The 110,000-nt window shown below is 39.7% G+C and overlaps 2 protein-coding genes across 9 annotated transcripts; one reads left to right on the top strand and one right to left on the bottom strand.

The window, feature by feature from the left end:
• The first annotated feature begins 21,162 nt into the window (after positions 1-21,162).
• Positions 21,163-59,169, top strand: vcana (versican a). Of its 3 annotated transcripts, XM_035530281.1 has the most exons (16): positions 21,163-21,343; positions 22,721-22,791; positions 23,634-24,005; positions 24,785-24,959; positions 25,213-25,340; positions 26,739-27,032; positions 29,627-31,114; positions 34,474-34,641; positions 38,197-49,392; positions 49,510-49,623; positions 49,718-49,831; positions 52,054-52,212; positions 52,700-52,782; positions 56,294-56,438; positions 56,696-56,878; positions 57,250-59,169. In XM_035530281.1, the coding sequence occupies exons 2-16, from the start codon at positions 22,728-22,730 to the stop codon at positions 57,396-57,398; spliced, it is 14,832 nt and encodes a 4,943-aa protein (XP_035386174.1). In that variant the 5' UTR covers positions 21,163-21,343; positions 22,721-22,727; the 3' UTR covers positions 57,399-59,169. The 3 variants fall into 3 exon arrangements, with proteins under 3 accessions (XP_035386174.1, XP_035386172.1, XP_035386173.1); XM_035530279.1 differs by having other exon boundaries at positions 34,474-49,392; XM_035530280.1 differs by lacking the exon at positions 21,163-21,343 and adding an exon at positions 21,935-22,136 and having other exon boundaries at positions 34,474-49,392.
• Positions 59,170-62,140: 2,971 nt separating this feature from the next.
• On the bottom strand, positions 62,141-80,028 carry hapln1a (hyaluronan and proteoglycan link protein 1a). Of its 6 annotated transcripts, none has more exons than XM_035530161.1 (6): positions 79,875-80,028; positions 75,580-75,766; positions 68,851-68,949; positions 64,636-64,968; positions 63,544-63,846; positions 62,141-63,408 (listed from the first exon to the last, which is right to left on the bottom strand). In XM_035530161.1, the coding sequence occupies exons 2-6, from the start codon at positions 75,629-75,631 to the stop codon at positions 63,125-63,127; spliced, it is 1,071 nt and encodes a 356-aa protein (XP_035386054.1). In that variant the 5' UTR covers positions 75,632-75,766; positions 79,875-80,028; the 3' UTR covers positions 62,141-63,124. The 6 variants fall into 6 exon arrangements, with proteins under 6 accessions (XP_035386054.1, XP_035386052.1, XP_035386053.1 ...); XM_035530159.1 differs by having other exon boundaries at positions 79,800-79,886; XM_035530160.1 differs by lacking the exon at positions 79,875-80,028 and adding an exon at positions 75,872-75,956.
• Positions 80,029-110,000: the final 29,972 nt, after the last annotated feature.

Below are 110,000 nucleotides of genomic sequence, written 5' to 3'. Positions count from 1 at the left end.
ATACACCCTTGCATCGCTTTTGTGAAGGTAAGCTATCCTCTTTATTGGCCAGGAAATGTATATAATCCATTGCAGTAATGTCAACTTCATACAAACATATAGTTAAGCACCAGCCCGTTGTTGAATAAGAACTTTGTGCAAATATAAACAGATTGCAACAAATACTTAAATGTTCAGGGCTGGCCTTCTGACTATTGGAACACCCAGAAAATGGTCCTCTACTATAAAGGCTGACAAAATGATATAAAGCTCATCCATACTGAATTTAACAACCCTTAGTTCTAATCGTTTTATTGCTGCCTGTTAAATGTCAGTGTTGGGACAAGTGTAATAGCCTCTTTCCGTGCCTGTTTTAATTTTATTTTAGGAAAGGAGAGAGTTTTTCTGCAGTGTTATTCACCAAAGCACTCGATACATGTTTCTTAGTGTTCAGGTAGCTGTGTAAGATATAAAATCAATTTAAGTGCAAAAACAGATGATTTGTAGGCTTAAGTCATACACTGTATCTCAGCCAGGTCCTCTTCATTCCCAGCACGTTCCTAAGCACTGCTGTGTGGTTTGCTCCTTGCACCTCTGATCCACAACACAGCAGCCACAGCGGTGCCGTCTGCAGAGCCTTCAAGGAATTTCTGCCGCATTTGTTTAAAGTCTCTCGCCACCACCGTTTCAACCTCTTCAGGTGGTTGCCTGGCCTTTTGTGTGGGGGGGGCAATGCTAGTGAGGAACAGCTGATAGAGACCTATGAAAACAGGCAGCGACACCCGCCATGTGCCGGGGGAGCCTTGGAGCCAATGCTCACTTCACCTGTCTTGAAGTAATCACCAGTGCTTCCTCTGTGTCAGTGACTGACGATATCATGTTAAGACTGGGCTTTACACCATGAGATCATCTGTGCAGTATTGACTCTTAGGGTCATTTTCCAAAGCTAAACAGATTTTATAAGCTGGGATAATTCAACACTGGTGCATCAGATGTGCAAGAAAGGATGTTTGAAAGGGTTGCTCACTTAACAGAACTGATTAAAAGATTTGTAGAATACAGGAACACCACCACAGGATGCCATGCCTCTTTTAACACATAGCAATTAAACAGAAGATATTAGCTGTTGGGTTAGAGGCATTGTAATTTGCATCGCTGCTTTAAGAGGGTTTAACCCTAAATTTAAACAGAAGACTGTTATGCTTTAAATGGAGGCCTGCCTTTGGAGAGAACATCATTTTTGGCAAACAGTGCTGTGGTTCTAGTAGATAAGCTTGATCAAGCCAACTGGAATCAAAACCGAAGAAAACGCAATTATGATGTACACTTTCTCTCCTTATAAAATAGATTGAATTCAATAATTAATGAATACATTAATTTAAATCATTACCTGCCTTGATAGATCAGAAGTTTTCCTAATTATTAAATTGAATGAAATAATGAATAATGCATTCAAAGGGGTGATACTGCATAGAAATTAGGAAATAAGGATTAGGACAATCATTGGAATTGGATGCAGGCTGTGAAAAATTCATATGAAAAATCCTTTTGTATATTTATTTAATGAAAGATGATGAAAATGTTTATATTCAAGAGGAAAGCAACATGACTCCAACTCCTAGAGCCTCCGAAGCTCCTGCTGGTCACTTTGGCCATGTGCCTGGTCTGCGCATTTTCCACTCTTTATCTGCCAAGTGCCTGTGCATGGTGGATAGACTGACTGAGAGGGCACGCTTTCCATTTGATACACACTGCTCCTCGTAAACCAACTCCCCCACACCTCACACACACACACACACACACACACACACACACACACACACACACACACACACACACACACACACACACACACACACACACACACACACACATGCAAACACACAAACACATGCACCCACACAAATACACATACACAAACACACACGTACACATGCACGCATGCTGATATCTCTTTGAGATATCAGTCTATTTTCAGCATGGGAAACAAGCGCCTTACATCCCCATGCAGATTTAGTCCATGTTTAGGCACACTCCATGAGATGTGTTCTGTCATTTCAAGGTGAGCCCATTTTTTATCATAAAAATAAACAAGAGAGCCTTATAAGGTGGAAGTTAGGGAAATTACTACATGGATACAGTATTTTGGCATAATTACAGCAAAAGGATTACCATTGTCACAATAGACAAATGGAACAGAAGCCAACTGGCCTGTGTTTGAAGAGTTCCTAGGTTTTGGGTTAATGGTGAGCTTAAAATAGCTATTGCTTTTATGAATCATAGCTTGATTGAATTATTGACATAACTATTCATCTATCAAATGGAAGCCCCAAAGCTGGATGTACTATATTTGTGTGGGAGAATGAACTCCAAGATCTGCTACAGGAAAACAACACTCTCTTTCTGAACTGTTGTCTTCCACAGGGTGATTCGAGGACACCACTGAAGATTTATGCCGCTGGTGAGAAATGGCATTTTCCTCCTGCGCCCACCGCGTGTTATGGTAACATTTGCACAGCATCCAGTTTTTCCATCTTCCACACCTACCTTTTCCTCAGCCCACCCCCAGGCCTGACCCAAAGGCTTCTCCAACCCTCGCTCTGATAAAGGCCATTCTTTTACAGCTGTTTGCAGAGGAACAGTGTGGACCTCTGTCTGGGGAATGTTGGTGAATGCACACCAGAGGCAGAAAACTGTTATTCTCTCTGTCCTATCAGACAGACAAGGCCTCTGTTTTCAGGTCATAAAGAATGATGGTTTGATATGTAGGGAAATGTCAAGTTCTTGGAAGCATTTGCAAATTAAAAATATAACTGTATTATGTTATATTTTTGGTATATTATATATGGATAGATCACCAAAATGAGCAGGCACTTTGGGCAGATTTTGCCTCAGTGTTTTTCTAACCAAAACAATGTCACTAGTGAGCCAAGCACAATATTTTGGGACTTCTTGTTCCCTGTGCCAGTCTCAAATATCTGCCTGGGCTCTGCTGGCCTGTGACAAAACAGAGAGATTCACTTTTTGGTTTATCAAGAGGTGAAATAAAAGGAACCCTATATTCATGTATGAGAAATGATGTGTTATACACAAATTTCAAGACTGAGAGTTGTGGAACAAAAGACCCAGGAGTTTTCCCAGTTTGATGAGTTTTTAATGTCTGTTCTTTCCCTCCTTGCAATTCTGTGCATATATCTGTTTTGCCCTCTCTGTCTCTGTCACACACCCACCCACCTACACTTCCACACCCACACCCACAAACACACACAAACTAAACACGGCTGTGTAAATTATGCACTTTCTTGGCCATGTTCCAGAACTTGGCCAATACTTGATAGAAACATCCCCAGAGGCTTCCAGCATATGTTTGCTAAGCCCTTGACTTTAGCCTTTCTGCCATACGCGTTGTGGTCTGGAGCTTGAACAATCTCACTGAGCCAGATACGACCTGCCCTGAACTGGTCTGACAACCTCTTTTTTGACTCAGACTTTATTTCTTGACAGTTACGATAACTGCATGTAGATTTAGAAATCTCTTTTAATGCACCCTGAGTTGGAAAATGATTTTTTCATCAAGAAACCTTAATCACGTTCATTCATGCAATATATTTGGACATAGCCTTACTTGCGACTACTTAGACAAAAAGGGAGTAACATTCTATGTAAATAGATGGAGCAAAGATGGTCACCAAGGCAATTCTCACTTTATCACCATGGCAATAATGTTTTGAGGAAACACAATTGAATTCCTACAGCTAGGAGCACTGACTTTTTTGCATTTGTCTCCAGCCACCCAGTCCCGAGCCTTGTCTATATGAAATTTAACTGATTACATGTTGTGCAGGAGAAAGTGATACAATTTTAGTTCTTTTGGCTCTGTACAAAGCACACTGGATTTGAAACTAAACACTAACTATACAGTTATAACACTGCCTGTGTGCTTTAATTCATGTCTGTATTTGGTTGTGCCATGTATGTATGAATAATAGTGCTGTTCTTCCATTTCAAAGGGCTAAAAGTAATTTAAGAAGTAATTGAAAATAATCTAAAATATTATTACATTTAGGCTTTGGTTGCAACTCCTTTGCCATTTATGGTGTCATACCAGCAACACTGTATTTATCAAATTCGATGATACATGTGAACACTGTCACAAAAACAGACTGGAAGGGAAAACTGAAGCTCTCAAGAGATATAGAATTAACAGAAGTCTTTACAATTAAACATTTCATGCACTAAAATTTGCTTTTGTATTGTTAAAGGGACCTTGTGCACTTTCTTGGCCATGCTCCAGAACTTGGCTAATACTTGTGGGTGGATAAAGTAGAAGCTGGCAACTACAAAGAGGCAAGAGAGCTTATACTTCTGCCAGGTCTACTGAGAGGATGAATGAGTGTGAGGGTGAATGTTTGATAAAAAGGTTGTTTCTATCTCATCTTTACATGTGTGTATGCGTGTGTGTTGTTAGTGGTGATCCTCTTGAGTATGAGAGTTGAGTCAATACATCCTGTCAAGATAGCTGGCCCTGTTCAAGAGAAGCAGACAGGGTGTTACAAACACATCTCAGCTTGTTTAAACATAGATGACACAGGGCTTCTTATTACTCAGCTGAGTGCTGAGTGTGTGTAGATTGCTGTGTGTGTATGTGTGTGGGTGGGTGGGTGTGGGTGTGTATGTGAATGTGCATTAAATCTTCACTCATTTTACTTGCTATTTTTAAGATAAACACTTGAGTGAAATCCAGACATTAGCGGTTGGTCAATAGTCTTCAACTTGTCATTGGAAATATGAAGATCCACCATAAAGAGGAGAAACCAGGTGTGAAGCCTGCTAAGACAGCGAGAGGCAAAGACCGCCAAAAATGAAAGGTATTTAATGATTGTGTTTGAAGCTGACCTTTCATTGCAGTAGGACAGTGACCTTTTGGTATGCTGGACTGTCATTTGCTGTTCACTGCAGTTCTAAAACATAAGGTTGAGGTGTTGTTTCCAACATCAATGGGCAATGGATAAATGGATTAATGCAAAATCGTCCTAAAAAAAAAGTGTCCTTGAGTTTGAGAAAAGTGCTATATAAATGCAACTAATAATAATAATAATATTCTATCTTTGCATTTACCCTCTCAAAGTCCATTACCCATCATCGTACCTACTTTGGGAAATCCAAAGTAGGTATGAACAGCAAACTTTTACTGTTCATTGAGATTTGCAGTTATAGTATGTTTTTATGAATGTTTGAGGCCCAATCAATGCAACTGAAACAGGAAACTTTCCTCCATTTTGTCTGGGATCGTTTTTCAAGTTGCTGTTACTGCTTTATGTCACTTGTATGTGGTCAAGAGGCCAAGGACACAAAATGCGTTCGTATAAGGCTGGCTGCGCTTGCCTAATTTTATAGGCACATCATTCTTAAATAACATCTGTAACAGCCCAAACAAACAAATGAAGCAAAACTAGGTTTAAGCCCAGTAAAATTTCATTTGCTCACTCATGACTCTTAATGTCTCCTAAACCTAACTAACTGTTTATAATGGGGAAAAGACTTTTCACTTGTAAAACCTGTCATCTGGTTTACATACAAAACCACTCAGACACACTTGATTTGTGGAAAATTCAACTCATCTTCATTTTTTGTAAGGGGGCTTACATAGCAGATGTGGGCTTCTATTTTGCAAGACCACCAATAATGCTGTGGTTAAAGCAAATCAAGCTTTGTTGACATGTCATGCATCTGTTTGTGATCTCGTTAGCTAGAAATCCTCCTTTTTCTTTCAAAATCTTCTACCTAGAAAAGGCTTCACTGATATTCCACCCTTCTGTTAGTCCATCCCATGTTTGGCAGAACTGGGTTACAAACCTAAGCTGTGCAAAGCCCATAACACCTGTCCCAGGTTCACTGATTGCAGACTTCGGTCCACCAAGCTTATAAAAAAGATGAAAAGGTATTTGTCTTCAACAGTAAAACATGTCGATATATCTGCACTCTGCTATTTCACTGTTATGCTAAATTTGTCAGGAAACTCTGCTTTGAGAGTCCTTCTTATCCAGCTGGTCAGTAACCTCTAATCAGAATTATATTCATTGCTCCTATGACAGTTAAGGTTCTAAAATCTATCCCCTTGAAAACTTTAGAGCTGTATGCATCCAAGATGATTTTCTTGAAATTATTTTTGAACTCGATAACTGAGTTGATAAATGAACAGTCTTTTACAACCCTGTTGTGTCTGCTTTTGGCTCCTAGTCCACTATTCCTTTTCAGATTGTGTCCATGTTGAAAATGTAATTTAGCAACAGAGAACAGTGCAGCAAGTGAGAGAAATGACCACCCCTTCTCTTTAACATTTTATTTTGATTTAATTTGCTTGAGAACAGGCCAGTTATTAACTGTAGTGTTTTGAGAGGGCACATCACTGGTAATAATGTAAATTTTTCTGCTTCAAAGATCATTAGCATTTGCTTGTAAACATCTTTGAAATAAGCTGTCACTGAAGCCATACATCCATATTAAAATCCACTTTAAATGTCATCCTTGTAAACACTTGTGAGCAAGTCAGGCTCAAGGCGTTTGTCAATGTGTCTGGTGTCTGACTTCTGTTTATAGGGTGTGGCATAGCAAGAACCTGTCAGGTTGTCAAAGCTTAAAGAATAGGTAAACTTAATGAGCCAGTGTAGAGAGAAATAAACAGTGAGAGAAATTATGCTTCAACATTAAGAAGAAAAAAACTGTACGTCATTCATTTACAAAGTAAGACTGTCTTAAACCTACACGAAGATGGGAAGCGTTCAATTAATTTATTCTGCTCGCAAACCATTAAGGTAAAGTTTGGAAATGGTTGGGTATTTTGACAACAGTGTGTATTTCTGTTACACCACCACTTTGGCTGTCTTTTGAATATTTTTCATTTCTTTGATGTTTGTTTAGCTAAGGAAAATAACTGCTGCATTTCACTATTTCTGTGGTCTAAATCAGGGTGGGTCAAGGCAGATGTTGTAGGACCAGCTTGCCAAGGGCTGATCTCAGAGGACCTGGCAATAGAACAAAGGCTTTAACAACCATGTCTGGTGGTACTCTGGCTCACAGCATACAGTAAGCAGTCTTAACCATTAGCACTCATGTACCTTACAAGCAGTGAGACCACCTCATGTTCTAGCCCTAGGAGACACTCAGGCAACCAGCTCCATTACTTAGCACCGGAACAAATCCTACTGGCTCAACTACAGCTCAGTGTCCATTCCACTGCTTGTTAGTGAAGTCCTTTATGACATGCATACAGACTGGGCTAAAGTCCGAAGAACATTAGGAACCCCAATATGACTGGGTTATATTTTTTATACACAATGTTCATACACTAATCAAATCAAGCTAACTGACATGAAACGGACATAACAAAAAACCCTGATAAATGGTGCAAAAACTTAGCATATGAATATGTACAAATAGAATAATAGTATGAGTTTTTATGTCTTTTTATGTTTTTGTTAAATAAACCATTAGTCACACTAGTGGTGTGACCATTAGTTGTCTCCCTCACAACCCTTCTCCAACTGATGATGAAATGATGCAATCATGAGGTACCCTAGTCGATGCTGCCCCTGCCCACACTGATGTTCAACGCTTCTTGGAAAATACAGCATGGAAACACCTCATTAATGTGTAACACAGCTGAGTGACTGAGCTTACTCCACAGGAGCGACACATAACCATGTCTGGCTTGGGCGGGGTGCTAATGAACCATTCCGAACTTAATGCTTTCGCCGTACTTTTATTTTTTTTCTCTGAGTCTTTATTGCTGCCACTCCTCTTTCTTGTACTGCTGAGATTTAATAAACAACCACTCTTTTATTACTAATGAGGATCATTTTGGAGAGCTGCTTGAAGGCAGTTTTGATGTGTAGCCTTTATTTCCTTCTGCAACTTCCTCAGTGTAAACAAGTACTGATGACAGCTTCATATGTGACCTCACTGGCATGAGTGAAAAGTGTTTATGATATAGACTGGTAAAAACAAAGAAAATGCTCGGCCATGTGCTTCCTCAGCTTTTACTTGTAGGGGAATGTTTTCCAGTGTTAGTGAGAGAGCCCTTTCATTGCGACTCCATAGAAGGCAATCAAGAAATGTTTCTGACTGGATCTAAATGTTTCTGTAAACCTTGTGTAAACACGACCAATGCACTGAGCAGTGATAGCTCAACTTAGTTGTGATTTAAAATGGATTTGATCTTAAATTTGATCTCAAAGTTATATTTATACCCTTGAATTAATCAATATGTGTTATTTACATTATACAGTACAATGCAATAATACACAATCTTGAATTTAAAAATTTCTTTTATAAATCACATTTTTGGTCAGCATTAACAGTGTCTAAGAATGAACAGTGTCAGAGCTTCCTTCAAGATGAAAAAATAGCACTGTACATTGTAACTTACTCTCATAGTTGGTCTTATGTTTGGTTTGTCAGTCCGGCATGAAAATTATGTGAAAAACTGTGGAATAGTAAATGAAATAATCATTTACAAGGGTTCTTATGTTGCAGTTTCTTGGTAGAGCAGATTTGACAGGTTAGTCTTGTGTGATCTCTGTCAAGAGAGTATGTGTGTGCGTGTGCACATCTCTGTGTGTGTGTGTGTGTGTGTCTGTGTGTGTGCATTTGGGTGTGTGTGTGTGCCAGTGTATGTAGGTATGTGTGTGTGACTGTGCATGTGTGTATGCACATTAATGAGAAGGAGTCACAGAATAGACCTGCTAACCCATTACTCATCTCTGTATGGGACCCCTTATTATTTGTGGAAATTACAAACAGCAGTGCTCTCTAGGCAAACTCAGGACAAGGTCCATACCCAAACTTTTCAGGTTTCACAAGCCCTTGGATCTAAACACTTCATACACTATATAAATAAGTGTATGCGTGTGAGTGCATGTGCACACACACACGTGTGTGTGTGTGTGTGTGTGTGTGTGTGTGTGTGTGCACGTGTGTGTGTAGATTTCTTAAAATCCTTATGCGTTTCTCATAAACATGGCAGAGAAAACAATGACATGTTAGCCATACAGTTTAATTGACCTGCAAATGTAGAACAGCTGACTGAGGCAAGGGTTCCGAACTCTGCTGTTCAGACTCTACAGACTCTAACCGGAATAATGTGTGGTTGGCAGCATGTGTAAGTATGGATGTAAGGAGATGTAGTGCGGTTGTACACTATTGCCACCCCATCATTTTGTTTACGACTTGTACTGCTTTTTAGGATAATAGGCTTAGCAGTACAATATCTCTCTCTCTCTCTCTCTCTCTCTCTTTCACACACACACACACACACACACACACACACACACACACACACACACACACACACGCACGCACGCATGCATGCACACACACACACACAAGCATTTTCTTTCCACTCAGCTACTCTGTGCTCACTTACCGTAAGCTGCGTCTGTCGTTATCGTGCCAGATGCACTGTTCCCCCTCTTTCCCCCTTTTTTCCTAGGATTCATGCACTGACATCAGTGAAAATGGGTGTAACCCATTGCATCATCAATGCACACATACACAGACTGTGAGAAATCACTGTGGTGTGATTATACAGCACCCTTTATAGAGGGAACTCTGTCTGCAAGCACTGTTCTTTAGATTTAGCTCAACATAGCTGGTTGGTAAAATGTCTAAAAATTGAGAAACAGTCCCAGTTAAAAATGCTGTCATGAAGTTTCAATACCAAATTATGTGTGGCTCAGTATTGTCAAACATCTCATTGGATAGAAACTGCAGGTCACAATTTGGACTCCAAAGCCTAAGGCTTACGATAACCTTAACCCAATTCTATCCTTTTGCCTTACACAGCAACATGAGTTATTAAAAAGAAAATACATAAATGCAAGCACTCCTTGCATTAATCTCACTCACTCACTCCAACATACACAGATAGACAGCTTTTAAAAACATGTAAGCATGCACTTTCATTCTGGTCACTGACCACAGGGGTAGCCCAACTGCACTAATAATGTGATGTAACAAATTTACCACGTTGCCTACTAGGGACAAATGATTCTTTGAGAGGGTTTCTCCTCAAGCACAGATCTGGACTGTGACTCCCACCCTGCAGTTCCGCACCCAGCCTATCTCCTCACTGGTAAGTGCTTCATTGTGCACATTAATCGCTGTAGAAAAAAAATACACGTAGTAATAATGCTATCTTCACATTGCATTTTCTAAGGACTCTCTTTTGCATCCGATTTTTGGGTCACTATGATATATCAATGCCACCATTTGTCATGCTGTACACTTAGCAACAGCAAAGAAAAACAACCAGTTGGCTTTCATGTAATGTCAGCCAACTTAACAAATGCACTCTTACCATAGGTCATGGAAATTCTTTATGCAATATGCAGTGTATATGCATCATGTCCCCTGCCTCACCTCCTGCCGTGCTCCAGAACTCTACTACTAATCACAGTTCTTGGTCCAGCTCATGTTTCAATTTGTGCTTTGTTCACTCTCGTTCTGCTGTGACTGGTCGGCTTTTTAGATTTGCTTGCCAGTTTCACAATCAGCCAAACTCCATTATATATTAATGCACTTGTGCCCAGTACTTCAGTTTTTGTGTCAATAGGACATTGAGTATGTTCTTTCATGCTCTTCCCATCGTTTAAGAGGTTTTGTGACATTAAGAATAAGTGCAATGTTCCTTGGGGGTGTTAAAGGTAATCACTGCCTTCACTGGGTGAGCCAGTACTTGGTGTATTAGAATTGGTTTTGACCCTGACAAAGCATCTATTATGTAGAGAGTCACTCTTCTACAGGAAGAGATGAAGGTGCCAATACCTTTGCTGTGATCTTACTTAGAGCCTGTCATGTTTCTTTTTCTCTGCCTTTTTTTGCAGGTCATGTAAAAGTCTCAAACTGCCAAACCCTGCAGTATTTTTGCACTGCCTTTGAACTGGGCTCCAGGGCAGCGCTGGCATTCTTTGTTAGCATGCAGGTCCTTGAGAATCTCTTTGCTGACTTCATGGCCCTGCTACTGAAAGTCAAAATCTGGTTCACTGAACAAGATATCAGACCCCTTTCTGGGATGTCCTCATCCTTCGGGCACAAACAGACTACGCAGGGTGAAGGAGAAGAGTAAACAGGTGCTGGGTAAACATGCTTGCAACAAATGGGTGCCTCAGTTTGCCTCACTGCTATGATGTGGTTTTCTGCCTGTGATCTGCTAGAAGGAATATCTTTGGGAGAGACAAGAACAAGGTCATAGCAGTGGGTGTATTTTGGCCTTGTGAATAAAAGGGTCACTTTTTCCTGGCTTCGACATATCTGATTTAGCCCATGAAGAGATTGGTCATAGTAAATCAGGTTAGAGCACTGGCAAGACTGCACAGTGCATTCCTTTCAAAGATGTGATCTGGGTGCCCCATCATCTGCAAGAGCAGATCACCCCAAAAATGCTACTTAGATGGCATGTTCAAGTCAGTCCCAGTCATCTTTAATGCAATGTTAGTGGTTTTAGGCACTTTAAAGTAAGTGTGTATAGTGAATGTTTACTGCACTATTGCAAGGACCCATTATAACTACTGACTCCTTTAATTCTTTTTTGCTTGTTTAACTTTATCATAGCGCTCCATAATATGACCTCTAAATTTCTGAACAGCCTGTTAATGACAACCACATGGACTATAGCAAACCAAGATGTCCTAAGAGCTCAACTGGACAAACTTTGGGGGTGAGGACAAGAAAAGATGATTACCAGTTGTGTGTTACGCCAGTGTGGAATACAACATAACACATGGATCAAGGATGCTGGGACAGTGGGAGTGGTCATGGTGGTTTCTAGAATGAATAAATATCCTGCTACAAAGCTGAGCAATGGCCTACTTCTTTGCCAGCGTGAGTGCTCATAATATCAATAGGTACAGCTGAAACATGAACTTAAGGGGATATGTGTAAGTGACTAGGTACAGAGAAAGCCTGTCTGGCTCTGTCTGTGAGCAGCTGGTCTTTGCTTTTTAATAGTTTATAAAGGTTAAGTATTCATCTAGGTAACCCAAGCTGAGGTTGAGAGTGTAGAGAAGAGCAAGCTGTTTGCTCATTTCAAACTCTAACTGTTGCAAATGTACTTTTAACAGGAATAGTTTGAAAACAGTGGGCTAAACAAATGTCAAAACTTCTCCTAAGCTCTTTTCTCTCAGGTAATTTTGGATCATAGCTCTAAAGATATTGCCTTACTAATTGTTTACTGGCATTGCTAAATGGTCATAGTAAAGGATTCAAATATCGTTTTTTGTGACCATGCTGTAGTAGTTTAGCCAGAGAGATATACGGACATGTAAAAGGGAAGGAATAAGTAAGGAACAAAGAAAAAAGTAGAAAAAAGATTGAAACAAGCCTGTTAGTGTTGGTATGTGCAATTACAAAATGAAAGATTAATAGTCTCCCATGTGTAGTCTCCTTTCTTCACTTGTTTAGACCTACACTATTAGGAAACTCAATGTAGTAGACACATCTGAAATAAACAGCCAAAGATTCACCTATACCTATGGCAAAAATGGGGACATTTTCATCTATTGTTGAAACAAACATGATTGTACTAATTTACAGTTTTGTAAGTGGCTTCACCATGCTAGTTCTCACATAAATTCTGGTGTGACTGAGGCTTTAAAGAAAATGCTTTGGCACTTTAAGCTATTTGGCTTATTTTCCAGTTTGATCTCTGGCATCATACCAAGAGTTAAATTTTTGTCATGAGCAGTATGCGTGTTGGTCAACCACAAACCAGCAGGGTGTGAGATTCAAGCAATACTCATCTGCAAGCTTCTTGTGGTGCACTGTGTGTTCTTTGGATATTATTTTCTAGGACATTTTGTTCTGTTAATTCCTAAGTAGCATATATATATATATATATATATATATACTCACAAAGGGACTGATATGTAGCTGTTGACATATGTCAACAGCTACAAATCAGTTCCTTTGTGAGTTGGACCAGGTTTGTTGGAGGAAGGAGTATTTGCAACTGAGAAGGACATTGGGTTTCCAGATACCCCTGGTTCAGAGAGCTACTTAGGTAGAGTACTCAACAACCCCTCCCTTAGGAGTTTTAAAGAGTCTAATATTTAAACATATATAAAAATACAACCTTAACTTAATTATTTCAATTACATGACAGTATGTTTGCTATATAAAACTGCTCCAGACCCTAGTCCCTTGCAGCTCCTTGTGGAACCAAATCAAATAATCTGTAATGTGATCAAATTTAATAAATATTTTAATTGTTTAATTGAATTGAACACAGGAGAGTCATAGCTTTCTGTCTAAATGATGAAAACTATACATCAAGCTCCAGGCATGATGGGTTGTACCAATACAGTGTTTAAGGTGCTGTGACTCCTGATCTCCCAACAGCTGGCCCATATGATAAAATGTAAATCTATTAAAATGTGGGCCAAATAAACACATCAGAGTTGAATTGTTAAAGTGATGTATATCTATTTCCTCCAGTATACTTTAGTTGCAAACATTTGAATTGGTTAATTAATAGCTTTGAAGCCTTCTATTTACCCCACAGATTCAGCAGTCATTTACCATGACTCACTGTACAATGTTAATATGTATTCTGATATTAGGTGATTGGATTGCAATAATTGAAATAATATTACTTTACAGAATAATTTAGCTGTTTTTTGTATTTTTTCCAAGTAAGGATAATATACAGTAACATTTCCATGGATACACAAAAACATAGATATGTCTGGATAATTATTGCTTCATAATTGATCAAACCTTGCATTATTTGGAGTACCACATGGTTCCATATTAGGAGCTTTGTTATTCAATAGTCACTAAAGTCACTACTTCCCTTCAGTATGAAGTACAGTGTGCATGTTGCTGCTAAATTATTACAAGCAATAATTTGCAAAGTGTCTTAGTGATTTTACTTTAATTTGAATGTACACAGTCACTATATATTTCAGTATTAAAGAAAAACACAAAAATTGTCCTGATATTTTGGTAAGTGGTTTAAAACCACAAAATGTAGAGGAATTCAAATATTTCGGTATTGTTTTGTATTCAGTCATAAAATGATGTAAAAAAGATGAGTCATGTATCAAAACATAATTAGACTAATTTGAGATATATTAGAGACTCACATTAGAAGCATTTAAGGCATTTCTAAATGGTATGATTTTCCCTCATTTATTTTACCATATATCTTGGTGGTACCAAGTAAATAAGCTAACTTTGAAATCACATGAACCTCAACACATTTGACAGGAACTCACAACAATATCACTATTGACATGTTCTTTCTAAATATAATATAATATGAAATGACATATAATTACATATATGAGTAGTTGGAAACTGCTTTTCCTATTGTTGTCTTTTTCCTGTTTTTCTCAAAAATGGCTGTTTTAGGAGATGTGGTTTCATTTTACACTTTTTAATTAAACATTCAATGCAAATTCCATAAAGAATCTGAAACAAATTCTGCTTTTAAACTATTTGTAACACACACTACATTCCACTCATGATCTATGATGGCTTGACTGTTTTTTGCCAAGCTCTCAAGTGAAAGGAAACCTGATCCCAAGAGACTTCCCTTTCATGAGTTTTAATTGGCTTGGTTGACCTCCCAAATTTCAGAGTGTGCTACCCATCAGGCTACCAGCTCCCGGCACCCTCCACCTCTGTTCATGCCATGAGCAGGAGAGGATTGGGAGTAAACCAGCAGGAAGGCCATTATAATATGAAGGATTTCAGAGCGATACACGCTCAGTGGTGAGCTTCCTGTTGGCCCTCTTTGAGCTGAACCTTTAGTGACTTTTTTGATTCCACTTTGCCCACAGCTCAAGCTTCTCTGATGAGCTTGATAGGGATGTTGACATTTTATTTAAACAATTGCGGTGCACTTTTCATAATTGGCCAATAGGCTGTTATACTGTTGTGGACTATCACACCATCTGGATTTACATGATAATGGGTGTCAGTCACTGATTTAATATATTCAAAACTGCTTATTCAGGATATATTTTAGTACTTTTTTGCAAGCCCTATACTTTATCAACAATATCTGAATTTTTAAATGTATTTTTTTTTCAGTTATCTTAAAGGGAGCAGTTGTGGTAATTGAGAAAACAGATAGGTTCATGAACCTCTTATGTTAAGCAAACTTGTGGAATATTTTTTAATCTAAAGCAGGCTCAGTGAACTCCACTGAGTGGTGACCAGGAACTCCATTTTCATAAGTGAATAACTGTATTAAATGCCTGTTTTATAGTCTGATAAACCGAGAGTTGATTAAAAGGGAAGTATGTGTAATATGATCAGAAAGGTCAGTTTAAGTGCTAATGTAGGTTGGAACATCAAAGTGCACACATTGATGAAAGTTTCTAAATGACAAAAAATCAGATTAAGGATTTTTCATTTCTTTAGTCCTTTCTTTATATTATAAATATTTATAATGTCTTTTAATTTGTAGTTGTTTTGATTAATCTTCAAGTAATGCACATCATTTATTTTTATGTTATAAGGTAAATGTGGGCTGTGCTTCAGGAACTTATATGCTAGAGTGTTCGAATGTGTATTCATCTGTTTGCCCTGTTTCAGAGAAGCCCCTTCTTAATGTCCAGATCATAGTAGATAGTGGGGCCCCATTGCTTGTGTGGCATTAGAGGGCTTTACAGGAGTCTCATAACCTCACATTGGTTTCATAATGCTTCTCTAAACAGAGACCAGATGATGAGCCTTCCCTTTTTTACATAAAGGACTATAATACCAAATGCAGTAAAATATCAAATGCTGGAGAAGCTCAACATGAAGAGAGACATGATATTTGATGCCTGAAGATATTTTAGTGCAAATCACTTAATGGAAAACATAATAAACAAGTACTGAGTCAATTCAGAATTTGTTTTTATGTGACAGGGATGTTGTGGGTGGGTCAGGGCCACTGAGGCAATTGCTAAATCATCAAACTAATTTTCTCCATTTCCCTGATGACCGAGGATACATGCAGATGTGCATACAAACAAAATGTAAATCACAAAGCACTTTTAGTAGGCTGATTGTTCGTTACAAGTTATGACGCATTTTGTCATCGTCATAGCTTAGTGGCGCACATGCTTGTAGCCCAAGGGAAACTCTGGTCACTGAAGCTTCATTTATGAGAGTGGCATGTTCCACAGCATGAGGTCTCATGCAATGAAAATTTCTCAGCACACAGCTGAGGTGCAAAGCCCATACCAGGGGCCAGTGGTAGCTCAGCGGTTAAGGTACTTGACTTATAATCAGAAGGTTACTTCTTCAAGCCCCACCACTGCCAGGCTTCCACTGTTGGGCCCCCTGGAAAGGCACTTAACTTTCTATTGCTCAAGTTGTACTCAGTTATAATTGTAAGTTGCTTTGGATAAAAGTGTCAGCTGTAAATATCAGCACTCACTATACTGCTGAATTAAAACTAGCTCTTCCTTGACTGTACAAACTTCCTAGGAAGAAGCTAAAGTATGAAATAGACTTGAACTGCATTGCTTTTTTACAGTTAAGGAACATAATAGATACATTAGCTTTAACCAGTGAGTGAAATCATCAGAGACGCCCTTTTTTATCTTCTTGTGAACATTTTAGCTAGTCTGCTTTGTGCCTGTGGTGATCTCAGTAAATTATAAATATTATATATACAGCATGAAGTTTGCAATGGTAAAATATAAAAAGTGTTGTACTACTTTGACACCTATTAATTGATTGCTACCTTGTTACTTGTTAAGTAATTATAACCTATTAATCAATTGCTACTTCATTACTTATCAACACCATATTTCATTAGAACCCAGTTAGTGAACAAAAGGTCGTGAGCCACTGAACTGTATCAGTAAACTTACAACTAGCTAGTAGCAGGAGTTTTCTCAGCTGGACATAAACCTGGACAAACAGCCACACTGGCTTTATGCATTGCTAACCAAAACAAAACAAAGAATTTGTTTAACACTGAAAGTGGAGGACTAAACCTGTTTCATTTTACATTGCAATTTTCCACTGATAATTTGTATGTCAAGAAGGTCAAAGGCTTTTGTTTTGCCTAAACAATAGAATGCTAATACCAAAAGTGCTAATGTGGTTTGGGCTAAGAATGCTAATGTGGTTTAGATGGAACCTCTTGATAAGAAAAGTGGTGTTGCAATCAAGATGTTAGCTATGATGACTGTTATTTCTTTAACATTTTTGGGTGGCAGAAATCTGATTTCCTTTGCACTCAACTCACTTAGCAAACAGTAAATCTGATTGCTTTACGAGATCATATAATTATGAGGTAGACGATAAGACAAATTATCTAAGTCTTTGGTAGCACTGGTGAAGGCATGCAAAATTAATTACTTCATTCCTGTTATATATCTGTTTCTTTAGCCTCAACATCCAAATTTTTCTCTTCACTTTCAACCATATAACGTGTATAGAACTTTTGTCATTAGTCATTGTAGTCATTGTAACAGAAGTCACATTTTTTTGCCTTTGTTTTTGTGCCAACATCTGAATTTAATTTGGCAATGCAATTTGCCTAAAAGTAATTTTGGGTAGCTTACGGCAAAATACTGCTGACCTGCTTTACAGTGGGGGGAAAATGAGGAAGCTGCAACCAGTTTACTGTAAGCCACCAACAGCTATTCCCAGTCATCTGCTTCTATTTATGATGTTTTGTCTGGTTCACATTAAGTGAACAATTATTCAAGGTAGGCATCGGTTACAGTTAAATCTTCCACTGGCTATAGTTGGAATTTGTATATACGTCACAGTAAAATACTGGTGAACTGAACTGCTAGTTCTCATATATGTGATTTAGTCCATAAGCAATTTACACAGTGGTAAACATCTTTTCTAGTTTTTCCAAGGAACCATGAATGACTGGACAGTTGGCTGCTTGGTTGTTTCTTGGTCAGCTATGTCACTGCATTATAAATTAATGGACATGAGAGCTAAGAAATGGTTCTAGATGTGGCATTTGCATCTCAAGCCTGTTGCTGATGTCTCCTTGCTGAAGGTCATCTACAGTTCCAAAGAAGACATGATGAACAAAGGCTCAATGCCAAGATGTGACTGATGCATAATTCAATAAGCATCATAGCCAAAAAAAATGATGCATCTCGGAATAACCCCTTTGGTGCAGGTGAGCTTTGCAATTGCTATTGCAAACAACTTGACAGACCTTGAAAACAAAGAATACTGTGGGTAATCAAAGAATACTGTGGATAACTAAAGAATACTTTCCCTCATGAACTGGAGACAGAATTAAAGGCTAAAGACCTGTGATACAGGAAAGAATTATGGGAATTATGGGATTTATGGTAATTGAAAAAGGCTACATTACAGGATCTAGTAATGTTAATAGGTGATTATATAAAAGATTAACTTATGGCTACCTAGTGTATGTATAGGTGGGAAAACAACTATTCATTTATGGTACATGTAATATAGATCTATATAGATACCTTACAAAAAACTGGCACTATACTTTAAATATACATTAATTTCATTTCAAATCTAATGTGCTCATGTACAGAGTCAAACCACAAAACTGTCACTTTTACAGAGACTCAGGAAGGAAGTGAAAATCCATGAGCGCTATATTCGAGCCACTGTTATATATATATATATATATATATATATATATATATATATATATATATATATATATATATATATATATATATATATATATATATAAAAACAGAATAACACTCCTCCAATGATTGACAGCATGTGGGCAGTAGTGTCTTGGATCCATCTTCCTTCAGACAGCTGGATGCATCTCAGATTTTGTTCCCTGTCATAATCCTTTCAATTATGTTTTATGCTCGCTGGAAGGGGAGATGACTGAGGGTAGTCTGGGAGTGCGACTGCAGATCTTTTGCTTTTCTGTATGGGATCTCATCGCTAGTGAAATTGATTTCCTGTTGTGAATGTCAAATATGTCTACATACAGTATGAAGATGGTAAGGACTTTTTAAAAATGAATTGTGGTACTGTGATATTCTGAATTAGAATTTATGTATAGTGTAGCTATGCAAAAGATGAGCAGATTATTCAAGTTTCAAGACATCACTGAAGGTTATATCTGATGCCCAAGAAATCAAAACATGAACCTTCAGTAATTAAACAGCAGGCAAAAGTCCTTTGCAACTTATTTTCTTATGTCATAATGCTGATGAGTGGACCCAGAAGACAGATGACAATGAAATTACTTTAAAACTAACCATGGTGAATTATGGGAGATCTAAACTGTACTTGTATTCTCCAAATATCTGCCATCAAGACACATTTCAAGGGGACAGACTCCTTTTTTTAGCCTTGCAGTTCCCTGGAGGTCAACTAATCAGTGAAAGCCTCCGCAGAGAGCCTGACTGGAGCCACGTCCATGTCCTAAGGGACGTTTCATTGCTGTAAATAACCAGGTGACAAGCCTTGTCTCGGACAGTTGGACAACGGTGGAGAGATGGCAAGGAAAGTGTTGCATGTTGCTGACACAGTGTCGGTCTATCCTCTTGTTGGAACATGTGTGGCCAGTCTCCTCAGCTCCCCTGTCTCTTTTCATATCACCACCACCACAGCAGTTCAAATTAAAGTGTCGGCCAATCCTGATTTAGTAGTAGAATGGGGAGTGTGGGGCATGAGGGTTATGGGTGAAGCATGCACTTCCTGACTGAAGTCTGCTCAGATTCCTAACAGAAACTATACTCTGCTAAGATTGTGATGACAAAAAAATCAACAGTAATTGGACATTTATCACATGCTATGGATAACTACCAGGCCATGGATCCCTGTGACTGAATGGTTGATTAATGTTGGGCTTCAGAACCTGGGACCTGCTGTACGGAGACTTATGTGTTTATAATTAAGATCGAACACAGCAACCATTGTAAATTAATCATATAGTTTGTCTTTATACAGCATATTCACTATGAAAGTAAGCTTTAGAGATTGTATTGAGTATGTTTCTTGTACAGTGTTTTTGTAGTTTTGAGATGCTCCAATGTTTGCAGTATATTGTTACATTTTCTCCCAATGCAAAAAGTTTTAACTTTTGAGATAATCCCCAGTCACAGTAATCTTCTCACACAAGTAGGCTATCAACCACATCAGGTAATCTTCTCAGTCAATTAGGCTATATGGCACATCAGGTTATCTTCTAGCTCAAGTAGACTATAAACCACATCAGACCTTACGGCCTACTCGAGTGAGAAGATTAGCACAATACTCAACATTTTAACCCCCTTTAAGAGTAGAATATTATCCTTATCAATGTGTGGGCACTTAGTGGTCGGACACTCCCTCTTGTGTCAAAGACAGGTAAAAAGAGTAACAACATTACAACTCCCACTCAACTTAGGCATATCAGAGAGTTTCCAAATAATATCGGATATTTATTTATTTTTTTTGTCATTTTCTTTAGAACGTGTGCTGATTAATGAATACCTTCTTAATTAGCCGTTGACTAAGGATGTTGAGTAATTAAATCAGATTGTTTGATTATAGGGATGTATCCCTTCTTTATTATACAGTTATTATTTACCATATATGTATAGTATATATATGTTATATCATGCGCTCTTCTCTGTAACGACGGAACGAATGCTAGCGACCAAGTACATGGTGAACTAGAAGCGCTGCATGCATGCAATTACAGAAATTATCATGCTACTTCGAAAGCGCCTCTGCAATCATTACGCTTGCTTGAACCCTTGATGGAGCCCATATGGCAAAAAGCAGACTATCACTCATATATTTAAATGCATTTAAATAAAACTACACAGATTCAAGATTCCGCCGAAAGCATGTATGTATTTCACATTACTGAATATTTCTGTAAATCTACGATGTTGTTTTTTGAAAAACAAACAAACAAACAAAAAACCCGTTATCTACTGCTATAAAGATGCTTCCGAACATTGTGCAGAACCCAGTAGTAACACCAATAAATTAGGAACAAGCACTGTAAACTCCAGCGAACCAGACTTCCCTTTAGAATCCTAATTTAAAGTTTTTCTGAACGTGCTAGATTGTCTCATATCCCCCCTCCACCCAAGTGGCTAGTCAGTTTTCGAATGGGCACTACTGCCCCTCCTCTATATTCCTGACGACATAACTGCATGTAAGACGAATTGGTGCTGGCTTGGACATCTTCTGTAAGAGCAAGCGACACAATAACCAGAGCTATCTCCAAAGAGGAGCGGACTTCAACGAGCACCGGGGGAATAAAGCATAACGACTGGCAAACTCGTGGCCACTGTTTCACATGGACTCTGGACATACTGGAATGTAATGCTGGAATTTAAGCACCAATAAACACTTTACCTTTGGAATTATATCTTTTAAATTAAAGGTACAGTATTTCAATTAATCATTTCTACTTTTTTTGGGGTACAGGGAAAAGTATGAACTTCAGATGTCGGGTTGAGTTCTATGAGTAAATGTTCTAAGGATTCCCTGTTAACCTTAAAGGTCTTTAATCGTAATTATAGGTAAACGATCCAACAGTTTTGCATGAAAATAAGTGAACCGGTGAAGAATCAAAAGTTATTCCCATCCTTGAATTCTTGTCAAACCTAATAGAGATGTTAGACAGAATACGGACCTTTCAGTATAAGCACAGGTGTTGCAGTTCGGTTCGGGAGCACTGAAGTAGATGCGACTTCATGAAGTTGAGGATAACCTATGGTGATGGCTCATGAATCTCTGTCGTCAGTTGCCACCTAAAGATAAAACGAGTTTTCGCCATGCCTTATAGCTATGGTATTATGCTTTATTAAAATCGTGGTAAAGAGTTTATTTTACATAGAAGTAGGAATGATGTTTTGAATTGCCAAGTTTCGGATCGCTTTATGTCTGTTTATTTTTTTTTTAATTCATTTTGAGACCACATGCTGACTTTCAATCGGAATGCTAGCTGCATTTAAAGTGTCCCTACTATCTATTCATGGTATGAGAGAGATAGAGAGAGAGGGAGCGTAGAAGACGAGGAAGAGGAATACTGTGAGAATGCATGGCACGTGAAGGAAGTCTATTCATCTGAACAGCGAGCCAGCTGCCAGCACGTACAGAAAGACAGCGAGCCCATGGCTGACTCTGAAATTAGCAAGGAACCGTAAATGAGCTGTCCGCCCAGCTACACGAAAGTAAGCCTGTGCGCGTCTGTCGAGGCATGTGGGCGTCTGTCGAATGTTTCGATTATTAAACAAAACTTTACGTTTAGAATTCTTCTCAGCCACAACCATTAAGTATGCCGTTTTCTATATCATTATGATATTAGACACGAATCCTTGAATGAATGAGTTTAGTTCCAAAGCTCTATCTGATTGGTTTCATTCTGGGGGGTTAGCACTGTAAGTGGGCCTCTGTGCTTTGACGCACAAACTTGCATCTTGTCCCCTTAGGGGGTTACGGCAACAGAATACCCAATTCCACTACCACCCACCTTCTCAAAGGAACCGTTTCGTTTGGCCGCCACTAGACCAACAATCCATGGCAGACAAATGAAGAAGGCAGAGCATTCAAAATTGTTCAATGCATTGAAAGAAAATCGTGGAGCTATGCTATTTATTCTAGTTAGATTTGTATTGGATTTAATGAAATAAAGATTTATTGATGGAATATATATATATATATATATATATAGCAATTAAAATGTTTTTATTTGAAACTCTCATCTGATAGTGTCAAGCAAACTATTAATTTTCTGTTTGTTTTCTTCATCTTCTAGACGGAAAATGTTACTGAATATAAAACATATATTGTGGTTATTCTACTTATGCCACTTATTCTGTGGACATGGTAAGTATATTTACATGTATATATATATATATATATATATATATATATATATATATATGACACATAAATCAGATTACATTAAAGTTTCAACAGTAATCTGCACAACATATTTCTTAGGACTGTGTGTGTGTGTGTGTGTGTGTGTGTGTGTGTGTGTGTGTGTGAAAGAGAGAGAGAGAGAGAGAGAGAGAGAGATACAGATCTCATATGATGAATAAGTGGAAGAGCATTTTTTTTCCATGTTTTTTACAAAGCAGTGATCTTCTGTTTCCCACCAAGCAAACCTTGTTTCTCAGATCCCCAAGTCTTACTGTGTTCTTCCAAGGATCCATACCTTTTAATTAGGAAAACTCTGTCTGGTGAAAACAGACGGCTTCACCTCATCGCTTAGAAAGGCCCTCCACATACTGTAGTATATGTGGCCCTCAGGGGTTATTCCACCTCTCCAGAGCTTTCCTTACATTGTTGATCAGAGAATTCCATGATTCCCTCTATCCAGACATGATGACTCAGTTTATTTCAACTCTGATGTCTAGCAATCATGGCGATGTGCTTGAGAGTATCAGTTCTGTTGCAGTTAATTAGTTTAATTATAGTTTCTATTTCCCACAATGTTCCTTGGTTGCTTCATATCTATCTTATTTTATTTAGGGAAAAAAATGCTAAACCTTTTGTATAGCATACTTATGTGTTGTTTTGTATAGCATGCTAATGTGTTCCAGCACATGTTGAATCCACACTGGCATCACTGTGTGGGGAAACCCTCCACAAGGGACTCTCTGTGATGCCTTTGGATATGCTGATTGTGTGTATTTAATGTGCTGCATTCTTGAATCTTTCAGCCTCCAGTTCAGTAATAGTGATGCAGCCTGTAAGCGGCTCACTGTCAGGGAAGGTGGTCCTGCCCTGCCACTTCTCTATGCTCCCTACCATGGCACCCAGCAATGCCACAATCCCAAACACAAACTATTTGCGTATCAAATGGACCAAGATTGAGGGTGAGATGGAATTCATCGTGCTCGTAGCCCAGAGCGGTGTCATTAAGATTGGCTCCAGCTACAGGAACCGGGTGTCTGTGCAGAGTCACCCCGAATATGTCGTCGACGCTTCGTTGACGATGGTGAAGCTGCGGGCCAGCGATGCTGGAACTTACCGCTGCGAGGTCATGTATGGCATTGAGGACACACAAGATACGGTCAACTTAGATGTCAGTGGTGAGCGTCTGGCGTTTGTCATTTAGTGCCTCTGTCTATTTCTTAATTGATTATATCTCTTCATTTATTCATTAAAAAAAACCATTCATGTTCTTTCCATGTCCCGGTTGTATTAGCCCCATTGTTCAGTTAATTACAGATGATATATTGTACGAAACTTTTTTTAGTATGACTTATTAGAAATCTTACAAATTAGTACAAATTTTAATAAGCTTTACCCCATTAAATCTGTGGCTCATTAACATGTGTATTAGATTTCAAATTATTTATGTTATATCAATTTAGGTCAGTTTAGTTCAATTTAGTTTTATTCTTTTTAACCCAAGGCTATTTAATATTTTCCTCTGCATTGTCTTCTTTTCTTCTAGAACAGTTGAAAATTTCATTTCTTTTATATCATTAAACAGTAAAATGACCTCCAGCTCAGTAACTTTGAGTGGTGTCTCATAGTCTTCTCTGAGACACATCTCCATTTGAAGACTTAATTTATGTTTGGAACGTTAAATGATGGAATGGGTTGGGTCTGGATAATTTTGGCACTGCCCATGTTTTAGCAAAGTTTCCATCATTTTAATTTGAGCCATTACTCATTCACTTACTGTGTGTTTGAAAGCCACCACTTGGGAGGATGGAATGTCCCTTCACCCATGTGCTTATGTTATTGTAACAATTCAACCCTCATTTTATTATTTTTTTTATGTGTGGCTCACTTTTTTTTTTCAGAGAGTTGATAAATAAGTTTAACATTTCACTCTAGAGTCACTCCCTTCTTCTACCAGGTGTTGTTTTTCATTATCGGGACAAGGCCAGCAGATACACCTTGGACTACAACAGTGCTGTAGAGGCCTGCAAAAGCATTGGCGCTACAATTGCCACAGCAGACCAGCTGAAAGCGGCCTATGAGGATGGATTCGACCAGTGTGATGCTGGTTGGATAGAAGATAAGACAGTGCGGTCAGAGCATGTTCATGCGTTGCACTGTTATTCCTACTGTTACTGTTTAATTTCACATTGCTAAATAAATAATATATTGTACTGCATCTCTTAGCAGTAACATCAATGGCATATTTTGATTACAGTCATTCCTTGCTTGTTTGAGGAGCACTTTTTACAATACAATGCTTTATAGAGATTAAGGGCAAAGACCCTTAATAAGCAAGGTAAGCTTTGAATGAAGGGTCATAAAATGGTTTCTGTCTATGTGTAGATACCCCATCACTAGTCCAAGACTTGGCTGCTCTGGGAACATGCCTGGAAAACCTGGCGTCCGGTCATATGGCTTTCGGAAGCCCTCTGAGACTTATGATGTGTACTGTTATGCAGACAAGCTTGAGGGTAAGAGTTCCAAGGAAATGTTTCTCCGTAACTGATTTTTTCCTAGAGCTTACTCTACACATGATGTGAAATGTTTAAGGTCATCAACCTTTCCTGTCATTGAAAATGTCCACCTACAGACATGAAGTTTGGGATAGCCTCACAGACATTTTAATTTTGAAGTTCATTAAACAACTGAGTACCAGATAGTATGTGATAATAATTATTACTTCTGAAAAGACCGCTGCTAGTGCATGAGCAGCCAAGTTACTTAATTTATTGTCGTTTGGCACTTTTCTGACACATTAAGCATGATTTCAAACCACAGTTGTACAATTACCTCAATCAAAAATGCAAAAAATAGTCATAGGCATAAGAACTTCAGTAAAGTTCAGAATTGGTCACAGAATGTTTTCAAGACTTGATGGCATCAGAAAGAAAAGTACTTTTGCATACTGTTTTATGTTGCCATAGCAAACAGGCACAGTACACCTACACTGGAGACAGTAACATACAAGTCATCCTATCTGTGAGCTGCACGGTAATGGCATTTTGAATGTGATATTTCTGTTGTAGTTTCAAAACTAAATTGAAGAGTGTGTGGTGATAATTTTGGTTAGTCTAGATAGGCTTAATCCAGACTGGCTAAATCCAGTTGCTTGCATACTAGGTGCAGATTTGAGCCAGCAAGGACTGTCCATCACTTGCCCACAGAGTGATTTGTTTGTAGCGTCTGGCATGCTTCAACCCACAGTTCTGTTTTAGCACTGTATAATAATTCTAACAGATGACAGGTATTGTATTACAGCCTTAGTGGGGCTTGAGCACTATCCCTAACATATAAATTAACAGCAGTTTCCAAATTGGCGTCACTTCCTGAAAACAAATACACTGTTCTATGTTGTGGTTTTTAATAGGTTCTTTTCCCTTAATGAAATGGGTGTTTGAGAGGTATCTGTTACACATGGGTGTAAATTATGACTATGGATAGACATCTTGGTTATAACATTTGTTACACCCTAAATCTAGGCAAAAACAGGCACACCCTCTACAGTGATTTTTTTTTTGTTCATTTGTTTGCATTTAATTTAGCTCAAGGGTCACACATGGAAAACATTATGCTTTTTTCAACATCTTGTTTACGAGATGTGCTGTCATCAGATTATTTAAAGAGACTTCACAGATTGCTCTGCTCATCTTGAGATGTAACTGATTATTGGCAATGTGAGTTATGTTTATTTGATGATAACTGATTGTTGCCAGGCGTTTTTAATATTATGATGCATGACAGCAGATTTGTTATGATATAATTTGATTTGTTAACACACTGTGACAAAATGCTTCAATCACTGCAGATCTTTTGGCCTTTTCCCCTGATGTTATGGTTACCCATATCTTTGTGTGTTCATATGTGTCCAGGTCAAGTGTTTTTCGCCCCTGCCACACGTAAAATGACCTTTGAGGAGGCCAAGTCTGAGTGTGAGAGCTGGAACGCAATGCTGGCTTCCCCCGGTCAGCTCCATTCTGCCTGGAGGAAAGGGTTGGACCGTTGCGACTATGGATGGCTCTCAGATGGAAGTGCCCGTCATCCTGTATCCATACCCAGGTTGCAGTGTGGTGGGGGCCTGCTTGGTGTTCGGACCATGTATCGCTACAACAACCAGACAGGCTTTCCAGAACAAACCACGAAATTGGGAGCATACTGTTTCAAAGGTATTAACCTTTGGTGTGTTTTACAACTGTTTGTGGAGCGCATGATGCTAAATGCTGGAAATAGATTCCTTGGTATTGCTGTTTAAGTCAGACATCCAGTGCCTTGATGTCAATTCTTAGAGCGTATGTAATCTAGTCCCCACCCCTACAAGCACTTACATTCCCACACACCCAGACACACACACACACATGCATACACACACACGCACGCACACACACACACACACACACACACACACACACACACACACACACACACACACACACACACACACACACACACACACACACACTTGTTTGCTTGCAGTTTCCAAAGACAATATAACTCTCTCTTTTCCCACATCAGTGACAGTGAAACTGGGCAGAAGCTAAGACTGTGTACATCTAAAGTCATTTTATTTGTGTTTGAAATTGCTGCCATTGTTTGTTAAATTAAAAGAGTTCATTCAAGTTGAGACATGGTGCATTGGAAAAGTTTACATGAGTCTTAGATAGACTGTAGCGCAATGGTTCCCTGACATCATTGCACTTCACTTTGGGTTGCCTCCCGTTTCCGTGGAAACCAAATTAGACTTGGATAACAGGAAATTTAAATCATATTTCTAAATGTTTTATACTATTGTACCATTAACAGTAACACTGTTACATAGGGTACATTTAATTAAATATTCAGTTCTTGAATAACTTATGGCAGTTGCAGTTTACATAATTTAGTGTTAGTGGCATTATTTATTTAGAAAGAACCGCCATACAAAATCTACAGATAAATTAAAAATATTAGTCCTCTTTTTATCTTAAATAACATATTTGGGGTCAATTAGATAAATTGATAATCAATTATATAATTCTAATAATTTAATTAGAAATAATGAATGTATTATTTCTTGCTGCAAAAATAACACATCTCTGTAGTATTTTTATGTAGTCTGTTTTCACTGGGGTTCCCTGGAGCTCTGACCAGGTCTCTATCCATCAGCATGAGAAAGTGCTTAGGTGTCACTCGCTACCTTGCCATCTACCTCCTGTTTCTGCAGTCAGACCCCCCCTCCTTGTCACTTGCACTCGTGGTTATCAGCGCGGACATGTTGATAATGAATAGAGCTACCACCGTGGCTCCAGAATCAATGGGTCTCACTGACCTCTGACCTGGGGGGGTGCTCTATCTTTTCAACTGAGGCTAATTTAGATAACTCACCTCCTGCCATTCAGGCTGCTCATGCAGAAAGACAACCTACTGTGATAAGTACTGGACCCCAGGGGTCATCTTAAATGGGACACTGTGACCACTGCTGTTGGTTTGGTCTATTTTAGCTTGCAGAGACCTCTCAGGTCTTTGTGTTTTACACACTGTTCTGGTAACTTGCACTGAATTGTGGAGCTGAGTGCATTGCTTTCTCTTTTACCTTAAAATGCCTTATCTTTTTTTCTTTCTCTCTCTCAAAAAAAAAAAGAGTGCCAGATGTTCGAAGCCAGAATAAAGGCTTGCTCATTGACTGGAGCAGACCACAGTCTACTTTCCTGTGAAGGAAAATGACTCACACCTTACATCAGAGATAGCTAGAGAAAGAGAGGGAGTGCATGCACTTAATGCAGACCAGCTGGAGCCATGGCTACAGGCCATGTCACATTAGAGAGGAGAGGTTCACTATGCTGTCACTCCCCAGTGTGTTTTAGTGTGTGAACAATGAATAAGTAAAAGCCAAAGTCAAAGCTTTTAAGGAAAACATCTGACAGATATTAGGTTAATTGTTTAATTAAACAAACATTACAGAAAAAGCTTTCCCTTAATGATCATGCAACCAGTCTAGACAGTTTGAGAGGTGCAATAATAAAAGTAAAAGAGCTAGCAAGATATAATTTCTAAAAAAGCAATTTAAAAAGATTCATACAACATACCCTGTTTTAACTTGGCAAAGTCCCCATTAACTAGAAGAGTAAAAAGCAAACATGCAGAAGGTGTTGACATGAAAATGCTGGGTCAGGTGAGATGTTTTAAGGTGTTTTAAGGTTCACACAAATTTAAGGGAGTCTAGGAACTTTCTTTTCAAAGTTTTATCTCTACTGAGCAATATTGGTGTTTATTTCATAATAATTTTATAATGACCTTGCAATAACATAGAAATATGTAATGTTCCAATGGGGTCAGTTTACTGTGGTAAACAGCAGTTAAGTATTTTGTGGGAAGAAACTGTCCAATAAATTTTTTCTAAATAGCTTCTTCACAAATCAAGTTTGGCTGTTAGTTGTTGACCAGCATGAGTGATTTATAAATGAACTTATATGCTACAGAAAGCTTTTCTAATATACTTCGTTAGAGTTATGTTTCCCAACAAGAGAGCCATGGTCTTTTAAAAGTTGTTCAACAATGATTGTTATGACACATTAATCCTTTTTGCTGTGAAATGCTGTGAACCTATTCAGATAGAAGTGCAATATGGGAAACTGAACGTCTATGAAAATGCACAGCAAAGTTTGTATTATTTGCTCAGTAGAGGAACAAAAACATCTCTCATATATCCTAGGTTTGCCAGTTGTGCTGTATTCCTTTTTGGTGGTGTTTACAGTGGGTCAAACATATTTCTGTCTTCCTTTAGGTCATGAGCATTTACTGAACCAGTCAACTTGGGTGGATGTCACAATCCAGGGTGTCAGCTCTGCCTCACCCAACACAGGCTCTTCAACCATTGGCCAGGCTGCCTCCTTTGCGACAGTGTTCTCTTTGGAGCCAAGAGAAACCTCTGAAGTAGACCACGTCTCTGTAGATGACTATGACAGCATTGCCACAACAGAGCCTCCTTCCATGTTTTCCACCAGCATGGCCCCACCAGGCACCTCACAGCTTCCTAGCAGCCCTGAGTTACCAATTAGCCAGCATGTCACAGTGGATTTTATAGAAGATGATACAATTATGACACCAGATTTAAATGAATTTGGCACTGAAAGCTCAACTGGGTTGGAGGCACAAAGACGTGGAGATGTTGTTCATGATGAGTTCACAACTGCTACTCATGCTGTTATAAAGGCACCTTCAGATGAATCAGAAGATCACACTGTTCTTGAAGTGGGCACAATTCCAGCTGATGTTCTGCTCTCAGCCTCTCCAAGCACAGAGCCTATGTTTGCAGTAGGAAAAACTGAGGAACTGGATCTGGAAGACATACACATGCAAACTACCTCGGACCTACTGCTTACCGTACTGCCCACACAGAGGATTAGAATATCTCCAGATTCTGAAGGAACTGTACAGTCTATTACTGAAACAACTGTAGCTACAAAATCAGTGATGGAGCTTGGGGATTATGGAACCAGCACTGAAGCCTCAACAAGTGAAACAACTCATCACAAATCACCCCAAATACTAGTGCACCCTGTCACTGGGCTTTCCTATGAAAGCAGTTCCAGAGAAAGCACAACAAAAGATGAAGAAGGATTGCTTAGTACCAAAGATGTCCATCTAACCATAGGAGCCGAGAGAGCCCCAGTTGAATCTACTAAGTTTGGTGAATATAATGAATATGAAACAGACACAGACATTAGTGTTATGGCTGGGCCACCATCCAAATCCACCATTCCAGAGGCTGAAGTGACCTCTGATGGAGTTATCAGCTCTGAACTTTACACCACACCACTCACTACTGAAGCCACTGTCACATTCACAACATTTATGTGTAATACGATGCCTGGATCAACCACCCTAGAAATGGAAGAGGTGGAAGAGCGTCTCAGCTCTGTGGAACCTAGTTTACAGATACCTGATATCAGTGCGGAAGAACCCCTGAGCACTACACCCATATCAGCATCACCCCAGGTTACCAAGCCATTGAGATCCACAACAGCTGAAACACCTGCTCAAGAATCGGAAAGTGCAGCATTCACTGAGGAATCAGCATCAGGCAGTCCTGAAAGCCTTAGTGAGATAATGACAGAAAGCAATGATATGACTATCGACACTGGCAGAGAGCATATTCAGTCGGTGACACTTTCTCCTACAACAAGCCCCACAAATTGTACAGTGTCCTCAGCTGGACAGGCTATCCAAGTGATCATCATTAATGTAGATCAGCAAAAGGATAATGATACAAGTAAGACCATTTTAATATTGTTTTTTGCTGATTATAAGCTGTTATGTCTATAGCTATGAAAATGTATTAACTGATTTCATCATCAGTAGATACTTTAAATGAGCATGTGGTTTTCTTTCATTAGTTAATATAAATTATTAATTGCATAATTCAAAGTAGAATGACTGTGAATAATCAGGCTTCCCAAACATATAGTATTAAAGCTAGAGTCAATCACAGAATGTAGATATTTATGATAGTGCTGTCCAGGGTCCTGAATAGTTGGATTCCTTGCCAAGTTCATTTTATAGTAAGAGCCTTTGAGCAGAAATGGAATTTTCTGGTTCAGTTGTTGCTTTTTCTTTTGTATGTGTTATATAAATATTTATTACACCTTCTCTGCTCATAAATGAAATCTTATTATGCTTTGCACATAGGCCAATTATATGTTTGGAAATAATAATATCAAATTCAACAAGTTTTTAAAAATTACTCTAAAAAAGTTAAGTAATGTCCTCAATGACCTCTGATGAGGACTAGATTAGCATGTAAAATTCACTGCTTTACTAAAGACCTGATTTAATGAGGCTTCATTGTATTTTTTTGTGTGTAGTGCAGAAAAGAGTCTCTGAGTGGATCGCTCCACATGAGTTCTTTGTGGGCATGCTTTGTTCAGGATATTCCGAGATTAACTAAAAGAGTTCTTTAGACTTGGCATTTCTCAGACCCTTCTTCTGTTCAGTCTCTGTGTGAAACTGTTCACTCACTATGTGGAAAAGAGTGGGTGAATTGGCCTGTTGCTAGAGTAATTGATGGTATGTGCACTTTAGCTTACATCTTTTGGCATGATATACAGTTTCCATACAAAAGTATTTTTCTATAAAAATATATTAGATAGCTACTATATATAGGTACAGTTGTCTGGTTTTAGAAAGTCCAAAGCTAAGTTTACCATGTTAGCAGTATTTAGGTTTAATTTTCTTTCAGACCTGCTGGGGGGACTTTGGATTGGTATTTTAGTGTGGTTAATAAAGCACTCTGGATATAGCACTCATGTACCTAATCTGAAACTACAGGATGTTTTTTATAAAGACCTTCAAGATACAGAAACTGGAAAAAGACATTGCAGTTCTTCAAATACATGTGGCCTTGCACATATGTTAAATATTTCTAAGCTTTATGCATATTTATCTCAAGACTCAGGGGCTTTAGGAGAGGTTTCTTTATGCTTAGCCAAACTGGTGTTTTTAGTAGTAGGCTTGACACTTCCAGCTGGCAGCTGCTAATTACTGGGTTCTGCAGAGGTGATGTAGCATTCATTTCAGTTAAGAGACCAGTGCAGTCTAGTCAACAGGCCTGTTGATGCAGTGACTCCACAGCAAAGCTACTCCTCTTTCTATCCCAGTTTCTCGAGGTTTGGCAGGGAGACATCTTGGCGCAAAACCTGAATAAACACAGATGCATATTAGCACACTGAAGACTGGGCACCACAAGAAGGCTGATGTCACCAGAGTAAAGTCTTATTTCTGTGTAAAGACAGTGAAGCAGTCAGTGCCTAGTTTGTGTAAAAAGTAATTATGATTTTTTTATTGTTTTTTAACACATTTTTATCAGTGAACTTTAGATATGCTTATAGACCCAAAAGGTTTATCCCACCCTTACTGTAATCATTTTAAGTATATGGTTCTTACACTGAAAATACAATACTTTATATGGTAATGTTTAGTAATGTTTAGTGCAGCAATAACTAAATTTATCTTAGATTTTAAAATGAATCAAGAAGCAACATAGCGGTCATGATATAGGCTGATTTTCCAAGACCTGCCACCAGAACTAACAAACTAATCAAGTTACCATATGGCTGAACTATTGCCAAAGGAATAATTGAGCTGAGGTAATGAGGTAATGATTTAAGCACAAGAGCACACTTGTGTTTGCCTTTAACTACTTCAGAAATTCTCCCCTATGACTGTGCTCCAAGCTGTTTTATGTAATGCCTGTTTTAGCAGATGCATAACGTGGCAACAGAACCTTGGTCTCTGCTCAGTGTCTGGAAGCTGAGCAATGGGGGGAAAGTAAGGGGAGACAGAAGTGCGGAGGTACTAAAATCTGTCTTTCCAGACACTTTTAGACTGAAACAGGTGTCTGCATCAGTCACTTCTGCCCTTGCAGGTGTTCCAACCCTCATCCACTAATCCAGTAGAAGCCTGGTTTATGGGAGAAGCTAGTTAACTGTCAATGTTTGTTGTTAGTTTGTTGTTAGATGCATGTTTGTTGTGAATGTGTATTAAAATATATGCAATCCCTGTTGACTGGAGAGAGATTATACTTGCCTTTTTTTGAGATTACTGCTTCCTTTTTTTGAACAGGATTGATCTTGAAGGTCCATGTTATTTGTTTTAAGTATTGTTTTGAGGGATTAATATTAGAGGATGCAGAAACATGAGAAGCATGTCAAACTCTGTCAAAAGACTCAAAAAACTCAAAAGAGCTCTAATGTTTTGTGTAGTGGAGAGGATAGGACTGTCTATGCTGCTCTCTCACATACAGTAATAGAACAGAATGCAGTTATGTATGGAACTTAGATGAGAAACACCTTAAAATTCTTCACAAGCAGTGGTTATTGAAAGGGAGGAAACTGGAGATGCTTCTCATCAGTTAAAATGTGTTTCCTTGTTGTGTAGATGCTTAGAGACTGTTAATGTATTTTTGCCATTGAGATAGATATGTGGAGTTGTCATTCATGTAGTAGATGGAGTAATAGCACTGGAAGCCAAACATGAGGAGATTCTAATAGCACTAAAACCCAAACATGATTCTATTGCCAGCATATGTGTGACACATCACAGTCATTGCATAGAAAAAGATGATAAGTCATTGGTAATATGTTTTTAAACATATCCATAGTTTATTTATTTTGGTCCTGATTATTTGGCAAGAATAAACAGATTTATCCAAGAACTTAAGTACTTTGTACATTCTCTCATCATTATAATTTTACATGGTCACTGCAAATCTTCATAGAGTTTCTGCCAATGAGTGACAAACCTCAATTGTACATATTTTTCTCTTGTACATGTCATTTCTACCACATAATTAATGAAAATAACATAAAAATCAAACATCCCAAAGGTCCCCAGATGTTCAGTATCATATATGGAAGCAAAATATATGTATCCAGTAAAGAAGTGATGGGACAACAAGCATAATAAGGCAGTGTTAAAGCTAATTGACTCATTCCGTTAATCCTACAATTTCATCAACTGAAGCAGTTTGCTTCTACATTCAGTATTTACTGTATTGTCTATGTGAAAAAGAAATGTACTTGTTTTTTAAGTGTTTTGATTATATTTGATTAATTGATTTATTCCATTTTACAGCTGAAGTGGATCCACTACTTACTGGTCAGGTTCCTATTATTCCTGTGGTGCCTGATGAGCCTATCCCCTCCCTTGTGGATGGTGAGCCTATTCTGGCTAGTGAAGATTCTACTTTTGACTTCTCCTCTCCTGTTGCCACCACTACGCCAATACTCAGTTTCATAAATGGTAAGAAAGAGGTGAGTGCTGAGCCCAAGTATGTTGTTGAGGAAGAGGCAAGAGGAGATGTATTTGAGAGTGTGTCCTCAACACTCCCGAATGTAACACAAATAGAAGAACAAAAGGAGAGAACATCTCAATTGGATTATTCTCAGTCTGATATTACAACAGAAGATGAGTCATCAATGTCAAGCCAAGAAGTAACCTATCCATTGCCTGTTTTCTTCAGTACATTTGAGCCAAAATATGATTATAAACAAGAACAAATATTTGTAGAGGGCATTCCTCCATCACCTTTTGTACCAGAACCTAAGGATGAGACACTCATTGATGAAGGAACTATCATACTCAGAACTCTTTCTGCAGACAAAGTTGAAGGAAGTTCCTCAATAAAGCCACACCAGGCATTGAAAGAACTAGCAACTTCTTCTCTAGATACTTTGGAAAAGAAAGTGACAGTTGCGTCATCTAATGCAGGCCCCCAGAGTAGAGTAGTCACTGAAGATTTTAGTCAAACATCATTCATTAAGACCATAAACACAGATCAAGCAAGCACTGAAACTCTGTCAGTGATCCCTAGGAAACCTGAAGATTCATCACAGATAGGAATGCCTGACATTGCTTCTACAACCATGGGCATTTCCTCAACAACTGCATTGCATGCAACAGAAAAAGATGCCCATACCCTTGAGGCAATATTAACTGGTCATTCCTCCTCCACACCTTTCCTGTACACAACAGAAAAGGTGACAGGATTGACCAAAAAGAAAGAGAGCTCAGATGCCACAGTTGGGGTGACAGATGTTACAAATCTAATGGGCACTGATACAACCAAAACAATACCTAAAGACATTTCAGTGCTGATACCTTTACAAATGTCCACAGTAACAATGGGCACAGTGAGCATTCCCTCCAGTGTATCCCCATTGGGGTTTGAAGATAAACATACATCTAGTATAACAATAATTCCTAAATCCTCTACCCTCTCTGAAGCACTACAGACAATGCAGGAAAATACAAAATCAACACCAGACACAGGCACAGATAAGACTGTAAAAACAGACCATACAGAAATTACACAAAGGACAAAGGAAAAATTAGTAGCTTCTTTCACTGGAGACATAGATACTTCAGAGTCATTTACTGAGAAGGTCATAAGATATTGGACAGCAAAGAGCACAATTATTGCAACTTCTGTTCCTGGCATGGAAAGCATAACCAAATCTATTCCCATAGCTGACGAAGAAGGGTCAGGAGACCAAACCCCTGATCTCTTTTCTACAAAGCCTGCTTTACTGCATAGCACAGTCACAAGTGAATTTGGCAACATGACGTCACACTCAATAATGACACAAACTGAGAAGTTGCAAACAGAAGCACTATCAATATCTGCAGATCCATCAGCCCTTCCAATTATTGTTTCCTCAGAAAAAAACATTTCTTCTGTGGAAACAACAACTTTAGATGAGAAATCAACTGAGATTCCAGTTACAATTCTAAACACATTGTCAGCAGAGGAGATAGCCAGTAAACATGTGCTGTCAGGCACAGGTTCACAAACCATCTTTCAATTTTCAGAGACTGATGGCTCAGGAGATCAACCCTATGTAATGCTGACCAAAGAATCCACACCAGTTGCTCCACTGCATACTACATCTAGAGTCAAAGAAATTATCAGTGAAACAGCTACTCATGTAATCCAAACTGTTCCTGGCACAGTGTTAATACAGACTGATCTGACAACTCAAGATGAATATTTGGCACCTATTTCAGAGAGATTGGAAGCAAAAACAGATGCTGACACCTCAGTAAAAGAGACAACTGAGACACTTAGTAAAGTGCCTTTGCCCACACTTGAATCTGCTGTGCCTAATGCATCTCACACATTTAGTGAAAGGACTAAGCTACTCTCAGCTGAAAGCACAGTAAGAGAAACATTTATAAGTGATAGTACCACAGAGCCACATGGAATAAGCATTGCAGTTTGGAAAACTAGGGTCACCACACCAGAAAATGTGAAGTATCTGACAGAAGTAACATCCACATCATCAAAGCCACCAGAATTGCCTATTATCGATTCCTCTGAAATAATGTTTTCCTCAACAGAGAGCTCCGAGACATCTGATAAGTTTACTATGGAGTCCTTAAGCACTATCTCATCCATGTTTAGTGCAGTGGAAGTGCCATCAGGGACAACTTCTGAGTCACTATTCCATTTTCCTGAGGAGAAAGGCTTAGGTGGTCAAAGAGTTTACACTATTACAACAATAACAAGAGCAAAAACAGAAACAGAATCTCCTACTTTATTTCATACTGAAGACAAAGACAAAGACATACTGAAGACTTCCACAACAGCAATGTTTGAAACATCGTTACCTCAGTCAGAGGGCACAATGCTGGAGAGAACATCTGTGATGCCAATTGTTTCATTTGAAAAATCAACTGTGGTTCCTACACATGAACTTACCAGAGAGCAGGAAATGACCATTGCACCAACTATAATGAACGCAAGTCATACAGTCACATTAATTCCCACCATATCCTTGTCAGAGGGAACAACAATAAAAACAGAAACAGAACATGTGACAGGTTACACTGGTGCCACAAAATTGTCAGATATTACCAGCACTGACAAAATCACTATCACTGACCTACCTCTAGATGAATCAGAACTTGATTACACAAAGAGTACAATGGACCATTTAAATGTTGAAATAGCAACACATTCCACACCATTTAAGTCTCATATTACTTCAATAGTTTCTGTAAGCCCATCTCAAACACAATTTATGGCTTCTTCTTTGGAACCTGGTAGTGGAGACACCGAGGACACCACAGGTGAAACTGAAGGCACAGAAGCTGGTCCTGTAGCATCCAGTGTTGCTCTTGAATCAATTCCTCCATTTCCTGCTTCCTCAACAGAAGATGTGACAAAAACATCTACAGCAGTGACAAAAACTGAGGAAACAGAGTTGCCAATACACACACCTACAGAAGAGATTTCATCAATTTTTTCCAGCTCAACTTTTACAACTCCCGTTTTATTTTTCAGAACAGATGAGGATGAAAAATTTGTGAAAGAACAAACAACAGATTATACTACAAAACAAGCAGTTTTTACAAGCACTGGCAAAATGTACACTATGTCTAGTTTGTTTGCAACAGATGATAAAATCTCTGCAAAACAAACTGTAGAATCATCTTCAGCTCCTGCTTTCACTCCATCATCCAAATCTCCAGCTTCATCTTCTGATTTAGAGAGAACTGGCACAGCACGTTCAATTTCAACTCACATCGATATGGAAGTGTCTGGGGCTTTAGGTACAGATGATGGTCAAGAGTCTACCCTGCTTGAAGGATCTGCTGAAAAGATATCAGAAATCACAACTGATGCTGTCAAGGAATTTTCTGTGAGGACAGATGAAGCAGAACTTGATTACACAAAGAGCACTTTGGACCATTTAAGTGCTGAAGTAGCAACACATTCCACACCATTTAAGTCTCATATTGCTTCAACAGTTTCTGTAAGCCCATCTCAAACACAATTTATGGCTTCTTCTATAGATCCTGGTAGTGGAGACACCGAGGACACTTCAGGTGAAACTGAAGGCTCAGAAGATGATGGTTCCGGTACTGTAGCTTCCAGCGTTGTTCTTGAGCCAACTCCTCCATTTCCTGCTTCATCAACAGAAGATGTGACAAAAACATCTGGAGCAGTGACAAAAACTGAGGAAACAGAGTTGCCAATACACACACCTACAGAAGAGATTTCATCAATTATTTCCAGCTCAACTTTTACAACTTCTGTTTTATCTTTCAGAACAGATGAGGATGAAAAATTTGTGAAAGAACAAACAGCAGATTATACTACAAAACATCCAGGTTTTACAAGCACTGGCAAAATGTCCACTATGTCTAGTTTGTTTGCAACAGATGATGAAATCTCTGCAAAACTAACCCTAGAATCATCTTCAGTTCCTGCATCTTCTCCACCAATCATTTCTACAAATTCATCTTCGGAATTAGAAAGAATAAGCTCTACAACACATTCAACTTCAACTCACATTGATATGGAAGCATCTGGGGCTTTAGGTACAGATGTTCATCAAGAGTCTACCCCGCTTGAAGGATCTGCTGAAAAGATATCAGAAATCACAACAACTGATGCTGTCAAGGAATTTTCTATAAGGACAGATGAATCAGAACTTGATTACACAAAGAGCACTTTGGACCATTTAAGTGCTGAAATACCAACACATTCCTCACCATTTAAGTCTCATATTACTTCAACAGTTTTTGTAAGCCTATCTCAAACACAATTCATGGCTTCTTCTATAGAACCTGGTAGTGGAGACACCGAGGACACTTCAGGTGAAACTGAAGGCACAGAAGATGATGGTTCCGGTAATGTAGCTTCCAGCATTGTTCTTGAGTCAACTCCTCCATTTCCTGCTTCATCAACAGAAGATGTGACAAAAACATCTGGAGCAGTGACAAAAACTGAGGAAACAGAGTTGCCAATACACACACCTACAGAAGAGATTTCATCAATTATTTCCAGCTCAACTTTTACAACTCCTGTTTTATCCTTCAGAACAGATGAAGATGAAAAATTTGTGAAAGAACAAACAACAGATTATACTACAAAACAACCAGTTTTTACAAGCACTGGCAAAATGTACACTATGTCTAGTTTGTTTGCAACAGATGATAAAATCTCTGCAAAACAAACTGTAGAATCATCTTCAGCTCCTGCTTTCACTCCATCATCCATATCTCCAGCTTCATCTTCTGACTTAGAGAGAACTGGCACAGCACATTCAACTTCAACTCACATCGATATGGAAGCATTTGGGGCTTTAGGTACAGATGATGGTCAAGAGTCTACCCTGCTTGAAGGATCTGCTGAAAAGATATCAGAAATCACAACAACTGATGCTGTTAAGGAATTTTCTATAAGGACAGATGAATCAGAGCTTGGTTACACAAAGAGCACTTTGGACCATTTAAGTGCTGAAGTAGCAACACATTCCACACCATTTAAGTCTCATATTGCTTCAACAGTTTCTGTAAGCCCATCTCAAATACAATTTATGGCTTCTTCTTTAGAACCTGGTAGTGGAAATACCGAGGATGCTATAAGTGAAACTGAACACTCAGATGATGATGGTTCTGGTACTGTAGCATCCAGTGTTGCTCTTGAGTCAACTCCTCCGTTTTCTGCTTCATCAACAGAAGACATGAGAAAAACATCTGGAGCAGTGACAAAAACTGAGGAAACAGAGTTGCCAATACACACACCTATAGAAGAGATTTCATCAATTATTTCCAGCTCAAATTTTACAACTCCTGTTTTATCTTTCAGAACAGATGAGGATGAAAAATTTGTGAAAGAACAAACAACAGATTATATTACAACACAACCAGTTTTTACAAGCAATGGCAAAATGTCCACTATGTCTAGTTTGTTTGCAACAGATGATGAAATCTCTGCAAAACAAACTGTAGAATCATCTTCAGCTCCTGCTTTCACTCCATCATCCATGTCTCCAGCTTTATCTTCTGACTTAGAGAGAACTGGCACAGCACATTCAACTTCAACTCACATCGATATGGAAGCATCTGGGGCTTTAGGTACAGATGATGTTCAAGAGTCTACCCTGGTTGAAGGATCTGCTGAAAAGATATCAGAAATCACAACAAATGATGCTGTCAAGGGATTTTCTATAAGGACAGAAGAAGCAGAACTTGATTACACAAAGAGCACTTTGGACCATTTAAGTGCTGAAGTAGCAACACATTCCACACCATTTAAGTCTCATATTACTTCAACAGTTTTTGTAAGCCCATCTCAAACACAATTTATGGCTTCTTCTTTAGAAGCTGGTAGTGGAGACACAGAGGACACTTCAGGTGAAACTGAAGGCTCAGAAGATGATGGTTCCGGTACTGTAGCTTCCAGCGTTGTTCTTGAGTCAACTCCTCCATTTCCTGCTTCATCAACAGAAGACGTGATAAAAACATCTGGAGCATTGACAACAACTGAGGAAACAGAGTTGCCAATACACACACCTACAGAGGAGATTTCATCAATTTTTTCTACCTCAACTTTTACAACTCCTGTTTTATCCTTCAGAACAGATGAAGATGAAAAATTTGTGAAAGAACAAACAGCTGATTATATTACAACACAACCAGTTTTTACAAGCACTGGCAAAATGTCCACTATGTCTAGTTTGTTTGCAACAGATGATGAAATCTCTGCAAAACTAACCCTGGAATCATCTTCAGTTCCTGCATCTTCTCCACCAACCATTTCTTCAACTTCATCTTCAGACTTAGTAAGAATAAGCTCTACAACACATTCAACTTCAACTCACATCGATATGGAGGCGTCTAGGGCTTTAGGTACAGATGTTCATCAAGAGTATACCCTGCTTGAAGGATCTGCTGAAAAGATATTAGAAATCACAACAACTGATGCTGTTAAGGAATTTTCTATAAAGACAGATGAATCAGAATTTGATTACACAAAGAGCACATTGGACCATTTAAGTGCTGAAATAGCAACACATTCCACACCATTTAAGTCTCATATTACTTCACCAGTTTTTGTAAGCCCATCTCAAACACAACTCATTGCTTCTTCTTTAGAACCTGGTAGTGGAGACACCGAGGACACTTCAGGTGAAACTGAAGGGTCAGAAGATGATGGTTCCGGTACTTTAGCTTCCAGCATTGTTCTTGAGTCAACTCCTCCATTTCCTGCTTCATCAACAGAAGACGTGATAAAAACATCTGGAGCATTGACAACAACTGAGGAAACAGAGTTGCCAATACACACACCTACAGAAGAGATTTCATCAATTTTTTCCAGCTCAATTTTTACAACTCCTGTTTTATCTTTCAGAACAGATGAGGATGAAAAATTTGTTAAAGAACAAACAGCAGATTATACTACAAAACAACCAGGTTTTACAAGCACTGGCAAAATGTCCACTATGTCTAGTTTGTTTGCAACAGGTGATGAAATCTCTGCAAAACAAACTGTAGAATCATCTTCAGCTACTGCTTTCACTGCATCATCCATGTCTCCAGCTTCATCTTCTGACTTAGAGAGAACTGGCACAGCACATTCAACTTCAACTCACATCGATATGGAAGCATTTGGGGCTTTAGGTACAGATGATGGTCAAGAGTCTACCCTGCTTGAAGGATCTGCTGAAAAGATATCAGAAATCACAACAACTGATGCTGTTAAGGAATTTTCTATAAGGACAGATGAATCAGAGCTTGGTTACACAAAGAGCACTTTGGACCATTTAAGTGCTGAAGTAGCAACACATTCCACACCATTTAAGTCTCATATTGCTTCAACAGTTTCTGTAAGCCCATCTCAAATACAATTTATGGCTTCTTCTTTAGAACCTGGTAGTGGAAATACCGAGGATGCTATAAGTGAAACTGAACACTCAGATGATGATGGTTCTGGTACTGTAGCATCCAGTGTTGCTCTTGAGTCAACTCCTCCGTTTTCTGCTTCATCAACAGAAGACATGAGAAAAACATCTGGAGCAGTGACAAAAACTGAGGAAACAGAGTTGCCAATACACACACCTATAGAAGAGATTTCATCAATTATTTCCAGCTCAAATTTTACAACTCCTGTTTTATCTTTCAGAACAGATGAGGATGAAAAATTTGTGAAAGAACAAACAACAGATTATATTACAACACAACCAGTTTTTACAAGCAATGGCAAAATGTCCACTATGTCTAGTTTGTTTGCAACAGATGATGAAATCTCTGCAAAACAAACTGTAGAATCATCTTCAGCTCCTGCTTTCACTCCATCATCCATGTCTCCAGCTTTATCTTCTGACTTAGAGAGAACTGGCACAGCACATTCAACTTCAACTCACATCGATATGGAAGCATCTGGGGCTTTAGGTACAGATGATGTTCAAGAGTCTACCCTGGTTGAAGGATCTGCTGAAAAGATATCAGAAATCACAACAAATGATGCTGTCAAGGGATTTTCTATAAGGACAGAAGAAGCAGAACTTGATTACACAAAGAGCACTTTGGACCATTTAAGTGCTGAAGTAGCAACACATTCCACACCATTTAAGTCTCATATTACTTCAACAGTTTTTGTAAGCCCATCTCAAACACAATTTATGGCTTCTTCTTTAGAAGCTGGTAGTGGAGACACAGAGGACACTTCAGGTGAAACTGAAGGCTCAGAAGATGATGGTTCCGGTACTGTAGCTTCCAGCGTTGTTCTTGAGTCAACTCCTCCATTTCCTGCTTCATCAACAGAAGACGTGATAAAAACATCTGGAGCATTGACAACAACTGAGGAAACAGAGTTGCCAATACACACACCTACAGAGGAGATTTCATCAATTTTTTCTACCTCAACTTTTACAACTCCTGTTTTATCCTTCAGAACAGATGAAGATGAAAAATTTGTGAAAGAACAAACAGCTGATTATATTACAACACAACCAGTTTTTACAAGCACTGGCAAAATGTCCACTATGTCTAGTTTGTTTGCAACAGATGATGAAATCTCTGCAAAACTAACCCTGGAATCATCTTCAGTTCCTGCATCTTCTCCACCAACCATTTCTTCAACTTCATCTTCAGACTTAGTAAGAATAAGCTCTACAACACATTCAACTTCAACTCACATCGATATGGAGGCGTCTAGGGCTTTAGGTACAGATGTTCATCAAGAGTATACCCTGCTTGAAGGATCTGCTGAAAAGATATTAGAAATCACAACAACTGATGCTGTTAAGGAATTTTCTATAAAGACAGATGAATCAGAATTTGATTACACAAAGAGCACATTGGACCATTTAAGTGCTGAAATAGCAACACATTCCACACCATTTAAGTCTCATATTACTTCACCAGTTTTTGTAAGCCCATCTCAAACACAACTCATTGCTTCTTCTTTAGAACCTGGTAGTGGAGACACCGAGGACACTTCAGGTGAAACTGAAGGGTCAGAAGATGATGGTTCCGGTACTTTAGCTTCCAGCATTGTTCTTGAGTCAACTCCTCCATTTCCTGCTTCATCAACAGAAGACGTGATAAAAACATCTGGAGCATTGACAACAACTGAGGAAACAGAGTTGCCAATACACACACCTACAGAAGAGATTTCATCAATTTTTTCCAGCTCAATTTTTACAACTCCTGTTTTATCTTTCAGAACAGATGAGGATGAAAAATTTGTTAAAGAACAAACAGCAGATTATACTACAAAACAACCAGGTTTTACAAGCACTGGCAAAATGTCCACTATGTCTAGTTTGTTTGCAACAGGTGATGAAATCTCTGCAAAACAAACTGTAGAATCATCTTCAGCTACTGCTTTCACTGCATCATCCATGTCTCCAGCTTCATCTTCTGACTTAGAGAGAAGTGGCACAACACATTCAACTTCAACTCACATCAATATGGAAGCGTCTGGGGCTTTAGGTACAGATGATTGTCAAGAGTCTACCCTGCTTGAAGGATCTGCTGAAAAGATATCAGAAATCACAACAACTGATGCTGTTAAGCAATTTTTTATAAGGACGGATGAAGCAGAACTTGATTACCCAAAGAGCACTTTGGACCATTTAAGTTCTGAAGTAGCGACACATTCCACACCATTTAAGTTTCATATTGCTTCAACAGTTTCTGTAAGGCCATCTCAAACACAATTTATGGCTTCTTCTTTAGAACCTGGTAGTGGAAACACCGAGGACGCTATAAGTGAAACTGAAGGCTCAGAAGATGATGGTTCTGGTACTGTAGCTTCCAGCGTTGTTCTTGAGCCAACTCCTCCATTTCCTGCTTCATCAACAGAAGATGTGACAAAAACATCTGGAGCAGTGACAAAAACTGAGGAAACAGAGTTGCCAATACACACACCTACAGAAGAGATTTCATCAATTATGTCCAGCTCAACTTTTACAGCTCCTGTTTTATCCTTCAGAACAGATGAGGATGAAAAATTTGTGAAAGAACAAACAACAGATTATACTACAAAACAATCAGTTTTTACAAGCACTGGCAAAATGTACACTATGTCTAGTTTGTTTGCAACACATGATGAAATCTCTGCAAAACAAACTGTAGAATCATCTTCAGCTCCTGCTTTCACTCCATCATCCATGTCTCCAGGTTCATCTTCTGACTTAGAGAGAACTGGCACAACACATTCATCTTCAACTCACATAGATATGGAAGTGTCTGGGGCTTTAGGTACAGATGATGTTCAAGAGTCTACCCTGGTTGAAGGATCTGCTGAAAAGATATCAGAAATCACAACAACTGATGCTGTTAAGGAATTTTTTATAAGGACAGATGAAGCAGAACTTGATTACACAAATAGCACATCGGACCATTTAAGTGCTGAAGTAGCAACACATTCCACACCATTTAAGTCTCATATTACTTCAACAGTTTCTGTAAGGCCATCTCAAACACAGTTCATGATCTCTTCTTTAGAACCTGGTAGTGGAGACACTGAGGACACTACAGGTGAAACTGAAGGCACAGAAGCTGATGGTTCCCGTCCTGTAGCATCCAGTGTTGTTCTTGAATCAACTCCTCCATTTCATGCTTCACCAACAGATGATATGACAACAACAAAGTCTGGAGCAGTGACAAAAACTGAGGAAATCAGCATTGTTCTTGAGTCATCTTTTTCTGCTCAATCAACAGAATTTGATGCAGTCATAGAAACTGAGGGGACGAAGTTTCCAGAGCTCACAACTAGTCAAAAGATTTTGCCAGTTTTTCCCACTTCACTTCCTTCCGGGCCTATTACTTCCTTTACAACCCGATCTTTAAGTCAACAGACATCTGACTACATTGCAAAACACCCAGTTTCTGCTCAGACTAACAAATTACCTAGTATAAGTACTGTACCCTCAACAAGTGATTATGTCTACGTAAAACAAACTCTAGAATCAGATTCAACTTCTGCCTCTTTTCATGCAAGCATAGCTCCAATATCATCTCACTTGCAAAGAATAAGCTCTACCATACACCCATCAGCTCATATCGATGCAGTTTCAAGCACAGAAGATGAGCAATATTCTCCTATATTTGAAGCATCTGCTGAGGAGACACCAACACCAAGTGAAGCAAATCTTGAATTTTCTGTAGGAACTGGTGTGGCAGATGTCAGTCCTACCCAGTCCACATTGTTCAAGTCTGAATTTACTTCCACATTGTCTTTTAGTTTAAATCCAACAGATTATACAGCTTCATCTGCAGACCCTGGGAGTGGTGGCACAGAGGCTACAGCATCTGAAGGGGCTGAAAATGATGGTTCTGGTGCTCCTCTTGAGTCTCCATCACCAACTCCATCAAGAAATATGTCAACAGAAAAATCTCAAGTGTTAGTAAACACAGATATCAAAGAGATTACATCATTTTTTCCCACTTCAGTTTTCACATATAAAGAGGATGATTTAGTTGACCAGCTGACAGTAGCTCCTGGTGCACTACTGTCAACAGCACCAATTAACCTGACATCAAAACATACTGACATGGAATGGTCTGGGGTCTCAGTCACAGATGCTGACCAAGGTCTATCCCCTGTAGATGGAGGTTCAGGACATCAAACTCCAAAGCTCAGTAAATATGCAGTTGCTGCCACAGTTGACATACATGAATTTACAAGTACAGGTTCTGAAATGACTACACAAGTTGTCACATTTGGCAAAGGTACAGAAAAGCCTGAATTGTCCCACAGTGCCCCACAAATAAAGACAGAGCAGAGAGCAGATGATTCTGAGATATTTACATTTACACAGGATTCTTTGACAACCAGTTTGCCAAGACTTAGTATGGACACTACACTTTTGAAGGAAGGCAGCAGCATCAACACATTACCTGAAACAGTGACTACAGAGACACATGTTACTTCTGTAGTTCCCCCTGTCATCTTTTCTGATCATACTGATAAACAAGTGACAACTATTGTCCCCCCTAGTAGTGAGATTAGGTCTGATACACCAAGCATGAAGCTTCATGAACCGAAATCATCAACAGGCACTGTGGTCATATTTACAGAAAATGCAAATGATGAGGATGAACTTTTCTCAACAGTTACAGACAGTATGGCAGACCATAGCACTAGAGAAGAATATATTCTAACAGATAATACAATCATTGATGCAGATAAAGTTTCAGTGTTTGAGCCCTCATCACCCTTTTCCCCCACAATTATCACAGCGGAAGCAGCTGGTATTACAATGATCTCTTTAACACCACAGTCCTCCAACATAATAGAGGAACCAGATGGATCTGGAATGGATAGTGCTTTGTCATCAGTGCCACAATTTCATGTTGCATTTCAATCTACCACAGAAGGGTCATCAAGTAAAGAAATTACTTCTAGAACAGGCTCTCTATCAAGTAGTCCAACATCACTGGAAGAAACAAAAACAAAACCAACATTTGTTGAGCTCCTTCATGAGAAGTTTACTGTTCCATTAGAACACTATCTAACCTTTGCTCCTTCAAAGTTAATGCCTTCCAAAACATCAACTTCCACATACTCTCCTCAGACAACCCCACATTTGACCCATGGTACCAGACATTCCATGCACACAACTTCACATATTAGTTTCAGCACATTATATCGCACTTATTCTAGCACCAACACACCTGATTCCAGTCATACAGCCTCACATAGTACCCACAGCACTCATCAGCCTACATTTACCCTGACCACTAAATCTAATCATACAACCACTGACCATTATAAAACCTCAGCCACTGACCACTCTAAAATCTCACATTCACTTTCTGCTACATCACATCCTGGATTTGGTTCTGCACAGTCATCATTTAAACCTACACATTCTACCCTTAAATCTCTTTCCACACCAAGTGATGATTTCTCTGGAGACCATGACTCTGTACAGGATTCTGGAGTGCAAACTTTAATGCCAACTTCTCAAACTTTCACTACACCTACAGACACGGACTCAGAAACAATAAAAACTGCAACAAGTAAACCCTCTGCTAGGTCACCTGTAATTATTCATACTGTAAAAGATACATTTGAGGAAGCTGTACAGACAACAGAAGCCCCACAAGCTGTTATGACCACTTTGGACAATGTATCTCCAATAAACATGGAAGAAATTGTGCCTAAATCAACAATATCAGCCTTGTTTACTCATCCCTCAGAAGTGGAAAGCTCTAGTGAAGGTGCTGACCAAGATGTGATAATTCCAACATCTACACCCTATCATGTCTCAAGATTACCTGTTGTAACAGGTATGCTACCATCTGCTGATTCTGTTCCAATAATTGATTCTGTTGAAGATATTGACACTACAACTACAATGACTGAAAAAACAGAGACTACACTGACAGGCAAGATAACAAAATTGACAGAGGACAATGAAAAAATGTCAGCAGTGCCTTTGGTTGATGAGTCAAAAACTTCAGTGGTTGAGACCTCTGCCTTCCCTGCTACTACAGCCTTCCCTGCAACTGCTTCTCAATTCTTTACTAGTACAGTTCAGTTTCTGCAGTCATCTTTTGCACCATTTTTAGATCTTTTAAATAAATCTACTGAAAGACCTTTAGGAACTGTGCAACCTATTCAGGAGCTGTCCACAGAAAAACTGTTTGGTACCAGCAGAGGGACAACAACAATCCCACCAATATCAGGCTCAGATGAAAGCTCAGGAGACCAGCCTATAGAAATGTTCAGTAAAGAGTCCACACCAGTAGTCTCTCCTAAAGTGGCCATAGTCCATAAACATTTCTCCACCACCCATTCAGATTCATTAGTGTCATCATCTCAGAAAACTCACATGAGTTTAGATACAACCTCAGCACGCACAACAAACACAAAGTCTGTGGAATCATACTATCAAGATCTGTCTGAAGTAACACTTAACCCCCAGCCTACCAATATATGGGCAGAAGGAGATTTGACAGCAACAACTATTCCTATAATTTCTATGTCCACATCAGAAAATGAGAAGTCTAGTCAGCCTATTGGAACCACAAAGGAAATTGTACCATCTACTAAACAGATGCCAGTAGGGGAAGCAATTTCATTTGATTTGGAGTTGGTTTCAATCACACACAGACCTGAAAAGGCAGACACATCAATATATAGTCCTGCAGATCAAACAAAGACCCTGGACTTTATTGAACCTATCACAGTTGCATCAACATACACACAGGACACTGATGACACATCTGAATCTTTTGTAGTAGAAACCATACCAGATTTTAGTGGCACTGTGACCACCTCACAGGTTGAGACTGATACTACCTTTAAGAGAACAGACACAAGCTTGCCTGTTACTCACAGAAGTGAGAGCTTTACAAAATCTATCAGTTCAGAAAGTAGCAAAGAAGAGGTTAGAACTGCTGTCCCAACCTCTGATGAGGTCCAGGCAGTTATTTTATCATTAGTTACCACATCACCACTGCTACAGCCTGATGACTCCAGCACCGGATCTGTTAGTGAGCAAACCATGTCAAAGGAGCAGCAGGCAATTGGCCAGATTGAGGAAGCTATAACTCCTATCACAGACATACTTATCCAGGAGAGTGTGGATAATACATCATCAACATCTGCAGTTCCAAGACACATTGATGCCACTACTTCATATGAAGATGCTTTTGATCCAGTAGTACAGACGGCAACACAAAGGCCTTCTGTGCATACAGATTTAGGATACACAGTTTTTGAAGAGACCTTGGATATTTCAGGTATGGCTGTTATTTATTTTTTTAATAAATAATTTAACCTTGGTATTTCTAAGCACAGTTTATAAGTCATGTACTGTGATAGCCTTTGGATTGCTAATTCTTTCTTTTTAACTACAGGTGTTCATTCATGTCCTGATAATATTTGCTTGAATGGTGGCTCATGTGTGAAAATGGGCATTGCCCAAATCTGTCACTGCCCTCCTGGATACACTGGGCAATATTGTGAAATAGGTATTCTTTAGATACACAACAGTTTTCTATTTGAGTATTAATCTGTTGTTAATGTATTTAATATTTAAACTCATTTTAATGTCATTGTTTTTAGATGTTGATGAGTGCCAGTCCAATCCATGTCATAATGGGGGTACCTGTGTGGATGGGCTGAACTCTTTTTCCTGTGTATGTCTGTCAAGCTACAAAGGGGCTCTGTGTGAGCAAGGTAAAGGCACAGTGATAATACTGGTTTCTACAAAACATACTGAAACATAATTATAAAACATAACTATAACATTCAGCAGCTTGAAAGAGTTTGTCTCTTAAGTAATAAAATAGAATTGCAAAACCCAACCTTGATGTGTAGATAAACTTTACATTATGAACCACCTAAGATTGAAATAAAGTATGAAAGTGTTACACTTGCACCAGTTTCTTAACATTACCTGAAAACAGGTAAACTGTATTTAGCTGTAATAATATTGATGACAATTCTATTATTCTGCATGATCACATAGATCATATAGATCCTTTATGATTATAAGACTCTTTTGTCACCCCTTTTCATTGCTTCTTGAATTCTACATGCTAAAGCAAATCTCAGTGGTATATGAACTGTGCTGAAAATCTCCAATCCTATAATAAAAATGAGTCAGACACCAATGGGTAAAACAAAAGCAAATCTTATTTAATATTTGTCTCAGCCTGCAGGCATCTCACACACACAAGGTGTCTGTAAGGGAGAGGCAGGTTACTCTTTTCCTCTGCGCTTTATACTACAACTTTATATACTATAATACTTTATACTTTACACTACAATGCAGAAAAGGGTTGTTTTGCTCCCTTTCTACCTAAAAAGGGGTTGTTTTGCTCCCTGCTGTCTTATTTGCTCTGCAACAGAGCATTCCTCTCAGAAACCAAATTTGCAGATGGTACTAGGTATAGTTGTTGTGATGTTTGGAGAAAGAGTAGCTGTCTGCTCCATGTTCTTGTAGCACAAAAATGTAATTTTTCCATTACAGAACTTTGCCAGAATTAAAATGACATCTATATAATTAAAATAGCTTCATCTGTAGGAAACATATGAATTTGGTGATTTTATTTTGTGTTTATGTGCACTTAATGCATAATTTAATGTTTTGATTAACATCATTAATGCTTCATCTCATGCCGATCATGTCTCCGTAGTGTATATGTCATATGTCATGTTTCAAGCAAACATGCTGTGATTAATGTGCTTCATGATTTATTTGACCTCAGTTAAACACTGTATCAAGGGTACAGTAACAATGTCCACTTATCACACCCGTAAATATTGTAATGACTTAGTGGTGACTTAGGAATGATATAGTGTCTGATTGCTTATACAAAATGACTTTCTCAAATGCTAATGCAAAAAGGAAAACAACAAGGTGATGCAAAAGCAGCTAAACAACTATTTAGAAATCAAGAATGAACCAGAATATCTTATAAATTACTGCATTAGAGTTAGTGGATTATAAGTGTTTTAAATCATGTGTTCTGTCTCTGTAATAGAACTTTATTAGATTATTCAATTTACAAATTGTCTTCGAAATGACTCTTTCTTGCATTTAAATCTTAATCAAGCTAGCATATATATTACTGTGCTTTTTACTTAATCTGGGCCTTTCAGGTGTTCTCCATCATCTTTTTTTGGTGAGGTTTGGTGATTAACTGCTGGTCATTACTGCCTCTGCCAGTGCAAATCAGCTTCAGTCCAGATACATAATTTATTTTATACAAGCTCTCAGTCTGACACAGTGCAGCCCAGAGCTGGTTCAGAAACAGCCACAGTGATTGATTGAACATGGTTCATTTGCAGATATAGTTTATACTCATGACTCATTTGGTACAGTCTATTGAACATTTGTTTATTTAGAAACACTGCACAGCAGAAAATCTGGCCTGAAAACCTACAAAATAGCTTACCGAGCATAAAATATTTTGTGTCTAGTGTGCGTCTAACAACACCCTTCCCCTTTGTTTATCAGTCTAAGACCATAATTTCATCCAACAGTCTAGAATAATAGATCTCTTGAGGTTTTTATATGCTTTGGATGAATCTGGCCTTCGTGATACTATTGAAATGCAAGTGCTGTGCCCATTTAGTTAATTGGTGTGTAGTATAGTAGGAGGATGAAAGGGAGATCAAAACAGAAGCCCTGAGGTGCAGAGCAATTTTAAGCAGGAGGACATTCACTCTTGAAGTAAAGATCAAGATGTTCTGAAACAAAACAAATTTAGATTTATTGCACAGATACCAATTTACCAGGGACTTTATACTCAAAAAAGTGGTAATACTGGACATTCACCTTCTTTATTTTGTAGGTTTTAATTTGGTGCAAGTTACATATAATCAGTTGGTCTTCAGTAGAAAACAGATTGGTAATGGCAGAGCAATAATGAAGAATGACTCTCTTCCTGCAGACACAGAGGTATGCAACTATGGCTGGCACAAGTTCCAGGGCCATTGCTACAAGTACTTCCCCCACAGACGCACCTGGGATGCAGCTGAGCATGAGTGTCGCCTCCAGGGGGCGCACCTCACCAGTATTCTGTCCCATGAAGAGCAGCATTACATCAACCGTAAGTGTTGAGTCTCTGATTTTAAGATATTCCAATGAGTGGATTTTATTTGTACTTGCCATGATGCTAATAATGTGGTATTCATAATCAAAAGGCCACCAGGGAATAAAAAAGTATCATTTAAAATATATTATGAATGCCAAAAATAGTAGGCTGTCCACTACCTATGAGCTTTAAATTGGATAATTTATCCTTGGTCTTAAATAGAAAAAAGTCCAAAATACAGATTTTGCTTTGAAGCTCCAGACAGCAGATATAACAGAAATCTCTTATTAGAAGTACCAGAGCCATAATCCTTGTTCCTGAGCCAAGAAGTGAAGTTTGAAGCCACATGCTTTTACCATGTCACTAGAATGGAGCACAGTATTCTCAGGCCTGAGAAACAGGAAGTGTGATGTGTAAGCTAAAAAATGCTCCTTGTTTTTAAAGACTGACCAGGCGCACCTAATATGGGAATTAACCTACGTGCCCTATTTAATTTTGGCAGGCCTTGGCCATGACTACCAGTGGATCGGTCTGAACGATAAAATGTTTGAAAGCGATTTCCGGTGGACTGATGGCCATGTTGTGGTAAGAGAGTTCATTATAATTTATGTGATCCTTTTGTAAGAGGATAGACATCATAAATTCTAATAAAAATAATGATAAAATTTGTGGTCTCATAGATATCACTTTGTTTCTATTACTTGTCTGATGTGAATGATGAGAATCTCTGAGAGTCTTTGGGAAGTCCGTTCATTTCAGCTATAATTTAAAATGCAGAAACATGCCAGGACTAGTAACTCCTAGCTTGTTTTTGCATTTTATGTGTTCAACTCTGTGCAAAGGAAGGTTTGTAAGAAGTTCCTCAGTTATTGCTGGAGGTATTCTTCCAGCTGACAGGAAAGTGTCTAATTGCTGCTTTGGGTCGTTTGGTGCCAATTGGGCTAACACTTCAAAGATCCAGACTGTTGTCAGGGGTTGGGGAAGGGAGAAAGGCCTTGGGGGTGCAGGAGATAAGCAGTGTTCGTTGGCGGATGTCCTTTCGCAGTTGAGAGATTAAGAAGAAGCCCATGGACGGCAAGGGGAGGGCGCTGACAGGTGCAGACAGGTACCAGCTCTCCCCAGGAAATAGAGAACAACCAGCCTCACAGATGGGCAGCAGCTGAGATGGTGTACGGTGAAGGACAAGGCCTTGGGGGTGGGGTGCGTGTGTGGAAGGAGCTGGATGGGCTGATGTGCTTTTACATACATGGTGTGGATGGAGTTGAAGAGCTGATGTGGCACGTACAGTACGAGCCGAGAGAGGAAGGAAGAGAGCCGAGAAGAACGTTTGTCAGATATGCCGCAGGGGTTGTTGCGAGGGTCAAAATGGCATCATTACAGAACGTCTGCAGGAAGTGGCGGGCAACCTGTTGCGTGGGGTAATAACAGGATGTGTGGCAACGCAACCCACACGGCTTTGAAGGGCCAGGCACAATGCATGGTGCTGCTGAAAGATTCGTAGCCATTTGCAGACGGAGGCACATTCCACAGAGTTCAGCTGACGAACTCCAAAGACAGGAGCCAGTCAGACTGGATCAGCTGTTATAGAATAAGCATTAGGGCTGGATATAGGCCAGCCTTTTCTTTAGGTGAAGAAGAGTACCAATGAAGCGCTTTAAACTGAGCGATTTTTCAAGCGTGTGAAACACTAGGAACAGGATCTCCACACAGGGTGGAAATTTGTGTGAATGCGGAATGAGACTTTGTTGGGATTGCATGGCCAGATAAACATCTGCTACAGCCACCCACATGAAATATTACTGGTGACGCCCACGAATGTGCAACATCATGAGACTCTGTGTTCCCACTCTTCTCCACAAGGACAATCAGTGGTACAGTTATATTCATAGTGTAAAAGGTGAAAAAGCTCTTCAAAATAGCGTCCCCTTTGTCTGAGAGCCAGAGTATCAACTACTGCTGAGTGTTTATTGTTCGTGGGTAGTAAATTCATTCATTTACTGCACTTTGTAGTATCACTTTTATTTTAGGGCTACATTCTTTCCATATAAAGAGAGACATAGTTTGTGACTTTATACCTGGGCAGTGAGCTTCTTGGGTGCACAGGAGTTGGAGAGAAAACTGGTTAAGGGTTGCTGGGTCCCTGGACATGCCTCCCTTAATTGCACTGTGCATAGGTCATTATCTGGTCCTGCAAGTACACAGGGATGACATTTATTATGGGTCTTGGCCAGTGATTATGACCATCTGGATAAGAGACTGCAGAGAATTGCTGATCAGACATCAGACTGGAGGCCACGTCGACCATACTATCTCTTCTCTTTTTTCTGTATCTCATTTACCTCAGATCTGAGGTTAATGTGAACTGTAGCTTACAGTCACTACAGGGGCAAACAGTGCACCCTGAATAACACCAGATCTGTACATTTACACTGACAGCATTTGTCAGACAGTCTAACTCAGTGTGGCGTACATATATTTATCAGTATGTGAGTTTCTTGGGAACCCATGACTTTGGTGTTGCTAGCACTTTGCTCTGAGTCTCATTTTATCTACAGGAAATCTCTATTCTGCAAATTTGCACTTTGATGCTGCCAATATAATTTGTGAGTGTGAGTTTTCCAGTGTGAGTTTTCAGTACGGGTCTACTCATTTATGTATTGCAGTTAAAACACAAAACAACAAAAGAACATTTTTGTGTCAGGAATGCATATCGCCTTTGTTAGTGGTAGGAGTTTTGTTGTGAGAAGGTGTACAGCTCCCCTGTGTGGACTCTGATATGTACTGTCACCAGAAAGGTTATTGATGTCTTTGCTAAGAAATAGATTTTGTTCTGCTTCATGGGTTTTACTAAATTTGCAATTCATAACCTCCCAGCTCTTTGTAATACTGATATGTCAATTTAATGAACCGTAAGAGAGATGAATAAGTCAGCATGTGGTCTAAGCATATTACCACATAATTCAAATGATGTAGGCATGAAACAACTAAGTACCATAAGTAAGCTATTGATTTTAATGATTGCAATATAATGCAATCATTTTAGCCTGCAAAGTACTTTCAGAAAACACCATGACCACTACACTTGAATTGTGCACTAGTAAAGAGTGGTAGGTCGTTAATGAGCTCTTTTAGTATGATAGCTGCTGCATTTACAGCTAAGCTTTAGTAGCACTTGAAACAAAGGGAACATAGAAGAAATATATTATTCCTGTTCAAATATTTAGCATCCCTAAAATGTCAAATTGGATATTCTTTTCTTCTTTTGTGAATGAGTAGCATCAAGGGGGAATGGCAGTTTTATGTTTATGTGATAGGTTTAATAGATAAATTAGAAAGAAGAACAAGAGGGCAGTGACATTGATGTGAAGCTGCAGTCTTATGCAGTACCCCTGCATGAGTGCTAATAGCGTCCCCTTGTGGAAAAGCATTAGTCTGCTGATGTGTGAGTGAGTTACATGCCAGATCCATGAAGTACTTCACACATTAAAAACTAAACAGACACACGAACAAAATGCAGGAGGTTTACACAGATCTAGCTTCACCTTACCCACACTCTTCACCTTACCCACACTCCTCACCTTACCCACATTCCTCACCTTACTTCACCTTCACCTTACCCACACTCCTCACCTTACCCACACTCCTCACCTTACTTCACCTTCACCTTACCCACACTCCTCACCTTACCCACACTCCTCACCTTACCCACTCTTCACCTTACCCACACTCTTCACCTTACTTCACCTTCACCTTACACACACTCCTCACCTTACCCACACTCCTCAACTTACTTCACCTTCACCTTACCCACACTCCTCACCTTACCCACACTCTTCACCTTACCCACACTCTTCACCTTACCCACACTCCTCACCTTACCCACACTCCTCACCTTACTTCACCTTCACCTTACCCACACTCCTCACCTTACTTCACCTTCACCTTACGCACACTCCTCACCTTACCCACACTCCTCACCTTACCCACACTCCTCACCTTACTTCACCTTCACCTTACCCACACTCCTCACCTTACCCACACTCTTCACCTTACCCACACTCCTCACCTTACCCACACTCTTTTCCTTCTTTTGCAGCAATATGAGAACTGGAGACCCAACCAACCAGACAGTTTCTTCTCCTCTGGAGAGGACTGTGTGGTGATGATCTGGCATGAGGATGGCCAGTGGAATGATGTTCCCTGCAACTATCATCTTACCTTCACCTGCAAGAAAGGCACAGGTGAGCATTCTGCCACAAGATGAGCTGAAATTTGCAAGCTCTCTAATGGAAAGTCTACCTACCTGTATTTCTCTAGTGTATAGATGAACTGTGTAAAAAAGATCTATGAATTCTAATGTCAGACTGGTTGATACCAAATTGGACACTTCAGTTTTTAAAGTGCTGTATCTATAGGCCTTCTGCATGTTCAACAGAAAAAAGAAATCTTAACAAAGCTAAAGTATTTTGCTGTTAACATTCTCCTCCTGCTTTAACAGTGGCGTGCAGCCAACCTCCTCTGGTGATGAACGCACGAGCATTTGGCCAGACACGTCCACGCTACGAGATCAACTCGCTCATCAGGTACCAGTGCATGGACGGCTTCATCCAGAGGCATTTACCCACCATCCGCTGCAGAGGAGATGGCTTATGGGATGTGCCCAAAATCTCCTGCATGAACCGTAAGTGTTGTCTCTGCCTGCTGCGACTTTAATAAGCGGTATAAACTGCTAGTGAATGAACTTTAGTGAGGACAAGTACGCATAATCTTTCATACATAACCAGAACCCATTACCATTTATTCATTAGTGACAGATTTAGCCTTTTGGTTGAAGTGATCTGTCTTTTATTTTTAGTGGTAATGTCACATTTTTGCAGTAAAAGTGTTTTCCAATTATTATGCACGTGTCTATGTAAATCTAATAAAAAATTCTGTTGCAGCTATATAAATATTGTATGTTTCAGAGAAACAGAAGTATTAAAAATAGAGAATGGAGTTAATAATTACCCTATTAATGTGTTTTTGAAAATTGTTCCTTAATTACCTTTCCAGCCTCCAACTTCCAGAGGGAATACAGCCGGATGTATCGGACCATCAGAATTCATGGCAACCAATGGAGGAGATCCAAAGAGAACTCTGCCAGTTCCCTCCAGAACCATCATCATCAGCATGCTTTTCATAACCACCGGACAAAACAATAGGCCGGCTTACTAAGAGACCTGGTCCCAGTAATCTAGACCCCTTGGCTAGAGAGATCTTTCTCAGCTAAGAAAGTGTTTTTTTTTTCATTCTTTTAACCACACGTGATGGATTTTCATGTGATTTGATTCATATATGGAGAAAATATAGAAAGATATATGGAAACAGGAAAAGATAAAAAATGAAGAGGACAAGGATCTGAGGTTTAGATACTGGACTAAGCATACTGCCTGTTCAGAACTGTAGGAGTAAGAGAAGATTTTTAAAAAAACGTTCTCAGCTGGCCACTGAAAAAAAAAAGACTGTCACTGTTTCTGCTGGATGACTGCCATGCGAGTGAATTTAAAAATATATATTCTATTTTCACTTTGGATCACAAAGTGCCTTCTTGGTCAAGTGTTTGCTAATATACAGAATCAACTTGCATATCGACTTTTTTTTTTTTTTTTCAGTTCATAGTACCGTATACAAGACACAAGAAATCAAGATTTGCTCAAAGTTACTTCCAAACTGTGCCTGAGAATCCTCTAGCACATATTGTGATACTGACTGTGGTTTCTACACTTGCATTTTCCTCTGGGTGTAGTTTATCAAAGTTCTTGATATAGCGTTCCTCTGTTTCAAAGCTCCTGAGAAGTTCTTCAGGTCTATGAGAACAAGAACAATGGAGGGCACAACAAATGGGAGGACATGCATTCAAAGACTGAATGCAAAGCAAAGCAAACGGTATAGGAAAATACAATGGGAATGATTGTTAACCCAAAAACGATCAACGGGAATGCTAACATGACACAAAAACTATTTGGACTCTTTGATAACCATCCCAAAAACAACACATTACAATAAACCCATCCAAAGGAATACTTAAGTGCCTTGATTGCAAAATGATCTTTTTTTATATCAGGCCATTTTGATTAATCGCTACACTGTCTAAAATGTCACTTTCATTTAATTCCTCCATTTCTTTTCATCTTTAAAAGGGCTCCTCTTCGCCAAATAACTTCAGCCTCTGTGTTTCTTTTGGACATTGTAAAACTACTTTTTAAGAGAATGTACTTTGTGAATTGCTCAATAAGACTTGAACAAAAATGCCTTTTTAACAGCAACCATGTAATTTATTTTTCAAGCTGCTTCTAATCTTCTTGTGTTCATTGTTAAAATGCAGCACCTTGGAGATAATATGACCTGTCTGTCCAAATGCGTCATCATACAGTCGGGTAGATTATTGCAGAGGGACTGGTGATGACAGCTGATTTGTGATGGGATATGGGAACAAAGAGGAAACAGAAACTGACATGACATTTGGGTTGTTTAATTGGTTTCAAAGATCAGAATCCATCATTCTGTACAGCTTTTCTACATGGAATCCTTCAGTTACATTGCCCATCTTGATAATCCAGTTGTTCACCCAGGTGTTTCTATTAATTTTTTAATCTAGTTTTTGTGTTGTTTTTTCAGATGTGTTTTATCCAAAAGTGCACATATCTTTTTTATATTTATAGTATAACAAGATAATTGCATAATGTGAATGTCTGGGATGTGTGTGGAAAAAATATTGTAAGTAAAGTTACTTTTTATACCTACAATGTGTCACCAAAGAGACAAAGAAAGTTTATTCCATTTTGCTGTGGCTCTTGGCCTTCTGTTATAACAAAGACGTGATATGAAAAAAATGAGAAAGTCACTGTTGGAGGCGTCAGTAATGATATTATCCTACACAATCTGAATCACACTTTTCCCACCTGGAATACAAATAAAAGCCTTGAAAAAATGGTTCAGAAAAGCAATGCTATGTTTTTACCAGCAGATGGAGGAATTCGTTTAGTCTATAACAAGTCAACAACAAACATGGAGCCAATGTAAGAAAGTTCCAGAGGTAATAAATATATACTATTTGTGGGAATTTTGGTAGGACAGATAGCTGCAATAAATAGGATTTTAAAAGAAAAACACAATGGATAATGATTCCTCAGCCCATATATGTTCTCACCCAAAATGGCTACTCCTTAACATTCATCTGATGCTATTATACAAAGCAACTTACAACTATGACTGAGTACAACTTGAGAGATAAGGGCCTTGTTCAGGGGCCCAACAGTGGCAACTTGGCAGTGGTGGTGCTTGAACCAGCAACCTTCCAACTACAAGTACCATCACCACTGAGATACCACTGCCCAACCTTATTGCTGTTTGTTAAAAAAAACAAAACAAAACAAAACATAAAGTACTTTACAGCTACAAGAAAAATGAATAAAGTAACAATTCAAAATAATATCAGTAGAACCACTGAATATGAAAATATTCCGCTGTTCCAAATGCTGTATATCATAGCATATGTCCATGGCATGTGCCTGAAATTACCTTGTCAAACATGGGATTTAAACATGATCTAAATGCCTCATTGGAGTTCTCCTATATCACCAGGACGTTCATAGAGGAACCCTGCACTGAAGAACAATTAATTTTCAGTGTAATGGCTGCCAAGTAACTGAGCATAAGCCCCAAAGGAGTCTCACTGCTATTGGTTGTCACTTCGTGCCCTAAAAGTTCTGCAAAGGTCAGGCTGAATGTCAGACCAGAGTGCACAGAAAGAAATATGCAAGGAAGGAGTTCAGGCTGCTGCAAATTCTTCTGGGATTGTGGTGCAGAAAAAGATGCAGTGCCTGAAAGAGTGATGTTCTGTTGCAGTAGGAATGTGTTGAAGAATGTGAAGGATTTATTATGTGAAGGAAAGGATAGGGGAAGAAATAATGCGCTAAATGTTCGGCATCAGCTGAAGGATGCAAGGCAGAAGAAAGGAGTGATGCAGCATTAATAAGCACACAGTAGGCTATATATTTACATGAACAGAATGTGTCCCAGGTGGATTACTTTAATTGGATCAAATGTTACCACTCTGTGTTCAGTCAGACTGGCCAATAATCAAATCCCCAGCTCTTCATTTAGATTAAACTGCCACAAAGTACGTATGTAATAAGGAAAAAGGTTCAAAGCCAGTGAATCTTTCAAAGCAGTTTTTTTTCTTTACCCAGTTTAAAATGTCATCAGCACGTGATCATTTGCAAAAGTTTTTTTTTTTTTAAGATTACGTGGAAAATATCAGACATATATTAGACACCGTAGTAGGAAAGAACAAAACAACACACAATAAAATATAAAAAGCAAAACAAAGTTTTATCTAGATCTGAATGGAGCTTAATCATATATAGCTTGAAGAGCACATGTTTAGTTTTTGGCATTTATCATATGAAAAAGGTTTTGCAAATGTTAAAACCTGCTATTGCCTGCAGGATAAAAAATATTTTCTGGAGGATGGAAACAGCTTATACATGGCATAAACTGTGCCAATGTTTGGATACTCACATTTAGTCTAATTCTATAAAAGGCTTTGCCAGATTCTTAAATGTTTCTCATGTTTTTGGAAATACAATATTTGGACAATCCTTTATCTAGCAGCCCTCAGCAGCCCCTGGAAGATCAATGGATTTAGATTTTGAAGCACTGTAAGAGAAAGTCGAGAGCCCTCTGCTCCAGCAGGGGGGCAGCCAAGTTGTATTCAAAGTGTCTTAACAGCCAAAAAGAACAGAAACAAGGGAGAGCTTGAAATTTCCTGTTGCCGTAAAACTTATAGTTCTGTTCTTAGGCTCTGGTCTTATTACCTTTGAAGAGACTGGTGTTTCTCCTCTAATGCTCTAAATGCAAGAGGCAGTGCTGGGGGATTTAGTGCTTATATAACAGTCTGTGACTCCCTAACAAGAAGGCCATGAGGCTGTTGTACCATAGCCCTGTGACAGAGGGGTTTTGCTTCCAACTACATATTTTGGGCACACACTTAGATGGTGAAGTCTTGACTCTTACAACTTAAACAGTAACAGAAAAATCCTCTCTTCAGAATTTATCACACACCAGAGTTTGCATGTAGCTATTTATTACATATAAATTCACTGTTTCAAGACTTTCAGTTTACTTGAGTAAAGAGTTCTTAAGCAATGCTGATATTCAGCATTTGGATTGCTTGTATCTATTTGGTGCTGAACACAGCAAAACCCCAAGTTTATTATAAAATCAACTAAAATGAAACCTCCATCAGTCATTTTAAATTGTGTTTTTAATTATTACATTTTTTTTGGAAATGATTTTTTAGAAAAAAAAAAAAAGCACTGTATTTCAGATTAAAACAATGTTTCATCTGTGTGATACTGAATAATAAAAGAAAAAACTTTTTTTTTTTTAACAAGCACAGTCTTTTGTGTATGTAATTGTGGTTTTGCAGTACAAAGTGGAATAATAAGCAGTTTTCTTCCCATTACAAACAAACCCACATGTCAATACAAACAGAATAGAAAATGCAGTGCAAAGTATATCTGGCTCTCAAAGGCTAGTAATAGCAACTTATTCCTTAAAGTCAACACAGAGCGATTTTGATTTATGAAGCCCATCATCTGTGCACATCAAAGTATTCCAATGCAATACACTGGATGCTTTGCACAGTGTTTAAGCCTAAGTACTATAACAAATCCCTTTCACCCCTCTCTTTATATGCTTATCGAACTGCAGTTGCTTATGAGCAAGCAGCAATGTAAATCAAAGTCGCAAAATAACATTTTGCTTGAATTCCCAATTGTGCGATGCGAGGCTCAAGGTAGTCTCCTGAAGTGCTGTTCTGAGCAAGTAACTGAGTCCTACAAAAGATTTAATCTGCCTCTGGGTGCAACTCATTTGCCTTTGCAGTTCTCTGCAATAATCCATCATCAATTGCATCACCAGCAGCTCGTCAGGGCTTGATACATTAGAGGAAATGTGCCATCTGTAATACTACAATATTGGAATAATTCTTTGGGAAGAAAACACGAACAAAAGAATTTCACTAGTCCACTATTTAAGACCAATATCACTTTTAAAAACTGGACTCTTTAGAGATTCTTCTCAATTTTCCTAATGGACAAAGGTTAAGGAAAGTTCTAAGGAGGCTAAGGAAAATTTCTTTGAAGTTATGAGTTTAGGACCAAGAATCATACTTGGACATTACAGTATATCATAAAGAGGCAAGAGTTATGTGTTCTAGCTTTTTTAGGGAGAAAGCCTACAAAACAGGATACTAATGATTATCTATTGTGATACAACTAGCTATCTAGCAGGCCTAATGGTACTTTAGAGCTTTCACATTTATTTATATATAGGGTTGTAGATATAGGATCATTTAAATATGGTCACAGTTGAGAGTGTTAAAAAAAAATAAACCAACAAACATGGGCAAATGTATTAGACAAAAGTAAAATTTCAGAATAACAAAACTTTTGAAGTGGCCATTGCTTTGACTAGACAAGCTACTTCCTTATCAAAAATAAAAAGTCTGTATTTTTTTTTTTTTTTTTGCTTATTGGAGACCACGTTCCTCTGACAAATTCAATTGATACACTGAAAACAGCATTAGTCAGATTGTATGCATTGTCCTGCTTCATGCAGTGGTAAGTCAGCAGAAAATAGTATGAATAACATAAATATCATGAAAATAATGTTTATTCACTGAAAACTGCATGCAATTTGCAATAGTATCTGGAATGTTACAGTATGAAACAGATTTGAGTATTTTCCTTTAGGATATACTGTAAAGGTTATCACAGTTTTAATGCTAGCTTGTGCTAATTGACTCTGCAGGTTTCAGATTGGATACTTGTTTGTCATTGCTCTTTGGTTGGTATGTGAGCTAAGGTGGTGCTGTTCTCCCTCATGGCTGGGCTTGGTAGCAGTAGGCGCCGTAGAGTTGCAACTTCTTGTCGGGGAAACCAACGAAGCGCACGGCTGCCTCTGCCGGGCTGCACTTCATCCTGGGCCTGGAGATGGGGTAGCGCACGCTGCCATCGGCCAACCAGCCAGCGTCGCAGTGGTCATAGCCCTGCAGCTTCCAAGCAGCGAAAACGTGGCTCACCTTCGCCATCTCGGCTCCGCCGGCTAGGCAGGCCTCTGCAGCCTCATCGTACGTCAGCTTCCCGTCCACGAAGAAGACGTGACCTGTGAACAGAAAGGGTGGTGGAGGACATTAGCGTGCTGCGGCTGTGGAGAAAAAAGGAGTCAAAATGAGCCTGGGAAGAAGAGAAGAACTGCTGGAGAATTCCGATGTGAAATGAGAGGGTGGGTTTTACTCGCCGGCAAATCCAACAGTGAAGCAGAACACGTCGAAGCGGCTGCTGAACTTGTTCTGCTGCCCGTAGGTTCTCAGACCTGCATCTGTCCGCCTGCCCCCACAAGGCTCCCTGGGCCTGGTGATGGGGTACTGTACGGTCCCGTCACTCAGCCAGCCAGCATTGCACCAGTCCAGCCCTCCTTTCCAGGCCTGGTAGAGCTGCTCGAAAGAGGCTACCACAGCGTCCTGTCCCAGGCAGGCTGCCTCGGCGTCATGGAAGTTCAGGTTGTAACGACCCAGATGTGGGGAGTATGGGAAAACCACCCCTGTGAAAGAGAGTGATGCTATCCATAAAGAATCGATTTTATATTGGGACATTTGGACAAAGTCATGGCTATTCAGCCTCAGAAAAAGAGTCATTTTTATGACATCATTTAATATAAAGTGAATCAGTTCTCCCTCCATATAGCATATTACCTTAGGAGTTCATGACTAAATTAGCATTGCTGAGCAACAAAGACTCTGACGTGACAATTAATTTTTAATCTCTCCTTTTAATCTCTGGGCAAGTGTATCAAATCTCAGTGAAATAAGAAACAAAGGATTGTCTATGCTTTGATTCTGTTGCCAAAATGTGCAGGACGAAGGGTTTTCATTGTTATTTCCCATATTCCAGTGCTAACTATATTTATTTGTGACAGCCTGGTTTCATTATGATCAGATATCTCTCTTCAATAATTTAGTTATTCTGGTATCATGTGGGTCTGCCTAAGGGTAAGAGCAAAAACAAAGACTGCTCCTCACAGTAAAATAGTAAAGCAACTTAAATAGTGTTTTTAAAAAAAATGTTTTTTTTGAATATCCATATTGAATATCCATGAAAAGATCTTGGGTGATTTTTTTAGCTGACTAAAGGGGGAGATGAAAATTGAGTACTTGCTTGTTTTTATCAGTGTCTTTGGTGGAATAATTTGCTTCAGCTTTATATTACACAGGAAAAATATATACAAAATTGCAAATGAAAGGGAAAAACCACTAACCTATAAATCCTATTAAATTAATTTTCTGAAGCCTATAAATAAAGAAAACATTCTGTTTGAGTAAATTTAAATTACCTTGCATTTGAATCTCCACCTCAAAAGTGCTGTCATGCATGCCATTGCTGATCTCACACTTGTAGAAGCCAAAGTCTTTCAACTCTGTGTTGGTCATAAGCAGGCTGGCGTCATTTTCATCAGCCTCAAGTAGGTGGATGCGTTTCTGGAAGCGTCCGAATGTGACTTTATGTAAGCCCATGGACAGCAGTACACCGATTTCGTAGTCAGACCCCTCCAGCTTGGACCACTTGATCCTGTTTGAGGAGGCACCGAATGAGAAGCTGGGGTCGTGCTTCAGCCGGCAAGGCAGGGTAATGTTGTCACCAACCCTGGCGAAGATTTGGTGGCTTTCTGAAAAGGGATGAAGGGACTTCTTTATAAGCAGCACAGAGGATTTATCTCCAAACAGTTAATTAGATTTTACATTTACATTTACAACTCTTAGCAGATGCTCTTGTCAAAGAGACTTAGAATAATGCTTTGTTGTCACCATAGAAAACTTATCTCTGTGCTAGTATAACTAGTTGATATACTAAGCATCCCATCAAGCTAAGGGCATGTCACATACAGAACAATACAAAAAAGTAAAGTAAAACATTCTCCTCAAACTGATAATTACAGTATGTTTAGACATGGTTGCATTCTTGCATTTTTTAATTACCTAAACTTTCAGGTCAAGCTTGTACCATATGGGTTTTATTATGTTATTATGAAGTATGATACTGCCTTGATTTAGGTTTAAGTTTTTTAGAAGCCAAAGTATATAATATGTACTTTCTTATCAATCTAAAAAAAAAACAAAAAAAAACCCCAAAACACCTGCTTCACCAGACCTCAGTTTGAGGAACTGATTAAATTAGCCTTTAGTGGAAAAAAAATATCTGATTGAAATGTTCTTATGTCTTTAATCCAGCTTTTCAAGATGTATATTGAAAACAACTGTTCTTCTCATGGGCCCAACTGGTGGTGGTTGCTGCTGTGTCCGTTTGTGTTTAAGGGCTATAATTAACTGGGCCAGCTGCTCAAGATGCTTCCTAATAGAGAATTCTGGAGGGCATTTGCTCTGACAAGTCCTCAGCTGGAACTCTGAACATATCAATGCCAACCTGATCGAGGGTTCTACGGTTCCCTACCATCAAAGCCTCCAGTTCCTAGATGTGATTACATTTAGTTCTGGCCACCAGCCAGTCTCCTCCATCCGCAAGTAGATTTAGCAGTCTGCCAAGTGAGAAGCATTATCAAATGCGAGATTAGGCCACTTAACCAAGATAGGCAAAATGTTTATCTTTTATACACCCTATCTGATTTATGGGAAACATGAGTTTGGCAACCCACCAGCCCAAGCTTCCCATTCTGCTTTGCAGCGCACCGTAGCAAGAAGGCCACATTTATTTTACCATGATAGAACTCATTCTCTTGCTGCTTTCCTTTGTTTTTTTCTGCAATTTCCTTATCTGCCAAATAACATTTATGTACTTAATGAAATATTTTAATCATATAGGCTATTTTATATATTTTATTTTCTATAACATCACTTATGAATGCCAAAATATAGACATCGTCAGAATATACACTTTATATTACAATGAATAAAGAATAGCATAATCTTTAATAATCTTTTATCCAAATGGACATATCCAGTTATCCATTTGTCATATCCATTTGTAATAATGGACATGCATGATTTAGACTTTTAGTAGTAATAATTCAGACTTTAAGTCACTTTGAAGGCTACAGAAGCACTGAATTATTATTCCAATTGGCACTGAAGAGTTTGTTTCAAGTCTTTAAAACTTGGTACATGTGCCATTAAGAAAGAACATTAGTCTTGTTATCTGTTAATTGTGCCAGTGTTCACCTAATCAAATATTAGGAGGAGTTTAATTGCAATACAGAATTTATCATTTGTCAGGCATTATGAGTGCTTCTGAAAGACCATAATTCATCAGAAGTTCCACTAAAACAAACTCTCTCCCACATGTAGCTGCTGCAAATATGAGACTCACTGTTAGTTTTTCAGTCTACTCCTCTAGACACTCTCATTCCTTTGCTCTCTTGTTCATATCTACCCCAAGATGCCGCTTGTGCATGGCCCACTCTCCAATCGGCGATCCCTTATTCAGTCTCTGTTGGGTACTGCATGCACTAAGCTAGTGATCAGTAATCACAGTTCTTGCCACTGGATACTTAAAACAACCCAGCAGCACATACCTGGACAAAGAAGCCCCTTCTGTTCAATGACTCTGGGGGTTACAGGCCTGCTTCTCACTTGTGTCTGAGTCATGCATGCCCTCCATGCCTAATGGACTCCTGGGAACAGTGAACTGATGCCCAGGTCAAAGGTAAAAACCAAAAAGAAACAAAACATGTAGAGGCAAAATGACAAAATTGACCTTCTGTGTCCAAAATCGGATCCCATTCCGATCCCATCTAATTCCCATCCTATTCCATTGCATTCACAGTCCAGAAATGGTGAGAATTTGTAACTTCAGTTTGTTCTCACTTACTCTCCCCTGTGAGCAATAAAAGGGCTGAAAAAACTCAGAGGCATGTACATTTAAGTAGTTGGCATGGAGCATAGAATATATATTTTTTCTAACATATTCACAAAATAGCTTATCAGTAAACACACACACACACACACACACACACACACACACACACACACACACACATACATACACACACACACACACACACACACACACACACACACACACACACACACACATACATACATACATACATACATACATACATACATACATACATATTGTTAAAGCAGTAGTAAAGTGATTAAAAACTAGAACAATAAAACATTTATGGATGATTTTAAAAATATACAAAGCATAAAAGCAGACAGAACCCTCCACCTCAGGTGATCACCTGTCTGAGCGAAAGCCCAGAGATCAGGAACAGCTGTCTCGAGGAGTGGTAAAAAGGGGAGGACTGTACATTTACATTTAGACAATGATTGGATGTGGTAAATTGTGCCACTCGAGCCTGCAGCTTTCCTACATCTGCTGTACTGGCACCAGCGCCAGCATTGGACACATCCAGGGAACAGCTAGTAAGCCCCTTTAAAATCCTTTACATTCTAATTACACTGGCCTGGGTCTATAGTGCCATGCTGATTATGGAGGTGCAGCTGAATCTGCACTGGTGCCACTGCAGAAAAAACATTTACGCAAAATTAGCATCAAAGTCCCTGGCACTGTCTTGTACATCCTGCACACTTTTGGTGAGTAAGCAACGTTTAACCGAACATGTGCGTGTGCCTCTTGGCACAGCTGGATGCCACACCCTCTTGCAGAACACTGACATGGCGCATAAAGCTCCCTTAGTGCAGAGGAGCTGTGGCACTGGCATTAATAGAGCATAGGGGAATATTCTTCTATTTATTTCTGCTCTTTGTGTCAACCTGTCTCTCTAATATAACCATGCCCACACACATACATACTACAGGGAAGGCATAAAATACACATTAATAGTTTTAATCCTAAAATTAAACATAATTCTCACCTCAAGATTACATGGACCTAAGACGAATCCTGGTTTATGCCTAACCTTCACTGTCACTTTAAAACACTTAAAGTGTACATGAGCCAAATCTTACATTAACTTTAGTCATGAAAACACACAAACCTACACAAATAATATTAAAGAATGAGGATTGTCAAAATGTCTTAATGAAATTTCATGGATTCTTTGACAATATCTGCTTTGCATAATGGAACTCAATAAGCCCTGCCTCCATCACGATATATTACCTCTAAAACCGAATCACTATGTGGAAGTCTTACCTTCCAGGACAGCTGCCAAATATTATGGAAAGCTGATTACATTACAAAATGTCTCACTGACTATGCATGTTATCACACTGAGGCTCAAAATGTGCAATGTTAACCCTTTTACCTTGCATCCAAATACAAGCATATTACATAAATAATGAACAGGATTTAGTCAAAAAGTCAAGACAAGACACATCTTGAAAGAATTGACTATTACATTTTCTAATAGTTTTATATATATATATATATATATATATATATATATATATATATATATATATATATATATATATATATATAAATAAAAGCTACCAGTGCTGATTTTTGCCACAAGCTATTTTCAAGTGTTTTCTCTAGTACACAGTGCAGTCCAGCATACACACACATGCACACACAGGCACACTCATTCATCCATGCTCAGAAGATCACAGATTTGCCTTACCCACTGTATAGGCACTGTTGGCAAGCCTCGGAAAGAACACCACCAGGCAAAGCAGGCTGATCATCTTCTGGCTTTTGTTTTGGTCTAAGGGCTTCTTCACTACAAAAACAAAAAAAATCATTAATAAAAAATTGGGGGGAGGACAAAAAAAAGGGCTCAAAGTCAGGTCAGTAATAAGGCAGGCAGCAGAGCTGCCACAAGAAACTCTGGGCTCCTCGGAGGTCCCCACTAGAGCCTTTTATTGAAGCCCTGATCGGCCAAAACCACTCCCCCCTCCCTTTAGAGAGGACCCATCAGCCTGTACTTTTGCACTGAGAGCTCCCATAGCTGTTGGATTTATGCACAATTCTTGCCTCATCTTTTGCTGCCCATGGTTCTTTACCAGGCTTTAATTGTATGTATCCATAAACGTATACCAATGCATGTCCAGACTGTTGTCCTCAACTTTTAGCATAAGTTATTGCATGTACAAAAATTTGCATGCCAAGCTTTAGTTGACTTTTTAATAACTTGAATTATAAACTTGTAAGACTTCAAATTTATGTTGGTATGTTGATAAAAAAAAAGCAAATAATAGTACTGAGAGTACATGCTTGCACAACCTTGAACTGAATATTTCCATGTACTCACTAAGAGACTGTAATAAAAATTTCATGTGATAATGTGAACAGCCAATGCAGAAATGGAGTAGATACATTCAAAGGTTTCCTATAGTCACCTGCATGAAGAACTTGAATCACTTTTATCATTATTTAATTTATATAATCCAAACAGGATATGATCTTTTTTCCATTTGCTTTATCCAACAAAGTGATGACGTTCCACGTCAGTACCTGCCAGACAACAACTGTGCACGTAATCTGATTTACAGTCAACCACCCCATCCAGCGAGCTTTTTTCTCTCCTCCTTGAACTACTAATCATCTCCTTTAACTTAACATAACCCCCATCTTCAGTGAGCAAAGCAAAGGCAAAGAGCAGCACAAAGAGGAGATAGTGCCCACTTTACCATCCAAATCTTAATATAGGACCACTCCCTTACCTCTGTTCAGATAGAGGGGAAATGTGGAGGTGCTGTACCGGGAAGTGTGTGGCCCCCTGGGCAACTTTTTCCAGCCATCTCTGCCTGGACGGTAACTGTCAAGAACGCAGTGCCCTGCCCGATGCCTGATGCCTGATGCTTGTGCCCTAAGGATGATCTACTTAGCCTCTGCAGTTATTCCAGCTATGGAAATGTACTGCTTTTTTTTTTTTTTTTAATACACCAATAAAATAAAAACAACAACAAAACTTTAACAAGCTCTACCTCCATAGGGCCCCGGTTTATACACCAACACCCAACCAAGCAATACCCTACCATAGTGTCCCACACCCAAGAGTAAGGTCCAGGGTAGTTACACAGTCTTCCCAGACTCACTCATTATATGTGGAATGATGAAGGGCCTATGTTTAGGGAGCAGCTGGGGAAGTCATACTTCAGAAGGAATGAGTCATTCCCTTACGGTGCCATTATGTAATGTTAATGAGATGTTCATAACATGCTCCACGTATTACACCAGTAACTGTCAGACGTTGGCTGCCATGTTGCTATAAAATGGCTACCTCTGGCAAACTGTAGATATTCTTCTGTTTGTTTGTACTTGAGTTGTAAATCAGCATGAGGAAATTAGTGCATTTTCACTGCAGTCGCAGGAAGAACAAAGATGAGTCTGAGCTATTGGCTTGCAGGCCCTTGGGTTCCCCCCAAGGAACCTTTGAATGGCATGACAGCGAAATAGCACACATGCTGCTTAAGACACAGCACAGACCTTGTTAGCTCCACAGCCAAGTAAAAGACAAAACATCCCACATATTAATAAGATTAAATGGAAATGACTCAGTCAGCTAGGTAAAATCTTGTCCCTGTCTCAAGAAATCCAGCATTATTTTACTTCATTTTGAACCCAGCAGTTGAAGCTAAGCAGCTGAAGGAAGCTTACTGTATGCCTGGACATAGCATGTAGCTATGAACATATTGAGTGTACCTAGGATTTTTACTGCATTTACTGCACCTAGGACTTCTATTTTATTTTAGGTTAGTGTGTGTGTGTGTGTGGGTGTGTGTGTGTGTGTGTGTATGTGTGTGTGGAATCAGTTGCAGGTATAAACCTGCACATTATATCTCACTTATCTGAAACACACTTACTTTACTACCCTGACTTGAAGTGATTCCTTAAGTAGCAGTCTCATTTATCATTGCTATTTATGTAAAATCACTTGTAATTGTTAGTGAGCCATTTCATACACAGCAAAGATAACAATAAGATTGAGAGTGGTAGCAAAATTATCTAATTAAAGAAAATATAATTAAAAGAATTTACAAATCTACATTTGTTTTTATTAACAAGGCCACACGAAGAGCTAATCCACAATATCACTCTGAAACAAACAAACAAACAAACAAACAAAAATCACATTCAATATACTGTTATGCTACCACCCACAACTAAGGAGAGATGCAGCCTGAAATTGCACATCTAACCTTCAGAGAATGAAAGGATAAAAACATACGGCTTTGGAACAACAGCCGTATTTTCAAATCCAGCAAATTACCTCTTTCTGTTGCTGAAAGCATGACGCTCAAGGGGCAAAACAAGCCTCATGTGGTCATTAGTGTGAAAAACAATGGCTACAGCCTCCATCTGAAAAGCGGCATAATGGCCAGTTAATGGGAGAGCTTCCAAAGCAATCAAAACATGAGCCGAAACCGAGGAGAAGTTGCTTGGTCTGGCACCATTGAAAGTTGCATAAGTTTCCTGTGTCACTTACAAATAATGTCTCGGTTTTGTTCAATGTCATTAGCATGAGTCGTCTTAGAGGAGGGCTCACAGAAGGAGCATGTTTATGGCTCACCCCATGTTTATGACTCACCCTGAGCATTTTTATTAATGTATATACAGAGATGGCTGTATGGGTGTCTGTGGACGGTCTGGCAGCTGTGTTCCACCCTGGGCATTTCCCCACATATTGGTTGTGTAGGAGCCAAGCATCCAGAGGCGCTGAACACATTAGTTGCTGGCCCAGTATTTTCTGTTTCACGCAAGCACTGATCTTCATTTTGGCAGAGTGGTACCATTCCCATCAATCTGTGTTCCCTGGACCCTGGCCATCGAAGTTTTGGGAAAAGGTACAGCCTTCAGAAAGCTGCATACATCTGGGTTGGAAGAGAGTTTTTTATTTTTTATTTATTTTATTTTATTTATTTATTTATTTTACATACTGACATCTGGATTCAAATGTGTGGATCAGGTTAGGAATAACATGGGGTGTGTTTCTTTAAGGGATTCAACCAAAATATTTCATAATAATAAATTGGTAAGCCTGCATACTTTGTCACTGGATGTGTCTTCAACAGGTGCCAGGAGTTACTGAGGAAATAGAAGAATAACTTATATAAGTGTTACAAACTTTGATATAATATTTGAGGATTTGTTTTGTAATCCTCATGTGTTTCTGGAAGATTCATTTTTCATTTCAGATTCATTATGACTATAAAAAAACCTGAAGATGGATCTTATATGTCATATCTTATATGCTCTTAATAGCATACACAGGGTTAGCTGGCCTTTGAAAATCTGGCTTAATTGTGCAAGCAGTATTGAAGAGCTCCCGACTAGAGCTTGCTTAAATCACAATATAGGGATATGATATATCATATGTAGTATAAGTGTCTTTCTCTCATATAAAACTAATTAGCAGCACTAGTGGTCCTCGATTATTAGTAGGATTAATGGCTGTTATTTAGTTTGACATCTGTGTTAAATGCCTGGCATCTGTGTTGGAGTTTCTGGCAGTGGGTGGCCACATCCATGCCAGTCCCTTGCCACTCTTTGTTCATCCAAAAAGCAACAATTACAAGAGGGGACTGAGGCAGGTGTAGACAAAATAATGAGGAAATCTAAAGGCAGCTTAGTGCTCCAGATTCCCTCTTGCCCCTATGGAGATGTGAAGCTGTCTGTCTAATTGGAGTCATTGTACTCTCTCTGGCCTGAGAACAATGAGAAGGAGACGTGCAACTTGAACTCCCTCCAGCCTCAGTTCCGCCGCCTCCCCTCACCAACTTCACTCACCCTTGACTGGTATAGCTCAGCTGTATATCCATACAGAACTCACTGAATGAGCTCAGGAAGCACGCTTTAGACTCTGTATGGGAGCCAAACGGGACATAAAAGGCTAAAAAGAAGATCCAAGCAGTGCATCCCCATGGGTATATAAAACACAGCTTTGAACAGTTATTGGAAAACAGGGCAGGGCAAGACCATTGCTACTGGAGCCAACAGCCGACTCTCTGTCTACCTCCCTGTCAATCCTTCTGTCTATGCTGATAAGTTTTCGTTCCCGGCTATCCATCTGTTCCCTGGCAGCCATTGCAAAGGGGGGTGGGGGGGGAGGAGTTAAGCATCCTGAATGAGGCTTTGTTTTTTGCCACCAGCTGTCTCCAATTTCACTCTAAAGCTGTGTGATAATTGTTAAAACATTATTCTTCTTATAACTGTAAATCATGCTATTGTGTGATCATTGCTCACCATTTGGCACTCAACTGTTGTCAACATGCTCATCAGGTCCTTTACTGCTGGCAGATCTGATATAATGTGACATGTATATGCATGTGGTTGTAAAAACTGGTTTGGTGTTTCCATAGTTATATAACCAGTGATGTCCAGAACTTTTGTCCAGGCAATCAGTGTTAATATAAACCAAAACCTTGCTGTGGTACATGCCTATAAACAAGAAGCTTGTGTAATATATGGGTATCGATACAGAGCATGTCGGGCAGTCTGTATTCTGCTAAATTAACGGTAGTGCAACAGCTTGCCTGCAACCATAAGCCACTCTCTGCAGTGTGCAACAACGTTGGAGCTGTGGTAGTGAGCTTGCATGGGGTAAAACTAACACATCCACCCTAATGCCGAGCAGATGATTCAGTCAGGGTTTTGAATGAGTTTGTTTCTTAAAGACTGTACCTCGTCTTCACAGGGATGCTGAGAGGGTGTTTTAAATGCTTATAAAGAAGCTTAAAGAGACCAGAAAAAAAGACTCCTTATAATTGACAAAAGCTCCTCATAATAAAAGAAATAGCCTAAGAAGTGCTTAAGATTAGACAGCACAGATGCACTGAGCAGTATAAACTTAACTAATACATTCAGTATATAGCCAGTTACTGGGTTGGATAGTTTTTTTCCAGGTCACCAAGATTATTATGATAGCCCTACTGATGCACAAAAAGCATAGCAAGTTTGGTGTCAATGGAACACCTAAGTAGTGATCTCACTACCTCAGGTCTTGGCTGTTTTCCAATGCTTGTCCAAACAAAACAAAGGTGTGTATGTACCTTGACCAGGTTCCACCTGGTGTGGTCCCTCCAGTACATCAGTCAACTTTAGAAAGAGCAACAATATTCTTTATGGGTTCAGAGTTTCTTAAGCCAACACGGGACAGCGTAAGTAGAATAACTGTCTCCACAACAATTGACTCTTATAATCAGCTGTGAGATCAGCTGTGATGGAGACTCGGGATGGCCAGTTCTGCTTGGCTGAGAGGGAAGAGGCAGAGTGTTCAGTGGGGAAAGAAGGGAGGATGGTGGGCCTTGGGTAGGCCTAACTGATGATACAGGTTCCTTGAGTTTGCCACCAGGTTTATGTACAGATGTGGGTTTTGCATAATTTTTTTTTGCATAGAAAAATTCCATCTGTGTTCATGGCCTTACACAGTGACTTGCCAAAGGTATGCGTAGCCACCTGCTTTTTCTGAGCAAAACACCAAACCTGAAGGCAGCATCCAAGCTGTGTCTTATTTTTCCCTCAGTTTCATAATGCTTAGCATTATTTTCATTTTTCAAGTTTCTAAAATAAATCAACACATTTTTATTGGTTTTAGATTAACCAATAAGGACTGCTTGATTGGGCACAGTTAACCACATGAGTAAACAAACAGCTGAAGAAATGTTGTTTATGGTGATAAATGGCCCTTAGATAAGCAGCTGGTCTTCTTGTTCTTGGTAGTTTCTTTATGACACTGCTTGATGCAGTTTGATAAGGGTTTAGAATAATGACTAGAGACAACCAAGGACAAATTACTCTGTTGATGAGTAGGAAACAGGTTATTCATCTCCCACGGATCTAATAGATTAAGAATCATCAACTGATAGCCCAAACAACACTGATGTAAAGCATTGGTTCAGGTCATCTGTAACAATCTGCCCTCCACACAGTTACTTGTGCTCTACCTTTGGCAGATAGCCAAGCTGTGACAGATGTGCACCAAGAAAAATGAGATCACTAAGACTAGAGGTGAACAGTGGATTACTAGGATATTAACTTATTAACAGACTTGGCTTTTCTGCCAATATCTTCTATATCAAGACCTACATATTAAAAAATATCTTGCACATTTGCTCTTGGCTTACTGAGAGCTTTACCACCAGAGGTGTGATCATTTAAAAAGTAAAAAAAAAAGAACATTTGAACAAACTATCATAGACATAATGTATTTATGCCCTGTCACACAAGACCTTCATTAATATTTCCCTCAAAAAAGGCTCTGTATTTAATGTAACATGGGCTAAGGTATCTTAACTTCTCAGATCTTATCAGAATGGTCCTTGTATACCTTACCATGACCCTTACTACTAAGACCCTATTGGGGAAGACCCTAATGAGGAAAACTGACCAGAAAAGGTTTATCTCTTACCCTGGAGAAGTACCTTTTGAAGTTCAATGGCTCTGGACTGTGGACCTGTCATTACAGAGTCAATCGGTCTCCCAGGATGATTGGGCTCCAGGATAGTTACAGGTAAACGTCCATACTCAGATGCTATTCAGGCAACAGATTAACCTTTGGGCGACATCCCACTCATTGTCACTTGATTCTTCATCTTCTAATAAGGAGCAAAAAAAGACAAATATGAATGAAGCCAAGCTGCTTTTGGTTGGAGCCCGAACAAGAAATCAAATTGATAAATACTACGCGTATGATTATAGACCTGGACTGGGCTTGATATGGCTTTATAGCCAGGCTGGATTTCTCATCTGAAGAATGGAACTCAAGATGACAGCCTTCATGGGCTAGTTTCTAAAGAAGCCACTGTGGAAATGAGCCAGAGTGACTTCATTATCACACTTTGAAATTGAGCCAGTTGCTTTAGGGGCAATAATGAATTGAGACACACATGAGCTACAAAGGATGCCCCACTGGCATATCAAAGAAGCATGAACTAATAGGGTGAAGGAATAGATGTTGTTACAGTTTTGCATGCTTGTAATTTTGAGGGAATGGAAATGTACACTTACTACCAACTTTATTAGTAATTAATAAAAAAAAATGCTTTTAATCAAGTGATCAAGTTGCATATATTAACCACCTATAAAATGCTGCATTTGTGTACATGTTTGTGCTTACTGGACAGTTAATTATAAACATCTATTTTGCATCATTGCAAAGTACACTGGCAATTAATAGGTGTATAATTACTGTCTGTCGTCATGAAGAATTTGTCAGTCACCATCTGCTCCATTAATTACCGGCCGCTTTCTGATCACAGGGCCACAGCTGACCACAAAGTATTTGATTGGCAGATCATTCTTAACACAGCATTAGCACTGACAAGGTAGTGGAATAGCATTGGATGTTATTTTGGGATGGGTGTATCAAGCACAGAAGTGTTCATGACAATTTTACACATGGTAATTCCACTGCTTGTTAAGAGTGGTCTGACACCTATAAATACCCAGCCAATAGTTGTCCTGTATCCATGACAAATGACAACTGAGGAAGAGCTAGAGTATGGCCAGTAAAGACTATACTTTCTAACTCCACTATTATTGGTGTTTCTAATAACAAAATGTTCTTAATGAGGTGGGTGGTGAGCTTACTGGTTTTTATAATCTTGGGGAGGGGTAAACTTTATTTTATAACAGACTTTTCAAATGAAATAAAATTCAAACCATAAGGTGTCTAACTATTTTAGTGCACTTTTAACCCCGACACACTAGGTCAAGTCTAAACACAAAGCCCTTTAATGTTTACACAGAAATGAATTAAAAACCGGCCTCACACTCAATTTCTTCTGGCCAGGAAAGTTCTCAGTGGAAAGGAAGCTAAACAAAAAAAGAGCAAAGAGACCACCCCAAACTTTTAGAAGAAATAGAGACAAGCCCCAGAGGGGAGTAGACCACCCTATGAATCTGTAGTGTACAAAGCCAGTGTTGTAGAATGCACTACAGCTGTTTGATTGTAGGAAATATTCTTACCATTTGTACCAAGGACACATGGACATAATGATAACATTCTCTGATATTACAGCTCAAACGTTTTTTTTTTTGTTGACCCCTGGCAAAGTATAAAATCTTCATTTTGGAATTACTTGCCAGCCAGATGAGTTCTTTAGAGCCAAAGTACAAGACTATGTGCTACAGCAGAACTCAAACATTCAAAACTCATATCTTTCAGCACGCTCCCAGGAGGCACCTAGTGCAATAATAAAAAGATATGTCCTTTCATTTCCTGTTCAGGAAGCCAGACTGAAGCTCCTGCAGCGAGTTCTGGCATGTCAGTGATTTAAGACATGGCAAGCTCAACTGCACTCTTCTCAAACTGAGACTAGAGACTAGTCCCAACTCGAACCCCTCGCCCTGTGATGCTGAGACTAGAGACTAGTCCCAACTCGAGCCCCTCGCCCTGTGATGCATCAACAGCAGTTTCTGTGGATGCTGGTTTCAATCAGGCCTGATTCTAGTGCCATAGGAACAGTTCCACTGCCACCTCCCCATGTCCCGTTCTCATCTTACCAGAGATCCGGCACCACTCTGAATAAATCACTTCCACATGAAGAGAGGGCACTGAAAGTGGGGTGGGGATCCTTAGAGCTCCAACATGCTTATATTAAAGCCCTTTCATCAGGCTTGTATAATGAACCAGATGCTCCAAGCAGGGCTGACCATCGATGCTAGCTCAGCTAAGACTGGAAGCAGGTTAGTTCAGGGAATCCATTACTAGCATATCCCATATGCAGCCTGCACGCCAAGTGTGCCATGGAAGGTAAACAATGCTCCCCCTCCTCTCCATATTGCTATCATTATTCTCCTCTTAGCTGGGATGAAGCTACCTTCCCTGAAAGCCATGTAACATATGATGGCGAGTCAGGCAGTTTCTCATTCGTCTTTCCCATCAGCAGGCAATGATGTGATTATGGATATTAAAAGCTCAAAGCGATACTGGCCAGAGTGCAACATGAAAAGACCCCTTTTCAGTAGAGGAATTGTAGCACTGGAGGAGGGTTGGGTGAGAGCAGAACTGACGAAGGAGACAGAAGAAATGGGAAGCTCTGATGCGTCCCACTTGCAGTCCCCCGCCCCTTGGGTCTCTCTCTTTCTCTCTGCAGGCAGCGACAGCAGAGCGGAAACCAGGACGCCGTTTCACATCCCCGGCAGCCCCTGCTGGCACCGGAATACTAAGCGGTGCCCTGCTGCTCAGCATGCGGCCCAGTGCTCCATGCCTGGACTGCCAGTGCGCCGTTCTCTTCCATGCCTCCGCACTGAGACGTGAAAGTTGGGTAACGGCACTGGAGGAGAATGAAAAGCCTTTATTCCTTCGCACACAGTCCCCGGGCATGTGTACGAGACAGTCACTCTTAGCTGTGAATGCCTGCATGACACTGTCAGGGCTCAGAGAAGCCTGCTTCTGTGGAAGCCCTTTGTGATAGGGAGAGAAGAAGGAAGCTCTTCAGTGTTTTGCATATTTGAAAGTGCAGGGCCTCAAACATTTCAAGCCCCCATCTCCCGTCTCCGGAGTCTAGACTCCCGTCTCCCTCTTTTCTGGCCCAGACAAAGGAGCTACAGTGAGGCCAGCCAGAAATCCATACATTGAACACAGACCCAGTTAAGCAATTGCCCATCCTTTCACTCCACTTTTTCTCTCTCTCACTGCTGGCGCTCAGCCAGTGAGCCACCAAGGCGTTCAAGCTGCATGTAGCACAAAGGCATTTGTGGCTCCCCCCACCACTTTCTGACCCACCCTCTTCCCCCCATACATTACCTCAGAAGGTTGTCATGGTCAAACCCTCTTGGGAATATGTATTCCCATAACCACCTTTTTCTTTTTTTGCTTTCATCCCCAGAAGTAATTTCTACCATGAAACTCAAGATGACTTACAGGCACGGCCCAACAATCAAAGAAGAAACATGGTAACGGTTTCCCGATTCTGTAAACAAAATCTGAGGGGTGAAACGGGGCCTTTGTTTCTGAGTGACGTGTCAGCACGAGGGGCAAATGGAGGAATGTCATGAGAGTCATGAGATCAGAGGTTCTCTGGAAGACCAGAGAAGGAATCCTTGCAAGATATGAGTGTTATCATAAAGAGGCGTGCTAGTCTTTCAGCCCTTCCTGCCTGGTTGAGCTCTAAAAAATTGTAACAGACAAAAAGCAGCGCAACACTTATATAGTATGAATTAACTGAAGGGAATATGTAAATTAGCATTGATGCTATGTAAATAATGCGTGAGAAACTACACTGCAAATTTCACGTTGGGCTCCAATTGGACAGAATTTAGCCAGATTGCTATTACATTGTTTGGCTGTTTATTAGCACCGAGGGACTACGTGCATCAGCTGCACATCCATTCAAATCCAAGAGGAAAATGTATTACTTGTTGAGCTCCCGGAGTCCAACTTGAGCAGTTAAGTCAATACAAATTGCATAGTACTATCGCATTACTACATATTATTAATATCATTTCACTAATTCCTACCACTCTTATTGATCCTCACTGGTACAACTCAAGAAAAGACTCAAACGTTATTAAAGTTCTAGTCCATATGAATGAGTCTTAATGCCTTGACAAGTCTATTCCCCTATTCCGCAGTATTATACAACCTCGCATAAGCGTTAAAATGTGCTGAGTAGCGTGTGGTACCTGAAATCAACAGCAATCAGTTTTCAGCAGCCTTCCCCGCCGGCACTACAAGCAGATCTAAAAAAATAAAATTACCGAAGTCTTTGGCACGTGAAGCCGTAGCGCTTCCAGCTGAATAAACTGTGAGTGATCGCGTTTATGTTGTTCAAGCTCCTGCGCCGGAGGTTTTGTGTTCATTATTTAGCTTCATAACCAACATTTGGAGGAGAAATCTTGCTAAACAGGGCTTCTTTGTTTCTCTGAGTAACATTTGGTATCACTTAACGCTGACACCCTCTGATTAAGCATTTGCACACAACACGAAAGCATCGGACCGAAGCACTCATAAACAATTAAGCCTTAACAGCCCATTTTGAACCAGCCTATGCATAAACGACATTGATATATTCTAAAATACACAGTATACTGTGTAATAAATGCCTAAGACACTTTTTAAAGAATAGAACATTACAAGTTGGTTTAGAAGCTACAGTTCATTTTATATTATCTAATATAAGTATTTGTTTCTACATATAAAGAATGACATAGTGTTACTGCTGACATAGAGGAGCTGATACTGGGGAGGTTTTATTGTGTCCCATTACATATTGTTTGCCCTCCACTTGGGGACGAACGTTTCTGTTTACGGGTCAGCTGTTTAACACACAGACAGGAATGCAAAGTGACTGGCTTGGGAACATACAACACCGGGGACAGAATTAGATATGTATACACGTCCTTTTTAAAACGCATTTGTCACTCAGAACTACAGTGTCACTCTGAATGTTTTACTCGTGTATTAAGTAAATCTCATGAAATTGTACATATGGATTTACGCTAATTTGCAGGTATCTTGCGGTCTTATACAATACAGTTTTCCCACGTTTTTCGGTTTGTTTTCAGTTCTACTTGTTTGGCAGCTGAGGTAAAGTGGGTTCATTCAATTAAAGCACAATCTCTATAATTCCGACAATGTCTCCCTGTCGGGGGTGGGAATGGGAAAATACACGCTGTTATGTAACCTCGCACCGCTGCATGTTTTACACCATCTTGCATCTTTTACCTTGCAGACTGAGGTTCGCTAGAAAAAACCCAAACAAATAGAAATTAAATAATTAAAATGGAAAATGAAACTGTTACAATAGTACAACAAATAAAGTTATTTTTATGAGTGCAATTTGACCAGTAATGTTGTCTGCCGGACAAGTTAAAATGAAATCAAGCTGAATTTTCTGGACCTGCACGTAGGGACAGATCCAGCGAACTGGCGTCATACTGAACAGCACCGCATGAGATGGGTACGTTACCCACTGAGACAAAAACGAATATTTTAGCACAATGTGTAAGAGAGTAATATAATTTAAATAGACGTATTGTTAAATCTTAGCGTCTCTGAAAATATAGAAATAATCGTTCCCAGCACGGACCAGCTGGACCATAAAGAAGCATGTACTTATAGATGAAGTCTATATAAATAAACTGTACGCACTTTTTCACCTGCTCTACCTCAATCGAACACGCATTAACTTAAGGTGACATTAAGGTTAAGCGATCATTAGGTTTTTAAATCATGGACTCCAACAACCCGTCCACACTAACGTAAAGTCATTTTTTCCCCATTCACCCTTCTCTCTCTCTCTCTCTCTCTCTCTCTCTCTCTCTCTCTCTCTCTCTGTTTGCGCGCGCGTTCCCTCACTCATGCGTCCCAGTGTTTCGTATGATATAAAACATTTTTCATGCCAAAATACTGAGACACTGATGTCGCCATACCAACACTTGTCCTTGGATGTCTAATGAGGATGAGCACTGAAACATAGCCAGCAGGACATAGGAATGTAATGAGTCAGCTATGTCTGACTATATGTCGCAGTTGAGGAAAGGAGGCAGACTAATTCAGAGAGGAAAAGTAATTCTCACAGAAAGTTTTTGAACTAGAAACTACTGCCAATATGGAATGAGAGCTGCACACCTTAAACTGGAGTTATGACTGTAGTTTGAGTAGGAGGGATAATTATGAAAATATTAAACACGATTAGATATTTCGATGTAACCTCAGGTTTGCACCAAGGAACTGAATAGATTTTTGAGTTTAAAATAATTTAATATAGCTACTGCATAAAATGGAGGGAACAGATCTGATCACTTGCGGATAACCGGTTTATTTTGCGTGACAGTTGCGTGACAATGACACCCCCCGCAGGAGTCCAGGACCCCTGATGTATGAGGGAACCCATGACGACCATCGAAGCCCTCAGTGTCTCTTGCACAACCAGAGACCAGATGAGAACACACCACGAGGATGACCCCAGGGAAGAGGAGCCAGCCTATCGGGAAATCACCGGTGGTAATCAGCGAGCATGCCCTTATCAAGGATGTCCTCGGCCGGGACCCAGCTCTGCATAGCCCTTGCAGTCCACCAGGTAATGAAGAATGCCCCCTTGCCTCCAGGATTTGGCGAACAACATAAACTGGAGTCCCCTCTATGAATGGGGGAGGCTTGACGCTGGGCGAAACGTCATCAAGGTTTGTGAAAGGTTTGTGAAGAGAAAAATGGAAAGCGCGAGAGATGCAGTAATGAAAGGGTAGGTTAAGCTTGAGAGGGCCTATGTATTTCTGACATATGCAAGTCTTTTGTGGATAGCCACACTCGGTCTCTGGGCTTATAGTCAAGGGCTGCCCCTCGGTGACAGTCTTTTTTTATTTCTGCAACACCTGCTCAATACATTGGTGCATCTCCTCCCATACTCCCTTGCTGCATCTCATTTAATTATCCACTGCCGGTACCTCTGTCCACATCGCTGTCCAAGAGGCCATGAGGGGTTGATAACCGAGGAGGCATTCGAAGGGAGTCATACCTGTGTTATGCCCATATGAGATATCTGGACCAGTCAGTAGGATGGTTGAAACAGTAAAGTCTCAAGAACTTGCCCACCTTCTGATTCATTCTCTCACATGGCCATTCCATTCAGGGTAATAGCCGGATGTAAGACTCACGGTCACTCTCAAGTGCTCGAAAAATGCAGACCAGACGTGCAATGTAAACTGGGTGCCTCGATCCGATAAGATATTCTCCAGGATGCCAAAGTTGTGGAAAACTTGACTGAAGGGGGCTTCCATGGTTTGGAAAGCGGTGGGTAGACAGGACAAGGGAATAAAGTGAACTCCCCGTGAAAACTGATCAATTACTGTAAGAATGGTGGTGTGACCGAAAGATTCAGGGAGGTCAGTAATGAAGTCAATCGCTATGTGTGCCCAAGGGCGTTCAGGCACTAGGAGTGGCATGAGCTTACCTGCAGAGAGAGTTTTAGGGATCTTACACTGAGAGCAAATGGAACAAGACAAGATGTACCTATGAACATCTTTGGCTAGTGGCTCCCACCAATACCGGTTTGACAGCAGTTGCAATACGTGGGCCTCCCTAGGATGTCCAGTCGCCAGAGATGAGTGTGCCCAGGCTAATATCTTATTGCAACATTGAACAGGTACAAAGAGCTTACCCCCTGGTTATTCCACTGGAATCTCTGTGTCAGTCAGTAGCTCCTCAATCTCCTTGTCAATTTCACACCTTATTGACATGACTTTTATCTGTGCAGGAAGAATGGTGTCAGGCATCTTTGGGTCTTCAGTTTCCCCCAGGTGCATACGTGATAGGGCGTCAGCATTAGTATTGCGAGAGCCTGGACGGTAAGTAATTGAAAAGTCAAAATGTGAGAAGAAAATAGACCAGTGGGTTTGACAAGAATTGAGGCATTTGGCCATGTGCATATATCCGATTTTTTGTGGTCATTGAGGACTAAGAAAGGATGGTTAGCTCCCTCAAGCCAGTATCTCCACTCCTCCAGAGCTAGTTTTACTGCTAAGAGCTCTTTTTCCCCTATGCTGTAGTTATGCTCTAGTGGTGTTAGTTTGTGAGAATAAAAAGCTTCTGGATGCAACGTGGAATCCTCGGCTCTCTGAGACAGCGCCGCCCCTACTTCTACTATGAAGGTAATCAAGGGATCAGGGTGCTTAAGAACAGGTGCTCTAGTGTATGCCTCCCCGAGTTGGCTGAAGGACTGTTTTGAGTCAAACATAATTTAGTAGCACCCCCTATGAGCTGAGCAGTAAGAGGGGCAGCCACGCTACTGAAGTTTCTGATGAAGCCATGTTAGAAGTTGGCAAAACCTAGGAAACTCTGCAACTTCTTTATGGTCATGGGTATTGGCCACTGGAGAATAGCCTCAATCTTCCTATTGTCCATCATTATACCACTATGAAAATTAGATTGAAATGAGATTGATTGATGATGGAACTCGCATTTCTCACCTTTAACGCATAGCTGGTGGTCAAGTAAACACTGTAGTACCAAACATATATGCTTGATGTGGGATTTGAGATATGGGGAATAAATAAGAGTATCATCCATATAGACAATTACAAACTCCCGCAGGACGCCATTTATGAATGCCTGGAACACCGAAGCTGCGACACTGAGGCCATACGGCATAACTCTGTACTCGTAATGCCCCCTAGTGGTGACGAAGGCCATCTTCCACTCATCTCCCCTCTTAATCCTGATCAAGTTGTAAGCACTCCTTAAATCCAATTTTGTAAAATATCATTCCTCTCTAAGTTGTTCCAGTGCCACTGGAACTAGAGGTAAAGAGTAAGCATACTTTTTGGAAATTTGATTGAGGCTCTGATAGTTAATACATGGTTACAGACCTCCATCCTTTTTTTGACAAAAAAGAAACCAGAGGCAATGGGAGAAGTGGAAGGTTGTATAAAGCCCTGTTCCAGAGCCTCATATATATATAGTTCTCCATTGCCCTCTCCTCCTCCTGATTAGGTGGGTAAATGCACACTTTGGAGTTGCTCCATCTATTAGGTCTATGCCGCAGTCATACGATCGGTGAAGGGGTAGTTGAGTAGCTCTTTCTGTGCTGAACACCAACATGAGATCCTGGTGTTCTTGGGGAATCTGATTTGTGTCTTCACACTCCGGGCTTTCGATAGTTGTGGAGTGGATCCAAGGCATGGAAAGATTAAGACAATTTTGGACGCAGTACAGCAACTAGTAAACAATCTCCTGATCTGCCCAGGAGATGTTTGGATTGTGGCATTTCAACCAGGGTAGGCCAAGGATGATAGGTACTTCTGATAACCAGAAAGGATAGACATTCTAAATGGAGAGCATTGGTAGCCAGAAGGATGGGCTTTGTTCTATGCATTATGGATCCAGCACCTACTGGAGCACCGTCTAGGGCATCTACATGGAATGGTCTTGATAGGGGCACCACAGGAATCTCAAGACATGAACAAGGTGATTGTATATGAAATTCCCCTCCGGAGAAGACAGAGAGACGATGGAGACTGGGATAGTGAAAGAACTCGACTCCAACTTTCATCGGATGACTCACCGCATTAGCTCATAAATTGGGTTTTCCACGTTCTCCCTTGATCGTCGTAGAATGGGATCACACCTGGCATTCTCGAATTACGTTTCTTGTCTCACCACAGTAAAGGCAAACACCATCTTGGATGTGTCTGAGTCTCTTCTCAGAATCGCATTGCTTAGGCTCCTCAGAAGACTCTCTGTATGACTCAGTGTTAGCCCAGGGTGCAGGATGACCTCTGCCAGTTCTGCGAGGTCTCCAATCCTGCAGTGGATGATCTAATCTCATGGCTAGAGTAACCAGCTGGTCTAGATCGAGGTTCTCATCCTTGCATGCCAATTCCTGCAATATGTTTGTGTTTAGCCCATTGCGAAACGTTACCAGCAGAGCAGCCTCATTCCAATCCCTACCCGCTGCCATGGTGCGGAATTCACGTGTGTACTCGGCTACTGACCGATTACTGTGATGGAGGTGAGGGAATAACTTCCCACAGGTTTTGCGTTTATGTGGATGATCAAAGATTGATTTGAAATGTGCTAGGAAATGTTCATATGTAGACCCCTGAATCCCTTCCCATACTGCTGTGGCCCACTTATTGGTAAGGCTGGAAATAAAAATCTTTGCCTGATTCATTTGAGGCAGGATACTAGCGAAATATAGTTCACATTGTAATACAAATCCCGGGCACCTGTCAGGTGTACCATCATATTTATCTGGCTTGCTGACCGGGAATGACAGTCAGGCAGAAGGAGAAGCCAGCGGTTGGGCATAAGGTATGGAGGATTGGGGTGCCACGTCTAGAGCCTGTAAACGAGTGCAAACATTACTCAAGTTCCTGCTGAGTTCTGTCATCTGCCTCTGTTGTTCCATCTGTTGCTTAGCAAGCAGATCCATTGAGTGTGTGAACCCTTCGAATATCTGCTGATGTTGCCCAGCATCCTTCCTTGGGTAGCGAGCAACGCATCCGGCTCCGCAGTCTGTACAGGAGGCAAAGTATTCTGTAACATCTGAGAGCAGGCCAAATGCTTGCAGATAACCGGGGTTAATTTATAGCAAAACCAACAATCATAAACTGAAACAGGCGAGGGTAATAGCCAGACATATATCAGGGATGTGCTAAGTACTCGCGATAGAAAAGCAATAATACTTCACAGGGAATGAACGCAACAGGAGAGACTAAATAGCATAAAAAAGATATGATACAGGTGATACTAGTAAACTGGTGATGAGGATCTAATGAGGTTGTGCCAGGGAAGACGGGAGTTTTAATCATGGAATGGGGGCGGTTGCGTGACAACAAGAATAAAATGATGAATTGCTTGACTTATCAACTTTTACATGAGAAGGCACAGGTTATCTAGTATTTATCTAATAAAAATGAATAAAATTATGAATTCAAATGACTAACCAAAAAGTCTGATATTGTGATTATATTCAAGAACAGGTACCCAAACAATGATTATGGTTATGGTTCATGGTGTAATGTTATTGTCCAGCTTTGTGTGTGTATGTATACTTATGTTTATACATGCTACAAAAACGCTTTGGTGTGCTTTCGGTGTCCCCCATGGAAGAGAACTACTTGTGGAAATTATGGTATCTTCACATCCATCCAAACTCAAAACCTGTGAAGCACTATAGATTGTTGGACTCAAGTTCATGACAGGTGATCTCATGACACATAATCTTTGACATCAGGCACCTGCAGCAATCTGTAACAACCATTAGTTTTGATTTTTAAAATTGTTAACATGGAAATGACCCTTTGCAGTGCAACTAAATATGATGGTGATATTTCCTCACATGCCTTTTTGAAAAGGGATTTGTATGTATTACTCATTTTTTGAAGCACATCCTTTTATGTCAGACTCGGGATGAGCCATAAAAGCAAGTGAAGTATGTGGAAAACATAGGGATGTTTTAGGAGACAACGCACATAAAACAACAAACCGCCAGTGCCAGTGCATGGTTTAGTGCTCACAGCTCTTACGCCTTCATTCATATGCAATCCATTGAAATCTGTTTTGTGAATACTTAATGTGATTGGACTGGTGCAAAGCAATACCAGTATCAGAGATTTTATCTATCCTTGTTCTGATGGACTTGCTGCATGCAGTCAGCTGACAATAGATTAGAAGTCCACATATCCACTGATGGCAGATCAGAAGAGGCTCTGGTCATGCATGCATAATAGATTAGAAGTCCCTATATCCACTGATGGCAGATCAGAAGAGATTCTGGTCATGCATGCATAATATTGCTACAGTAAATGCAGCAGGAGGATGCCCGCAGCCAGGCATAGGCAAAACAATCATTCAAAAAGACTGAGGGAGAAATGCTGCAGTGTAATTCAGGTGATTTGGTGTAAGATGACTGTTTAAAGAGTAACAAAAAAGGGAAAAAGGAAAAAAAGAAAAAAAGCCTATGCAAAGTCTTACCAACTGTCAAAGTATTACTGAACCAAATAAGTGGGGATAATTTAATTTTGGACCATATATTCTCAAGGAAAAGTACCCCTAGGCAAAAAACCCAATTCCAGCATAGATATTAGCTTGAAATGAAGCTTATTCATTATTCATTTGAAATGGGCTTTTCAACCAAATGTTCACATTTTTAAAGGATGTTTGAGATGACTTCAAAATAAAGTACTATGTTGACATTTTGCAAATACCATAGCATTTTATTATAAAGATTACATGATGTATGCATTCCCCAGAATGGTATGCAGTCTACCACAAGTGCCAGGACTATGACACTTAGAAGATGATGAAGTATACGTTTCAGCGCATTTTATAATGCTCTGAAAGACTTTTTAAAAATAAGGTTCAGATTAATTTAATAAGAGGACATATCTTATAGACTTAACAGTTTAGCTAATATGCTAATTTGCATTCATCCAGACATGTAATTCCATCACACTGGAAGATCTTTATTCTAAATTTAAAATTAGGCAATATCAAACCACTAGAGTTCTCTGAGTCTCTACAGTTAACAGACAATGAAGGAAATCAGACAATAAAGATCAAATGCTTTAGAGCATCATATAGAGGGGATTATTGAGAGAATGCAAGTTATTAACAGCTTTTCCTGATGTTTTAAGATGCTGGAACCATCATCTGTTGGATGTCTGCAGTGCATTGTGACAAAGATATACTATAATATAAAATATTACTGCTCAAACTACAATCCAAACTGCAATCATCACAAGATACAGTACAACAAGAGGTAAACTCAGCTTTATTTCAAGTCAGACAAGAAGCTTGGGGCTGGACACTCCGTTTGAACACTTTAATCTATAAGAATAGTACAAGGAGATTTATTTGTTCATACAAAAGGGACTATAAAGACTTTTCAAACAGGCATTCATATGATTTCTTATGTCAGTACAGTTTAGAAATGCCATAACCTAATTCAGTACAGTATGTCAGTAATATTTACATAAGATCATCACTTTAGAAGAAAGTCTGGTGTCAGCCATCATCAGTGGATGTCATAGTTGCATATCCAATATACCAGCATGACACCTTTGCACTGATTTATATCATGGAGTCTGGACACACAAAGACTTCATCACACTCACTAGGGTGTGGCCAATGTTAATCAGCTTTATAATAAAGAACATTCACACTTGTTCACACTTAGAATCCCTAGGTTGTCTCTTAAGGCCATTTTACACCAGAAGCAGCGCAGCAAACATGGTGCTTTCACAGCTACTCTGCAACACTCGTTTCACAGTGGACCTGATTCACCGCAGTAATCCACATGTATGGTAGGACACAATAAAACATGTCCCCGCCCTGCCATCAGGAATAAGTATGAGCTTTACAGTCAGCTGCTCCTGTGGGGAAGCTAGGAAAATCTGTAAAGGTGATTGCATTTTACACACTTGGTTTAAACTTAGAAGCTTTTTTTTTGTTTTTTGTTTTTTTGTTACACTAGTGTTGCTATGAGGGGTGGGATGGTGGAAGGGGAAGGGCTTTGGCATCAGTCCAGTAAGGCCTGCAGGAACTGGGCCCCATACAATTCTAGATGGAACCCTTTTGTTGGAACTTATGCCATGCATCTATTATTCATGAATGGATGATTTGACTTGTACCTGTTATTCATAATAATGTCATCCCTGGTAGACAAATGTTTTTTAAACTGATCTTTCAAATGTGATGTGCTCCTTATTTATAACCTAAAATCCTGGAACATGAAAGTAATTCCAATAAATAATAATAAAAAAAAGTACATTATCTAAATAAGCATGTCACATAGTAATGGTTCTCAGGAAAATTAATATTTGACCAGTAGGACATTAGCTAAATACATTTGTCAAGTAGGATGACCAGAGAGTCGAATGCAAGTAAAACGTTTAGATGTAGAGGGGCAAGCTGAAAGCGTAGTCACAGAACAAGCAGACATGATAATCAGCAAACAGGTGAATAGCATGCAAATCCAACAGGCAAGAGTAAATCCAGGTAACAAGCAAAAAGATCAATAACAACTACTAATACTCAGAAATGTAATGCAGGCAGACAAGACTTCACAATGACTGACTGGCAAAACAAAAGCTTATATAGTTGAGCTAATGAGCAATAACTAGTAACATGTGGATCTAGTCGTCAGGTGATCTGGACTGAGTGAACTTCTGAGTGGAAGGTGTGACAATACACACCCCCCCGCCCCAAGGAGTTTAGGACTGCTGGCAAAGCTGAACAGCCATGAGGATGGCCTCTGGAATGAGGAGCAGGTCTGTCAGGATGGAAGTCCAGGAGAAGGAAAGGATCCAACACATGCCTCCATGGTACCCAAAACCTCTCCTCTGGACCGAACCCCTCCCAGTCAATGAGGTACTGTATCTCAGGCGCCCCGTCTTCTGGAGTCTAGTATTTCTCACACCGTGTACACAGGATAACCAATATCCAAGGCCGAGGTAGCGTCTTCATTGATGGGAGTAGACTGTCGTTGCTCTATCCCCTCTCTCGGTTATCTAGGCCAAGGTCAGTTATCCTCCTCCCAGCAGGATAACTGAGTAGTTCAGCACTTAGTCCTTGCTGACATATGGTGGTTAAAGCCGCCTCGTTCCATCCACTACTCGCCGCCAATGCATAGTCAGCTGCCGAACGAGAACCCTGTTTTAAGCCATAAAGTACTTCCCCACCAACTTTGCCCTCCAAGGGGTGATCAAAACTTCTTTAAATAAATTCATAAGAAGATTACAGCCTCTGGTGGTCTCCCTACCCTCAATCCATACTGCGCTGGCTCAGTCCAAAGTATTCCCTCTTAACTGGGAGATAAGAGAGAACAAATTCAGCACATGGAGGCTGATGGGGAAATACAATGAACATTGAAGCAGAAATCTGTGGGATCACCATTATTTATCTTGCAGGGAAGTTGATATGGAGAGACTAGCCACATGGTGGAGGAAAAGTCAATGCTTGGAGTTCTCACCTCACTTGAAGTTGCCAGGTTGTGTTTTTACTCAGTCACTGATGGAACCAAAACGGTGAGTTGCTGTATTTGTCTGGTTGGCTCCTCCACTGTCACAATGACTCAAGCCGCTGATATTGACTCAACAACTGACCTTGAGCCACTAAGACACCTGGTAGTGAGCCCATATCTGCCGACTCCTTATATTAGCAAAGTCTTCTGTCAGGTAGGATGAGCAGAGATGGAGTCGAATGCAGATAAAAGGTTTAATGATGTAGAAGGGCAATCCAAAGGCATAGTCAGATAACAAGCAGAGGTGATAACCAGCAAACAGGCAACAAATGCTAATGCTCAGAATCATAATGCAGGCAGACAAAACTTCACAATGGCTGACTGACTGGAAAAGCAAAGCTTATATAGGTGAACTAATGAGCGACAAATAGTAACAGGTGGATCTAGTAGTCAGGTGATCTGAACCGAACTAGGGGCTTGTGGGTAGTGTAGTGAGTATTGGGCTGAGTCCTAGTGGAAGGTGTGACAATTTATTGTGATCCAAATACCTTGTCTAGCCTAACCATTTAGATTATTGACAGAGGAGGCTTTTGGTGACAATTTATTTTGAATGAACAATCAACAGAATCAGTAATCATATAAACAACATATCAATGATGTAGAGTAATGACACTGCAAGTAAAATGTGTGTATAATCTGATGAATTCAGTTGTTTTTCACTTTATTTGGAGTGTCCAAATTCATATAATTAAATGGTTTGTCTGTTCTGTCCACTGTACATGCAAGATACAGGAATTGAGGTCTATCATAGTTTATTTTGCTGAGTGCAAGGCATGCTGCACAAACTTCACCTGAGCGAGTACCCCACATTTAACACATTAGCAGTATTCTGTAAAATGACATGGTTTGTGAGGGGATGGAGTTGCATGCCTTAAAAGCATTGAGTTCATTGAGACATAAAAATAGCCAGTAAACAAGTTGTCTTTTTTACATCATATTTATATTTATAGTATATTTGGGGTCCAACAGATCCTAGTTAAACCGCTATTCTGTTCTGAGGTGTTTTGTCATAGTTTGCCAAATACCTAGGAATAGTAAAAAATTAAGAAAGGCTAACTCTAGTTTAGACCTTTCTGGAGGTTTATATTAATGTAGCTAAGTAAAATATAACCTAGGCTATTATCCATTTTGAGTATGGGCCTGGATTGCATGTTATAGCATTCATACTTAATTTTGTACTGTTTCTAGGTAGATGGGTTGCCGCATGCAGCAAGCAACAAAAATAGACCCAGAGTGTATTTTTTCACTTCCCATGAACATTTCTGCTGCGGTGCCGCGAGCTGCTGGTAGCTGATGTAAAATGTTATATTGTCTAACACAGAAACGAACAGCCCATGAAGTGTTGTGGCAAGGCAATTGGTGCGGTTACCACATCTTAAAATGGGGTTAAAGTGCACTTTAGAAGTGGGTAATCTACTCTCCTTTCCTGTGAGTATCAAAGTGACAGCATATAACTCATACTCTTTTTGGTAATCTTCAGGTGTTAGTTGTTCCTTACAAGACTTAATATGTTCTGGTATCTATCGAATAAAAGGTTTGATTTGCAAAAAAAGTCATTTGTAGGATACATAGACAGACAGGAAAACAAACAGGAGAAAACTAGCATGTTTGCATGGTCCAACCAGGTACCCATGCATACATCGGGCATGAACAGCATCTTGAGTTATGCTTATCCATTTGGGTGAAGGACCATAACAATCCTATGCTTGTCACTTTAGATTTTACACAGGCACAAACACTATTTGGCAATCTGAAGTGTGGATCCAGTTTCTCCTCACTTTGAGCACTTACCTACGTCCCTAATGACAGATTTGCATGAAATATACATTCTGTGCCCATTCATGCAGTTTAAAATTTTCCATTTTTTTTTCTTTTTTATGGGATGTTTGCTAGTGTAATGTATTGCATGGAACTATGAAAAAACTAGTTATTTGGAGAAACTTCCAATCCACAGGTCTAGGGTCCCAGGAGGTCCTAGCTTTTACATACTTGAAACCACACATACCAGCTGTTCAAATAGTCAAGGTGTGCATTTGAAGTCAGCGAATGCATTTGGATAATGATATTCCAAGCAATATTCATCCAGGGCAGTTTTTGGCTTTTAAAAAAAGCTATTTGAGAGCAGACCGCCTCTGTTTCATATATTGCACTTATTTTCACTGCGTAATATCCCAAAGATTCTTGTATTTTGTAGCTGCACAGTAGTAGAAGAGGAGAGACAGCCCTAAGAGAAAAATAAGGCTTTTCCTGAAAGGTTTAGCTTTTTTGTGCATAGCTCCCTAGCTTAAGTGCAATGGGGTGATTAGTTCCATTAATAAACTAACCCTAAACTAAAGTAAGTATTTTATTATAGATTTAACAAATCTCATTGAATCATTCGTGATCTTGCAAATGACTTGAGAGGTTAACAAATATTCCTTTTTTCTCTCTCCCAAGCCTCAAGCTCAAGTAAAACCTGGTTACAGTTGTAAGAAATTACAGTATGGATCCAAAGTTGTCTGTAAAACATAGCATTCCATAGCATCATTTATCATAATAAAAGGTCCAAACCAGGGTGTTGGCCACAAAAATGGGGAGACCTCTTGATTTGATTTATTTAGCATATAAAAAGCAAAGCAGGAATGGTTGCAACAGCTCATGCTGTGGGGCCAGAAGACGTAATCAACTTAAAAGGGCTTTGACAGTGAGTGATCAACAACCATCATAGATAAAGGAAACAGGCCTAGACATGAAGGTGACAGAACAGCATTTCAACTGAGCCATCATAGTAGGAATTGGGGTGGTATTTTCATATTGATTGCACTAATATTGGTCATACACAACTGACATCAAATTCCTTCACAGCAGGAGCTTAGGTAGGAGGTGGTATTTTCAAATGCATATTTGGTGTGTTTTCTTTTTGCTAAGTGTTCATTCTAGCAATCTAGTTGAATCCACAGTACTTCCTATTGTACATTGCTACTGCTTTTATTGTAATAAAGATTTAGCATTTTTTATCAAGTTCGGAGAGACGTCCTTTTTTCTTACACAGTGGCTCTTGCATGGGAAACTCCACTCCAGGTTTGTTGGATATCTCTCTAAATCTGCCCTGGCTCCACGCAGGCCACTTAGACCTGCTTCTCATCACAGGCTATAATAGCCTCACCAATGCCTTTGTTGATGCACAATCCTCGTGTGCTTTTTGTTAAGCTGCCAAGTTAGTCGTTTACAAGTTGTTGTTTTTTTCCCCTTGCCTGTTCCTTGTGTAGGTTTGACCTGTTTGCCTGTTGTGAGATTTGTTTTTGTTTTGTTTTTTTCCCTGATTTGCATTACACTGCTTGCTCCATATATTGTTTTAGTGATTTTGCCTTTTTGTGTGTTTATGTTCCTATGGTCTGGTTCAGTTAAAAACACTGGGTACATGGGCAGACTACTGCAGTGTTGCAAAACAAATCACGTTTGCTGTACAAGGCTCATTGAGAACACATACACCACTCCTAGCTGAGGCAAAGGTTTCCAATAGCTTTGATTGCTTTTATACCCGATGCAGCTCAGATGAAACAGAATAAAACTTGTGTACATCAAATGCTTTGATGGTGACGTGTCAGCAAGATTACCATACCTTGTGATTAGTGTCTGACCTTGGCTTTGATTCAGAGTAAATGCTGGCCAATATTCTAACATGATGACAATTTTTATCACTTGACTTACTTTATCCTGGCTTGACATAGAAAGTGTTTGAAATCAAATAAATATTCTTAGATATTTTATGCTCTAACCAGCTATTTATTTATTTGACTAAATGGCACACTATCAGTAGCCCCATATTAATATAACCAGTCCAAATATCATTTGCCACTTTAAATTAAAGTGAAGCAAATACATAGTCTTTATACAAACCTGACGTTTGAACACCAATGCAGTAGAATTAATGCATTCACTACCACAGCCACAGTAATTTGCAGAAGAGTAAAGTCTGTGCCTGGGTCGTGTAAGCACACGCAAAAGAATGCGCAGTACATGGTGCCTAACAGGGACTTTGCTGTTGGGGTAGAATTTGAATGTCAATGTCAGTATGGCTGGTTAGGAAGTGCTTTTGTTTGCAGGTTTATTTTAAGTTTGACTTCATGGAAGTAGCAAACTAAGCCAAACATCAAAGACAAATATTGAAAATAAATTAATGTATATAATAATTAATTTATAATAAAGTATACAGTTATCTATCTATCTATCTATCTATCTATCTATCTATCTATCTATCTATCTATCTATCTATCTATCTATCTATCTATCTATCACAGTAAAAAGGAATATAGTATAGAAAGATGGAACAACCATAGAAGACAAGACTTCAAGATGACAACTGAAAATAGAAATAGAGTTAAAAGGAGAGAGGCAAAGAGAAGGGGAAGAAAGGGAATAGAGATAAGTGGGTCGGGGGGGGGGGAGAAGCTTCTGGGAGTGTGTGTGGAGGGTGGGGGGTGGAATCGCCACACTGGGCATAAGCTATGGATGATGAGCTGGTTCTGAGGCATAATCTAAAATACAGAGAACTACTTAGTTTAACACAGAAGGAAACATAAATAACACAAATTAATTAAAATGTCTGCTCTCTGGATGAACTATTTGACTCTATAACAGACCACCTCACATGCATGATACAGGCTACTAAAACCTCATAAAATTCTCTTGATGAAAATGTGATTTAATACTAAGTTTAGTCTCCTATTGATGTAGGTTGTTGGTCAGCTATAGCTTTTAACAGTTCACCCACCTCATTCGATATGCTTTTAATTGGTTAGTATGATCATCCTTAAAGACCTTAGAAAGTTAACAGCTTCTGGGTGTTTGCACTCTCCGGCACAGTGCTGAATGAGTGGGAGGTCTGATCTGCTTGTGAATGCCACACACAGATGGCCGGGGTCATGGTTAGTGGGTCCCAGTAAAATAAACACAGGAAAGCCATGCTTGTGATCACCACCTCCCCCAAGCTGTACCTGAAGCCCATCACATTCTGCCTGTCATATGTCAGCTCCAGCCTTTCCAGTGGTATCATTCTAGTCATAACTCCCTAACCGAAAAAGTTTAGACACATCTGGGCTGGAAGTTGACATAACTGTTTACCAAAGGCTAACCTGCTTAAATCGTTAATTTAACCTCCCCCATCTAAAGCCCACATTTACAGATTAACAACTTGGTTCCAACCAGCATTAATAAAAGAGTTTTTTTTTATGCTAACCTAAAGTGAAATATATTTAAGAGTAGCATATTTTGTTGAGAAATGTATTTTGATGAGGATCCCCAAAGCTGGCAGTGCATTTATTTTTATTTTTTTTGCATAGTCAGTACTATATGCAAAAGGCCAACTGTGTGAACAAATAGATGTGCACGTGCATCATTGTCCTCCAAGCCAACCCCTCACGACACATGCTCGGACGTCCGTGAAAGAACACCACTGGGGGGAATATACAAAGTTTGAGAAGTCTTTTATTTCAGGAAGAATTGCCCCACCCTCTTTCTGCTCCTGGAGCGACTTATTGGTCAGCCTGTTAGCCTGAGAAAAAGATCAGGAGGTCATGGAGCAGGGAATGAATGGAGCTTCTTGTTCATGCCCAGACAATCACTAGACTATTGTACTAGCATGAAAATCACACACACAGATTGAACACAACGTGGCATTCGGTACAGTGTTCACTTCCATGTATTGTGAATAAGTAAAATAGAATAAACCAAAAGACATAGCATTATTTCTAAATGCTGTTCTTCCACTATTTAACAGTTTGTCCTTTGATGATTTCATTCAAGCATGTGCAGATGAATTCCATGCAGTACATTTCCTTACCTTTTGGATATTATTGAACTCTTTGGGAACTTTGATAGTCCAGAGGACAGTTAGCCAGATCGCATACAGTTTGCTGAGTATCAGCTGGCACATCATGGGGTGCACAGATAAGGTCAGAGGTCATGTACACACAAGGAATTCTTTTGCCAGGGGGTCAATATTGGCACTCCATGAGTTTCTACATAGTCCTTGAAATAAAGTGCAAACCAGTCTCTGCATTTTTTCAGAGGCTAGAAAACCCCTCAAATGCTCTTGTAGGATTCTTTTATAGGGAGGAGTGAAAGAAAGGGTTTATATTCCTCGAGTTGTATCAGGGTTTGGGGAGTAAATATACTTCCAAGTCCAGCTGAGCAAACTTTCACAGGGGAATGAGGAGAGGGCTCCATGATGTCAAGGATGAGTTGAAGTTGGAAGACATTTACAAGGGCCGAGATCAAGGGGAGTAGAGGGGAGGGACTGAGTGCACACTCAGTCGAAAGCAGTGAAGGGTGTGTGACGTGTAAGCTGTAAGCTTGGGTTGACCCAGAACAGCCAGAGGCAGTGGTGGGAATGCTGAAAATATCAAAACAGCTACAGGAAACTGCATCTCTCTGTGAGTGTCGGGCCAATGTTGCATGTGTTTATATGGTGTATATTCATTAAAGTGACTGTAAATCTTTGGCCATCGAGAAACTGTATTTAAACTTCCAATTCATTCATCAATTACAATTAATTAAATATATGTCTAAATGGATGCTTTTAAATGTAAATGTTTATGACATCATTTTTAAGATATCATCTTTTTGTCAATTAAGTTCTGTAGTAAGTGCAATGGACACTGTGGTACTGCACTCAGAAAGCCGTACTGTTAATTTCTCCAAACCGCCACTCGAATTGACTGAAAAAGAAATGAATGAAGCTCTGGCTTCTGTTTGGGACAGACATTATAGAGCTGTTACTGGCTCTGGCAAACCCAGGAAGCCATTCATCATCCCTGTTTCCACATACCCTCTGAGGTGCTGGGGTGGTGACAAATATCCTTCCCAGGATATCTTACATTGGACGACTACGATCGCTACAACAAGAGAACAGATAAGATAGCCGGGCTGATGTGGTCTGTAAGATTGATTAGAGCGGCAGTGTCATGTTTCACTGAAGAAGCTACAGAGTATGTACGCATACCTCTCTGGCTCACAATTGCCAGGTTCAGCCCCATTTCCTCCCTAAGCCAAACAGATGGAGTTCCTGCTCATACATCTTCAAGTTTTCTTGGAACAATGCGATAATGGATGATTGCACGGTGTGCATCGTTTGTCTTGCCTTGTTCTGTCGGCATGCTGTAAATGAGGCTGCCTCAGTCTTTGTCAAAGCATGCACCATTTGAGTGTACTGTGACCTCTGGTGCCAATGTTCACCGCAGGCATTCCCAACATACCTCTACGTCTGATTACTGATAAATCGAAGTATGAGAGTGTTTTTGATGTTGCACTAGGAGATCTCTTGGAGAAAATGGGACACATCACAGAGGTCTAGTTCCTCAATGGGATGCCTAGAATTTAGCGGGACATGTCTGGCATATCAGCCTCGGGGAATCATCTCACCTCTCTCCCACACTTCCAGCAGCAGAATTAATCCATGGGGACCAGACATGTCCTTGACGTGATCGTATGTTATCTCTCCCTTTGCCTTTACACTCCAGGTGAACGTTTGCGTGTCCATGTTCCATCTTCCAGGCACCCACCTCCCTACTCATCCCACTGCTCTTAATTCCTGCAACTCATTCTGTCCATGGGGAGTCCTGTCTTGCTTGTTCTCCAGCAAAAATGGTTCAATTTTTATGCTTCCACTAGGACTGTCACCTTTTTCTCATCTCTTCAATTAGACTAGATTTGCTGCAAGAAGGTGAAGGACACCATGAAATATACCTTAACAAGAAAGATTTCATTGTAGTTTAGTCAACTGTGTTGACATAGCAAGGCCAGCAGGGGGAGCTCCATGCACAGACCTCAGAGCAGCTTTTAACCCCCCCCCCCCCCCCCCCCCCCCAAAAAAAAAGATAGCTCCTTTAAAACTGAGGCAATGCTGATCCACGGTCATTTGCTGAGGCCAGGTAGCCTGGGGAGTCTTTTGTACATGGGCTTGCTATCTATTTAACCTTAGACTTCTGTACAATATCTCTGATCACAGCCCCAATATGCTTAGTGTCTATATTGTATTAAGCGCAATGGAAGCTCCACAGTGCCCTGCAAAGAGACAACAAGCAAGGGCAATACAGGACAACAGAGCCATTAATACAATCTGGTCTAAGAGAGACAAATGCTATTTGAATTAAAGTTCCTTGGTTTTCAAAGACAAGACCTAATACACTTGATTAACAGTCAGTGTGTATGAGTCACAACAGGTCTCTATGGAGCTGCAGGATCTAACACAAGCATTGAGGAGAATCTGTAAATAGCTGCAAGGGTAAGCAAACTGTTACTTTAAGCAGTCTATTAATTTTCTGATATCAGAATTTGAATTGTTACTTTGTAATTCAAGCTGTCTGTTTTTATCATCAAGAGTAAGAAGGTACACAATCCTATTTTTTAAAAAAAAAAACAGACAAAAGAAAATGCATTATAAAACCACATAGTGCATTGACTTGCATGAATGTATACTAAAGTTACAAAAATTGCTTAAAAATATACTTCTTTTCAGTTACTAAAGTGACCACAGTCATTGCCCAATAGCGACATTGCTGAGCAGCAGAGGGCGCTATATGCATCTGTTGTATATTCCAGTCTCAAAGGAGTAGAAAATACTGCAACTTGCACAGATTTGATTTGTGTCTTCAGCACATTGTGCTAGCAGCCTCTAATGCCTCTCTGGCTTTTCATAGCAGAATGCCACTGGTGATTCAGACCTGCCTTCTTCCCAGTATGAAATCGTCACTGTTTGCTCTACTAGCAGACACAGCAGAGAAACATCTGACTATACTATGACAAGCTCGAATAATGAAAGGTGCAAAACAAACAAGCAGCCTCAGCTTCCGGACCTCGGCCCATTAATATTTAAGCGAGAGGCAGTATATTAACAGTTCCAAACCCACAAGAAGACCACTGCAGTAAAATCCAACTAGAATTTCTTGAACGAGAGAACTGCACTCCGCTGTGAAGTGTCGGCATGCAGTCGTGCCGTCCATGAGCCCTCAGCAGAGAAGGAACACGGACGTGTCAAACATGCGGAATTAAGTTGACAACGGACGTTCCTTGGCTGGTGTTAACCTTGAGCGTCAGGCGCCAGGACAGAGTTAGCAAGGTCCCCATGTCGAACATTCATTACACTGTCACCAGAGTTTCCCCTCTGCAGTGACTCTCCTTTCTTTTTTGCATCCAGGGGCTCTGCTGAATGCCATGTTCTTTCTGTAAGTGGCATATCTGTTTCACACAGTCAGCTCTTTGCTGTATGAAGGCAGTATGACACATTTGTAATTAGTGCACTGTAATTAGGTCAAGCTGACATGCTGCCATTCTGTTTGAGGGTATGCATCAGAATGTGAAGTGTGTTGGGTCCATTCCATGCCAGTGGTACTTGGATATTATGCAAAAATAAGTGAATTTGTCATACAATTGGTAATGGAGTGCTACTGCATATTCCAATTATGAAAAAAAGAGCAGAGCACAGTAAATGTAGGACTATAAATTAAATACTATAATTCTAATAGTACCATTTTAGTAACCAATAGTAAATAGACCATCATTACTGCAAATCTTTAATATAATCACACAGCTCAAAGACTCGTTAAAGATGCATATTAAATTTGTAGCTCAGATGAAGGAAATCCTGTTGACTTGCCTTCATTGACCTTCTCATGTGGTCAGGCTACATTATCCTGGCAAGATTATATATATATATATATATATATATATATATATATATATATATATATATATATATATATATATATATATAAAATCTTGCTATTTATATGAACATGGCATGCTGATTTTCTAATACAGTGTTGTTATTTATCTGCTGAAAGGCCACAACCCTCCCTCAGAAGATGAGAGTGGAGAAACACATGGGAGCGTGAAGCTGCACATCAGCTAAAGTTAACAGGGCTCTGGTTGGTTGACCCCACCTCCCAATCGATATTACCATCATTTTGGACATACTGAATCTCTCAAATCCATGGTTGGTGAACCAAATTCATTCAGTATTTACAAGTGCAACAGATAATTGACAAAAAAAGTATATAAGCTGCTTTCCTGTAGTTATTTAACTAGAAGTAGTACTCAAAAGATCATTACATTTAATTTTAAATGTATTTATTTACTGTGGAGAGGATACTTTAACGCTACAACTTTCAGTATAGTGTTAAACATTCTCTTCTGCTTAAATTTGTCCACCTCTGTGTGCTCACCTAGCAGGAAGCTGCTGGTCTCTGCCCTTAAATTTTTAATGGTGCTGCAGATGTATGTACACACACACACACACACACACACACACACACACACACACACACACACACACACACACACACACACACACACACACACACACACACACACACACACACACACACACTGAGAAAGATGCACAAGCTATCTACTTCCACAAGTAAGGTTAACATGGAACACATCTACTCAAGTAATGACTACACAGAACATAAAAGGCCCAGTGGTTCAGGATTTTTGTGCTTTTATTTTACAGATAGGAAAGTGGGATAATGGTGGCGTTAGGTCATGTTCTCTGCTCCCGAGCTTGCTAACAAAGCATAAGATCAGCACCTACTTGCTCCAAATAATATATGTCTAGTCTAGAAACCATCACTGATGAATACAGGCCAAGAGCTATAGGTTTATTCCACACTTGCCTGAAGGGACTAGTGGAAGCCTTTCTTGTTTACACTGCCCTATTGACTTGACCATGGCATAAATAAGAGTTTGTTTACTGTGTCATTTAATGCAACATTTTTCTTTTAATTCTAATCATTTTAATTCAAGGGTATAGTGCACTAAGGACATTAGTGTGTTGTTCACAAAGTTTCTGGGAAACCAATCTTTCCACTCCTCACTCACAGCTTCCATGTACACTTGCTGGCCATTGTATCTTATAGGTGCTCACTTACAAGTGGTAACCTGTGTGTGTGCATGTGTATGTGCATTCTTCATTGTCTATATGCTTTACTGTCAGACATGTACCAGTGTTGTGGTAATTTCAGAGTGTCCATATGCATAAGTGCCTATCCTCATGAGTGTGTGTGCTTCTGATGATACGGCAGGAATGTATCATACCTTCAAAAATAAATGAAACTGAGAGGTTCCCCACAAAGTAGCCAGTTACCAGAGATAAGCGTAAACATTTGCTGATGTGCATCTAAGATCTAGTATCTACTGTGTCCTTGGCATGTCCCTCGTCTTGAGGTCTGCTATCTGCCCCGAGCTGTCAGACTACACTTCTGCACTTGCACTTTGCTCTTCAGTGATCTTCACATCTGCTTAAGGATCTTTTGTTGGTTTTACACTCCTATTCACTGAGACCTTGGCTGAAGGGACAAATGGCTTCCATCTCTCCAGGTTATGAAGGTTTTGATGTCTGCTGCAACTGAAAGACACTTTTCTTCTCTTGGTGAACACATTTCACAATTTCCTCATCTAGTGTAAATAATGTGGCTCAAGAGTTTGAGGATGGAGGTCAGTTGTGGTTGTCATGCCATCAGAATGGAAAAGAATGCAGCATTGCTCCATTTGTTTTTCATCCTGGGAAACTGTCAGACTTGCTCTGCTCTACTCTGAGATAGCAGCAGACAGGGTCACTGGCAGGGGCTGTGGATTGGGAGACACTGGGGCAGAGTTGGCAGCTCAGTGATTTGCTCAGATTGGAGCTAGGTGGTGGCCTAACCTCTTTTCATATAACACTCTCGACCCCCTTCTCAAACTGCACAGAAATGACAGAAATTACTGGAGCAGAACACAAGCTTAGCTGGCTTCAATTTACAAATATGAATATCCCCCCCAACACACACACCTTACGTTCTCAAAACCAAGAGCGTAACATGTTTTCTTTAATTTAAAAAAATCCAGAGGACCTTTGAATTGCATGGAATTTTCATGTTCTCATTGCTGTTGCAGACAGCTGCACACCTTCCTAATATCTGGATCTTTACTACTGCTGGGTTACTATTTTCGACCTATAAAGTAACTCTATAGATAGCTTTGGCTAGCTATTTTTTAGCAAACTGACATAACAAGCAAACAAACTGACTATCAGAAGTTTTCAGGTTAATTATAGAACTACATGTCTGACATGTATGACATGTCTGTAGACTGCTCAAGGTCACTGACTAGGCCAGTGTCCACGTGAGTTTAAAAGTGCCTTTCTTGAAAAGTGCCTTTCTAGTCTTGCAAACAAATGAATTTTCAGTGGTGATTTTCAAAATGTGAATCTGAAAGAGAGCTAATGTGAGTGACTGAAGCTGCAGTGAGACATATTGAGACTGAACACTGTCTCGCATGATTAAGATGCGAAGATGCTGAAAATAACGTTATTCTATGTGATGTCCATTTGTTACAGACAGCATTTAGAACTGGCTCTGGACCTGTATCTCTTTTATCTCTCTGTGATGTTGAAAGGGTTTGGTGCTCTTTTTGTGTGTCCATCGTGTGTTTTCACACATGGTACTAAGGCAAATCTCAAGCAACTTCAATCAAGAGGTGATATATAAGGAATGCTCCTACACCCAAACACGTACACCCAAATTTTCCATCTATCTTGCAAGCACATAAAATCTAAATTATGTATGTCTACTTTCAAAATATAATAAACACAAGTAACAAAATAAACAACGCAAAGCAAAACAAAAACCCATAAAGAATGTTCTGTCTTGCTCATGCCCTTCTAAATACATACAAGGACAAGAATGCAAGGTTTGTGATATAGAATAAAATCAAGGTGCCCAAACTGGCTACTGGAATAAAAATGTGGAATCGTGAATTAATGGTCCGATGTTCTTTTTAAAAATATATTCATGGACAAATATAGTGCCTCTTAAGCAGAATATGGAGATTATAGTTTACTTAAATTCCTCATGTTTCTAAATGGTCAGAATCAGGGACATAACTAAACTTTTTTTGTTTTTGTGGTTGCATCTCAAATCTTCCACATATTATGTACAATGCAGTCTGTGCGGATATGACTTACTGCACACATGGGCAGAGAAGTGGCCTCATTCAACCTATTGCAATCCACCCACTCAGCTTCCCATATGGTGCCTTTTCATAAATGAACAGTATTTTGTTTTGAAAGACACAGCAAAGTTTGCCTTGAATCAGTAATAGGCAGATTAACACAAATGGCATGTATTTAATTTCTCATTTTATTTCTTTGCTTTTAACATGAAAAAATGTGTGTACTATTTCAGGATGACTATCTCATGGGAATCTGTAGAGGGACCTTCTGTCTTGTTTTGTTCAATGGTCTATAAGGGATGAAGCTTATTATCTGGTCTCTAAATAAAGACCTTGCGTGGTCGGCTTGGTCTGGCATACAGACCCCGGTAGCAGGACTGAAGTTATGCAGGGGAGACAAAACTAATTAATTACTTACTTTAACTACTGATAGACATGCATTATTGAGTAGCAGTATGAGAGTAGGTGCATTGAGTATTAGATCTAATAATACTGCATTCTGCACAAATCACATAAGAATGGGCTACACGAAAGGTTTAAGAATCTGTAAAAATGTAAGCAGTGGATCATGCTAATAAGACTGGAAGAGGTTACTTGAGGATTTTAAAAGACATGGGCCATCAGTCCGCAGTCAGGCAAATAATTTGCAAATGGAAGAAATTCAGTGCTCCCGCTCATCTGAGTAGGCGTGGAAGTTGTACAAAGATCAGTGTATGTCCTTGCTGTGGAACCCTCAGACAAGTGATAGAGATCCCTAGAGTGGCAGTTAAGGCTCTGCAGACATCTCTGGCACTTGGTAACACCTGTGCTCATGAGTCTTCCATAAAAAAGACACAGAACAAAAATGGTATTCCCTGAGAGGATACTGTTGGGAAACCACTCTCTCAAAAAAAAAAGTCATGAGCATCTAGGTATATAAGACAACACTTGATGATTTGTACAGACCTCAAATGAACTATAACAATAGTCTTTCACAAAAATAGTCAACAGTCATTAAAACAATCACATACAAATATGAAAGACATAATACAATGTACAAAACACACCCATTAAGACACCAAGCATGGTCCATAAAGATATGCTTTGATTAGTTTAGCATGCAGGAACGCTAGTGCCCTGCACAGAACCCTGACATCAACACCACTGAACACCTGACATTAATTGGAATGTCGATTGCAAGCCAGACCTTCTTGTCTGAAATCAGTACCTGACTTCAAAACTGTTTTCATCAAGATGACCCAGCATTTAACAGTCCAATTACCTCATGACAGACACTGAATATGACAGCTTGGTTACAATAATCAAATTGTACCTAGACATACAAACATGATGTATGTCCTTGTTTGCTTGATCAAGTTTAACTATTATAATTCACACACTCAGCAGTGTTTTTTCCTTGATTATGCTATGATTTCATCCACTTCTTAGTTATATGTAATCTTCTTAGCTTATGTTGAACTATTGTGCAACACTGGCCAATAATGTTTGGTTTTAAAAGCATTTTATAAATTATATTGACTTGATTATCTCCACAGAAGTGCATCCATTGCCTTGTGTACTGTAATATGCAATGTTTGCCAGCAGACAAAACCAAGAAACTAAGCCTGGTGTAAGCATATTCAAAGTCAGCAATTATATATTGAAAGAAAATATATATGTACTTTGTGGCATTTGTTTGTTTCAGCCAGCACACACCAGCACACATCGTCTAAGATTAGGGAAGTTCACCATCCCTTTCAGTCCCATTTCCATTCCCACTGACTTGCACCAATTAACGTGCCTGTCTCCTCATTTGAAATGTGAGTGAATAATAATATGAGCTTGTGTATAATCTTGTAGAAAATGTCCATATCCCAGGCCTAGACTGTCCTGGTGTGGGGAGTGGGGCATGGACTGCTGTAGGAAAAGCATGCCAATTTTGAATCCATGCAATATTTAATAATGAGTGATTTTTTTTTTCTTAAACGTGTTTTTAGTGTATGTCCCAATGCCTGATTTAGAACTCTTACACCTGTGAATGGGGTGTCCGTCCAAATATTATTTGGGGACAGGTTATAATGAACTGTTCCCATTCTTTCCTTCTTTGCAGTTAAGATTTGTGTTTAGGTTATTTGTATGCATATACGTTATCTACTGCCAATATGAACATTCATCATAAATTAAAGGTTATTATATTATGAAAACAAATTAATGTTTTTCATTATTACAAATTTAGATTTCCCCACAGAATCCCCCAGGCATTAATGACTCTGTTCTGCTATTAACAGCATTAGCTAGAGATTTGACAAATAGAGGTTTAATAAATAATAAAGGAAAAAGACCAAGAGAGCTGGAGTGAATAAAAAAGGAGGAAGAGGCAAAACAATGATAAGACAATGCAGGGACAAAAAGGTGACAGAAGATGAAAGCTCTCTCTCCTCTTATCTGTGTAACATTTATTCTTGCTTTTTTTTCTGTTAAAGATAGCGCCAACATCTCATCTCTCATGAATGACACTTGAGCCTTGCATGTCTCCATTCAATTGCAATTTCAGTAATTCCATTGTCACACGTTTCTTTGGTTCTGCCCCTGTCTGCTGAAACCAAAGAGGCTTCATCGGTCAGTCTTCCTTAACTTTAGGCCAAGCACAATGAATTACAGACGTGTGGAACTTATGACTGCTTAATAATACATTCGTTTACTTGGCACTGCCAGTTGACGTAGATCAACAAGAAAATGAGCCAAGCTGACTTTTTATCAAATAAAACACAGGGGAATCGATCAGCGAGAACAAATGCTTCAGTGACAGTTGCTGACAGTTGAAGAGTGAAAAGAGCGCTGCAGGTTTCTCCTGGGTGTGTTCAGCCTTGTCCAAAGCCAAACAAGACCTCTTCATTAACCCAAACCCATTCCAGGTCTATTTCTAATTCATATAGTTCTGCAAACCCGTGGGAAGTATAGGTGCACAGGGTGCTGCACCTCCCCCTAGCGGATGGTAAAGGACCAGCATGTACACAACTATAAATAGTAAAATAAATCCCTACAGTACCCTCCACTTGAAACATGTTCCCATGGCTGTGTAGGTCCATCGCACAAGTCCACATTTCAAAACCTCCAAAACTACCTGACCTATAGTGAACTAAGGCCAATAAACCCCAAAATACTTCAGCTATTAGATTCTGGTTTAGAGTCTCTTTTCATTGAAATAAATAGTTGCCCTGGGGGTGTAGGTAAGATTGGTGTAGCCACCAAACAGCTTTTTTAGTGCACATGGTTGGTTATCAAAGACAGATTGTTGCAGCCTAGTGCGACCTTGAGAGTGCTTCTCTGCAGCTTGTGTGCAAGCTGTGACCTTGAGCATCCTTGTAGATTAAAAAGATTACTACATGTCATTAAATTTATAGATTTAGTCACCTATAATCATGGAAAGTTCTTATCAAATGTTTTTACAATGATCATTTCTTACAAATCAGTTGTATCTCCTCACATTGCCTTTTCAAGTATGACTACACTCCTTTGTCTTTCCTCTCAGCAAGAAATCTGTGTCCTTTGACTCTTAAATTATTGATATGCTGACATTTTCTATCCAGCGATCAGAACATCCTGTCAAACTGAAGCAGACCCCAACTATATATTTTTTAAGTTTTGCCAAATGAGCAGTTCTTTAGTTAGAGTGCTATTGGACCTGAGGATGTTACCACAGCTAGCAGGTAGGTGTGAATGAAATAAAGCCATTTAACCATGTCTTTTTCTCTGCTCCTCTTCCAGCCAGTATATTACAGTAATATGTGTGTGCCACTACCATTAGCATTCTGGCAATTACCCAATTTACAGTTTATATTTATTGGTCTTCATTTGTAAAAACAGCTGTTCTGCACACATATCTCATTAGCAGGATAAAATTACAGTTTATGTTCATAAATAGGACTAGATTATTTTCAGTACTGTCTATGTCAACAAATTTAAATACATGCATCCTTGTGGAAAAAAAGATGTGTTGTCAGCACAGAAGAAGAATCGAAAGACATTTGAGCTTGAGGAACAAGCTTTTTAAAAGCAAAGACTTTAACAAGACTCACACACAACAAAACCAAGCAGAATGGGAACTAAATTAAGGAATAAAATGGGGGAAGAAGTAGAGGTGAAGTAAGACAGACACACCACAAAGAAGTAAAAGGTATACCACATTTCTACTACACAACTAGACTGAACTATCACTTTAGAACAGCTCCAACAAAAATCTCTTAAAAATCTTACACTGCAGCCTCTCTGTAACCAAAGTCCTAGCCTGCCTACTGTCCTGGTCAGCACAAATGCCACGAGGTGGCCAATCCTCAGCAGTGGGCGCTCCAAGTCCTCTCTCAAGGCTGTCTCCTCACCATAACGACGCTTCAATGGTCATTCTTCCTCTTGGCCCCATAAAGTCTCTCCCGCACAGAGCCAAGGGCCTTCCTCTGGTGACTGAGGTTTGGGGCAGTGTCCTTTTAGTGGGTGTGGGTTATATAGCCACACTCATACCCCTGGTGAGAGTGGATGTCCTGTGTGAGTCACATGCTCACTTTTGGCGATCTGGCACATGGAATGAAGGTGGAGGCAGTGCTCTCCCAGCTGTCGTTTCTTCTCCTCCATTAGCCCCGTCTCACTCCATTGCCACTGTTTACACACTGTTCTTTATTTTTTGCTGCTACCATCCTACTATTTGAACTTGAGTTGTACGGTCATTGCCTTCCAGCCATGCGGTGTGCGATTCGCAATGTCAAGGAACACATCTGGCTGCATCAACACCGACAAGCCCATGTCAATGAGCGCTACATCCAGACAAATGTCCATAGGAGCATCCGATATTCCTAGCTGCAGAGTTGATGCTGAGGGTTGTTTCTTCCGACGGCTGCTTGGCGCTCACTGGGTAGCCCTACTCCTGTTTGTCCACCGGCTTAGGTTCATGGCATTGACTAACGCAGTGTCCTCTCTCCCTACACCACCAGCACGTTAGTTGCTCCACTGCCACTTGCTTGGGGTCAGACTGGGCAATAGTCTCCTTGTGTGGATGTATGCTGTTTCTGCCATTGCCATGCTTCATGCTGCTGTTGTCTCTCACGCTGTCTTCACCAGCTAGCCGTCTTTCTTTCACCTGGCTGGACCCGTCTGACAGGGGGCCAGCATAACACTCGGTACTCACTTTCTCGAGGCTAGTTGGTGGCTCACTGTCCACCTTTGAGTTTGTTGAAGCACTGAATTCCTTCTTGCCCGGCAGCTGTATCCCACTTCTGACATCAGTGTAGAAGTAGAGTCGAAAAACATTTCTGCTCAAGGAACAAGCTCTTTATTGCAAAGGAGATTTAACAAGGCTCACCCACAGCAAACCCAGGTAGAATGGGACCTGAACTGACAGGTAACATAGGGGGAGGATAACTAAAAGACACACCACAAAGGCGGTAGATTTCTATTACACTAATTAAACTTAAAATACATGACTAGATTAAACTAACACATATACACACAAGCCAACCATTAAACAACTCTTTTGAATATTAAACATTAGCATTAAATTAAATGTCCTCACTGTGTTCCTCTCTGCTCTCTCGACTGGACCACCCCTAGATCTAGTGACAGATGCTGCAATACATTTGGCGCATAGCCTGTGAAACATGCAGTATGGATTATGCTGAAACTCTGTTTTCTTATATGAAAATTGAGTGTAAAATGGTTTGTTAGTATAATCCTACCCAGCTCAAAATCATCTGATATAAGATGTATATAGTGCTTCATATATGTTGAATTTAACATCATCTTTATTCAGTCTCCTTTTGCCGCTCCTTGACACTTAACACCTCCACTAACATTCAGCGAGAGGGTTAACATGGAGTGCTCGTTCCAGACGTTGCTGGCAGGCGGTAAAACTCAATATGTGCAGCAGAGAGTGCAATTAATAACACTGCACTAGATTACCATTCAACGGCCTCTTCACAGATGTCATACAGGGACCTGCCAACGCTTTCTACTGTCAAGATGATGGTGTTCACACATGTATGTGTTATTGCACTTTTTATCATAAGAGATTTATTGTCTCCATCAGTAGGAACTAGAGAAAACGAGCAGGGAATGAATTTGTTTCAATAACGCATTTTGGCATTAGGGTGAACCAAGAGAATGACACGGAGATGGGTAGCTGTTAAACAGTGAGGATCAGCCAGCTGAGCAGAACATGGTGGACATGTGCTCTATCAGCTGGGTTATGGATAGCAGTGAAAGTTACAGATCACCCAGTTCCAGGTCAGGTCAAGCCAGGGGTCTGGGGTGTCCTGTGCAGATTAATGTGAACCCAGAGTGCTGTTGAGGCCACTTCTGACACAACGAGACCACTGCGGATGGGTCAGAGAGACGAGGAAGCCTACGCTGCATTGGCAAGATG

The sequence above is a fragment of the Electrophorus electricus genome, chromosome 9, assembly GCF_013358815.1.
Source record: "Electrophorus electricus isolate fEleEle1 chromosome 9, fEleEle1.pri, whole genome shotgun sequence".
NCBI lineage: Eukaryota > Metazoa > Chordata > Actinopteri > Gymnotiformes > Gymnotidae > Electrophorus > Electrophorus electricus.
The sequence above is the reverse complement of the archived record's forward strand: the minus strand, read 5'-3'. Positions and strand labels throughout refer to the sequence as shown.

Bases quoted from the DNA above. Each gene is read 5' to 3' on its own strand.
- vcana (XM_035530279.1), top strand. From the start codon at position 22,728: ATGTTACTGAATATAAAACATATATTGTGGTTATTCTACTTATGCCAC. The intron at 24,960-25,212 runs GTCAGAGCATGT...GTCTATGTGTAG, and splicing joins ATAGAAGATAAGACAGTGCG to ATACCCCATCACTAGTCCAA. The intron at 52,783-56,293 runs GTAAGAGAGTTC...CTTCTTTTGCAG, and splicing joins GGACTGATGGCCATGTTGTG to CAATATGAGAACTGGAGACC.
- hapln1a (XM_035530161.1), bottom strand. From the start codon at position 75,631: ATGACAGGTCCACAGTCCAGAGCCATTGAACTTCAAAAGGTACTTCTC. The intron at 68,950-75,579 runs GTAAGAGATAAA...TTGTTTTTGTAG, and splicing joins TCAAAAGGTACTTCTCCAGG to TGAAGAAGCCCTTAGACCAA. The intron at 63,847-64,635 runs GTAATTTAAATT...TCTCTTTCACAG, and splicing joins GGTGGAGATTCAAATGCAAG to GGGTGGTTTTCCCATACTCC.